Source organism: Sarcophilus harrisii, chromosome 2 (assembly GCF_902635505.1).
Source record: "Sarcophilus harrisii chromosome 2, mSarHar1.11, whole genome shotgun sequence".
In the NCBI taxonomy this organism is placed as follows: domain Eukaryota; kingdom Metazoa; phylum Chordata; class Mammalia; order Dasyuromorphia; family Dasyuridae; genus Sarcophilus; species Sarcophilus harrisii.
Window position 1 is genome coordinate 95,447,641 of NC_045427.1, and position 144,179 is coordinate 95,591,819.

The following is a 144,179-nucleotide window of genomic DNA, read 5'->3' on the forward strand; positions in this document are numbered from 1 at the left end:
AGATTGAGGGCACAGCACCTATTTAATGTTCTAATTCATGTCTCTGCCTATTCAGCTTTGAAATGTTTGCCAGACTAGACATGGAAAGGGAAAGTTCAGCAAAAGTCCTGAGGTTTTCTGGGGGGACAATATAACAAACAATGCCCAAGAAGGAAAGCAATGATAGGGCATCCAGCCATGTGCCAGTTATCTATGAATAACTTTTAAGATCTGAAGCATCTCTTCTCTCCCTGAAGGTGTTATAAAGCAATTTAGTTGCTGTAAACAAAGACATTAATAATCATTAATAAATATTTATGACAGCAATTCTGTGGAAAATGTCAAGTAGAATATTTGGTTTAAAATTATTCATCCTGCCCTCAAGTAACTCCTATCAAGTTGCAAACACTGGGATATTTGACCTTAGGAAAAAGGGATGTGTAGACATGAGGAAGAGACAAACTAGATTACTGCCACTGAGTCAATCTTTATGCAACATGAGTTAATCTGTTTCTGATATCACAAAGTCTGTACTATCAGTAGCTCCTGCTCCTTAAATCTATTTTTTATCTACAAGTCAGGAAGTTACAAAATGTTTTATTCTTTTTCCCTGATTAGAATCCAGCCAAGGACATAGAATCCAGTCAAAACCTAGATCAGAGGATCTCTGGTCAACATACTAAGTAACCAATATATATATTGACATTAGTAAATTATAAAAGTACTATCTAGATTCAGAAATTAAGGTCTGGATTGAAGTGTTAAGTATATTAAAATAACAGGGAAACAAAAATGAGCTTAATCCTGAGACATGATACATTTATCCTTGAAACTATTTTATCATTGTTGGGGGAAAAAACTGATGAATGGGGTAGAGACTTCACAATTTTGGGATAGAACTTTATTTGATATATAAATATAAGTGTATATATAACATAACATAACATATGTGGATAGTATGTTATGCACAGTATATGTAAATATCTAATATATAATGTGTATGTGTTGATAATATATAGTGTATATATATATATGTGTTTCTTTGTGTGTATATATTACATATACACAAATATGATGTTTTCTCTAGAGGAATAGTAGATAAAATATATAAGTAGAGTCTGCTCTCAAACTATAGAGCTGGCATACCAAAAAATGGTTCTGTGGATGGCTGCAAGGAGTAATCATTATAGTTCAATGTCAATTTCAAAATATTTCTTTAGTGGAATAATCCAAGGATACCTTGAATTTATTAATATTTTTCATCAGAGACTTGATAAAGACAAAGATGGTTTTCTTATTAAAATTGCATAAAGTAATAAAGGATAGCTAATATATTTAATAATCATCATCCAAGAAGATCTAAAAACCTCTTAATAGAATAGAATATTGAACTACAGCAAATAGGAATTCATTTAATGTTAACTAATGCATTTTTTTAAATTATCTTTGCAAGTTCAATTTGAGGACAGCCATTCATTTGATAAAGATCTAAGGTCTTAATAGACATCAAGTTTAATATAAAACAACTTTGTAATATGATATATATGAATATGTAAAATGTATGGTGATATTGTATATGTAAAAATTTGTGTAGATGCATATTTGGGTATATGCATGCATACCTGAATGTATTTTTGTGTTTCACACATTATTTGAGCTGCATTAAAAGAGCTAGATTCCAAGCTAATAAAGATTATAATCCTAAAGCATTCCATTCTAGTTAAATCACATATGAAGTAGTGTTTTCAGTTCTACTGTGTTTCAGGCAGGAGACTATTATATAAGAGCAACTAGATGGCATAGTGGATAAAATATCAGGCCTAAAGTAAAAAAAGATTCCTTTACTCGAGTTCAAATCTAGCCTCAAACACTTACTAGCTGTGTGGCCTTGGGCAAGTCAATTAACCCTGTTGGTCTCAGTTTCTTTATCTGTAAAATGAACTGGAGTAAGAAATGACAAACCATTCCAGTATTTTTGTCAAAAAATAAAAACCTGAATAGTATCATGAAGAATTAGACATGATTGAAATGATTGAATAATAACAATAGGAAAAACCTAGTAAACTGGAAAACAATCAAATGAAAGAGATAATGTTAGTGAAGGGCTTCTAGATTATGTCACAGGAGAATTTGTCAAAATATTTGGAGTAACTGAACCTAAAGAAGATTTGGGGAAATAATTGTTTCTAAGTATTTAAGGTGTACTTTGAGAATTCATTAAGACAAGCACTGCTTTATTCCATAAGGCAAAACTAGGTATCCTTAATAAAATTTAAAGAAATAAAATATATGTTTGATATAAAAGAGATTAAGGAGGAGGGAAATCCTAATAATAGAGGCTTAATTAAAAGTAGGCCTTTAGTTGTAAAATGTGTATGTACCAATACAGGGTCAATTTTTGTAAAAGTACCATAAACTACTGAGAAAAAAAGTATATTCCTTTTTTATTTCCATTCAATTCTCAAAAAGAAAGAAGAGAAATTTATATGATGATTTTTATATATTTAAATGCAATAGGAAGTTATGCATAATAGATTTGCAGTTACATGTGTAATCACTTTCTATTATAATATATAATGAAAATTTTGGGGTTTTTTAAATTATAGCCTGGCCTATCTCAGTGAATAGTAGATTATCCTCACTGGAAATCTTTCAGCAAAGTCTAGATAGTCACTTTTCAAATTTGTTTAAAATTGTTGTTATAAATTGAACTAAATGGCATTTATGGTTTCTTCTAGCTCTGGGGTGCTATAAGTCTGGAATATTTTATTTCAGCTCACTATTGTGGAGCTGGGTGATAGAAAGAACACAAATCCTTTAGAACTCTGGCAAGAGAAGGAGTAAGTCACCGTCTGGCAGGGAGCCAAACTATTGTGCCTTGTTTAACCTGAAAGGGCAAGTTCAGAACATACTCTATGTCAGGAAAGTACTTTGAAAAGTTTAAGGCATTGTATCAATGTTGCTATTTGTCCTTTATTTTCAAAGAGGACCAATGACATCACAAGTGATATTTTGACTGCTATATGAATTGGATTTAAATGAAGTAGATTTGTACAAAGTCTCCTCCAGAGTCATCAAGTGGTGAGACAAAAATCAAGATGATAAAGATGGTCTGGGATACAGTGAATGACACTGGTATCTTGGAGGCCTTGGATTCCTAACCAATCTCTAAACACTCACATCATCTGACTTCATGGCCATTAGAACAAATTGTTCTCATCTGCCCATTCCACGCGGATGTCTTCACATTCTTGGGGTAGACATTCCCTTGTGTGGAAAGGTGAAGAATTTACAGATTAAGCACATATTGATCAGAGACTGTTAACTAAAGCAGCTCAGGCCTATAGGCCCCAGTCACGTGATTTTAGATGAGACCTGGACTGCATTCCATTGTCCAAAGAAGGAATTAAGTGGCCGAAGCTGTATATCACCTTTTTCACTGCATTCCACTGACCAAATAGGGAGATAAGGGTTTATGTAACTAATCACAACCTATAGAGGGTGGGATTTGGGGGGTTCTTTGTCTGAAATGTATAAAAGTTGTAAGCATCTTCAAGTGAATGACTCTCCTCTTGTGGGTATCTTTGCTGTCCTTTCGGGCCCACAGGCCAGGATGGTCCGCTTCTTGAGATTCTAATAAATTCTTTCTGTACATCATTTGGAGTGACTCCTGAGTAGTCAGTTTGGGTAGGTGCAATTGCCCCAAACACCCTTAACTCACTAATGACTCTGCTTAAACAAACATTTCTTCTTACTTATCTTCAGAAAATTATCTGGTTATACTGTTTAATCTAGGTTATTACTTGCTTTAAACTGGTTTAAGCTGATAATGGTTCTGAAAATATCTGATTTTACCTAATAATAAAATAATGATTTTCACGCACTTGTCACATTTAGTTTGTTTTCACTTTATATCCTCTGAGATTTTCTTTGTCCAAATTAAATTACTAGAATTCACAAGTGTAGAGATATGTTTTTATCCCATTATTTGCATTTTGTATTCAGGTGTTCAGGAAAAACAGAAGCAGAGTTTACTTCTTATTGAATTGCTAGTAGTTTTTCTATACCATCTGAAGATTTGATGACTCAATACTCTTTATCAGAAACAGAGAGTCAGGCTTCTTTTTAATTATTGTCCTTTGAGGTCAAGAATTTCAAGGGAATTAATGAAAAAAAAATCAAATGATGGTGGCTTAGCTGTACCAGATCTAAAACTATACTATAGAGCAGCACTTACCAAAACTATTTGGTATTGGCTAAGGAATAGATTAGTTGATCAGTGGAATAGATTAGGTTCAAGGGATAAAAACAGTCAACAAATATAGCAACCTAGTCTTTGACAAACCCAAAGATCCCAGCTTTTGGGATAAGAACTTACTGTTTGATAAAAATTGCTGGGAAAATTGGAAACTAATATGGCAGAAACTAGGCATTGATCCATACTTAACGCCGTACACCAAGATAAGGTCAAAATGGGTTCATGACCTAGGCATAAAGAATGAAATTATTAATAAATTAGAGGAACATAGGATAGTTTACCTCTCAGACCTGTGGAAGGGGAAGGTCTTTATGACCAAAGCAGAACTAGAGATCATTACTGATCACAAAATAGAAAATTTCGATTATACCAAACTGAAAAGTTTTTGTACAAACAAAACTAATGCAGACAAGATTAGAAGGGAAGCAATAAACTGGGAAAATATTTTTACAGTCAAAGGTTCTGATAAAGGCCTCATTTCCAAAATATATAGAGAATTAACTCTAATTTATAAAAAATCAAGCCATTCTCCAATTGAAAAATGGTCAAAGGATATGAACAGACAATTCTCAGATGAAGAAATTGAAACTATTTCTAGTCATATGAAAAGATGCTCCAAGTCATTATTAATCAGAGAAATGCAAATTAAGACAACTCTAAGATACCACTACACACCTGTCAGATTGGCTAAGATGACAGGAAAAAATAATGATGATTGTTGGAGGGGATGTGGGAAAACTGGGACATTGATGCATTGTTGGTGGAGTTGTGAACGAATCCAACCATTTTGGAGAGTAGTTTGGAACTATGCTCAAAAAGTTATCAAACTGTGCATACCCTTTGATCCAGCAGTGTTACTACTGGGATTATATCCCAAAGAGATTATAAAGAAGGGAAAGGGACCTGTATGTGCACGAATGTTTGTGGCAGCCCTTTTTGTAGTGGCTAGAAACTGGAAACTGAATGGATGTCCATCAGTTGGAGAATGGCTGAATAAATTGTGGTATATGAAAATTATGGAATATTACTGTTCTGTAAGAAATGACCAACAGGATGATTTCAGAAAGGCCTGGAGAGACTTACACGAACTGATGCTAAGTGAAATGAGCAGGACCAGGAGATCATTATATACTTCAACAACAATACTAGATGATGACCAGTCCTGATGGATCAGGCCATCCTCAGCAACGAGATCAACCAAATCATTTCTAATGGAGCAGTAATGAACTGAACTAGCTATACCCAGAAAAAGAACTCTGGGAGATGACTAAAAACCACTACATTGAATTCCCAGTCCCTATATTTATGCACACCTGCATCTTTGATTTCCTTCACAAGCTAATTGTACAATAATTCAGAGTCTGATTCTTTTTGTACAGCAAAATAATGTTGTGGTCATGTATACTTATTGTGTATCTAAGTTATATTTTAATATATTTAACATCTACTGGTCATCCTGCCATTTAGGGGAGGGGGTGGGGGGGGTGGGGTAAGAGGTGAAAAATTGGAACAAGAGGTTTGGCAATTGTTAATGCTGTAAAGTTACCCATGTATATATATCCTGTAAATTAAAGGCTATTAAATAAAAAAAAAAAAAATGAAAAAAAAAAAAAAAAAAAAAAATTATTGTCCTTTGAGCTTATTTCCTCTCCTCCATTCCTTATGACTTTATGGCTCTTGGAAGGAATGTGTTAACATTACAAACAGAATTTATAGATCTCATTTGGAGAAAAGCCAGTTTTAGGCTGTGTAATGCATACATTTCAAACACAAGATATAATATGTATAGGTAAGAACATTGTTTAAATTACCTGAGTTTCCATTTAATCAAAGAAATCTAAATAAGAGTTCTCTTCACAGAAAGGGTATTGGTTCTGTGGGGCAAATGCTAATTCCTAATCTGAGTGAAGACAGATCAGCAAAACAATGAGTCTAAGAAGAGGAGATGATTATTTATCCAGAGTGAACTCAAGTGCATTAAGAAAACCCTATTTGCCCTCATTTTTCCTTACCTCCCCCTTTACTTCTCCTCCAAAATTTCTTGAAAGCAGAAATTCTCAGACTTTTTTTTTTGGCCATGAATCCCTTTGGCAGTCTGATTGACTTTTCAGAATAATATATTAAAATGCACAAAATAAAATATATAGGGATTCAAAGGAGACAAATTATATTGAAATGTAGTTAATAAAATATTGAAAATAAAGTTCACAGCCCCTAAGATAAAAATCCTGGTTTTAAAGATATCACTGCTAAGTGCAAGTACTCCTGAGAAAACAAACAAATTGACCTGAATGCACAAAATGTAAAGAATTAATATTAAATTCTTCCTCCAAAGCAGATTTTGGGTGGAGAGAGAGAGGGAAAACGAGAGTACAAAGGCCCTAACAATGACAATGACTCATAAAAGCAAGTTGGAGTAGAGAGCACAATGGATTTTTTTTAAGTAGAAAGGAAAGTGGGGCAAGAACAATTAAAAAAAAAAAAAAAAACCTTAGCAAATTTTACATTTTTTAATTGAAGACTAGACCTGAGTCAATTATATACCAACCTGCTTTCTGTTTGGGGAAACATAGGACAATGAAATAATAAATGTTAAAATCATAGAACTAGAGCTGGTAGAAACATCATAGGCCATCTAAGGCAATCTCTTTTTATGAGCAATGTTCTGGTTTCTTTTACTCTAGTGGACTTTTTTACTTTTTTACTTATACATCAAAATACAGCAAAACTATGGATTTCACTATCTAGTGATATTACATCACCTTCAAGATTAAGAATTTCAAAATTCCATTCTTTATATATAACTCCTAGCTTCTGTCTTTAGACCCTCATTTGTATTAAATATACTCTTCACTTTCTTCATGTCCCCCAGTATTTTATGCTCTCTTCATTCTCCTAGATTATACTCCTCTATTCTGAATTAACTTGACAAAGCACTGGATTTGGAGTCAGGAAGACCAGAAATTTATGATACATTAGCTACTTGGAACTTAACTTCTAAGTGCCTCAGTTTTTTCATACTTAAAATTGGGCTAATAATAGCATCTATTTCATGAGGATCAAATTAAATCAAATAATTAAATTAAATTAAATTAAATTAAATAATTAAATTAAATGTATGCAAAGAGCTTTAAAAATCTAAAGCACATATACATTAAATTTAGTATTCTTGATTTTATTTTTTATATCTAATCTTAATTTTAATGACTGAATAATCCTCTCTCATTCTCAACATGTTAATTTACAACCCCTGATAAAGAATACCAATTAGAGGGCAGAGTTTAGACAGTAAACTTGCTGGATCCTTCCAACATTCTCTTCTAAATAACACTTCAAATCAAATGTTAGAGCCAACAAAAGGTCATAGTGAGATATTTTTCCAATATTAGGTCAGAAGAGATCTGGAACAGTGAGGTGATAGATGGTCCAGAATACAGAAATATCATTAGCAGTGGGCCTTGGAGGGGAGAAATAAGAGGGTAAGAGAATAAAAAATATGGAGTTGAGAGAATAATAAAATAAAGAACATATTAATAAAAAACAATGGTCAGGAGCAAAACAGACTTTAGAAAAGGGACAGGATACAAAGAGAGAGAGAGAGAGATTAAAAAAGAATGAAATAAAATGGATAGAACCATAAAATGGATCTAAATGATGATTAATTCACCCATAAAATAAAAGTGGATAGCAAAATGGATTAGCAATCAGAATCTAGGTATATTTTGTTTACAAGAAACATACTTGAAACAGAAAGGCACAGTTAAAATAAAGGAACAGAGCAGAATCTATTGTGCTTCAGCTGGTTAAAAGAGACAAAAGTAGCAACCATTATCTCAGAAAAAGGAGTTATAGCAACTTAAAAAGATAATATAGAAAACTACATTTTACAAAAACATGTCATAAAAATAAAGGAATATCAAAAATACAGCAAGTTTCTCTGGTAAAGACCACATTTCTTAAGTATCTAAGGAACTGAGTCAAATTTATAAAAATGAATCATTCCTCCATTGACAAATGATAAAACGATATGATCAGGCAGTTTTCAAAAGAAAAAAACCAAAGTTATTTATAGTCATATAAAATTGCTCTAAATTATTATTGATTAGAGATATGTGAATTAAAACAGTTCTGAAGGGCCACCTTATAACTATCAGATATGACAAGACACTAAGACACTAAATGCACTTTTGATGGAGTTGTAAAATAGTCCAAACATTCTGGAGAGCAATTTGGAAATAGGTCCAAAGGGACATAAATGTACATTCCCTTTGACTCAGAAATACTACTATTAGGTCTATTTTCCCAAAATAATCAAAAATATCTCTCTCGGTCTCTCTCTCTCTCTCTCTCTCTCTCTCTCTCTCTCTCTGTCTCTCTCTCTGTCTCTCTCTCTCTTTTTCTCTTTCTCTCTTTCTCTCTCTCTCTCTCTTTATATAGATAGATAGAAAGATATAAATATACACACATACATAAACATATATGCATATATTTGTATATATATTATATATATGCACAAAATTATTTGTAGCAGCTCCTTTTATTATAGAAAAGAACTGGAAATTGAGGAATGGCCTCAACTGGGGGAATGACAACAACTTGTGACAAATGATCATATGGAGTACTGTTGTGCTTTAATAAAGGATGAGGGAGTGGTCTCATAAAAAAAAAATGGCACAACATATAAATAGATGCAAAGTGAAGAGAGAAGAACCTAGGATAGCACTGTACACAAAAGCACAATAATGCTGTAATAATAACTAATTGCAAATGACTTGTATATTCTGAATAATTCGGTGCCCTGAGATAAAAGACTCATTATTAAAAAAAAAAAAAAAATGCTATATACCTCCAAAGAGAGAACTGATAAACTCTCCATGCTCAATGGTGCTTAATTTTCTTGTGTTTTTTGTTTTGTGTTCTTTTATGTAATATGACTAACATAGAAATATGTTTAGCTTTTACATATATAATTAATTGACTTAATTCTGCTCTCCTCAGTGGATAAGGGAAGGTGGGAAGGGAGGGAAGGAACTTGAAATTCAATATTTTAAAGGAAAATAATGTTGAAAAGATAACGTCTACAGTTGTTTCCTCCAACTCTGCTAAAAGTCACTGGAACTAGGCCTTGTAATCAACATCTGCTACTATAAATATATGATTCATAATCTCACCTGAATTCTTCCCATTCATTTTTCAACAATATTTTTAAACTGGTCTTATTGACTTTTCTCATTACCGGCAGTGACTAACTCATTATTTTTCCAAAAGGCACTTAGGGATGCAAACTTGAATCTCAGTGGAAATACTAGGGCTGGATATATTGATCTCTGAATTAATGGTCTAGAGATGATCACTAAACCCTTGGGAGTAGTAAAGAATAAAATAGGAAATGATCTTTTTTCTTTTAATGAGTCATATCAAAATCATAAAGAATGGAATAGTAGTTCCTCTGAGCATTGAATGATCCAGAATTATGTTTCTTGAAGAGTTAAGATGTTACACATAATTTATCATAGGTTATTAATTAGGGGTTGCATAAAATGGATATATCCCCTCAGTTATTTTAAATCACAAGGTAGTTTCAATTGAACACCCAGCACATGGAAGGGCCATTTATCCTTGCTATAAATTCATGAGAACTTTTGATGATGGAAGTGAAAATAATTTTAGATATATCTATTATTCTTTTTGTAGATAAAAAAACTGAGGCCAAAAGAAAGTGATTTGTCCAAAATAATAAACTAGCAAATAGTATATAGGTAATAAGGGAGTAAGTTCTAAATAGGAAGTAAGTAGCTTAGCAGTGATTCAAACTCATGTCCCATAATTAAGTTGGATATGCCATTTTTTTTCATTTAATAGCCTTTTATTTACAGGTTATATGTATGGGTAACTTTACAGCATTAACAATTGCCAAACCTCTTGTTCCAATTTTTCACCTCTTACCCCCCACCCCCTCCCCCAGATGGCAGGATGACCAGTAGATGTTAAATATATTAAAATATAAATTAGATACACAATAAGTATACATGACCAAAATGTTATTTTGCTGTACAAAAAGAATCAGACTCTGAAATATTGTACAATTAGCTTGTGAAGGAAATCAAAAATGCAGATGGGCAAAAATATAGGGATTGGGAATTCAATGTAATGGTTTTTAGTCATCTCCCAGAGTTCTTTCGCTGGGTGTAGCTGGTTCAGTTCATTACTGCTCCATTGGAAATGATTTGGTTGATCTCATTGCTGAGGATGGCCAGGTCCATCAGAACTGGTCATCATATAATATTGTTGTTGAAGTATATAATGATCTCCTGACCCTGCTCATTTCACTCAGCATCAGTTCGCGTAAGTCTCTCCAGGCCTTTCTGAAATCATCCTATTGGTCATTTCTTACAGAACAATAATATTCCATAATACTCATATACCACAATTTATTCAGCCATTCTCCAACTGATGGGCATCCACTCGGTTTCCAGTTTCTAGCCACTACAAAAAGGGCTGCCACAAACATTCGTGAATATACAGGTCCCTTTCCCTTCTTTATAATCTCTTTGGGATATAAGCCAAGATATGCCAGTTTTTTTCTCTTTCCATAGCTTCATACTAATACAAATTTAATTTAATTGTATCCTAAGTAAACAATAATTAAATAAATAAATGTTTCCCAAAATAATAGATCTTATTTCAAATCTCAGTGGAAGGATTTTGAATTATCTATCACAAAGCATCTGGCCTCCATCACATGAAATGCACAACACTCTTCTGGACCCCTGAAACATATTAAAGTAAAATGGAGAACTACTTAATAAAATAAATAAAAAATATGAATAAATAAATAATAAATAATAAAATGAAAGATAATTTTACAATTAAATCTATATGTTGTTCTCAGGATCTGATTTCTATTTCAGTTAACACTATTGATTTATTTCATTGGGTTAGTGTATATGTCATTGTCACTTTCTATTGACATTCATTTACTTTATTTATAGATGTCTGAAATGCTTTTATAAATAATACTTAGTCATGGGAACTAGAATAAAGTGTGTTTTCATCTATTTCAACTGTATTGAAATCATATCATAGAGGTGGAGCTAAGATAGAGAAATAAAGGCATGGATTTGCCTGAGATCTCCTCCCAAATCCCCTCAAATACCTTTAAGTAATGACTCTAAACAAATTCTGGACTGGTATAACGCTTAAAACAATTTTTCATCCCAAGACAACTTAGAAGGTCAGCAGAAAAGGTTTGTTGCGTAGGGAGAGTGGAGCACAGTCCAACACAGTCTGCATCAGCATATTCCCTATTATCTTTGACCTCAATTACATGAAATATCATGTTCTATTTGGGTATAATCCACCAGTTACTTAACAGAAATTAAAAACTAAAGATATAATCATATTTATAAATAGTTTTAGAGGTACACAACACTACACTGACATAAACATTGATTCTTCACAATGATATGTAGTAGGAAATATAAGTCAAATTTGCTTTAGGATCCCCATCCTTCAAATAAGGGAATTAGCACCTAGAGATGAATGATTTTCCTAATTGCATATTCCTAGAAAATGCCTAGTTTAGGAAGAGAATCTTCATCTTCTAAGTTTTTCAGCAGCCATTTTCACCATGTCTATTCTTATTCAACCCTCATGGGAACCATCTTTATTAAAACTAGATCCCAATTTATTTGGGCAACTAATGAATTCCAGGAAGTAGTCACATAATTCATATGTACGATATATATGGATAAAACACATTATTTTATTTCATATAAGTATGGATAGTATAAATCTGGCTTTTATACCAACTGAGTCCTTGTTCTCCAACTTCTCTCCCCCTTGAAATCCTTTATAAAGCTTCTATCCACTTCAACACTTAATTCCTTTGACCATTCACTTATCCCTCTTAATGTTTCAGTATCAATTTGCCTAAAGCAACGTAACCGCTATAGAGAATAATATTTATAGTAAAAGTTCAAATTTAACCACTGCACTCCCATGCACACTTTGTTAGGACAGAGTTCTTTAATAAATACTTCAGTTGTAAATAAAGGAAGCTATTTAAATTATGACAAATGAAAAACTTCCTATCTCCTACATATGTCTTGCCAGGAAAAAAAAAAAATGAGTCATGAACATTATTCTACATTGTAAAAAGAAATTGAAGCCATACTTATAGCAAGATTAGTTAATGCTTAATAGAGACAGATAACCATAAACACAGTCATGGTGATCCTTTCATTTTCTGTCTATTTCTTTTCCTGTGAAACAGCCCTATTATACTTACACTTCAAGAAAATGAATTTGTTCCAACTCCCACTCTGAGCAAGGAATTGCAATAAAACATGAGTTTAAAAAAGGATGAAAGAATTTTACTGCAAAATAAGTATGAGAACCCATTGTGTTCTCTAACCAAAAAAGAGGTGGAAATTATTTGTTAGATCCCAGAAACATGGCACAATATGCTATGAATAATAATTTCTTTGATTCAACTTTTTTTTATTAAAAAAAAAAAGATTAACATTCTTAGGATTCTAACTTAGGACACAAAAATAGAAGATTCCGAAAAAAATAAGCAATTCTAAAAACAAATTTTAATTACATTTTATGTGGTACCTTACATAAAATGACAAGGAAGGAAGGAAGGAAGGAAGGCAGGCAAGAAGGCAGGCAGAAAGGAAGGAAGGAAGGAAAGAAAGAAGAAAGGAAGGAAGGAAGGAAGGAAGGAAGGAAGGAAGGAAGGAAGGAAGGAAGGAAGGCAGAAAGGAAGGAAGGAAGGAAAGAAAGAAGAAAGGAAGGAAGGAAGGAAGGCAGGCAGAAAGGAAGGAAGGAAGGAAAGAAAGAAGGAAGGAAGGAAGGGAGGCATAAAGGGAGCGAGGGAAAAAGAGAGGGAGAGATGGAAAAAGGAAGGAAGGGAGGAAGGGAGGGAGGGAGGAAAGAAGGAAGGGAGGAAGAAAAGAATTTAATCTTACACACATTTCTAAGATCTCTGAATATTAAGATATATTATTCTAAACACAATTTGTTCTATGATTATAAATCTAAAAGCCTAAATAGAAAAAAAAGTCTCTGAAAGACCTTTTTTGATTCCGTTCCAGATCTTGGTTCCAACTTCAAATATTTATTTACTATATACGAGAGACATTTTAAAGATTCATTTCTTCAAGTTAATCTTAGCTTACTGGCAATAAGTCTTGTCAGTGAACAGTTTTTATTCCACTATTTATTTGTTTTCTTAAGTGTGTTCAAATTATGTGAGGCAATGTCAGTTCAATCAAATAAGCACAATATCACACTATAGTTATTTACAACCACTTCTCTCCTTTAACCACAAAATCTCTGGTAGACAATAAAATAACGTTGTCTACAATTTTATCCCGTGAGGTCTTACCATTTGCTTTACTGCTACACACTAGATTTCTAGACATTACCTTGGCTATGCAACCTAAAAATAAGGAGACCTTGGCAGACATTCTTGGTTCTATAATCCAAGGAACAATAGGCCTTCCCAATTTCTTTACAGCTGAATCATCCATCTTTGTTTTATCTCATAAACACACACTTAGTGTGTGAGCTCCTCAGAGAAGGTAAATCTAGATTTTTTTATTGTTTTCCATATACTTAACACAGTACTCAGTGTATATTAAAGACAGAAATTTATAAAAATTCTGTCTTTCTGGATGGAGATGGCTCTATCACAAGTACATTGTAATTGGCCTGAATTATCTCATTGCTGAAAAGAGCTAAGTCCATCATAATTGATCGACACATAATCTTCTTGTTGCTGTGTACAATGTCCTTTTGATTCTACTCAATATATTTAACCCCAGTTCATGTAAGTCTCTTCAGGCCTCTCTGAAATCATCTTGCTGGTCGTTTCTTATAGAACAATAATATTCCATAACATTCATATACCATAACTTATTCAGCCATTCTCCAACTGAAGGGCATCCATTCAGTCTCCAGTTTCTTGCCACTACAAAAAAGGCTTCCACAAACATTTTTGCACATGTGTTTTCTTTGGGATAAAGACTCGGTAGAGATACTGCTGGATTAAAAGATATGCACAGTTTGATAGCCCTTTGGGCATAGTTACAAAACATTCTCCAGAATAGTTGGATCAGTTCACAACACAACCAACAATGTATAAGTGTCCCAATTTTCCTTTATCACATTCCAATATTTATCATTATCCTTTCCTGTCATCTTAGCTTATCTGAGAAATGTGTAGTGGTTCATATTTTCTTAATTTGCATTAACTATAGTGATTTAGAGCATTTTTATATGACTAGAAATAGTTTTACTGTCTTCATCTGAAAATTGTCTGTTCATATCAAAAATAACAATAACAATAATCTAGTAAAATCAGAAGTGAATCAGGTTTGTTCATAATGACCACTACTAGAAATCCTAACTATAGCAATAAGAAAAGAAAAAAGAAATGTAAGGATTACAATAGACATTGAGAAAACAAAACTATCATGCTTTAAAGATGGCATTAGAGAAGCCTAGAGAAGCAATTATAAAAAATTTTTGAAAAAATTAACTACAATTTTGTATAATATAAAATAAATGCACATAAATCATTAGGATTTCTATATTTTACCAACAAAATTCAGTAGCAAGAGATAGAAAAAGAAATTCCTATCAAGACAAACACAAGAATTATATAATTATAAAACACTTTTCACACAAATATGGAAAGATCTAAACAACTTGAAAAAATATTCTTTGATTCTAGGTAGGCTGAACCAATATAAAAAATGACAATTTTACCTAAGTTAATTCACTTATTCATCATCATACCAAGCAAAGTATCAATGCATTATTTTAAAGAACTAGAAAAAAACCATAAGAAACTAATCTAGAAGTACAAAAAGTCAAGAACATCAAAGGAAGTAATTGGGGAAAATGTGAAAGAACATGATGAAGTTGTTTCATGTTTCAAATTATATTAAAGGAATAATCCTCAAAACAATCTGGTACTGATTAAGAAATAGAGTAATAGACCATGGAAAAAATTCAGCACATAATACACAGTAGTAAATATTTACAATAATCTAGTGTTTCATAATGCCAAAGTTCCAAATAGTTAGGGAAAGAATATACCATTTGAAAAAATGTCCCAGGAAAGCTGGAAAACAGTCTGGCAGAAACTAGCTATAAACCAATACCTCACTATATACCAAGATAAGGTAAAACTTGATAAATAATTTAGACATAAATGGTGAAGCCACAAATAAGTTATAGAGCATGGAAAATTGTGACTATCAGACCAATGAATAAGAAAAATAATTATGATGAAATAAGAGATGGAGAGGGTCACAAGAAGTAAAATCAATGATATTTGTTACATAAAATTAAAAAGCTTTCACACAAATAAAACTATTATAGTCAAAATTAAAAGGAAAATAGAAAAACGGGAAAAACTTTTACAGGCCTCATTTCTCAAATAAATACACACACAACATACAGAGAGAGAGAGAAAGACCTAAGCCAAATTTACAAAAATAAGAGTCATTCCCCAGTTGATAAAAAATCAAAAGCTTATGGATAGGCAATTTTCAAAAGAAAAAAATAATAGTTATCAATCATCATTTTTTTAAAATGCTCTAAAACCCTACTGATGAGATAAATGCAAATTTTAACAACACTGAGGTACCACATCACACCAATCACATTGGCTAACATGAGAAAAAAAAGACAAAAACCAGAGGGGATGTGACAAAAATGGGACTCAAATATGTTTTTGGTGGAATTGTGAATTAGTCCAACCATTCTGACGAACAATTTGGAACTACAAAGAATTTTTATCGTTGAGTCATTTTTCAATCATGGCCTACTCTTCCATTACCCCCATTTGTGAGTTTCTTGACAAAAATCACTGGGTAGTTTATCATTTGCTTCTCCATGTGATAGGATTATTTAGTGAAGTAAGAAGTAATGAGCAAGATGTTTTCAAAAAAGTCTGGAAAGACATATTTGTACTCCTGCAAAGTGAACTAAACAAAACTATGTGGACAGTGAACATATTGATAGCATTACATTATGATAGAACATATTGATAACGTTTTGATAATCAACTGTGAAAAACTTAACAATTCTGATCAACACAATTCCAAAGGACCCATGGTGGTAAATGCTATTCACCTCCAGAAAAAGAGATGATGGATTTGAGTGCAAATTAAGCGTATATATTCTGTTTTTCTTGATTATTTTCACAACAAGGCCATTGTGGAAAGAAGTTTTATATGACTTTATATACATAATGGATATCTTATGTTTTGCTTTATCAAAGATGGGTAGAAAAGCAAAAGGGTAGTAAAGAATTTGGAACTGAAAATAAAAATTCCAAAGAAAAGTTTAAAACTTATGAGTTATTACCAAAGATAGGATAAATGGACTTTTCATCAAAAATAAACTTAATATTCAAAATAATAATAATTTAATAAAATAATGATAAACATAAATATTATCCTTCATAATGAAACATTTAAAATGAATAAAAAATGTCTGAATTCAATGAAAATTCCTTGAAAATAAGTTATCTGCTGCAAAAAAGAGGAAGAGAACATATTACATAGAGAGGTAAAATTTGTAAAAATGTATTGGCTTATGAAATTTACTTAATTTACATTGTTGCAGTTAATTATAGTGCCATTCTATTGTTATTCTATGGAATCTTATAGTGGTATCCTATATACTGGTATCCTCTTTTTAATTATAATGATAAGTATAATAGTGTCCTACCTCTATGGCTTATTTTCAAGCCCCCATTAATAATTTTTCTATTACTCAGTAGATAAAGAAAGCATTCTGGTAAAGCTTAAATAGAAACAGATAAGTATAAGAAATATCTTCATTTGAAAGTTTTCCTGTTCCTGTTTAAAGCTTTATTTTATCTCCCACATAATACCTTGTCTAGTAGATAATAACTATTATCTTGTCTACAAATTTGGTTTAACTTAATACAATGAAAGCTTACTAACTAGCAGACTGCCCTGAGCATAATAGGTATGCTTTTTTTTCTTTTAATTTTTATTTTAATCTGCCATCCATTCTCAAAACCTTAGATTTCAGTTACCTCTAAGACAAATTTATTGTTGTTTGAAAAGACTCATAAAACTAATAATATTTTTGTCTATTTTTGAATAAACATCCATACAAAAACGTACAATCAGGACAGGTGTTTCATCTCTTTTTCCTATTTCAAAAGCCACACATAGCAAAGAAGTGAAAATTCAGGGGCTGCCCATCACTTGTGGAACAACAGAACAATTTGTAGTATAAGTTTGTGATGTTAATACTATCATGCTATAAGAAATGACAAGATTTCTTAATCTTAAACCTTAAACTTTAAAAACCTTAAAAAACATATATTAACTGACACAAAGTGAAATGAGTATACACATGAAAACATTATATCCAGTAATAGCAATACTGTACAGTGATCAGCTGTGCATTACTTAGATATTCTCAGCAATACAATGATCCATAACAATTCCAAAGGACTTAAGATGAAAAATATTATCCCCATCTTAATAGAAAGAACTGATAAAATTTGACAGCAAATAAAGAATTTTTTTAAGTTTTCTTTTTCTTTTTTTTAATCTTTGTTTTCTTTCACAATATGATTAATGTGGAAATTTGTTTTTCCATGAATTCATATGTATAACCTATATCAAGTTGCTTGCCTTTTCAATGAAAACCAAAAAAAAAAAAAAAGGACAGAGAGAGAATTTGGAACTCAAAAAAAATTTTAATTAAGTTAATTTTGTTTTTACATGTATTTGGGTAAAATGAAATATTAAAAATATTTTTAAAAAAACACACATACTATAATAATGAATTATACTTCCATGATCAATAAGTAGAAAAATAGAGCCAACTTGGAGATTTCAAATCCATAAGATAGTCAATGGATCAATAGAAAGGAAATAGTCTTTTGCTGTAAGTTACTACAGTTTAATGAAAAAAAAAAGTATCCCTCTGTTTAAGAACCCAAGTTTTCCAGAACATATCATGCCCCTGCAATAGCAGTTGCTGAATTTGATATAATACATCATTGAGAACAAATAAGCAGAGGTAACTTAATAAGAAACTACACTTATATCAACTTAAAGAAAATAGCCTATTTAAGAAATGGATCTTGGTTTGAGCTTATACTTAGTGGAGATAGAAAGCAACAGGACACAGTATTGTGGTAAAAATGTTTGACTTTTAATCAAAAGGTCTGAGTTTAATCTTCACATCTTGGACTTCCTAGTTCTAAACCATTAAAATGTCACCTAGCCTCTCTGAATTTCAATTTTAACATATATAAAATTTGAGGTACATACTCTCCCTAACTCACAAGATAGTTGTAAAGATACAATGAGAGAGATTGTGAAAATATTTTGCTAACTTCTAAAACTCTATAAAGGTGAGATTTTTTTTATTATCTCATAAGTCAAAAGCAGACATGCAATATTATTTGAACATAATTGAAGTTAAGTAGTTGGGCCTTTGTTTCAGGAGTGAGCTTGAGTTCATTAAAAACACTAAAAATTTTCCAAAGATAATCCAGTTCTCTCTCCTCCTCCTACTCAATTCTGGACCTAATTCATTAATCATCTGCATTATCTGTCTATTACCACCTACATAATGATGGAGCAATTCTATGGGTCATCCATCCAACTGTCTGAACGACAAGGTTTATTCAAACACTTAATTTTTTTCTCTGTTGATTGTTAGCCTGAATTCTCTTGAGCAATGATAGGAGTCATTTTAAATATTCCACAGAGTTTGATGCAGTCATTTAAATGTTATCCCCAAAAGTAGAATTTATTTATAGAATCTTATCATCTAAAATGAAACCCCTCTTTATTTGAATTTGGTACTGAGCATCCTAAATGAAAGTGGCAAATACCTTAGGCAGACATAAGTCATCTTGTTTGACAACTCAATTCATATTAACAATCAGAGAGGTTCTTAAACAATAAAATTTCCATTATATTTTTCAAAGAATCTCATATGTTTTCTTTAAAGTTTTAAAGTTGTTTTTTTTTTAATTGTCTATGCTCAAGGTCATTTCCCAATATAACCACAATTACTATTAAACGTTGTCTTATAAAAGAAAAATAGCACAACCATCTAAATATTAGGATATATGTCATCCTATTCAATTTCCCCCCCTCCCATGGAATTTCTACTTAGAGTATAATCACTATTCTAGTCAAGAAAATTCATAACCTCATAGTCATTCCCTCTCAAATCTTTACTTTCCTTCATCTTCTATAATTTATTATCAGTAGCCAATTTACTGATTCTTCTATTATGACATTTCTCATGTTCATACTCTTCTTTTCACTTAGTCACTACTCTAGTGTATGCTATCAAAACATCTTACATGGGCTATTAAAATTTAAGTAGCTGATTGGAGCAGTAATAACAGTAATTACCCAAAACCAGGACAGCCTGAGTTTAAAGGCAACCTCAGACATGTATTAGCTATATAATGCTATACAAGTCACTTGGTCTCCAATTGCCTTAATTTTTCCATCTATAAAAAGTTTATTTATAACACAAACCTCCCCAGAGAGTTGCGAGAGGCAATTGAGATCATTTTTATACAATGCTTTGAAAATTTTAAATTGTTATATAATTTTAACTTATTATTAATTAATAAATAGTAGATTTGTAGAAAAAACAATGAATCCCTAAATGGTAGCCCACCCCAACATACCCTCCACACAAATGTCAAATGAAAAAAATTCCTAAAGTACTGATCTAATCATTTCTTCCCAAAAAACTGCAGTGGTTTCTTGCTTCTAGGATAAAATATGAATTCTGCAGTTTTGAATTCAATCTCTTCATAAAGTGATTACACCTTACTTTCCTAAGTTTATTACACTTCACCCTTCTTTTATTATAGGCAAAATAGCAGCATATTCCTATTTGCTGTCTCTTATTCATGATATGCTATCTTCTGTCTTTGTGACTTTGAATAGGTTATTTGTGCTTAGAATGCATTCCTTCCTAACTCGTTCTGACTTAGAAGCCTTACCTTCTTAAAGGCTCAGCAGAAATGCTGTGTATTAAATGAGATGCCCAACAATACTCCACCACATAACAGCACATGGAACTCTTCAAGATTAATATGTACTTTCTTTTCATATTTGTGTGTATATAAACACATACATACACATGCATATATATACATATATATTTAATGTAGAGTAGATGTGGACATGTGTGCATATATAAATATGAATATGAATACATGTATACATTCATATAGGCACATATCTGTCAATAAATATTAAGTTCCTACTATGTGCCAAGCACTAGGGATTCAAAAAAAGGCCAAAAACTATTCCTACCCTTAAAAATAAATAAATAGACACATAAATATAGAATAATTTAGTAATAATGGATAAATAAATGCAAAACAAGATATATATAGGATAAATAAGAAATAGTTAAAAGAGAGGAGATAGTGGAATTAAGAGTGGTTGGGGAAAGTTTTCCTGTACAAGATGGGATTGTATTTGGGACTTAAAGGAAGCCAGGGAGATCAATAGTTGGAACTGAGAGTGGAGAGTATTCAAACATGGGAAACAGATAGAGAAAATGCCCAGAGTCTAGAGATAAAGTGTTTTGTGCCAGAAAGGCAGGGGTTCCTGATTGGAAAAGTATATGTTAGAAGAAAAAGGTATAAGAAGCCTGAGAAGATAGGAGGGGACTAGGTTATAAAGAGCTTTGAAATCAAACAGAATATTCTGTACTTAACCCTAGAGGTAATAGGGAGCCACTAAAGATTTTTGAGTTGAGGGGGACATGATCAACCCTATGTTTTAGCTAATTTACTTTAATGACCAAATGATAAATAGATTGGAATTAGGACAGATATGAGGCAGACAGACACCAGGCTATTGCAATATTAAAATGTAGAGTGATGAAAACCTAAACTAGAGTCAGAGCAATGTCATAGGAGAGGAGGTGTATATTAGAAAAAAATTACAAAAATCATCAGACCTTGGGAATAGCTTATATGGGAGTTGGGGATAGGAAATGGTACAAAATCTAAGATCACTCCTATATTGTAAATCTGAGGGACTGGGAAGAAAGTATTGCATTCTAAAATAACAATATTTACTATCCTGTGTTGTAGTATAGAAGATAGGGAAGGTTAGGGAGAAAGTTAATGAGTTCTTTCCTGGACATAATATATGTGATATAAAATAGAATACATACTAAATAAAGATATATTTGATAATAATAGCATGGAGATGGTAATTAAGTCCACAGGAGCCAATGAGATCATCAAGTGAAGTAATATAGAAGAAGAAAAAAGAGTCAGCCCTGAGGAACACCTATGATTACAGTGCATGATCTAAGGGAAGATCTAGCAAAGGAGACAGAGAAGAATCAGTCAGATAAGAAGGAAAACCAGTGTTATCCTGAAAACATGTATGTGCATAACCTACATATGTGCCTATATATATATATATATATATATATTATATATAAAATTTATTTCTATACTTAGTTGTATTGTCTCCAATTATCCCTCCACTCCAGTAGAATGTAAGCTTCCATTGCAAGGCAGATATTTAATGAATACTTTTTGGTTGACTGAATGAATAATGTTCCTTCATCTGTACTCTATGGACAAAACTAATCATTGCAATTAATCAGACTCCTGCTGCATTTCAGGATTGCCTTTGTTTATATAATCCCTCCATCCCAAGATCCAGTGTTATAGGACACTCTCCTTATGAGTAGAGATGAATGCCTTTCCCCACTTTCCTTAAAGTCAGTCTTCTTACAGCATCAAGTTGTTTTAGGTGCTCCTGGCTTCTAGCTTTGAGAGAGAAGATAGAACAGGCCAATCTGGAAAAGACTATGGGAATACATGAGTAGAACTGTTGTCCTCCATTATGTTCCTATTCCCACCTTGATACTCTAAAGACTTCAGGGATTTTGACCTTGGGCTGTCTCTTTGTTGAGCTGAGTTACTTCACTCTCAGTTGGAGAGCTTTTTATCTCTATATTGTCTGGTATCTAGTCTTATATATAAAACTTTTATTTCTGGTTTCCTACAATTTAGCTATATGAACTTCTTTGATATTCTGTCTTTCCTTTTTAAATCATACCTTTTTATTAACTTATATTCAATGCAATAATGCTCATAAATTTTAACAATGACAGGAAGAGAGCAAAAGCCAAGCAAGAGCCAAAAGTTCATGAGTCAAATGTCCTCAATAGGAAAGGCACATGATTTATCTTTAATTCAACAGAACTAAAGAACTTAAAGAACAAAAATATCACAGTCAAAACCTAATAAAGAAAATTTCAAGTGAGTTTGACTTGGAAAAATAACTTTAGGAAGTAACCCTTATAGTTTTTTTCGCCTATAATTTCCTCTTTCATCTCATTCTGATTTCTCAACTTTGATCTTTGACAATCAAGACAGTCTGACTTTATCTAACCTTCTACATAGAGCAGATAAAAAATGTTTATGAGTATATTGAAAATTCAACCCCCGATCATCTCCTATCATCATAGACCTTCTTAAATCTGAAAGAAGACCCTATGCGGAAAGTACTTCTTAAAGAAAAGTCAAGAAGGATAAATGTTGGAACTAGAACTGGATTAGGTAGGACAAGGGTAAAGCCTTCAATATGGATCTTGGGGAACTTCCCTTCCTTATAAAATGACAATAGCTCAAATGCAATAAAATTCTTTAGATAAAAATAATATTTAAGGGAACAGAAAGAGAATTTTAATACAGTAAGCCTTCTCCCTCTGAGCAAATCAGAATAGTGGCCTGTAGTCCCAACCCTTGCTTCCTCTCCTGACAGGAATGAAAGTTTCCTTTGGAGAAGGGTAAGAAGGAGAAAAGACACTATTTATCCTGCATCCTTTCAAACCACACACAATGGCAGGTTCTGCCACATGTACAGTTTCAATACCTATGTGAGATCCTCCACTCTTTAAAATTATGTTTATATGGGAGGGGTGCAAGCCAAGAAGGCTGAGAGAACACAAGCTTTTTTCTGATTTCTCCTGTTACCCTCACACAAAATACAAAATTCAGCCTCTGAATTAGTGCTAGACTGACAGAATCCATGAATATTGGGAGTGCAGCAAATTACCAGCAGAATATAATTCTGAAGATCATCAGAAAAGGTCTGTTTTGATTGGGCACAAGCAAGGGAGGAGGCCAGGTGCAGACAGAGAGGCAGAACACTGAGCAGACCAGGTGGGGGGCAGTCTCCGTGAAGCAGAGAACTCATGGGGAGAACTCTACCACAGTGTTGACTACTCTACCCTGGTTGCAAGCCAGTAGATCAGCAGAGAAGTTATAAAACATCCAACACAAACACAAAAAGTAAAGAGTGAACCCCAAAGTGCCAGGGTGTCATGGGACCTGGCCATGCCCACCCAGCACCGGGAGTGACTCAGCTCAATCACAGCACAGCTGCTTCTGGGAATCTGTAGAGGGAAGCTTGGAACTTTCTTACTCTAAAAGCATATTCCAACATTAAAAATATATATATATAGTAAAACGGCAAAGTGGGCTCTAACCATAGACAGCTTCTATAGTGAAAGAGAACAGATTTCAAACCCTGAGGAGACTCCCCAAAGGGAGATATAACCTAGTTCCCGGACCACAAGCTCTTGTAGATGAAATTTTTAAAAATCTTAAAAGAGTTCTAGAAGAAGAATGGGGAAAGGAGAGGAAAACTCTGCAAAAGAGTTTGGAAAAGGCATATAACTCATCAAAAGAAAGATCTGATAAAGTGGAAAAAAAAACAACTCCCTGAAATATGAAATAGAAAAGGTAAAGAACTCCCAGGAAAACAGAATTTGTGAATTGGAAAAAGAAAATAACTCCATAAAAAAATTTGTGGAAGGAAAAAAATTCCATAGAACAAAACAAGTCATTTAAAAACTCAATTGGATAAATACAAAAAGAAATAAAAAAGTAAATAAAGAAAATAATTTATTAAAAATCAGAGCTGAACAAAGGGAAGTGAATGACTCAACGAGACATCAAGAATCAGTAAAGCAAAACCAAAAAAATGAAAAAATAGAAAACAATGTAAAATACTTATTTGAATATTTTACAGACCTGGAAAATAATCTAGAAGAGATAATCTGAGGATTATTGGACTTCCCGAAAATTATGATTAAAAAAAAGAGCCTAGATACTATTTTACAGGAAATCATCAAAGAGAATTGCCCAGATGTAATAGAATCAGAAGGTAAAACACACATTGAAAGAATTCATCGAACACTCCCTGAAAGAGACCCCAAAATTAAAACTCCAAAGAATACTGTGGCTAAATTTCAGAACTATTGGACCAAGGAAAAAATATTACAAGCAGCCAGGAAAAAAAAAAAAACAATTCAAATACAGAGGAGCTACAATAAGGATTACTCAGGATCAAGCAGCTTTCACATTAAAGGATTTAAGGTCCTGGAATCTGATATTCCAAAAGGCAAAGGAAGTTGGAATGCAGCCAAGAATAAACTATCCAGCTAATCTGAACATTTTCTTCAAGGGAAGAAGATGGGCTTTCAATGAAACTGCTGAATTCCATTTATTTCTAAAGAAAAATCCAGAGCTAAAAAATATTTGACCTCCAAATATAAGACTCAAGAAAAGCATAAAAAGGTAAAAAGAACTCTTGAGAACTATATTTCTGGTATGTGTATACATAGAGTGCATGTATAATTTGATTTTACTGTTATAATATAAAAAAGGAACTAGAGGTGCAAAGGGGATTATATCAGAAAAAAAGGGAAAAGTAGATAAAAAGAGGGAAATTACATTTCACAAAGAGACAAAGGAAACCTATTGAATCTGAGGTAAAGAAAGGAAGGGGATGAACATTGTGTGAATCTTACTCTCATCATATTTGACTCAAAGAGAAAATATTTAAACATATTTGGTTTACTTAGAAACTTGTCTCACCTCATTGAAAAGTGGGAGGGGAAAAGCAAAAAAGGGAAGGGGTAGGCTAAATAGAAGGGAAAAGAGAAATAGTAGGAGAAAGGAATAAGAAAATGGGAGGGACTCTAAGAGGGAGGAACTCCAAAAGGGGTGGGCTCGTTGAGGCAAAGGGTGCCCATAAATTAAATACTAGGGAGGAAGGTATGGGGGAAAGATAAAAGTATTATTTGGGGATAATAAGATGGCAGGAAATACAGAATTAGTAGTTTTAACCATATATATGAATGGGGAGAACTCTCCTATAAAGCAGAGGTGGATAGCAGACTGAATTAAAAGCCAGAATCCTGCAATATGTTGTTTACAGGAAACACATTTAAATCAGGGCGATACATATAGAGTAAAGGTAAAAGGCTGGAGCAGAATCTATTATGCTTCAGGTGAAGTAAAAAAGTAGGGGTAGCCATCCTGATCTCAGATCAAGCAAAGGCAAAATTGATCTAATTAAAAGAGATAAGAAAGGAAGGAAACTATATCTTGCTAAAGGGTACCATAGATAATGAAGTAATATCAATACTAAACACATATGCACCAGGTAGTATAGCATCTAAATTCCTAAAGATGACATTTATACTATGAGAGGTATTGTCTATTTTGTTTTTTTTCTTTATTTTAACATATTTTTTCAGATTACATATTAAAATAATTTTGTAATATTGGGGTTTTTTTGTTTGTTCTCTCAATGTCTTGAGTTCCAAACTCTATTCCTCTTTATCAACTCCCCTCCCTGAAATGGTAAGCAAATAATTATAGGTTATACATGTGCAACTATATTTGTCATTGTGTATAAGAAGACTTAAAGAAAAAGAATGAAAGTAAAATATATATATATATATATATATATATATATATATATATATATATATCATGCTTCAGTCTATATCAGACAAGATCATGATGTTCTTTCTTTGGAGGTAGATGATAGGCTTGATTATTATTATTTTGGGATTTTCTTAGATCATTATATTGCTGAGAATAGCTAAGTCATTCACAGTTCTTTATCAAACAATAATTTTAAGTAATAACTTTTTATTTTCAAAATATATGCAAAGATATGTCTCAACATTCATCTTTGCAAAACCTTGTGTTCCAATTATTTTGGGATATAGATCTAACAGTGACATTGCTAGATGAAATTCTACTTTATTCTGTGTCAGTTCACATAAACTTTCTGGTTTTCTGAATTTAATTTGTTTCTTCTTTTATATGGTCCAATACGAGAGAAAGAATGACATGGTACTTCATAGTCTTGTATGAAAACTAGGAAGACCTTAATCGAAGTCTCACTTCTGACATATAATAACAGTGCAACCCTGGGCAAATCACCTCTTTACATCCCAAGCAATTATTTAGGATAATAATTTGCAAAGAGGGTTCCAATAGCATTAATGAAAGAAATTTTTCTATCTTTGAGTTCCCTCTATCAATGAAACAATAGGTCTAGTCTCATGGAGGAGACTCTCCCCCATGAGACATCACTTTTACCTACCAGCTAGGAAATACAGTAGATTGAATGCCAGGCCTTCAGACAAAAGGCCTGAGCAGACATTATTAGCTGTGTGACCCTGGGCAAGTCATGTAAGCCTCTTTGCCTCATCTGTCTCATCTATAAAATGAGCTGGAATAGGAAAGAGCAAACCCCATCAATATTTTTGCTAAGAAAATTCCAAATGGGGTCCAGAAGAATCATACAGAATTGAACTGAACTAAACAGCAAAAAATATCTATTTATCCATACTTCACTTCCTGGATCTTTGCTCTAGTTTCATTCTGGACTACTACAAATATGTTTCTGTGAATATTTTGGTTTTAAACATCATATTTTTTCCCATCCTTGACCTCCTTGGTATAGGGGCATCTTGCATGATTTTAGCATATGGGTGGGTATAAATAACAATTGTTTTCATTTTGGTCAGAAATTCTAAGGGTCTCCCTCTCCCCAACTGAATTTTTTGTGAAGGCAAATTGGACCATCTTTTGCTTCAATTCTTATTCATCCTTTAATTATTTGAATAGGTGTTGCCTCAGACAAACTGGAGCAAAAATTTCCCACTGCATCAGAACCCTTAGCCAGTCGTTCTGAGCTATGTCTTCCCATTGTACTCCTGTAACTCTGGAGGAAAGAGAAAGGATGGTGACTTTGCACAAATCTGCTTCACTTAAATCTAATTCACTTGCAAATTAAGACATCACCCTGTTGATGTCATTGGTCCTCTTAGAAAACAAAGGACAAACAACAATAGCATATGCACAAGATTCCTTTGTAGAAGACAGCCCTTTGAAATATTAATGTCAAAAAGAGCTCATATTGGATCATAAATTTAATGGGATATGGAGATCAGAAAGAGTCTATGATATCATTCCCTCATTTTTTAAATGAGGAAAACCAAGAGGTTAATGGACTTGCCCAAGTTGTTATAGGTAGTAAATAGCAGCAACAAGATTTGGACAGAACCTTTGTCCCCAAATTTAGTGTTCTATCATATCATATTATCTTCTCTGAAAATTTCATTTTATCAGTTGAGTTTGTTATTTTTCTATTGATTCAAATGTGATTCCATGATATGTTTCATAGTTTGATCTGATTTGATTTTTATATATATACACTGTTCTCTAATGAATCAAAAGACTACTGAATTTTGTTGTTTAGTTTGGTGTGATTGACCTGAAATAAGAAAAAAAACATGAGTTTAAAAAGTAACTCCAACTTATTTCAGTCCAAAAAGCATTTATTTAAGCAACAGGATTAAGGTCTGAGATGTTACTAGCACTGTGATTTTGAGTAAGTCTTAGAAGCTCTACAAATCAGTTCCCTCATCTTTAAAATGGGCATCCCAACACCTCTCTATGCCTACTTCACAAGGAGATGATAAAGATCAAGAAAACAAAATGGATTCCATAAAGTAGATGTCAGATTTTATTATCATTACTTCATTAATGAAATATTACCAAAGCTCTTTGCTAGTCCACTTCTCATTCTTAGTATTCATTAAGGAATGATTTGACCAATTCAGGGACAGGTTTACCAATTCATATCATATTTTTTTCTTGTCCCTAAGACTAAGTTTACACCAAAATAAGTTTACTCAATGTTGTTTTTCTCTGAAAGCATGAGGCTTCTGAGATAATTTACCTGCTCTTTCTCTGTTCACTCATTTCTCTTTTCCTCCTCAAGCTAATTAGCACATCCCTTTACTGTTGGCATTCTGGGAGGAGAAGAATGAGACAATATGTTTTTTGTAAGGAATCCCATGGAGTTTGAGAGAGGTGTGAATCATTTTTTAGTTTTTATCTAAAGGAGACTTCTATTTTAGTACCAGTACATAAGAGCACATTCAATTTGCATCATATATTACTTCATACTTTCCAAAGTATTTTTCATGTTTCATCTCATTTGATCCTCACAAATCACCCTGTAAGGTAAGTAAGGTAGGATTTATTGAATTGATATTTCCATATGACATACAGGGAATTGAGACCAGACCTAGGATGTCATTAGTATAGGGAACTAGCTCTCCCAATGAAGATCAGCACCTTCTATTCAATTTATAATTCCACTGTAGACTATTCATAAATTTGATTCAACCCAGTAAGTTTAAATGATTTCCCCTTTCTATAACTGCAATAGACATGAATGCATCATACAATTTGATTTAAATTTCTATAATAATGGAAGACTGAAAACACCTAAAACAAATGTTATATATAAATATTTACTTATATGGGTGCACATGTTTGTATATATATATACATGTATATAATCTGCATGGGGTCAGACAGTGAGTAAAATTCTAAAGTGGGTTATACATCCAGCTTTTCTTTATTCCAAATCCAGTTTTCTATCCCTTTCTCCATGCTGCCTCCAAACTTGGCAGAATTGTCTGAGACACTAAGTTAAATAACCCGCCCAAGGACATATATACAATTTTTCAGAGGCATACTTTGAATTTAAGACTTCTTGATTCCTTGGTTATCTTAAACTATAAGTTGGAACAAAGATACTGATCTACAATGGAAAAGAAAATTTCCTCACCTATGGTTTCCCAGTACTAGTGAAATCACAAGTCCACTCCCAATATATAATCTCTGTTTATATAGTATGTTTGGACGTTGTTGTTGTTGAATCTTTATCAGTCATATTCAACTCTTCCCGACCCCAATTGGGTATTGGGGAAGGAGTTACAATAATAGTGGTACTGGTTTGTCATTTCCATTTCCAGTTCATTCTTATAGATAAGGACCTGAGGCAAAGAGGGATAACTGATTTGTTCAGAGTCATCCAGATAATAAGTACCTAAGTCTGGATTTAACTCATGAAAAGGCATTCTTCATGATTCCAGGTCTAGCATTCTATCCACTGGGCCACTTATCTGCCCCTCAAAATATTATATGTATTCCAAAGTTTATATATACATATATAAATATATATATATACACATACATATACATATTGTGCATGTAGATATATACACACATACATAGAGAGATGCTTGTGGATATTTGATTTCTTTCTAATTGACTATTTTTTATATAATGTATAAACTTAGACATTAAATGACATCTATATCCCAAAAGACATACTTCATCACCAAGAAAAAGAGGCAATACCTATGTATCAAGAAGTTAAGACCATCTAAGCATTATTTTTGCTGTGTTCTATTTAAAATATTACTGTTTGAAAGAAAAAAGTTTCTCCCAAAAATAATTTTTAAGAAACAGATACATAGATTTTCTTTTGCTTTGTTTTCCATCCTTTCCTACCCTCACAATTATAACACCTCCATTTTTTCCCTCCTCCCCACAAGGTAGATCACTGAAGTCCAATCAGTTTGATGAGATTAAAGGAATTGGGTATAGACTGAGCATTGTTACAACCCATCAGGAACCACCCACAAACCATCTGGCCCCTCACCCTGAAGGAGAGACAGCTTCAGAGTATCTTGGCCAAAAAGATGGCAGCAGTAGGAAGCATCAGGGGACTGGCAAAAATACCTGAACTTAAAATTCTTGGGCCAATCTATGGTGAAGTAGTGATGGAAATTTTTGTCCTCAGAGATGGCATCCATTGAAAAGTTAGCCATATGGCTTAGTAGTGGGAGTTGATGTGCTCACAGACTTTGGAACACATGCCAAGAATTCAGTTCAAGCATGTGGTGTGAGAACTGGATGAATTGCTGGATCTGAGATACAATGTGAAGAAGCAAAACCTAAACTCTGCCTTTTATTATTATATTAAATTATTCAGTCGCAATGGAAAGAGAGTGCCTTTCTCACAATCCCCAATTCATCCAACTTTAAAGGGAACCAGAAAAATTTGAATAGTCCCTACATAAGAATAGAAGATTGTATAAATCCCTGGCATTTTGCCTGTTCTCAAATCTCTTTGGATCTGCCCAAGGAACCAAAACTTTATTATATATTATTATAAAACTCCTTATATATTACTAAGTAATATATAGTACTAAGGTAAAGTCTTAGTAATGTGATATGGTCTGAATCAAAACAATTATGTATAATGATGAATATCATCATAAATATATGTTATATAACCTCAACAGAGCTCTCTCTGCCACGGGGCAATCTTCCTATATTTCTCTCTTATCAACTCATCCCACTCTCCCCAGTAGCTTTTCCAGTCCTGATATCCCTCTTTAAATTTTCTGTGTCTTATCTTTCCCTGACTTTCTCAACTAAGAACCATACCTCATATATTTATACATAAAATTGAGGCCATTTGTCATAAATTCCCTCTCCTCCCCTTTTCTTCAGCTCATATCATTCAGGTGCTTCTGTTACTTTCCCTTCTCCCCTGACTCACATGGCCTCGCTCCTCACTAAGGCTAACCTCTACTTGTTCAAGTGATTCTATTCCATCTCCTCTCCTCCAATAGAATGTCCCCTTTGTCATCCCCTTACAATGGAGCTTCCAACCTTATCATTTCACCAAAACTTCTGTCTCCAAAGTTACCAGTGTTATCTGGCTCCAAACCTAAAAGCTTTATCTTAAATCTACTTGCTCCTTGACCTCTACAGCCTTTGTAACTAGTGAGGAACCTGGAAAAAGACATGTCCCAAAAACCTAGAAAGAAGAGAATATCAAGAGGAGAGTGTGCTCACTAGTTACTATCATCTCTTTTGCCGGATCCTCCTATAATTCATTCCTTCTAGTTGAAGGTATCTCTCAGGGTTGTGTGCTAGACTCTCTTGTCTTATCGCTCTGTCCTACTTCACTTAATGATCTCATCAGCTCCCTTGCTTTTAATTAATATTTCTATGTTGATGATTCTCAAATCTACCTATATTGTTGTCCCTATGTCTCTGCTGACTTCCAGTCGCACATCTCTAAATATCTTACAGACATCTTGAACAGGATGTGCAGCAGATATCTTAAATTCAATATATCCAAAATATTTTTTCCCTTAAATCTTGCTCCCTTTCCTGGCAAGATAATCCTCCAGACCCTTTAGCTTCTGGGCTAAGAGTCATTCTGTGTATTTCACCATCTCTCACCCTCCAGATCCAATATGTTGCCATGGTCACATTTCACCTTTGTAATATCTCTTGAATATTGCCCTTCTCTTACTCTCTTCTTACTTTCTCTTCTTTCCTCTCTCTTTGTCCTCTTCCTATCCCTTTTATGATATGTAGGTATTTCTTTATATGTGAAAGCTCTAAAGGAATATAAATTTCTTTAAATATAAATACTTCACAAGGTACTTTGAAGTTTGGGGCTAGATTTTTTTTTCTTTTTACTTCCTACTTATTTATTTTATCTTTATTGGGTTGGGTTTTTTTTAATTATACAGTTAACTTCTTTTTATGATTTCTTGAAACATAGTTCTGAAAAATCAGGCTTTGTTGAAGCCCACTATGATTCAATTGGATCTACTTGACTTTGTTTTTAAATCCAAATCACTCTGGCTTTCACTGAAGGACAATAATAGGTCCCAAAGGCAAACCAGGCTATTTTTAGCTTCAATCTACCCTTTAATCACTGAATAGGTGTTGTCTCTGACAAAGTGAAATATGGGGAAGGATTTTAGTTTTAAAAAGCCCAGATCTTCCACCATATCCAGGCCATCATTCGCCATCTTGACTTAATGTCCTGTCACTGGATTTGCCATTGATTCTTGAAGAGAAAAAGGCTGATACCTTTGCACAACTCTGCTTCATTTAAATCCAATTAACTTGCAAGTCACCCTCATGATGTCATTGATCCTCTTAGAAAATGAAAGACCAACAACAGTCAATCAATCAACAAGGATATTAAAAAATCCTCTTTTTTTTTAGCACTTTTCTATTTCTGGGGACACATATAAAAGAATGAAATAATCTCTTCCCACAATTAGTTTACCTTCTACTGAAAGAGACAAGGACATGTATGTGGCACAGGCCCTGGAGTTAGAAATACCTAAGTTTGAATATTGTCTCATTATTAATTAAGATATTGAATCTTATTAGCTGACAAACTCTCTCAGCCTCAGTTTCTCCATCTTTAAAATGAAGATAAAATGAGCACCTTTCTCAGAGTGTTACTTGAGAATCAAATTATCAGGATCAGGAAATTCACATACTCTGGATTGATTTATCTTCTCTATGTTGATGATTCTCAAATCTACCTATCTGTCTCTAAACTATCTACTTGAATGCTGAAGTTGTCTCTTATAATCAATGCCTTTCAGACATCTCAACCTGAATGTCCAGTAGACATCTTAAACTTAATATGTCCAAAACCTAATTCATTCTTTTTCCCCTTAAACCCTCTCCCTTTCTAAATTTCCCTATTACTATCTGGGCCACCACCATTGTCCCAGTCTCATAAGATTTTTTAATGGGTTCCTATTCTTTTTTTTCCCTTTTTTTTAATTGAAGCTTTTAATTTTCAAAACATATGCAAGGATAATTTTTCAACACTGACCTTTGGAAAACCTTGTCTTCCAATTTTTCCCCTTTTCCCCCACCTTCTCTCCTAGAGGGCAAGTAATCCAATATATGTTAAACATGGTAAAACTATATGTAAATCCAATATAGGCATACATATTTATACAATTATCTTGCTTACAAGAAAAATCAGATCAAAAAGGAAAAAAATGAGAAAGAAAATAAAATTCAAGCAAACAACACCAAAAGAAGTGAAAATGTTATGTTATGATCTACACTCAGTTCCCACAATCCAACGTCTGGATGTAGATGCTCTCATCACCACAAGATCATTTGAACTGGCCCGAATCATCTCACTGTTGAGAAGAGGCACATCCATCAGAATTGATCATCATATAATCTTGCTGTTGCCATGTACAATGATCTCCTGGTTCTGCTCATTTCACTTAGCTTAGTTCTTCTAAGTCTCTCCAGGCCTCTTTGAAATTATCCTGCTGATTGTTTCTTATAGAACAACAATATTCCATAACATTCATATACCATAACTTATTCAGACATTCTCCAACTGATGTATATCTATCCGCTCAGTTTCCAGTTTCTTGACACTACAAAAAGGGCTGCCACAAACATTTTTGTACATGTGGGTCCTTACCATTCCTTTAAGATTTCTTTGGGATATAAGCCCAGTAGAAACACTGCTGGATTAAAAGGGATGCACATTGTGATAGCTCTTTGGGCATAGTTCCAAATTGCTCTCAGAAGTTTGGATCAGTTTGGATCAATTCATAACTCCACCAGCAATATATTAGTGTCCTAGTTTTCCCACATCCCCTTCAGCGTTCATCAATATCTTTTCCTGTCATCTTAGCCAATTTGAGAGGTGCGTAGTGTAGTCTTAATTTTCATATATTGATTATTGCAATATGCAATATTGATATTGCATACCAATAGAGATTTACAACACATTTTCACATGACTAGAAATAGTTTTAATTTCTTCATCTGAATTTTGTCTGTTCATATCCTTTGTTTATAAATTGGAGAATGGTTTGAATTCTTACAAATTTGAGTCAGTTCTCTATTTATTTTAGAAATGAAGTCTTTATCAGAACCCTTGAATATAAAAATGTCTTCCCAATTTATTGCTTCCCTTCCACTTTTCTATGCATTAGTTTTGTTTGTACAATAACTTTTTAACTTAATATAATCAAAATTATCTATTTGGTGTTCAATAATGAGTTCCACTTCTTCTTTGGTCACAAATTCCTTCCTTCTCCAACAGATCTGAGAAGTAAACTATCCTATGTTCTTCTAATTTGCTTATAATATCACTCTTTATGAGGTTTAGTATTCATGAACCCATTTCAACCTTATCTTAGTATATGGTGTTAGGCATGAGTCAATGACTAATTTCTACCATACTAGTTTCCAATTTTCTCAGAAATTTTTGTCAAATAGTGAATTATTCCAAAAGCTGGGATCTTTGGATTTATCAAACACTACATTACTATAGTTATTGACTATTTTGTCCTGTGAACCTAACCTATTCCACTGATTGACCACTCTATTTCTTATCCGATACCAAATGGTTTTGATGACAGCTGCTTTATAATATAGTTTTAGGTCTGGCACAGCTAGACAACCTTCAATGGCAATTTTTCGTTAATTCCCTTGAAATTCTTCACTCTTTTTTCTTCCAGATGAACTTTGTTATTATTTTTTTCTAAATCTGTAAAATAATTTCTTGGGAGCTTGATTGGTATGACACTACATAAGTAGATTAATTTAAGTAATATTGTCATTTTTACTATATTCACTCAGCTACCCATGCGCACTTGATATTTTTCCAGCTGATTAGATCCGACTTTATTTGTATGGAAAGTGTTTTGTAGTTGTGTTCATATAGTTCCTGACTTTCCCTTAGCAAACAGATTCCCAAATATTTTATACTATTGACAGTTATTTTAAATGGAATTTCTCTTTATATCTCTTGCTGCTGGATTTTGTTGGTACTATACAAAAGTTTTCAACCTTAATGATCTCTTAATTCCCATATTCAAGCTCTTGTCAAAGCCCATAAATTTCACCTTCTTTCCTCTGCCACTGCCACCACTTCAGTGCAGACAGACAGAACATAATCACCTCACATCTGCATTGTAGTAATAGTTTCATAGAGGACTGTTTGCCACAAATATCTCTTCACACTAGTCTAACCTCCATTTATCTGCTGAAAGCACAGGTCTAAGCATGTCTCATTCCTATTTCATAAAATCCAGCAGCTTCTGCTCACCTTCAAGATCAAATACAAATCCCTTAACCTGACAATCAAATACATAACTTAGCCATATAATTTTCAGTTCAGTAACACTGACCTCCTTGCAGTTCCATGAATAATAACAATAATAATAACTAGTCCTCATATAGTATATACTATGTTTTAGACACTATTCTTTGCATTTTGTGAATATCTCATTTGAAATTCAAAGCAACTCTGAGAGATAGAGTCTATGACTATCTCATTTTTCAGTAGATATGACTGACAAAAATCAAGTTTAAATTACTTGCCCAATGTCACACAGCTAGTAAGTGTCTGAACTACTAGACCTGATCTTACTGATTCCAAGCCCAAGAACAAGACACTCCATCTCTTGGCTCTGGTCATTTATTCTGACTGTCTACCATGCCTGAAATGCCCTCCCTCCTCATCTCCACATCTTTTCTTCCATATCTTCCTTCAAGTCATCAACTAAAATCTTACCTTCTACAAGAAGCATTTTGCTTTTCTATTACAAACATTTACAGATTAATCTCACTTTATGTGAAATCTCTTACAACACAGTAAGTCATTTAATTTAATGGCCTCATGTGAAAAATACATACAACACCTATAGCACCTCTCTACCCCTCACCACTTCAGTATTAATGGGAAAAAAAGATACAGGATAATAAGAAAATTCTCTGTGATGACACAGGTTGATATTTTCTCTGTAACTTTAGAGATTCTTATAGGGTTAGTAAAGCAATGAGAGTTTAAATGACTTTCCCAGAGTCACACAGAAATATATATATATATCAGAGACAGAACAGTCTTTTAACTGACTCTTATCTTAGGTGAAGTGGTTCATGAAGTAGAGACTGCTAATGGCAGTGGTACTACCAACTTGTAATCTATTTCCTGGGATCTGAGGCCTGGCAGGCTGAAGATTATAGCTGAAACTTTTTAGTATCTGACTCTTCACTGCTATTAGAAGTCCTAAAAATTACTTTAAAGAGGTAAAAGATACCTCCTTAGCCCATAAAATTGGATTAATGTCACCTAATTTTGATTAGTTGAGAGCATCTTTGCTTATGGTAGAATGTTCTTCATTTAGCTGCTTTACTGATATTCTCCAAAAGCCTCTTTCATTTCAAAAGAACAAAATAAACAAACAAAGCTATTGCTAAAGTTCTCTTTCCTTGAAACCATTTTTTGAAATTTGCTCATCCAGAAATCAGAGCTAAAATCAACCAATTAATTAACATTTATTAAGCACCTATTATATATCATGTACTATGTTAAGCACTGGGAATACAAAAAGAAGTAAAAGACGGTCCCTTCTTTTAAGAAGGGAGACCGTAAACAAATATGTATAAACAAACCATGTACTACATTCAGCATAAATTGGAAATGATTGACAAACGAAAGACTCTATAAGAGAAATTGTAAAAGACTTCTTGTGGAAAAATAGGATTTTAGCTGGGAATTACAGGAAGCTAAAAAAGCTGCACAGAATTGAGGATGAGGAATATTCCACCATGGGGGACAGCCAGAGAAAATGCCTGGAATGGAGAAATAGAGTGTTTTTATCATGAAACAACCAAACTGATTGAAGGATATGTGGTAGGGAGAAAGCAACAAGCTGGAGAGCTAGGAGGGAATTAAGTTATGAAAGGCTCTGAATAACAAGCACAGCATTCTGTAGTCAATCCTAGACACTACAGGGTGCCACTGAGTATGGAAGTGAAACCTTAGGAAAATCTCTTTAACAACCACATGAACAATGGGGTGAAGTGGGGAAAGATTGGGGGCATGTGCACCCACCAGCAAGTTACTGCAATCACCCAAGTTGAAGGACCTGAATTGATCTGAGTAGTGACAGAGTCAGAGAGAAAGGGATATGTTTGGAAATTATTGCAGAAATGAAATCAATAGGTCTTGGAAACAAGCTGCATATAGGAGTAAGAGATAATGAGTCAAAGATAACACCAAAGTTGGAAGCCAGAAGGACTAAGAAGATAGTTTTGCTCTCTACAATAAACAGGAATGTAGAATATCAGGAAGTTTTTAGGAAAAAAAATATTGAGTTCTTATTTGGACATATTATAATAGCTACTGGACATCCAGTTTGAGATATCTGAAAGATAGCAGAGGGTTTGGGGCAGGATAAATAGATTTTTTTCTACCTATGTTTAGCAGCGTGAGTATAGGAGTGAAGGAGGTAAATGATGGGAAATCCAAGACTGAGACTTAGCAGGGCATAATTGTTAATAGGATAAAAGAAGTAGAAATTCAAAGATGAAGAGACTATAGAGTTGAATTGGTTCACCATGTACTTGAGATGGGGAAAATATAATATTTAGCTCAGAGGATCATTGCAAGGAAAACACCAAGTAAACCTTAAGTTTTTTTATGAAAATGTAGATTAGCACAAATCATGAAAAGTGTTTTGAAGTAACATATTTCTTTCTGGTGACATAATATTCTGAATGTATATGTCCTGTATGAGTTGTGTCTTGATAATTTAAAGTTCATATTCCACCATTTTGGTACATGGTTTGCCCCTGTGTTTAAAAAAATGGGTGCAATATGGTTGTTCTTATACCTTCTCCATTATATAACAAAGAAATATCATGGATCTACATTCATAAAACTTTTTCTTTATTTTCTTTTTCAGGGTAGAAAAACCAATTTTCTCTACTTATGGGATGTTGGAAGAGTCTGTAAGTATTTCATTTCCAACTGCCTAATTGTATATCTTGAACTAAATATTTTCTATATATCTTAAATTTGACATATTCAAAATCTTTTTGCCCAAATATTTTCCCCAAAAATCATTCCCTCTTCCTAACTTCTATACTTTTGTCAAAAATGCCAACCACCTTCCCAGCCACCGAGGCTCACAACTTAACTGTCATATTTGACTCCTCATTCTCTCTTTCACTCTCCATATATAATCTGTTGCCAGGACCTTATGATTTTATTTCATAAAATTTTTTCAGATATGCCCCCATTCTTCCCTCTGACACCATCATACCTCAATACAGGCACTTATCACCTCGTATTTGCCCTATTGCAAGAAACTACATGTGGTTTGATCTCTAAGTCACATATTTCTCCTTATTTTAGTTCATCCTCCTCTCATTCATCAAAGTGATCTATCTAAAGCACATTTCTGATCATGTGACCTTGGTACTTTATAAGTTTCTGTGATTCTCCTTCAGAATCAAATATAAACTCCTCTAAGTGTATCCAAAACTTTCTGATCTTGTCTGACTCTTCCTGTCTTTTTATACCCCCTTCTCCACATACTCAGTGATGATGGTACTTACCTCATTGGTGTTCCTCAAACAAGATGCTTTATCTACCAACTCTGGGAATTTTTGCCAACTGTCTCCTATTTCTAGAATGCTCACTCTACTTATTCAAGTCCCAGATAAAATTCTTTCTATTACATGAAGTCTTTTGCTATTTCCCCTTATTTCTAGCACCATTCCTTTGTTTATTATTTCCAATTGATCCTCTATATATCCTGTTTGTATATAGTTGCTTGCTTGTTATCTCCCCCATTAAGTGGACTATGAATTATTGGAGAACAAAGACTATCTTTTGTATTCTCAAAATTTATTGTAGCACTTAACAAAGTAGATGATTAATAAAAATTTGCTGACTAACTTACTTTTTGCAAAATGAGTTATGAAACTGGACCCTAAATAAAATTAATGACTTATGGTATAAAAAATGTGTACATTTGGGGCAATATGTCATGAAATTTTGTATATTGTCCAATACCTATGCAAAATAATAGCTAAGTGAGGAATTGACGTATATACTTGCAATAAGCAGCATCAGGTTTTTCATTCATTCATAAAGAATTGAATATATCTTTTATACACATTATAAATAAAATCATCAGGAATATTTGGGTGAAAGGAGAAACATTACAATTTAATTTGAATATAGCCCTGGGTGTCTCAGAACTTCACCACATTCTTCCACAGTGGTTGTTCTAAATCTCGTTCCTATTTCTGCAAGCTCTTACAGAAAAACGTCCTTCCTATGTTCTCTTGGGAGGGGAACCTATTCTATTTATCTGAGAAAATACATATCACCCATTGGGACCTTTCTCTTTTACACTACCTTATAAAGCAAAGCATTTTTATATCATCAATCATTCTCTTTTTCTTTGCTCCAATCACTGATGAAGATGTGGTCCTTTTCTAACCTCCTTCAACCAGTTTACTTTCTTGACCCTGCCCTGACCTGTTACTAATGTTCTATTAACCTGCATGTATGTGTATGTGCATGTATATATGTATATATGTATATGTATATACATGAGGGTGTTCTCTTCATCTACATTTACATACATGTGTATTTTGTATGTCACATTTAAAAAGTTATATATTTGTGTTTAGTTGGATTTTATATATATATATATATATATATATATATATATATAATGTGTGTATATTTATAAATTATATATATATATATATGTAAAGACATAAATATATGTATTATGTATATGTATATGTTGTTGAATTATTTCAGCCTAGTCTGACTCTTCATGACCCCATTTAAGGTTTTCTTGGCAATGATACTGGAGACTGGACCCATTTCCTTCTCCAGCTCATTTTACAGATGAGGAAACTGAGGAGATAAGTGACTTGACCAGTCACACAGTCATATTTGAACTCAGGAAGATAAGTCATTCTGATTCCAAGCTCTGCACTCTATCTACTGTGCCACCTATAAAACCAAATCTCTCTTTAACTCTATGCAATTATTATCAAGTATTTGATAGACATATTCACCTGAAAATCTCTCATAGGCATCTCAAACTTCTTCTCAAAGAACTCTTTTCTTAACTTCCTCTACTCTATTGAAAATATCATTATTGTTCTAAAAACTTGTGTTTGACTATGAATTCAATTTTTTTGTATCTACAATGCCTTGCGCAAAGTCTTACATGTAATACTCAGTGAATAAATATTGATTGGACTGAATTAAAATCTTTTAGAAATAGATGCTTAGTATAGCATCTTATTCATAATAAGAAACAATAAATATAGGTAGAAGGCATTAATTATAGAGATCAAGACTTCTGAGACTGTATTTTGTATAGAGTAGTCATGTCTGGGGTTCTTTCTGACTTTACAATTATATGAATATGTAATTTAATTGTTTTGCTAGTAGTCAAACTGGAGAGGTTGGTATAGTGTTGGCTTCAGAGCTAGGAAAAGCTGGGTTCAAGTTGCACTTGTATGTAACATACACTGGCTATATTATCCTAGTCAAGTCATCTCATCTCTTATAATTCTTGCAATTTCCTCACTGAGAACACTCTTCAAAAAAATTTTAAATGTTTAATGAGCAAATTATATTTTGCAATACAACAGAGTGTCCTGTTTATCAAGGTTGGTCCCAGAAGCCAGCAAAGAAATACTAATAAGGCTCAGCAAGGGAATGATCTAGAAGGCTTTTGATATTAAAGAAACAAGAAAAAAAAAGCTAAAAAGCCCAGAAAATATCTTTGCCAGCAAATTCAAGCTGTTTTTTGCCAAGTAAAAGAGGGAGCCATTAAAGTCTTTTTGTAAAAAATGTTTGCAAAAACTTTAAAGGATTATAGTGAGAGATTATAAGTAACTCAGAAAAGCAGCAGAAATGAATTAAAGTTTGTGTGAGACCAAAATGAGTCACATGATCCCAAGAACTTTTTGAAGGACAAGAAATTGATGTAAAATGTACCAAATATGTCAACTATTTCATAGCAATCCTTTATTATTATTATTATTATTAATTAGTGCCAGAGACACTATATTTGCATGACATAAACCTCTGCAGTAATTTGGAAACAAATGAAAATGGCATTTAAAACATATGGAAACAGTGTCTTGATCAATTTTATACCAAGAAAATTTTGACTGAAAGTGGGAAAATCTTGAAAACAATGACTATTCACATAATTGCAATAGTCTCCTAATGTGTGTCTTTTTACCAGAAGTAGCTTACCACAGTGAATTATCCTACACATTGTCACCAAAGCACAAAGCTGACCAGGTGACACCAGTGGCTTGCTTCTGGCTCTAATCTGTTTAACTAATAATGTCCCTTACAAACTTATTCCATTTCTATTTTTTCAGCTTCATTGTATATTACTTCATCTCTGGAACTCTGCAATTTAACCAATCTAGAATTCTCTATCTTTCTCACACATGCCTCTCAATGTCCTATCTTCAGTCTTTGAACTGGCTGTTTCTTGCAGTTAGACTACAACCCTTCCTTACCTCTGTTTCATAGCTTTTAAAATTCAGCTAAACTACCAACTCTAACTGAAGTTTTTTTTTTCTGATCCCATTCACCAACCCCTCTCTCTCAAACTACCTTATATTTAACTGCTTCATGTATTTTTGTATTTATTCATTTTGTGCCAAATACAGATGTGGAGATATAGATATAGATGTAGCTATAGAGATGGAAATGCATCTGTCCAACACCTTCTAGATTCCCCTGGCTTTGATATTTTACCAATCACATCAAGCTCCAGGAATAAGGATCTCTTATTATGAGCTAAGATTATTCAAAACAATCCTAACAACAATACCTACAAGAAAAAAATAAACCCTTTTGTCCGAATTATAATCCTAAATTGTGTGACAGAGTCCTAATATGCTGAGCTTTTGTTTAAATCCTGCTTCCTATTCTTTGGATGAATGACAATGACCAAGTCATGTTAGTTTTCTCAGCATCAGTTATTCATTTATTAAATGGACATAATAAATCTCATTGGAGTAACCACACAGAATTTGAAGTTCAAATGAGAATGTATATAGAAACTGTTGCCAGTCATTAAAGTTTTCTATACATGATACATGTCCATTATTAATAGGGTAAATTAAATTTGGAACACTGTATAGTACTTTGAACAATATCAAACTTCACATTGGTAGAGAAAGCTTTCTTTTCAAGACACATATTCTACTGATAATACAATAGCTGCAAAACTTAAAATAACAGGATCTCTGGGGAATTATAACTTACTAGTGATCAAAAAGGAATGGAGATATGCATAGTTCACAAGTTTATTCTAAGTATTTTCAATAATAACTTACCTTCATTAAATCGCATCGAGACGTCACTGAGGGAATATCAGAAAATGAGCCTGATGTGCTTCAAAAATGGGGTACAACAAATAGACAACCTTAATGTTTTCTTGTTACTCTTGAAATAAAAAGATCTAAATGAAAACTTTCAGCAAATAATTTGAACCTCTATAAGAAGTATGGAATAAAAATGAACAAGACTAACATAGAATATGAAAGTTTAGAAGAATTTAAATTTATACTTAATTAGAGAAAGCTAGAAGGTGCTGTGGATAGAGTTCTGTATCTGAAGTCAAGAAGGTCTGAATTCAAAACTCAGCCCAGATATTCATTAACCAAATGATCCTGGGTAAGTCACAGGATTTCTGCTTTCTTTGATATTCTCATCTGTAAAACTGGGGATAAAAATAACACCTACTTACTGGAGTTGTTGAAAAGATAAAATAGATCAATATTTATAAAACACTTTGCATATCTCAAAGCATTATATAATGCTACATATTACTATTATTGAGGGAATCACAACATTTTTATAGATAAAGAACTATTTAATTACTAGTATAAACTGAAGATAACAGCCCTAGGTTAACATGAACAGTTAAATGAATAACAGGAAGAGGACCATCAAAACCAATTAAGATTTTGAAATGCCTAAGAATTTTTTAAAAATTTATATTGGCATATAATTTCCTGAAACTTTTTTAATAATAATAGTAATGATAGTAATAGCTAGCATTCAAATAGCACTTTAAGGTTTGTGAAGCTCTTTACAAATATCTCAAAATAATCCTGAGAGATAGGTACTATTAGTATCCCATTTTATTTATATTTTCATTTAATTAAACTCATTATTCTAGTATTTATTATATTGACTAGTACATAGGTGATTAATAAATGCTGATTTTACAGATAAGGAAATGGAAGCACAGGATAAAAGACTTTACCAGGGTAAAACAGCTATAAGTATCTTATCTGAGGCAGGATTCGATATATCTTCCTGACTCCTTATCTAACACACTCTATCCACTATTCCACCTAGATACCACTGAGAATTTTCTACAGAAAATATTATTATTATTCTGCTAGTATTTTAATAACAAGAAATTCTAGGGGTGGGGTATAGAACTACTACCTAGAAGTTTCTGTGATTCAGTCTTATGAAATGACAATTGCTATTATTTCATTTACTTCCTTTACAAGATCAAACTATAAGAGAGAAAAGAACAAGAAGAAAAAAACAAGAAGCACCTACTAGCTATCTGATGTGTTGATAATTGTTTTATAAAATACCCACCACTCAAGGGAATTCCTGTTGAATTTATGAATTGTGATCACCTCACCCCAATATCTGTCTGCTTGTTTTCTTGAAACTGTGTGTGCATGCGTGTGTTATGTGTGATCATGCCCATAACTACATAGCAGGAAGCACCAAAGAGATAAATAATTCTTTTTATTATTATTATGATTTTGGAAGCAAAGCCTATATGTTTATTCAAAGAGGGATGATAACACAAAAGAGAAAATATGAGTTTGGAAACCAATAGAGCAAATACTCAATTTTAGACAAGCCACTTGTATATGAAGTAAATGTTCTTTTAACACAGATCTTTTTAAAAACATTAAACAGAATCAATATAAAGACAGTACTCTATATGCAAAAGCATAAAGAATCAAAACTTGAAAATATTGATTTTATATATTTAAAGGCCAACACATAGTTAGATAATTTAAACATAGTCCCAACAAAAATACTCCTACAAAAGCATCTATGGTCTCATAATGTATTATCACATTCGGACACTGAAGATAAAGTATTCTAATGATTGATATCACTGCTATGTCTGAACAAGTTATTTCTGGTCAATTATCAAAAGTGGTGAAACACTGCAAATTTCAGTGCAATAAATCAAACCCATTTTCTGAATCTTTCATAGACAATGAAGAATAACGAGAACTAGAGCAAAATGTGGAAAGAAATTGTCAAAAGAATCTTGCCAGCTTTTTGCATTTCCACAATTTAGATATGAATGCACAGATGAAAGATGAAGGAAGTTAGTAGTAAAATGAACCCTTTTCAGATTTAATATCTGCTCAAAATGTACTTAAGTACCATACAGAACATTATAAAGATGTGGCCCTTGGTGTCCTTGGGGTTACCATGAAATAAACCCCATTAAAAAAGCAAGACAGGTAAAAAAAAAACCGTTTAAATAGGGAGGCTTCTTCAGAAAACTGAAATGTTATCTGAGAGACTGAAATTGAGCAAAAAGCATGAGGGCTTTGAGCAGTTCTCTTAGTTTAGCTGGGAGAGCTGCTCCATTAGCCCAGCTAATTGAACACTCTGTTATCTCACTTGGATTGTCACTGCACAGAAGAAAAAGGGGCTGTATTATTGCTCTCTGAAACAGAATCTGAAATTGGTGAGGAGAGTCAAGGGACAGGATACATGCTGATTATTTTATTTTGACACTAGATCTGTGCCTGGAATTAGCTGAGCCCAGATATAAATATCCTTTTCGACACATCCAGCCACTAGCAATCTATATTATAATTGGCAAAAGTGGCCAAGAAGAAAGAAGAGAGGAAAGGAGCCTTTACCAACCCCAGCATAAAAAAAAACAGAGGGAAGAGAGAAAATATCATGCTTTTACATTTACACAGGTAAATCAGACCAATACGGAGATTAAATTCAAGCATGAATGATGCAGATGGTACACTATGAGCATTCTATTTTCCTTTCTGAAGATTTGTGTGATTGAGTCCTAAGATTTAATTATCTGAAACAGTATGATAAAAAAGCAAAACTTTTTAATTTGGTAAATGGAAATTACCCCCATTTCTAATTGGATTTAAAGACTCAAACATTCTTTTGAATAAAAGGGTAACATAAAACAAGGTAATAATTTTATTTTCCCTGAGGATGAAAATAATTATTCATGACATGAAAAAGCCATTGGAATTTTTCCCATTTGCCCCATTTCCCTATGGGTTATATTTAAGTAGTTCAAGAGCCTTCAAATCATCAACAAAAAGGGGGGATTCTTGATAACATTTGAATTCTGAACTCTTTAAAAAGATTTGAATAGAGAGAATTATTTTAAAGATCCAAGTTCTCTTTCTTTAACCTATTCTTTATGCAAATCATCACGATTTTCCTCTCAAAAATATACTCCTATGTTATGTCCCTACATATTGGAAATCCAGTATGTCTAAAAGAAAATGACTCCAAACTTTAGTGCAGTAGAAAAGAATATCTAAGAATTTCTGTCTTGAGAGAAAATATAGCTTTGCCATTAAAAATGTTTAAGTTGCAACAATTATCTCTCTGCAAGCATTTGCTCTAGTCAGACTGCTACGCTAACTGTTGATTTTCAGTTTTAGTCTTTGATTTGAATTCTGGTTATTAAAAAAAAAAAAGATGATGAATTCTTGACCTTCAACTCATACCCTGCAAAGTCTGACATTTGATAATGTCCTGTAATATCATCCTTTTACCCTCAGGGTCTATAGTCTCTCTACTCTATATTAATTTTCTAAATAAAATCTAATGGAAAAGTGGAAAATTCACCTTTTTTTCTTTTTTTTAAACTTTACTACTAAGAATTCCAGGACAAAACAAAATTTAAAAACCAATTCCCATTTGAGAATGCCAAAGTCAATGAATAATCAACAGAAGAATGTCTTATATCTTTTAATGATTTTGGTGCTCTAAAATATACATCATTAGAAGATAGTTGTTATGTTCCTCAGATTGAACTGATCAACCTTCTTTTGTATTTTAATTTCTATCTCTAGCACTTAGCATAGTACCTGGCACATAAGAGAGGGTAAAAAAATGTTTACTGACATCCTGACTTTTGATTATAAACCATATTTATCTTCTACTTAATATTTTCATTAAAAAAAAGCTCTTGTATATTTTAACAAAGTTATTTCAGAAGGTAGAATTGACATAAGCTACAAAAAATGTCATCAGAGAAATGTTCAATTGAAAAAAAGATGTGGACCAATCATGTAACAATAACAATGAATAACCATTGCCACATTATATGTTCCAATAATATCATGTCATAACAAGAGATTTGGTAGGACCTGAATACCTTAGATGGACATGATTTATGGAAGGAAATGGACAAAAGTCACATAGGATAAAAAAGAGTAGAAGAGTTGCAATTAACACCATCAGGGGAAGTGCCAGCATCTTTAAGATTACAATTCAAGAAAATATCAGATAAATCTAGATCCTGAATTAAAGTGAGATGGAACATGCAAACCCCTTCACCAGGACTCCTTACATGCCTCAGCATAGCTAGGGGAATGGGCAGACTATAGCTCCAAGAATGGCCATAGGCTTCAGAATAGTCCAGAGCAAAAAATTAATGTAGGACAGGATACATGCATATTTGATCAATCAATGGGGAAAAATTAGATATAGGTTTCACTGTTGATGAACTATAAGCAAAATAATTATTAATTACAATTACAGTTAGGGAAAAGCCTATTGAAAACAATATACATACTATCAGAAAAGTTCACAGCACCATCACAATTAGAGTACTGGTTCATATATTCATTGTACATGTGGCCCAAATTGAACAAATAATATGTAAACTGCATAACTAATGTATGTTTTTTAACAATTTAAGTCTGTTTTTTGCCATTCCTACTTTCACAGAGTATATAATAATGGAGAGATAGATAGCTAGAAAGATATATACACATATGTGGGGAGGGAGGGACAGAGAGAAAGAGAGAGAGAGAGAGAGAGAGAGAGAGAGAGAGAGAGAGAGAGAAAGAGAGAGAGAGAGAGAGAGAGAATGAATGATTCAAATTATTCTGCCTCAGCAAAATCCCAGAAAGCTAATGATTCCATGACCTCAAATCCATAGGTTAGAGATCTAGGCTGATTAAAAACAATTTCCATTTTAATTCTTTTTCAAAATGTGCACAAATCATAGTTTTGATGTTGAATGAATAATAAAACGAACTATCAAGACCAAAAGGCATTATTTAAATATTATAATTAGATTCCTTCAAGCTTCTGAGTAATTATATAGACTACATGGTATTTCTTAAGTTCAAGATCCTGAGGTTAGATCTCTATGATAAATGGTGATAACTGCATTAAAGTGTGACCCTGTCAAATGTCAGACCAGCACCTTTACTTACAATTGATGAGTAGAAGTTTGTGGGCCATGTGGAGATAATTAGTATGATCTCTTTTTAGATATTATTCTTTATTTTTTTTTAATTTAAATTCTTTAAGCTGCAATGGCTTAAAGCTGTCTTATGTTCAAGAGGAGTCCTATGTTCAAGACCAAATAACTCCTCAAAGTCATTACAGTTTTATATAAACCTTATTTACCTTATTTAGTAATTGTTTACTATTAATATACTGTATTAAGGGCAGCTTCATTAAGGAGTCTTACATTATATGTCAAGATAATGTTTTACTACTCTACAGAGAAGTGTTATAAGAAACTAACATGGCAGGTTGTCTCTGCTCTAATCTATTTGGCCATAGTCAGTCACAAATTACGGGGTATCATGAAGAGGGAAGGCTTTTGATGAGGAAGACCTGACTTTGAATTCAGTCAAAAACATTTTCTTAATGGATAACATTGGGCAAGTCATTTAGCTTCGTGTTAATCTCAATTTTCTTATGTGTAAAATGGGTATAGTAACATATGAAAAGCTTTCTAGAATAGACAGTAAATGAATTAATATTTATTAAAAGCTTACTACATGTGTCAAGCACTGTGTTACGATCTGGGGACAGAGAGGCAAAAGACTGTGCCCTAGGTCTCACAGAGCGCAGAGTCTCATAGAGGAGACAACATGCAAACAAGTATGTAGAAACAAAACATATATAAGATCAACAGTGGATAATTTCAGAGGGAAGGCCCTAAAATTAAGGACTGGATAAGGCTTTTTGTAGAAGGTAAAACTGCAAATGAGACTTGAAGGAAGCCATGGAAGCCAGGAAATGGAGATAAGGAAAGAGATTTCCAGGGAGTGTCACAGGTTGTAAGGGATAGGGGAAGTTAGAAAAACAGAATAAATGATGTCAAAAAGCTTTTTTTTTTTTCTGACACAATTGGGGTTAAGTGACTTGCCCTGGGTCACACAATTAGGAAATGTTAAGTGTATTAAGACTAGATTTGAACTCAGGTCCTCCTGACTTCAGGGTTACTCTATCCACTACACCACCTAGCTGCCCTGAAAATGTCAGTTATTAAAAATAAACTACAGGGACAGGTGATGTACCATCCTTACTATAAAATGACCACAGGGTTTCATTAGGGGAGTCCTTAGCCCACCCAATACACTGATCTCTATGCACATTTTGCTTTTCCTGTTTTCTTATCATGGGAGCTTTAGTACTATTTCTGTGTCCTCTATTAACATATCCAAGCTGCAATTCTAGAGTCAAAAATTTCATTGTGAAAAATAGTTTTTTATTTTAAAAAAGTTTTATCCAAGAGCCAAGATGGTGGAATTATCATTAAATCAGTATAACTGCTATATTCACTCCAAACAACAATAAAAATAGCACACTGAAACAAATCCTGGAACAGAATAATAAAAAAATATGGAATAAAACAATCTTTTAGCCAAAGAAACTTTGAAGATTGCCAAGAAAAAATCAGTCTCACTTGGGCAAAATGGGAATGTAGGACAAGAAATATCTCAGTAAGCCAGCAGCAAGCCTTACCTCAGCCAATCACTAGAAGATCCTGAACTCAAGGCAAATCCCTTCACCAGGATCCTTTACATGCCTCAGCATAGTCAGAGGCAGACTACAACTCCAAGAATGGCCATAGGCTTCTGCATAGTTCAGAACAAAAAGGCAACTTTCAGAGGTCAGACACCCACATGCATCAACATAGTCTTGGGCAAATGAGCAACCTCCAGCTGCCAAACGGCCAAATGTTTTATTTTAACCCCTAGAAACCACAGAAATATCCCCAGGTGCCTCAGCACAAACCAGAAATTAACACAAGAATCCTAGTTCAGGACCAGATAAACTGCCAGATCCCTAAGGCCTCCAGCAGCATCAGCCACTCCATCATCATCACCCCGCCTCAGCACAGCACCAGACATGAGGATCTCTTATGGGCACCAGTCAGCGCAGCACCAATTAAACAGACAGGGCTTGTAGCCCCTGGCATAAGAAGCCTGAGATAGTTCTCCTTCCATCCCATTTGAGCAGAATTCAAATTTAAAAGAAAAAGAGACTGAAAAATATGATCAAAAAGCAACACATAGTCAGGGAACATCAGGTCATAAACTCAGAAGAGGACAAAAGCTATTGAAAAAACTCCAAAGAAAAAATAGGAAGTGATTTCAAGCCTAGAAAGAACTAATGCAGGAGCCAAAAAGGAGCTCAAAATCATATAAGAGAAATAGAAGGATAGAGGAAGAAGGGGAGGAAAGAAATGAGAGTGATACAAGAAAATTATTTTTTTAAAAGACAATCAAAAGTTTGGAAAACTGATTAAAAAGTAGAATTGGACAAATGGAAAAAAAGATACAAAGTGCAAAGAAAACAAATTGTTTAAAATTATAGTGGGCCAAATGGAAAAGGAAATCCAAAAGATGAGGAAAACAACTCCTTAAAAGTTAGAATTGCATAAATGATACCTAATGACTCTATGAGATATCGAAAAATTAATCAAACAAATTCAAAAGAATGAAAAGATAGAAGAAAATGTAAAATACCTTATTGGAAAAAGAATTGACCTGGAAAATAGATTTAGGAAAGACAATGTCAGAATCATTGGACTACAAAAAAGCCATAATCAAAAGGAGAACCTGCAAAGCATCCTTCAAGAAAATACCAAGGAAAACTGTCCCAATATCTGAGAACCAAAATCCTGAATGCTTTCAATGCCTATTTTGTGATATGACCCAAAAAAGGAGGAAATGATAAATATTGGAGAGGATATGGGATAATTGTGATATTAAAGTACCATTGGGGGAATTATTAACTGATTTAATCATTCTACAGAGCAATTTGGAACTATACCCAAAGGATAACCAAACTATGTAAGCCTTTTGATGCTTACATTGGTCTATGTTCCAAAGAGATCATAAAAAAGGGAAAAGGACCTACATGAGCAAAATATTTATAATATTTTGAGGTAGCAAAATACTGGAAATAGAGGGGATGTCCATCAATTGATAAATGGGGCTGAACAAGTTGTGTTTATAAGTGTAATTCCAGGAAAACCTGAAAAAACTTGTACAAAGTAAAGCAAAGTGAAATCAGCAAAACTAGGAAAAAAATTTGTATACTATCTGAGATGAACAATGAATGACTCAACTCTTCTCAGCAGCACAATGGTCCAAGACAAGTATCAAAGACTCGCAGAGGAAAATTCTATTTACATCCAGATAAAGAACTAATGGACTCTGAATTAAGATTGAAGCATAGATTTTTTCACTAGCTTTACCCTTCTAATTGTGCTTTTTCTTTTGATATCTTTCTTCTGGCACAACAGTGACTAATACAGAAATATGTTCTATATGTTATCACATGTATAATTTATATCAAATTGCCTATTGTTTTAGGAAGAAAAGAGGCAAGGAAGGGAGAAAAATTTGGAACTTAAAATCTTGTAAAAATGAATGCTAAAAATTGTCTTGACATGTAATAAAGGGGGAAATTAATATTATTTTTAAAAAGAAAAGTTTTAAAATGTTGGCTGTTGATTTTGGCCAATTCTTTTACTCTGAAGTCAACATTTATTAAGAATCCACTATATAGTAGCAGCTGGATAGTACAATGGATAAAATACCAATTCTGGAATCAGGAGGGCCTGAGTTCAAATTTGACCTCAGACCTTAATACTAGCTATGTGACCTTGGGCAAGTCACTTAATGCCAATTGCCTCATCAAAACAGAAAAGAAAGAAAGAATGTAATATACAATGGAACTGTGTACTGATAATGTGAAGCAAGGAAAAAATAGTCTTTGTTTTCAAAAATATGAGGGACTAACATAAAAAATGGAGGAAGTGTAAAGCCAACAAGCAAACAAATGATGTATCTTCTGTTCTATTTTTATCATTCTTTATATAATGTTTTGTTATTTCTTTGTCTCCTCTATCTTAACGGGCTTCCTCTTACCTAATTAAATTTCCAAAGAATTAGTTTCTTCTTTAAGACCCTGAATCCCCTTTTCTTTTTTAAAAAAATAAGTTTTTATTTTCAAAATATATGCAAAAATTGTTTTCAACATTCAACCATGCAAAACTTTGTTCCAATTTTTTTCTTCCTTCCTTTCCCCACACCATCCCCTAGACATCAAGTAATCCAATATATGTCAAACATGCAATTCTTCTATACATATTTCCTCAATTATCATGCTGCACAAAAAAAAAGAAAAAAAATAAGAAAGAAAACAAAAAACAAACAAACAGCAACAAAAAGGCAAAAATATTATATTGTGATACACATTCAAATACCACAGTCCTCTTTTGGGATACAGATTGGCTCTCATTATCACAAGTTTATTGGAATTGACCTGAATCATCTCATTGTTGGAAAGAGTCATGTCCATCAGAATTGATGGACACATAATTATGTTGCTGTTGTGTATAATGTTCTCTTGATTCTACTCACGTCACTTAGCATTAGTTCATGTAAGTCTCTGCAGGCCTCTCAAATCATTCTGCTGATCATTTCTTATAAAATAATAATATTCGATAACATTCATATACCATAACTTATTCATTCATTCCCCAACTTAGGGACATCCACTCAGTTTCCAGTTCTTTGTCACCACAAAAAGATCTGCTGCAAACATTTTTGCACATGTGTGTCTTTTCCTATTTTTGCTCTCTTGGGAGACAGGCCCAGAAGATACATTGTTGGATCAAAGGGTATGCACAGTTTGATAGCCCTTTCAGTATAGTTTCAAATTGCTCTCCAGAATGAATGGATCAGTTCACAAACTCCACCAACCATATATTAGTGTGCCAATTTTCCCATATCCCCTCCAACATTTATTTTTATCTTTTCTTGTCATCTTAGCCAATCTGAGAGGTGTGTGGTGATATCTGAGTTGTCTTGATTTGCATTTCTCTATGGATCACCTTTTTCTAATTAACTTTTTTTATAATCTTGTTTTCTTCCTTTTTTGGAATTCTTTTTTGAGTTCTTCTATAAATTCTTTCTGTGCATGTAGCCATTTAACATTACTCTTTGGGATAGAAGAAACTTTTCTTTTCTTCACTGCCCTCTTTTGAATATGAACCATGGTCTTCACTGTTCTCATAATAAGTTCCTATGGTTGCATTCTTTCTTCTTTGTCTATTCATTTGTTTTAATGAGAACTATTAATGTAAGCACTTCTAATCCTAGAGGAAATGCTTAAGGGATGGTGTCTCTCATTTCACTTCAGCTCTTCCCTTTGACCTGGAATCCCAAACCAAAATTTCCACCCTTCTGTAAGAGCCCACAGCCAGAGTCCCTGTCCCAGCTGGCATTCCTAATCAATAGCAGAGGTTCCCTTAATCTTCTTAGACTCAGACTTCCTACTCCCTCACTGCATGGGAGGTAAATTTTGCTGTGGTTCAAGCTAATACTACCTTTGAATCCAGCGAGTTCCTGCCTGCTGTTTTTTTTGAAGCTAACATAGAGATGTTTGTACTTCACACTAGTTAAACTCCATCTTGGTGTCTTTTTTTAAAGTATTTTTAATTTATTTATTATAATAACTTTTTATTGACAGAACCCATGCTAGGGTAATTTTTTACAACATTATCCCTTTCACTCACTTCTGTTCTGATTTTCCCCCTCTCTCCCTCCACCCCCTCCCCTAGATGGCAAGCAGTCCTATATATGTTGAATATGTCGCAGTATATCCTAGATACAATATATGTGTGCAGAACTGAACAGTTGTCATGTTGCACAGGGAGAATTGGATTCAGAAGGTAAAAATAACCTGGAAAGAAAAACAAAAATGCAAATAGTTTACATTCATTTCCCAGTGTTCTTTCTTTGGGTGTAGCTGCTTCTGTCCATCATTGATCAATTGAAACTGAGTTAGGTCTCTTTGTCAAAGAAATCCACTTCCATCAGAATACATCTTCATACAGTGTTGTTGTTGAAGTATATAATGATCTCCTGGTTCGTCTCATTTCACTTAGCATCAGTTCATGTAAGTCTCTCCAAGCCTCTCTGTATTCATCCTTCTGGTCATTTCTTACAGAACAATAATATTCCATAACATTCATATACCACAATTACATATACCACAATTCTCCAATTGATGGGCATCCATTCATTTTCTAGTTTCTAGCCACTACAAACAGGGCTGCCACAAACGTTTTGGCACATACAGGTCCCTTTCCCTTCTTTAGTATCTCTTTGGGGTATAAGCTCAATAGTAGCACTGCTGAGTCAAAGGGTACGCACAGTTTGATAACTTTTGGGGCATAATTCCAGATTGCTCTCCAGAATGGTTGGATTCATTCACAACTCCACCAACAATGCATCAGTGTCCCAGTTTTCCCGCATCCCCTCCAACATTAATCATTATTTTGTCCTGTTATCTTAGCCAATCTGACAGGTGTGTAGTGGTATCTCAGAATTGTCTTAATTTCATTTCTCTGATTAATAGTGACTTGGAACACTCTTTCATGAGTGGTAATGATTTCAATTTCATCATCTGAAAATTGTCTGTTCATATCCTTTGTTGGGGTCTTTTTTTGAGTCTTTCTGGATTGTCTTAGAAGAACCCCTGTTCTGCCCTCAAGTCTTATTTGTTTTTCAATAGTCTGTGTTCATCCTGAGACACATTTTTTTGTTTTTTTTTGGGGGGGAAATCAAGAGAGCTTGAAATTGACCTACTCCACCATCTTCTCAGAATCTTCCCCAAGAAAATTATATACAAATGAGATATGTGAAAAATACATTGGAAATAACCAATAGAGAAAAGCTACTACCATTAAATAGGATTGGGAAAAATGAGTAGAAGATGAGATTTTAATAAGAAATTAAAGGAAGCCAAGATGTAGAGCTGATACAGAAGAATAGTCTTGCCATATAGTATAGCCTATGAAAATGCCTAAATCAAAATATGGAATGCCCCATGCAAGAAATTGCTACTGTCATCAAATCTTATAGTAAGTGAAAAAATTTGAAGTCTAAGAAGCCTAGAAAGGTAAGCTTGGGCCATGGCTTTAAAATCCAAAGAGAGGATTTAATTTTTGATAATGGAGATAATAGGGATTTATTACATAAGGAAATGACCTGAACAGACCTGTGCTTTAGGAATATCAATGTAACTGCTATGTAGAGTATTGGATTATTATGAGGAGACAGAGGCAGGGAGACCAACCAGCAACCTATTATAATAGTCTAGGTATAAAGGGATAAAAGTCTGCACCAGGATATAGCAGTGACAGAGGAAAGAAGAGGGCATATATGAGAGATGTAACAAAAGTAGAATCAGTAGGACTTGACAATTGATTGGATATGGAAAGTAAGAGACAAAGTGAAAAATTGAAAATGATACCTAAGTTGCAAGTTTGAGTGATGGGGAGGATGAAGTTTATCCTTGTCAGTAACAGATAAATTAGGAAGTGAGATTTGGGGGAAAGATAATAGTTTAGTTTTAGACATGTTGAGATTAAGACTAGTTTGAAATATCCAATAGACAATTGGAAATGCAAGACAATAAGTCAGAAGAAAGATTTGGACTGGAAAAGTTGATATGAGAATTATCAGTATAGCAATTTTTCCTTATATGTTCCTATGACTAGATTGGAAGGGACTCAAAGATCAAGTGTTCCTAATGGTAGCTAGGTAGTACAGTGGATAAAGCATTATAAGTAAGGAAGACATGAATTCAAATTTGGACATCGACACTATATTTGGGTCACGGAACAAGTCACTTAACCCCTATCTGTCTCAATTTCCTCAACTATAAAATGGTAATAACAATAGCATATACATTATAGGGTTAGTGTAAGGATCAAATGAGATAATATCTATAAAAGTGCTTTGCATTATTATGTGGTACATAGTAGTTGCTTAATCAGTGAGTGTTTTCTTCCTTCATCATTATAGCAATGAATATGCATGGATTGACTTCAAGAAATATACTTATGTGTATATATATATATATATATATATATATGTATGTATGTATACACACAGGTTTACAGATACATATGTGCATATATGCATGCATATGTATGTGTGTGTATAAATTACATTGTTCCCTCCATATACTACATTAACTTATTACAAACTTCTAAATCAGTCAATTAGAGTAACTATATGTAATTTTATCATTTTTATTCTTTCTCTGACTTTATGATGGTGACTAATATTTATATGGTGTTCTGTTTCCCAAAGCACTTTATACATGTACATTAACTCTACTGACCCTCAAATAATTCTGTGAGACAAATTGTACTATCATCCCCACTTTATATATGAGCAAACTAAGTGTGGCAAATCTAGAAAACAAGGGGAACACTCTCAGTTGGGGAATTACTAAACAACTTATAACAAATAAATGTAATCAAATACTATTTTGCTTTAAGGAATTATGAAAATTATGGTTTCAAAGAAACCTGCAAAGACATGCATGAACTGATGCAGAATGAAGTGAGTAGAAAGAGGAAAACAAACTATAAAATAATAACATCTTTGAGTGATTTAAGAATTTTGATAAACAATAATTATCTCACATTGTTAATAACAAAATTGCTACCAATCTTCTGAAAGAGAGATTATGTAGTCACTGTTCAAAATAATATAAATATTTTTAGATGTGGCTGAGATAGAAATTTTGTTTCATTTAACTAAACATGAATTTTGTTTTTCTTTTCTTTTTTCCACTAGTGGCAGATGGGAGATGAAAGGGAAAGTGAATTAACATTTGTTTATTGGAAAAAAATAAAAAGAAAGTTTATTTTCTTTAAATTGAGCCTGAGACAGGTTGGATGATTTTCCTGCACTATACAGCCAGTATAAGATATAGGAGTCAACCACTAAATTTGCCTTCTCTGTAAGGGCCTGTTCAATCAATTATTTCTTGTTGGCTTCTTTTTGCCTCCATAGAAACACAATGGACAGTTGTTCTACTTATCAGGAAAGGAGTCAAGAATGTACAGAAAAGAGAAACAAAAAAGAGACAGAGAGAGATAGACACAGAGACACAGGGAGAGAACATTCAGAAAACGTATGTCTTCTTTTTCTCACTTGTGATATCCAATTAGTTCTGTTGTTTGTCAGGTCTCTCAAATTTCTCCTTGATACAATCAAAGTTTTCTCTCAGCTTGGTGATAGTGGTGATGGTTTTTTTTTCTGCAATCCAAACTCTATAGTAGTAGATTTTAGGGCTTATGGAGATATCAAATTCCTTTATAAGGTACAAGTCACTTTCGAATAAAGAGACCTTGCCATGGCAACATGCAAAAGCTGCCTCTCTCAAATTGGGAACACAGTAGATCTATTATTCTGGTAATTTCAGAGTCTATTGATGGAACATGGGCTCAAAGACTTATACACTATTTACATATGACTTATTCAGAACAAAGAACAAACAATAACAGTATACTTATACACAGAGCAACTGTCTCAGTTGACATAGGTAACAATCTCATTTAATACAAGTACTTTATTTGAAAAGCTATAGTCCCATTTAAAAGGATTTTTGTTACAAAGCTTGCGTTTCATTTACATCACAGGTTTTCCTGTCATATTACCTCTGCTTCACATTTATTTAGATGCTATATTTTGAAAAAGGCTTTCAAAAACATCATTTCATTTGATCTTCTTAGGCTTCTAAAAGCTATTTAAATATGATTTATTTTATGTATAATTCTGTTCCTACCACCAAACAAGTCAACAAAATTTTTAGAAATGTCACCTAAAATTTTTATCATAAATTTAACATATACTTTTACTATTCCTTCTCTCTCTTTACACTACCTTCTCCTATTTCCTGTAACATTATATCCTCTTATCACATTCTTTTTAAACATTAGCACATTATAATTGGCTTCAAAACTACCCCAGACAGTCTTTGTTTTCTTCTTTTCCCTTTAATTGGAAAAATCTCATGAAAGTCAAGTTTTGGAAATCATAATTATAAATAAAACTAATCTCTGTTTAGCATAATCAAACCCCAATCCTATTTTACCAGTTTTGTTATACTTTACTCATTTTACTCTCTGGGTTTTTTACAACTTAATCAATTTCATTCACTCTCAAGTGCCAGCCAAACTAACCTACTTGCCCTTATACATTGATAGACTGTCTCATATTTCTGTGCCCTTGAATAGACTGTATCCCCTTCTTGAAAACAATTTGGAATTAGATGCAAAAAAAGGTTTCTAAATAATACCCTTCAATCAAGAAATTTGATTTAGAGATTAACAATTTCAAGAAAGAAAATGGTAGGGGGGAAATCTTTCATGCATACTGAATTATTTGCAGCTAAATTATCCTTAATAATTAAGAGCTGGAAAAATGATGGTCCCAATGATTGACAAATTCTGGTAAATGAATGTTTTGGAAACTAATTGTGTTTCAAAGAACCAGGACTGTGAAGACTGAAATCAAAGTTCTTTCAAAGTATTCAAGGATGAAAAGATAAGTACTTAAAGAGTTTAATAGACAACACAAAGATATCATAACCAATGTAATGATGTCAAAAAATTTCTAGGATTTGACTCCTATTATGATTCTCTTTCTACTCTGCTGTCATTGAATAATTGCTAATAATTTGGGACATCTTAATCATTAAAAATATGGGCACTACTGGTGTTGCATCTTCAAATTATATCAACTTCCGCAACATTCAGAATTAATAAATACTTACTTTTTTGGACACATATTATTTGATACATAGTAATTTTGGAATTTTAAGTCTCCTGTGGTCAGAAACTATGCCTAAATTACTTAGTACAAAATCTAGCACTGTGCCAGATGTGTCAATTTAATATATATTTTCAGGGATAACTCATACAGAAAGAAAAAGGTACTAAACATAGATGTAGGTGAATTACTGAAATGGCATTTCTCTTTTCAGGTTTTCCCACCTTTGCTCTAACTGATATCTATCCCTTTAGTCCCCTCTCTCACACAATGAAAAAGTGAGTAATAGAAAACTGTAATATATAGCTGTAGCATTTCACCCCTCACATTTCTACTCAACTTAAAGGAAGTACAGTGTCTTTATAGATGTATCATATGGACACAGACTACAATCAAAGAATTGACATGCTTCTAGGGATGATAGGTTCACCCTCCCTGGAATCTGCAGGCAGAGATTGAATAATTGATGAGGGATGTTGTGGTGGGAATTGTTCTTCAGGGATGGGATGGCCTGGATATTCTCTGATTTCCCCTCTCCAATAAAACAACAACAAAATCTCTGGACTTCTGTAAAATTTTTAAGGAATAAATTGGAAATTATTTATTTTAAATTATTAAAAGAAAGAAGAGGAAAAACCATCCTGGTATTCTAGACCAGAAGATAAAATAGAAATTGAAAGAATCCACTGATCACTTCCTGAAGGAGACCCAAAAATGAAAACTCCCAGGAATATTATAGCCAAATTTCAGAGCTCCCAAATCATGGAGTATAATGGGCCAGAAGTCTGTACTTGAAATGAGGATTCTTACAAGGTGTTAACTCAGTGGAAATGATAAGACAATGTTATCTAGTTTAGTGTGGTGATTAATAGTTCTCTAGTTCAGTATGACTGAATTAATCTTACAACAAATAATCGTTCCCTAGTGATATAATGATTGCCTATACTCAGTATGATGAATGGATTTAATTGTAATAGAGTATTTAAGAGGTAAGAGTCAGGCCCAGAGAGGAACTGAATAGAGTCGAAGTCAGACTCAGAAAAAACAGGGGACTAGAGGCTGGAGCTCAAGGTCTCAGAGCCAAGAAAAGACATTGCATCTTCATTAGCCTCATGATGAAGGTGAAAGCCTGTCCTCCTGCTTCCCCCACTGAGAACAAGGCCCATCTGAAGGGCCTCCAGAAAGCTAGCCCAGGCCCCAGGCAAGGAGACAGACTGTGAAGAAGAGAATAAAGGCTTTTGGACTTTACCTCTGGCTATTCTTGTGATGATTACTCTGCTGAAACAAAGGTTGATCCAAAGACCTCTAGAAAGCTAACCAGAACACTACAATGGAGAATATATTTCAAGCAGACAAAAAGAAGCAATTCAAGTATCATGACCACAGGCAGGATAATAGAAGATTTAGCAAATTTTACATTAAGGATCAAAGGGGTTGGAATATGATATTCTGGAGAGTAAAGGAACTAGAATTACAACCAAGAACCACTTACCCAGTAAAACTGAGTATAATTCTTCAGGGAGGAAATGGATATTTACTGAAAGAGATGACTTTCAAGCATTCTTAATGAAAAGATCAGAGCTGAATAAAAAATTTGACTCTCAATGACAAGACTTAAGAGAAGCATAAAAAATAAATGGGCAAGGGAAATCATAAAGGACTCAGAAGATTTAAGTGTTTACATTCTTATATTAAAAGGTAAGGCTTGTAACTCTTAAGAATTGTCTCATTATTGGAGTAGTTAAAAGCAGTCATAGGTGTGAATTGAATATGAAGGATTGATATATAAATGATATATAATAAAGTAATGATATATAAAAAGTAAAAAAAAAAATAAAACTGAGGGTGAGAAAGGAATATATCGGGACAAAGGGAAGGAAGAAACAGTAAATTAACTCACATAAAAGAGACAAGAAAAAAAAGCTTTTACATTGGAGAAGAAGGGGAGGGAGGTGAAAGGAAAGTGAATGAGCCTTCCTTTATTCAGAATTGGCTCAAAAAAGGAATATAGAAATCTATATTACCCCCATAAGGAAATAGGAGGAAATAAGGAATAGGAGGGAATAAGAGAAGGGTGATAGAAAGAAGGGCAAATTTCGGTGGAGATGCGAGAAGCAAAATACTTTTCGAGGAGGCATAGGATAAAAGGAGATAAGGAGAGGGAGAGAGAGAGAGAGAGAGAGAGAGAGAGAGAGAGAGAGAGAGAGAATTGAATAAATTGAGGGGAAGGGAAAATAGGATGGAGGGAAATGGAGATATTAACTAAGAAAAATTTTGAAGTTTCTCTGATAAAGGCCTCATTTATCAAACATATAGTCAATTTTGTGAAATTTATGTCAAATATATAAAAACAAATATCATTCCTCAACTGATAAATGATCAAAATATATGAACAGTTTTTAGATAATCAAAACTATCTATAGCCATATGAAAAAATGCTGTAATTCACTATTGATTGGAGGTCTATTTCAAACCTATTAGATTGGCTAGTAGGACAGAAAAGGAAAATGACAAATAGTGGAGGGAATGTGGGGAAAATGCTATTGGTGGAGTTATGAAGTGATTCCATCATTCTGTAGAGCAATTTGGAACCATGTACAAAGGACTATAAAACAAAGCATACTCTATGACCTAGCAATACCACCACTAAGTCTATATCCCAAAAGAAGATTTTTTTAAAGGACATATATGTACATAAACATTTATAGCAGATCTTTTCTAGTGACAAAAAAATGGAAGTTGAGGGAATGCCCATCATTGGGGAATTGTTGTACAAACTATGGTATGTGATTATGATGAAATATTATTGTGCTATTGAGAATGATGAGCAGGAGGTTTTCAGTAAACCTGTAAAGATTTACATGAGCTGATGCAAAGTGGAAAGTCACAGCAATATTGAAAGATAATCAGCTGTGAATGACTTAGCTATTATCAGCAATATAATGATCCAAGACAACACTGAAGGACTTAGGATAAAAAAATGCTATACATCCTCTAAGAAAGAACTGAGTGTCAGAATCAGAATGAAACATATCTTTTTTATTTTTCTTGAGGGTTTTTTTTTGATCTATGTTTTTTTTTACAATATGAGTAATATGAAAATGTTTTGCATGACTATGTATATTGAATCTATATCAAATTGTTTACCCTGTCATTAGGGAGTAGGCAAGGGAGGAAAGAAGGAATTTAGAACTCGAAGTTTTAGAAACAGATGTTTGAAAGTGTTTTATATGTAACTAAGGAAAAATAAAATACTAAATTTTTTTTTAAAGAAATGAGGCAAGTTCCCAACTTCAAAATTATCTCTCATACCCCAGAATACTGAAGGAGCCATAATTTCAAAAGCAGATAAAATTTACATTCTGATAGAATTAAGAAATAAGAGATGAATTAATATAATTTATATGAAAAGTAGAACTTCTCTCCAACTATAGTAGTTTCTTCAGATGATTTTAAAATGTGAAAGTACAAAAGGTCAGACTTTGAAGTTAAATTAGAAGAGAAGTTAGGTTTCACTTAAATTATCATAAGTTTTATTTACTGTTGTGTGTGGTCTTTGGCTACATTATTATATTTTTCATGTTAAAGGGGAGAACTGGTTCTGTTGGGCTAAAAAGAAGAAACAAATATCAACCCTGGATGATTAAGTCTATAGCCCTTGCTAAGGACTAAAAGAGGTATGGAGGCTTGGTCAGCAAAGCTATAAGGAGTCCTCAAGAAACTAATTTACACTATAGCCAACTAAGAAAAGCCTAGCTTTACCTTGGAGCCAAGGAGAGGTAAAAATAGAGATAAAGTAAAGGTAGAGGTAGAGGTGGTAAACGTAAAGGTAGAGGTAAGGTAAAGGAAGAGATGTATCTTCAGTATTCTGCTCTGGTCAGAACAAAGTTGGAATATTGAATTCATTTTGGGGCAACATATTTTAGGAAGGACATTCATAAACTGAGGATTATCCAAAGAAAAAAATGATGAAGGATCTTGAGCTTATGCTCCATATATATTAGTTACAGGAGCTAAGGAAATTTCATTTCATTTCATTACTTAATTGGGAAACTCCTTCTAATACTGCAGATCAACACCTTCTCACTGAGAAGATAAATAATTTGCCCAGTGTCAGACAAATAGTGTACAACAAAGATAGTACTCAAACCCAAGTCTTCTGGAACTCCAGGACTAGCTGTCCATCTACCACACATGTCTTAAACATAATGCATGTGGCTTAGTGCAGGAATAAAATCAACACATGATTGGAAAATATCTATCAAAATATATAAAAACATAATAAAACAATGCTAATGTATGGTTTTCTAAACAATATGTGGCCCATGGGGATCTTTATTTTGGTTTAGTAGTCCATGTTTTAATTTTAATTTGATACCATTGTACTACATATAATCTGTGTTCTCTAAAAACAAATATAAACCATTCTTTTTATGTCCTATTGTTGGTATTTTAATAATAGTATTATTATAATTACAAATCTATACAAGCAGCATTCAATCAAAATCCTCAATGATATATTTCCCTTTATGTCTATTTCCTTCTTCTAAATTTCCATTTTCAGAGATTGGTCCCCTGATTCTAAAGACCTAAAGATATCCTTTGGTTTCCAAGGTTTGGGAAAATAGCCAAGGGAGAAGAGAAGTCTGTCAACATTTTAATTTTCTGAGAAATTTTAATAATCAGAGCTTTCCACCAGCAATTTCTTAGATTAAAAAAAAATCAGCTTTATACTCTATCCTCTTGCTAATCACTTCCATTTCCCATGTTTCTTACATATTGTATCATGGTCACTTAAAGACATTTATTTCATTAAACCTTCAACAATGCTGAAGAAACTAAAAAAAAAAACTCCTTTAACAATGCATTGTAAAAATAAACAGGCATTTTATTACAATAAAAAAATCAATAGACTAGCTTTAAACACAGGTTTACTGAAGGGGAGGTCAAAGAACAGAGACATCACCATTGTGGTTTTGTTACTTTGAAGTTCAAGCTATCAAGTCAATGATCAAACTTAGCCAAAAAATAAAAATACAAAAATAAAACAAAATCATCAAAATAAACAGTACATATCATAGATAGAGAGAATCTTTAAGGTCTTCCTTTTTGCAGCAGTAAATAATCCCAAAAGACAGAGGGAAAGAGTTAACTCTATAGATATAAATGATATAGACATAGCTATAGAGATAGAAATTAAGATAGGTAGATTAAATATATGGCTATAAATATAGATTAGTTATAAGTAAGGAGAAAAACCAATGCCAAAATTTGACTAAAGCCATAAAATAAAAAGAATAAAAATTCTGCCCAAAAGTCCATAATCTTGAAAAATAAAACTTTTACTTGGTCTTTGACAAATACATGCAATTTATCTATAGTTTACTTATATATAGTGACTTGATTTTTAAAAATAATAGAAATACTGCAGAAAATAAAGGATTTCTTCCAAAAGGGCTTTCCACTGGTCTATAGATCAGTGGCATGTCAAATTTTTATTTAACTTTATTCAGGAAATAAACACAAAAGAAGAATATACAGCTTGAAAAGTGTGAGTATTACTATATTCAAAATGAGGTCAGAACTTGATTTGTACTTCCCCAGATCATGCAGAAGGAGTTTACCTTTCCCCTAGCTTTACTTTCCAAGTGTAGATCTTTTGATCTTGTTCTTTTCTCTTATATAGATTCTTTCTCTCATTATTACCATTCTATTCCCAAGCCACTTAGTCAGCCCAACTCTTCTGTACTTCTGACTTGAAATTCTTCTGAGATATAAGTTTGAAGGCAATAGATGGTAAGGCGGATAGAGCCCTGGTCCTGAAGTCAGGAGGAAATGAGTTCAACTCCAACCTCAGATACAACACATTAATTGTGTGACCCTGAGCAAGTCACTTAACCCTAAGTACCTGGCAAAACAACAAGAGACATGAGTTTGGAGGCTGAGAGAAAGCAGTATAAAATAGCAAGTTCAGGGCTATTTATTGTCTTCCACTTGCTCAATCCTTCAGAGCAAATCAAAACAGCCTTTACTAAAAAAACAAAAATCAATAAATGTTTATTTTGATCCCAACTTTATATCCAATACCCAGAAGAAAAAATGAAATGATTCCTACTTGTAAAAAGGGACTAATGTTCCAATGGGGTAGAGAAGTACAGAAATTACATATCGATATCATGTATGTATATATATATATATATATATTAGATATTAGCTACACACAAATACATATAAATGCATGCATAATACACATGTATTATGTGTATTGTATGTAGATATATAGATATGATACAGAGAGATATGAAGTGATGCATATAAATATGTACAAAATAGGAATCAAATAATTTGGAAGGAAGGACATGAATATTAGGGAGGTACAAGGAAAGATTTCATGTAGAAGATATTATTTGAGGTAGGTTCTTCGGGATTATTTTGAGTCACTGTATTTATGAGAACAGCTAAATCAGATTTAATTATCATACAATATTATTCCTATTACAATGTTCTCCTGGATATGATGACTTCGCTTTGTATTAGTTCATGTAAGTTTTCCAAGTTTTTCTGAAATCAGCCTGCTTGTTATTTGTTAAATAGTATTCCCTTACTATTACATGCCACAATTTAGTTACATTCCCCATTAATGGGCATTTTCAATTTCTAGTTATTTGTCACCTCAAAACGTTTTGTACAAATCGGTCCTTTTCTCTTTTAAAAAAAATTCTCTTTAGATACAAAACTACTATTGCTAAGTCAAAGGGTATGCACAAGTATATAACTCTTTGGACATACTCAAATTATTCTCCAGAATGGTTGGATAATTCATAACTTTAACAGTATATTAGTGTAACAATCTCTTCACATCTTCTCCAACATCTATCATTTTCTTTTGTCTGACAAATTAGTGAATCTGATAGATATGATGGGTATTTTGAAAGGTTGTTTTAATTTTTATTTTTATAATCAATAGTGATTTAAAGCATTTTCATATTACTATAAATAGCTTTGATTTCTTCATCTGAAAATTATTCATGTTCTTTCACTATTAGGAAATGACATACTCACAAATTTGTTTAAGTTCCCTATATATTTAAGAAATAAAGCATTTATCAGGAACACTGACTATAAAACTTGCTACTCAGCTTTCTACATTCCATGAAATTTTAATTGCATTGATTTTGTTTGCACAAAATATTTTAAATTTAATATAATCAAAATTGTTCATTTTATATCTTGTAATGCTATTTCTTTTTTGGTCATAAATTCTTCCCTTCTCCATAGATCTTACAGATGAAACTATTCCATGCCCTTCTAGTTGGCTTGTGGTATCCCCATTTATTTCTAAATTATGTACCCATTTTGACTATATCTTGATATATAGTGTAAGATGTAGCTCTATACTAATTTTCTGCCATAATATTTTCCATTTTCCAGCAGTTTTTCTCTAATAGTGCATTCTTATCCCAGAAACTGGGATCTTTGAGTTTATCACACATTATTTACTAGTCCTATGGCAATTTTCTACTATAACTTGTATACTTAATATAGTCCACTGATCCACCACATTATTTCTTCACCAATAACAAATAGTTTGAATTATCACTACTTTTAATAGTAGCTTGATATCTGATACATGAGGCTAGATTTGAATTCAAATCTTCCCGACTACATGTCCAGCACTCTCTCTGTCCAGTGTACCACCTCAAATTCTCAAATGTATTTGCAATTTCATCAATTAGGAAGTTCTCTTCAATGATTCATCCATGTCTACATTTCCTGTGCAAATATTTTCTGTGATTCCTCAAGATTGCCACAATTTATTGAAGGCTTTCCTCACTTTCTTCTGGATATTACAAGGAAGCCAATGATGCATTCAATCTGAATAACTGTTATCTCACCCTAGCCAGATCACTAGTCTATCTTCTTTTCAATCACATATTTCTCTGATGACATCCTTTCTTCCTTGTCTTCAATTTTCCTTATTTCTTAGATATTATAGCCTGCTTGAACCCACCTTGTGCCTCTTCATTACCCTCTGGGTAATTCAGATGTTTAATTTTTAAATTTGTTGCATTCCATCCTTGAATGCATATAGAAACTTGGTAGAATATTGGTAGTAAAGATATATTTTTCTAGAAGAAGTTTGGTGTTGCTAAAGGAATTTTGCAATTTTCTGAAGGTAATCCATGACTCTCTTATCTTCCTGCTTAAATCTGAACTCACTTTATGATCTTTTGTATTCTGCAACAGATATATATGCTGATGGATAAGCTCTATATGTTGACCATCTGATTATGTCATAATGTGGGCAGTAGACATTCTTCATATATTCTTTCTTTCCTCCTATATAGATGATTAGAGCCAATCCTTTGTTATGGTTATAGATATATTTCAGGACTCTGAAATGTTATGAGTCTTGATGCACCCAAACAAATGACATTCATAAATCAGTATATCTATAAAATTTCTCTTAATTGTAAATGGAGTAAAAAATACTTCAAGAAAAGAATTAATTCAGTTAATAAACATTTATGAAATAACTACTACATACAACTTGTAGCCAGACTTTTGAGGGAAATCAATGAAGAAAACAAAAGCTTGGTTGGACAGTGCTTCATACTTTGGTTACAAATAAAAAAAAATTACATAGTTCTTTTCCTTATGCATTCCACTTACATTATAATTTATACACATTAAAAGCAGAAAAAATAAATGCAAGATAAATATTAAAGTTGAAGGGGTCACCAAACTAATTTTTAAAGCTAATCAGAGAATCTAAGAGGTGAAGGTGAGGAATTAATGTTTTCCACAAATGTTTGATTATCTGTGCAAAGGCAAGAATATAAAGAACAGATAATAGGATAGCTTGGCTGGATCAAGTATGTGATCAGGAAAGAATATGTGAAATTATATAGAAAATAAAAATATGGGTGGAAGCAAAACTATAAAGGGCCTTAAATACCAGGATGAAGAATTGCTATTTTATTTTAAATATAGTAAAAAAAATTTTAAAGATTTCTAAACTAAGAATAGCACAGACATGTGTGTATTTATCAAAGGGAGCATAGAAAGTGATTTACAAATATAAGATATCATCATTATTTTAATCATTCACTTATTTCATTTATCCTGGTTATTTGCTTCTATATATACTAGTGCGGTCTACATTTATTCCCCAAATGCATATTTTAGGTTCATTCTTAAACAGCATATACATCCTAGTGTTAAATGCAGATTCTGTACTCTGAGGAGGAGTTTGAGAGAAAAAGAGATAGAATAGTATTCCTCAGAAATTTAAGATGTTATTTGAGGAAAGACTATAAATAAGAAATTTCTTTAACATATTTTAAGCTATGAAATGAAGCAGAGAGAGCTTGTTTTCTTATTAAATCAAAAAGAAATTACTCATCCTTGTGAATGCAAATACATGCTTTCCAAATGGTGTGGTCATAACATGGTAATTAGATGACAAACTGTCAGCCAGATACTTCCATTTTTATAAATAATCAAAACTGATCATTATTTTATGAGGAAAAAAACATTTTCATTATTTTTGTATGAATGCACACACTCTCTTCTTTCTAGTCTATTCTGTTCCATTCCTTCTTTTTGCTTTATATCCAAATCTTCTCAACACTATTTTTGATGAAGTCTTCATGTTGTGGCATTTTTTCATATGTTATTTGTTTTTAAGATTTATATATCAATAGGAATATGTCTTATTATTTTGATTATTATATCACCTAAACTCTGCACCTGGAATAAATATACTCTGTCAGCTCAGAAGACCATACCAACATATCTACTTTTTATTTTGTCTGTCATAGGACATAATTAGTTCAAAACAATGACATCTTATGAAAGGGCAGTTTCAGAAAATTTTCACCATATTATCTCCCCAAAAATACACATAAAACCTTCCAAGGGATAAATACACCCTCAAGTGGAATAGTGAACATGCACAGGAATCACAAATGAGAGCATCCATGTGGGGATATATAGGGAAGGGCAACACAATACTCCAATGCTACAGTACCCCTTAAGTTTCTGGTGAAGTCATCAATGATATTCCCTACTGGAAATACTTTTATGTTGGAACCAGATGATAAAATAGTGAATGCTTGGAATTACTCTCTGATAAATGTTTTTTCTCTTCATTTACCCTAATTTATGAGTTCACCTCCTCAGGAATACTTAGCTATTTTAGTTTCACTCCATTGAAGGTGGATAGCATTTTTTCATTACAATGTCTTCTGGATTGTCATTGTATTGTTACAAATAACTAAATTATTCACAATTGATTATCATTTAATTTTAATATTACTGTGTACAATTTTATTCTAGTTCTGCTTGCTTCATTTTATATTGGGTCATATAGATATTCTCATGTAGAGAGCTGAAACTCTGAAAAGGTGCACTTGAATCAGACAGCAGAGCACTTAAAGCTAATTACCTATTCGATGTGAGATAATGATTCTATATACATATATTTAGATGAGATGGTGATGTGATGGCTCTCCTCACCATTGGTGCTTGCTGAATATGTGATGATGAGATAATCATAAGCAAGGATTGGAGGGCTGAGGGAGAGGGTCAGAGTCACTCTGCCAAAGGACAAAGAAGAGAGAGACTTCAGGATCCCTACTCCAGAGTCCAGCATTCATCTTTGGCAAGCTAGATGACAGCTTGCCTGTTTCCTTCACTTCTCCCCCCTAAAGACCAAGAACTTTGACTGATCCTGACTCTGACTGATCCTGAGGCCCTCCGGAGAGCTAGCCTGAACATTATCTTCTCAGCTTTTTGGCTTTTTTTTAAGCATCTTGCTAATAATTTCTTAAAGCACAGTATTCCATTACAACCATATCCCATAGCTTATTTAGCCATTCTCCAATTAATGGGTATCAATTTTCCAGTTTTTTGCCAAAATGAAAAGCTGTTATAGTTTTGTACAAATAGATTCTTTTCTTTTTTCTCTACTTTTTGGAATATAGCCATAGTAGTAGTATAATTAAATTAAAGGGAATGCACATTTTTGCAGCTCTTTGGAAATAGTTGTTTGTTCTACAGAACGTATGCATCAATTCATGATTCCACCAATACTGCATTAGTGTCTCAATTTTCCCACATTCCTTTCAACATATGTCATTTTTCTTTTCTGCCATATTAATTCATTGGATAGGTATGAGTGGTACCACAGGATTGTTTTAATTTGCATTTCTATAATCAGCAGTGATTTAGAACATTTCTTCCTATGACTATGTATAGTTGGATTTCTTTTTCTGAAAATAACTGTTCATATCCTTTGATCATTTATCAACTAAGAAATGACATGTATTCTTAAAAATTTGAGTCAATTCATTATACATTTGAGATTCGAGGCCTTTATCTGAGAAACTTTCTATAAGAAATGTTTACCAGCTCTCTGTTCTTCTATTGTTGGTTGCATTGGTTTTGTTTGTATAAAATCCTTTCACTTTAATGTAATCAAAAATATTCATTTTACATACTGTAATGCACCCTATCCCTTATTTGGTTAAAAATTCTTCCCTTCTTAATGGGAAGACATAATCTGACAGATAAACTTTTCCTTGCTCCTCGAATTTACCTATGATGTTACCCTTTTTTATTTCTTTTTTTTAATAGCTTTTTATTCACAAGTTATATGCATGGGTAATTTTACAGCATTGGCAATTGTCAAACCTTTTGTTCAAATTTTTCCCCTCCTCCCCCCGAGTTATCAATTGTTTCAATTAGTATTGTATTTAATTCTCTAATATTCATTAAGGACACCATCATATAATTTCCAGAATATGATTGTTGCTCTTCATTACCTTTTTATTTTCCTTCAATTACTTTTTCTTATCTTATTGCTATAACCCTCATTTCTTGTACAATGATGGATAATAATAATGTTAATTGGAATCTCTGTTTCACCCTTAATCTAATTGGGAAGGTTTCTGGCTTATCTCCATTAAGGTGATGCTAGCTAATGGTTTTAGATAGATACTACTGTTGAGTCACTTCAGTTGTATCCAATTTTATGACCTCATTTGGAATTTTCTTTTAAAGGTATTGGAGATTTGTCATTTCCTTCTCCAGCTCATTTTGCAGATGAGTAAACTGAGGCATACAAGGTTGAATGAATCACCCAAGGTCATACAAATAGCAAATGTCTGAGGCTGAATTTGAACTAAGGAAAAGATTCTTCCCAAAGCCAAGTCTGATGTTCTCTCTGTTGTGTCACGTACCTGCACCAGATAGATAGAATTTATCATTTTGTGCCTGAATATAGGGTCAGTTTTCATGTCATATGCAGCTGAGGAAAAAGTGTGACACATTTATATATAATTTAAAGTAGCTATCTAATGCCAAAAACAAATATTAGGCATACATCTGACATTTGAATAGCACAGCAAGCCCTTTAAAGTTGTACTCTCTGCAGTAGAGTTTGAATGGTTGCAAGTGTACTTCAAGAAAGGATCTCAATCTCACTACCTCATATTGCCAGATAATCTTCAGAATCTTCCTGAGACAGTTCAAATAGAAGCAATTCACTTTTCTGGCACAGCACTGGTATACTGTCCAGATTTGATAAGCATACAACATGACGTAAGCATAAGGACTTTATAGGCCTCCATTATGGCCAACAGCTTAATATCTCTTCTTTCCTTTATATTCTTTTGAAGATCCCAGTGCTGAGGTAACTCTGACAATGTAAGTATTAACCTCATCATCTGTGTATACATTTCTGGAACAACCAATTAAAACAAAATTGAAAAAGAAATAACTCTACCAGAATCCTTTTTGTGAAAAAAATATAACCCCAATACCAACCAGGGAAAGATTTTTCAAAAGGGCATCTCCTTTGTTTTCAATTCTTTGCTACCTACCACAAAAAAGTAATGCTGGAAATATTTTGAAATATAGGGAGCCTTTCTTTTTGCCAATGAATTCTTTTGCATATGCACAGCAATAGAATCTCTGGATAAAAAGTTTTATATATTAATATAATTCAAAATTGCTTTCCAGAATGATTCTTAACAAATCACAATGACAAAAATAATATATCTTTCTTGCCATGTTCCTCCTCCATTATAATCTTTAACAATTTGCCATATGTGAAATAAAATCCTTAAAAGAGAAATTTGATGTTTTCCCATTTGATCATTCCCCTACTCATCCTAGATGCATTATTTTGTCTGTGCCAAAGCTTCTTAGTTTCAAGTAAAAAAAAGTTATCTATTTTATTTTTGTAATTGTCCTTGGTTTCATGTTTTGTTAAAAAATATATCTCTTACCTATAATCGTGAGAAGTATATGTACTGTCTCTCTTCCATTATTTTTATAGTACAATCTTCATTATTAAGGTCATGTATTCATTTGAAATGTATTATAGAGAGTGATGCAAGTTGTTGATTTAAGCCTATTTTCTGCTAGACTTTTCCAGTTTTTTCAGCAATTTTTACTAGAAATTGTTTGAATAGGTTTAAAATTCATTGAAACTCAGCATTTAGAAGGCTTCTGAATAGTTTAGAATATTGCTCCCAGCTTTTTTTTTTGAGTGCCTACATGAGAATTTTCCTAGGTGACATATCATTTTTAGTAATAAAAGTTTAGTTTTTAAATGTCTTACTAATCTAATTTGATATGATTAAATTGTCATTTTTACCTTGTGATGCAACTGACAAAGAATTTAATCTAAAACAAAAATTAAGAAAAATCTGAGTCCTAATTTCCTCATGTTCACTTCTTTGCAAGAATCCTTTTAAAACATTTGTCCATTTTGTAAGGGTTAGTTTATCTAAAATTAGATAGTGTGACTCAAATATGAACCTAACTGATTATGCCCTCTGTGATTTATAAATCTAACTCTTTCATCTGGGTATTTTTTTACCATATATAACCCATGACCATCCTGAAATACAAACCCCCCCAAAAAAATACCAGAACTAATTTCCATGTTAAATATGGGTGAAACTTAATTTTTCTTATTTTAAAATTTTAAAATAAGTAGATGTTCTTATATTGTCTTCACACACCTTAATGGATTATCTTGTGTCTTCTCAGGCATATGTGTCCCACATTTTCAAGACCATTGGATGGATAAACTACAGGTCTTGTAGTATAATAAAGGGTAATTTTTTTTTACATTATTGTCATATAATATGCAGATGTCACTGTGGAAAGCAAAGTTGGTTGGCTAGTAAGTCATTCTTCCAATTAGGGAAAAGGATCACATATATTTCATTCCATTTGATTGACTAGTAATGAGGTATTCATTTCTTATATATCCCTCTGTTTCCTTCTATTCTCTTAAGTTACAGAGATGTTTTGTCTAAGGGCCCAAAGCCATCCTCTCCTCCCCTCCTTCTGAAAACTTAGTAATCAACAATAATATTTAGCAAAGGCTCTATAATCAATAGGTTAAAATGAACCACAAATTCAGTTTAAAGTATAATTTGGATAAATTTCTAGAAATAGTAATAAAATCACATAATAGATTATTGTAGACATAAATTCAAATGGAGCTTACCTGCCAAACCCATTGAATTCTATGAATACAAATAGCTAGAAAATTCTCTGATTATCTTATCTGGACACAAAAAGATTTACCAAAAGTGTTTTAAGTGAAGAGAAACAGAATTTTTAAAAGAGCAATTTTAAATAATAAGGAAACCAAGTACTATTGAAGAGGAAGAGGAAGAGGAGTTGGAGTTAGAAATCTTTACAAAGCTTCCATGCAGTTCTCCCAGAAAAATGGGCACTTCCTTACAAATAAAGCCAAAGCTGAGATAAACCATCAATAGTTCCACCTTTAATCTACAGTCCCAATTGCCTTAACAGTGTTTTGGCTCCCCTACAACTAATCCAAGCACACCACCTTTGTCTTCCTCTCCTGCTGCACTCTCTCCATCATCTTTCAACATTTCCAGCAGATCTTATAATCCTTTCCTGCTGTCCTAGTCTTACTATAGCTCTTTCTCTCTTAGGACTGAATAGAAGAGCAAAAATATCAAGAATCGGAATTCTCAGGGAAGATTTAAACTACTTCCGTCAACCTCAGGGAATTTCATTTCAACCTGTCCAAGCATCTGTTAATTTGAAAAATGATTCTGAAAAATATCTCAGGCAGTTTTGGAAACAGACTGTAATATGGGTATCAAAGTAAATTTCAATTTGAAGCATGAGAAAAATATTTGAAAACATTCTCAATTGTTGATGATGGCAGTACCCACAAGGTAGAAATGAGATAACATATGTAAAGTGCTTTGCAAACCTTAAAATACTATACACATTTTAGCTATTATTATTACCTACAAGTTCCTTGGTGATATTATAAGGGGATAGATTATTTCAATATATTCAACTTTCTATCATTTTTTGAAAGATTGATTGATGATCTCTTCATGTCAGTTGCAAACTAAGAGTAGCTATGACAAGTAAAACACTTCTCAAAGTAAAATACATAAGGCTTCTATCTGTGGGCCACAGATGAGTCTCCTCAAACCTAGTGATGTATTTGTTCATTAAGTATTCAATCATGAGCTACACATTATGGTAGATACAAAAGCAAGGTTATACATAATGACTGCCAAAAGTAGGCTCAAAATCTAGTGGGAGAGATGTTAATATAGACAAAATGCTTATTAAATAAGTTCCAAGGTATGTGGAAATGAATACATAACAAGATTATATGTCTAGAACCAGAACTGACTTATACAAATTCCTAAGACTCAATTGTTAAACTTTCAATTTAGATTGAAATTTGAATTTCAATTTCAATTAATATTCAATTACATTTCAACTAAAAATTTATTCAATTAATAAATTAAATTTCAATTGAAATTGAAATTTAGATTTCAGAAATCAGCAAAGCTCCAAATCAAAGATTATTTTGTTGTATTGTTTATTTGTAGACTCAAGAAAGTTAAAGAGAAGATATTTATAATACAGATTAATATAGATGTTAATAATAATGCAAGTTGCATGTACCTTTATCTTTTGGAGAATTAATTTGCACACCTCTACCTTTAAGGAATCTTACAGCCCAAGCATTTTACAGGTGTGAAATTAAATTTCATTAAGTTAAATGACACACACAAAGTCACACAGAAAGTAGTCCAGCCAGAATCTCAAACTAGGTCATTTGACTCCAATTCTGGTTCTCTTTCCAATATTCTAAGTTATGCCATCTAAAAATGTCTACTTTTTTAGAGCATTGATACTAGACTGGCTACAATATAAATGTAATGAGACACATTGGAACATGTGCATACTCCTTGAGATTGCTCAGATGATCTCTATGTGAAAGACAGCATTCCTCTCAGCTCAATCCTAAATTCTTGATGGCCATTCTTCTAACAGAATTGAAAAATCCACTCCCTGTGCCCCAAAATAGACAAGGATAAACAAAAAGGCCAAGAAGTCCTGGGTTCTCAGAGGTCATATGACATCCTGGACAGAAGCCCCAGAGATTTTTTTTCCTTTACAAATTAGTCTCTAAGGAGGCATAATAAATTAAAGATATCACATTCTTCCATAAGTGAATGCAGCAACAGAGAAATAAAGAAGTTGCTAAAGATTTCAAAAGGCCTTTCTGAATCACTACAAAGCCAAAGAGCCTCTTCATCCCAAAAGATGGATGACCAAAATGAAGTACCAAATGTCACTTATGCTCTGGCCTCCAAGGCATTTGCCTTTCATGACATCCCCATTCTCCCAGAAGCATTTCCCTGCTATCCTCCATAGAAATGCGTCTTGAGCAAGCTTACTTGATTTACAGCTGTGTTAATAAACTTCATTATATCCAGAAAAAAACATTTCATCCCTTGTCTCTGTTATTGCATAAATGTACCTATATTTAGAATGTACTCCCAAATCATCTCTCCTCACAGAATTCCATTAATCCATTCGCAGTACTATTAGGACCCCATCTCCCCCAAAGGTCTTTTCTGTTATTAGCTCTCCTTGTTGAAATAATTGTATTATTCTGATTATATGTTGCATTTTACATGTATACTTCTTGGATATTGTCCAACCTCTATGAGGACTTTTTCATTTTTTTTAATGTAGTGCCTACCACAGACTTTGTGTATTATAGGTGATTAATCAGTATTGACATGAAATTTGTTGGCTCTTCTGTCATACCAAAGCAGTCTGCCTTTGAAAAAAAAAATTAATTGTTTTTATTTTGTTTGTCTTTTGTTTTTGTTAAAAGATGCAATGTGATAGTGAGAGCACAGATTGGGAATTGCTTTTTCTAAGATGCATTTTCAAAACCCCCTATGACTTCTAAGCACTTAACATGCTGCAACATACTTTCCAAGAAGCTCTTCCTTCCTATAGTGATTTGGGATCAGCTGTTCTTCATTCAATGTTGCTCTGGGCTCACTGAAATTCATACACATTAAGGGTCTAGAGATTGTGGAAACTTTAGTACTGCCAACTATTTTTTTGGCTATGTAAGGAATATTATAAGGATACCCTTGTGTATTGAGAGCTACAAGAGAGGAGAAAAGTCTGAGAATACGAAATGTCTTAACAGAAAACAAAACACCAAAATAGTTGCATTTTAAAAATATATGAGGAGACTGGCAAACAACATAAGCCCAGCTGAGTAGCTCATTACATTTTATGGATACTCCATCTAAAGCCTTTAAATTTAACACTTAAAAAGACACTGGGGAAGAAGATAATGTTCAATTTTGGTACATTAAACCTGTTGTTTATGTTTCACTGAGTGACTCCTCCAAATTTTCAGCTGTAGCTGCTTAAAAGTAGAGGTGCTAATGTTGAGCTGTGAGGAAATAGCACTTCAATTCACTTCTGTCTCTGAATAAAACAACCATTCAAAATATTTTAAAGGAAGTGTACTGGGGTTAAAAATACATATTTTAAGAAGTTGACCCCCATACAACAACATGCAAGAACACATCTGGATACAAATAGTGTAAAAATACAAGTTATATGGATAAAGCATGATTAGAATGCACATCTACTTCTAAAAATTAGAATGACAAAATTTGATTCTTAAAGCACTGTATGTTCTAAATTACTAGAATACTTTAAACCTCATAATGCTCTTTCATTACAACCCTCCTAGGAAGTTGGTGATGTAGACATGATTACATCCATTTTACACATAAGGAAATTGAGGTTCTGAGAATTTAAATGATTTGCCTATGCATATACTGAAAGTATATGAGATAGGACTTGAACTCTTTGTTTCCTAACACTAAACCCAATACTTTATCTACTATGCTATGGTGCCTTTCTCTCTTACTTCTATGACCCATTTCCTCTGAATATACCAAAGCTTTTAATGTGAATGCCTTCATTTATCCTTTATATTTTTTGGGGGGAAAGGTCTATTGCGATATTCATTCATGCATTGAGGACTTATTAGTGCCCTTTTTCTCCTTATGCTGAGAGCTGGGGAAGATACAAGATTTATACAACTCATAGTTCTTTCCCTTGGGAAGTTTAAAATCAAGAAGGAGCACAAAATACAAAAAGACAACTACAAATGCACATTATAATGTAACTGAACGAAAGCGCCAACAAAAATTCAAAAAAAATTCTATGTAAGCTACAAAGCAGAAGGTTATTAAGTGAGAGGACGAAGAAACAATTTAGACAGTCTTTTAGATTTTCTTTAGACAATCTTTAGACAATCTATGAAGAAGAATATGAAGCATTTAGGAACAAAGGATGAAAAGGTTTATATGTCAGGCAAAAGAGCTGTCAATTAGCAGGCAATCAGGTGAAGTGTCTACTATGTGTTACATATTGTGTTAAGTATATCTTATAAATAATATCTAATTTCACTTTCATAACTACCCTGTAAAATAGGTACAATTATGATTTTCACTTTATAGTTGGGGAAATTGAAGCAGACAGAGGTAAGAGACTTGCCCAGGATCACACAGCCAGTAAGTATCTGTGGCTGTTTTTTTTTATTTTTAAGTCTTAATGATTCCTTTTACTTTAAAAGTAAATGATACTTTTAAGTCTTAATGATTCTTCTCTATTCACTGAGTCATCCTACAGCCAATAGGCAGCCACTGAAAAGTCTTTGAAAAGGAATGATATAACACTTAGATTATGGAAGTCAGAGAATGGATTCTCTTGCTTTAGTCAGTTTGGATATCAAGCAATAAATAAATATTTATCAGACATCTACTATGTCCCAGGCACTGTACTAAGCAATCAATAAAGGTTTGTGCTCAATCGGTGAGGGTGAAAGTGGAGATAAATGCACAAATAGTAGATGTTGCAGAGATGAAATTAATGGGCCTTAGTAAATGATTGAAAATGGGAAGTGAAAGAAGTAGAATTAAAAACAAAAGCAGCAACAAGATGAAGAATGATGCAGAAAGTCCATTGCCTCTAAGATAGTTTGGCAATTAAAGTCCCTCACAATCTACGTCTATTTTATATTATTGTACACACTCAATGTTTTATGTCTTTGTAGTCCAAGTGACCTTAATATATCTAGTAATTAATAAATGCTTATTGGATAGAATTGGATTTGGATTGAATTGGAAGAAAAAGAAACCCAGAATTTCAGAAAAGATTATTGAGTTATATAATAAATTTAGGAACTAGGACCAAGAAGACTCTTGATTCTATTATGAGGGCTTTTCCCCATATTAGAATCACTAATATCTACAAGGAATGGCAACTCATTGTTCTGCGTCTTCCATCTATACACATGGAAAAAACTACTTGATGGAGTATTTAAAACAGAATTACTTGGCACTGGGCTACAGCACTATGCCAATAAGTTAAACACAATTCTCCATTCTGGAAGCTCATTGTTTAAAAAAGAATTACTTTCTCACTAACAACTTTTTAGAATCATTTGGACTAATTTTCTTTTTTGAGGCAATCTTGGGTATGTGTATTTGCCTAGGGTCACACAACTAGTAAATATCTGAGGCTGATTTTGAATTAAGATCCCATTGACTCCAGGGCCTCCAGGATTCCCACTTTACCATCTAGTTCCCCCCAAACTATTTAATTTAAACATATTTTCTGCCCATCACTCATGATCATTGTATCATATAAAAAATAAATTTTGTTGACAATAGTAAAATAGTTATTATTTATAAATGTTGGTAGATATAATATTATACAGATACTGTAGTATTATACAGTATCTAGAGAACTGATCTCTAAGCCAGAAAGCCCTGGGTTCAAGTTCTATCATTAACATATAATTACCTTATCCTGGGCAAGTCACTTCAGCCTTCTATTAACCAGACTTTCTATTAGCCAGAAGCTTAAGATTCTAAGCTTCAGAGAAAGTACTGAACTAAACTGATACATAAATTATCTACCTTATCCTCAAATATTATAACAACTTTTAGTCACTCCTTCTAAGTTTTCATTAGAATGCTGATTTTCTTTTCCTCTTTTGTATAAGTAGCATGAATTTTATTCCTCTGTTTCTTGTTTTAACTTTGTACAATTTCATTAAATTCTTTCATTTTATATTTAAATTCATTTTCATTTAAATTCATAGTCAACTTGTATTGAAAAACTTAGAAAATCATATATTTATAATTAAAAGGAACCTTGCAGACCATCCTCCTGATTTTATAAATGACAACTAAATTTATTTACAAATGAAAGTGAGGTACCAAGAGCTTGGAACTTAACTCGGTTTCATTAAGCTATAGGGACAGAAGACAAATTGGAATCCAGGTCCACTAATGCCAAAACCAATGTTGTTTCCGTGGTGATATGCTACCTCCTAATAGTTTCCCTCTTGAGTACATTATTATTACATTAATATAATCATAATTTAATTAGCCCCCTTTTATTATTGACCCTTTAGATATACTTTCGTGTAATTTAGCATTTTTTGAATTTTGGGGGGAAGAAATTAGCTCCAATACTCAAATGAATGTTTTAATTGATTCACAGTTTCCCTTTAAAGATGACAATCACATCTCATTCATACCTGTCTAAACTGCGTGACTCTCATTTGTGTTTCCATAAAAAGATTTCCACCAAAGTTTTATCTAGCATATTGGAGGCCTTCCTTGTTTTCTTCTGACATTCTAGCTTTGCATCGGCTCTTTAATGTTACCAGAGGAGCACCCCATCTTTTTTCCATATAATGTTATGGAAATTTATTTTCAATATTATTTTCAGAGTATATTCCCAATAATTTAATTATTGAGTAAAAGAATATGACACAGAACCCTTTTTTTATGGATCTTAAGAAATCATCATCCAAAGAGATTCTACAACTTTGCAAGTATACTAGCAGTACATTAGAATATCTGCTTCTCCACAATCCAGTCTTCACTGACTTCTATAAATCATATCATACCCCCTAAATATTATTATAATAATTTTATTAGATGTCCTGATTTTTCAAGTTGTTATAAAAATTAATTCTTAATATCTATGTTAATACAGGTTTAAAACTCTTATTAAGTCATTAAGCAATGATTTAACTAGTTAATTGTCAGCTTAGCTAACTGGGTAGTGATGAAATGGAAATCAATCAGTTCCAAAAAATCTCATCAAACTAGATCCAATCTCATTCAAGATTTTATTCCTCCCATCACCAAACATTGTTTTTACTTTAATGATGAGTGATTTGTTGGTCAGGCCTCCCATTTGAACAAAAATCTGTTTAATTCATCTTTAGATGATTTGTGAGCTGTCTTTGAATCTTGCCTCTTAAAATAGTCTTTGTGAAGAATCAGTTGAGATGAATATCAACACTTCTCCTGCCATCTGCATAAGGCTAATTATATACACTTTGTTATTTGTCACTATAAGATATTTCAGAATGAAATGTGTGAACCATCTGCCAACAACTTTATTCACATTCCTCAGAAAGATGACAAGGAAAGAGCCTTATCCTTTCCTCTCTTGCCCTCCCCCACAACCAAGTACCAGAAAACACAAAAATATAATGTGTGTATGCATTTGAATAATAACCTGTTTGGATGCATATAGTTTTATGGTGTTAGCATGGATTAAGTATAGGATATTTTCAGAAGGATGTTCCTGAACATATTTGAGTTGGTAACTCAGCATTGCTTTCCAGCTCTTGGTAGTACTGACCTAAAACTCAGCCTAATTCTCCAAGGGTCAGACTCAAGAGCTTTGGACATCATTTACATGATTGGTGGGTCAAAAAGAACAAAGAATCCACATGCTTAGATAAGTTCCAATTGTCTATTTGATTATGCAAATGCATGGTTGCATGATCCACAAATTTCTCATCTTACAATTTATGCACAAAGGCAAAAGCAGCTTTTGTGTCTTTAAATGCAGGTGCACAATTATTCCCGCTGGGGACAGAGAGTCATTTTGCAGTGATTTGGGGGTGATGATTGAGCAATTACAAATATGTATTCTAATTTTACTTCACCCAAGGCCCATCCTCTGTTAGCAAATAGATAGGCATCTTTTTGACAAGAATAAAAAGCTGCAGAAGAAAAGAGAAAGAGAGCTAAGTAATTTAGGTTGCCAGAAGCAGAGACTGACCAGTGATTACTTGTTTAAACATTTTTTCCTTAAGTGTAACAATGGCTAGCCATTTAATATAATAGTTAGATAAAGTCGAAAATTAAGCACATCTTCACTGTTGCGTGCTTTGCTTTCTACTAGTAGTAATTGTATAGATTGCCTATAAATTTCAAAGAAAATCTGAATTTAACTTCATTTGTGAAGCATACAATTTTCATCCCTACTTGCCAGAATCCTACTTTGGATGTGTAGGAACAGGAAGCAAAGAGAGGAAGAACAATTTTTGAAACCTAAAATGCTTTACTTTTTGCTTTATAAATTGATGTTTTTTATCTTCCACCACCACTCCCAACACCCTACTGAAGATTAGAACTCATTTTAGGGAAGGTACTGTGACTTGATTCATCTTTTTCATTTCCACTGCCTTGCCCACAATAAGCACAAAATAATTTCTTTTTGAAATTGAATCTGTTGAATTTCCAAGCATCTAAATTTCTCTCAAGGAAGAAAAGGCTGAACTTGAATCCTTTTCATCTTTATATGATTTCTCCACGTAGGATTAGAAGTCAGATGACTTTAGCCAAGAAACAGGACTGTGCTTTCTTCTCATGACCTACTATGATTGCATGGATCCTAAGCTTACATTTTAAATATAACTTATGGTGAAATTTGATTTTAATTAGAATTGGCCTTCAAAATAAAATAAAAATTTTCAAAATTGAAACAACTTAATAATTGAATAACTTTAAGCCTTTGAAAATAGATACTTTTACAAATTGAAAAATAGTAAATAAATAGGCACATATTCTCATTCACAGCATATTTAGATTTATAAAATTGTTTTATGCATTATTTTTTATAAATTATTTCATTTGATTTTCCAAATAATCCTGTGAGGTCATAAATGACCTGAAATGATAAAACTGTGCCTTCCTATCTAAGAGTTACTAGGATAGAACTCAGTCTTCTTAATATTGTTCTAATTCTTCCTAATATTCTATAGGCATTCTCTTCCTTGCACTATAACAGCCCAGGATTTTACTGGAAAATCTTTGCTTCCACTGAAATAGCATCTCTTTGTTATGTGAGGCAGTGTTATCCTAGGAAATAGTAATGACTCTTAAGTAAGAAACCCTGGGTCCAAATCTTTCTTCTACTGTTCAATTTTAATGTGATATTGACAGGTCACTTACTCTATTCAGTTTCTTTAAGTTACATTGGGGAAGAGATTATTGTGCAAGAAACTTTAAAAGGCTCTTCCAGCTGTATATCTGTAATTATGTGATTTTCATGAATTGTAAAAACAATAGTTTATAGATAGATAAACATTCACAAGGGTATCCCACAGGTCTTAACATACTTCTTATAGACATCCTATCTATATTTCCATATATTTAATATTATATTTTTATGTACATATACATATTTGGATATATATGTGTCTGCGTATGTGTCCACATTTCCCATGGGCAACATTCTACTGATGGACCTTTCTCCAAACTTAGCTAGACTGATACTCAGTTAATATCCTACAATGTGGATTTACACCCAAAGCCTTTCCAGTCTGGTAAAACTTGCCAAAACTTATATGTAATAATGCAACTTTCAAAAAAACAGGATCACCTTTGTAACACAAAAAAGCTTCAGAAGAGGTACTCCAGGGAAGAGATACATTCATATTCACATGCATGCATACATACATTATATATACACATGTGCATAGTAAGATATAAATATGTGAATGACAAGTAAGACCCTGTCCAATTATACATAACCATTTGTCACTACAAATCAACTCAAGTGTCAACATTCTTTCACTCTCAGAATTTAACTTGAATGGATATGAAAGGTATATAAAAGACACAATGGAAATTTGTTTTGCTTGACTGTGCATATTTCTTACCATTCTTTGTCTTTTTTTCTCTCTTCTAGAGGAAGTTTGGATAAGGGAAAAAAATAAAAGCTTGTCCATTAAAAAGGAAAAATATAGAAATCGGAACAGAAGAATCAGTTTTTATAAAAGAAACTGAATGCTCTAAAATTACATTGATCAAGCTTGGACACATAGAAGATAAAATGAAAAAGCTCCTCCCCTCCTTAATTGAAAATATGAGGGACCATATCTGTGGGAAAATGCTTTATCATCAGAAATCATAACATGTTGATTAGTTTTGCTGAACTGCTTTCCTCTCCTGTTTTGTTTTTTGTTATGACAGCTGTCTCTTTGGAAGAGAAAGGGAGGAGAGTTAATATAAGCAAAGGCAGGTTGTATAAAACAAAAGACAGCAAAAGGAATTTATTATAATAGAAAAATCATATAAAGGCATATGAATTTATTTCACCTTGGACAGAGCTTCAGGGATGCACCACATGCAAAGCAAATATACTTTTGATGTATATGGTATGACTGGAAGGGGTCCCAAAGCCTTCTTAATCCCAAACATTCCCCACATATAGTGTTCCAAAAAGAAAACTTTCCTATCAGATAGTCTTTTGGGTGAAGGAGCTAATAAGCTCAATTAAAATGAAAATCTCTTAGCCAGATATGAATGAAGCTGTTAGTCCAAAAACCATTAGACCCTCTTTACAAAATGGAGGGTACTCAGATCAGTTTAGTTTTTCTATAACAATAATACTGCCTGGTTGAAAAAAATTCAAAGCTCTCAATTTTTTTTCTTTTTATTGCATGCAATTAAAGAAGGCTTAAGTTATTTATGTTCTAATTTTCTTGCATCTCTCTCTACAAACCTTAGGGAATAAGGGAGGCACGAATGATAGCATCTATGGTTATGAGAAACCATGATGTAATAGTATCGCCTTCATTTTTCCTGTGTTCATTGTCATTTCAGTACTTAGCATGATTGGGGAACACAGGAAAAACACAGACCCTTTATAATCCAAGACTAAGTGTAAAGGTCCCACAGTTATAAAATATAATGAGATATGGTTATATATTTCAGATTGAGCAGAAGAATGAGAAGAAGGGCTGCTGGGATGAGAAAGAAGACAACATATACTTTTCCTAGGTGGCACACACTTCAAATGAAATTTACTTTTCTAAGTACAATTACTTTTGAAGCACATTTCTAAATTAGTTTCAACAGCACATTTGCACTCAGAGACAGCAGGTTCTGAAATGAGGATATAAAGAGTAAGCATTTTCTATTATACACTAGGGATTTAAGGAAGTATTTTTTTTCAATAGCAAATTTATCATGGAAGCTATGTTCCCAAATGCACAATTCTTACATGTGCAATTTAGAAAATTACCAGGATAAACATTGTAAGGGAGAAAGATGTTAAAAAGCAATGACATGGCGTTCACCAACCACTATATCATCTTTCTTTCTCTGACAGGCCCCTGGTCTCCCCAGTTTCCTTTCAGAGATGACTAGACTGCATTGTTTTAAAATGCAAAAAGGTACAAAAGGATCCAGAAAACAATACTGAAGGCTTATCACAATAAAAATGAGAGCAAACTAGGGAACAAAGTTCTTCAGTAAAAGGGCTGGAAAAAAAGACATGGATTTTGAAAATGAAAATGTTCTGAATGGAAAAGGAAACCTGCAAATGGATGTGTGTACAAATACATGTATGTGCACATATACATATTATCTATTAATTGATATATGTATGTATGTAAAATTTTGAGGATGATTTAAATGCAAAAGAAAAAAAATATGGGATGGGGGTAATAATCACCCAGGTAATAACATTGCAAGTTGTTGTGTCCCATATTAAAGTCAAGAAACATTTCTTGAATAGTTCACTGGAGTTAGATATTTTTACTCTGTTCCTTCAGCCCACTCTTCCATGTTGTTCAGAACAAATAACTGAACTTTTCAGAGATAATTAATGAGGAAACCTTTAAGGCATCCAAACAGCATAATATTGCCACAGGTCTGATATTACCTCCTCCACAAACAGTGGTATGAGGTATAAATGCTTTATTTCTTAATCACAAAGACTATTTTTCCAAAAAGTTTGAGGTCAGAAGGAAAAAAAAAAGTAGGAGTAAACATCCCTTAACAATTTTTGCACAAATCAATTCCTAACTTTTTTTTTTAACAGTAAATTCTAAATTGTCTGCCCCAAGGCAGAATATACAAGCTATAATTCAATTTAATAAGCATTTTATAAATAGTGGCTATGCCAGGATATGGAAATATAAAAACAAAATGCCAAACCATCCCTATCCTTATGGTTAGATGACTTTATCCAGCAAAGGTTAGCAGTATCCTTATGGAATCAGAAAATCCCAATTATGGAAGAACTCAAGGTATGAGCAGCAATTGGTCAGGATTCATGGTTTACATAGGAGATCTAAGGTAATCCCAATAAACTCTGGATAGAAAATGTCATCTGCATCCAGAAAAAGAACTATGGAAATTGAATGTAAATCAAAATATGCTATGTTCACTTCATTTTTCTGGGTTTTTTTTTTCTCTCCCATGTTTTTTCTCTTTTGTTCTGATTTTTGTCTCCCAACATAATTCATAAAGAAATGTATACTAAAATTAATTAATTGATTGATTGATTAGAAAACAGCAATAAACTTTACATAGGAGGGAAATGAAGCTAGAATAGGAATAATAGACTGAAAGAAGAGGAAGGGATAGAGTGACTGAAAGATGGTAGTGATAATAAGGCATAGATTTAGGAGACAGGAAGCACCTGGATACATGAAATGATAGGAGTATATGGGAAAATAGTGGAAATTCAAAGTTGTGAATCATAGAGATAGAGCACTTATGTGTAGTGCTAAAATAAAGAGTCTTGATTTTTCTAGTGTGTGACTTTGGTGACCAAACTGCTCTCAGCAACCATCTACTGGGCTTGAATCTTCAGTGTTTAACTAACAAAATTCAGCATTCCTGCAGGCTAAAATTGCAGTAATTAACATTCTTTTGACTATCTTTCTAGAAAAGTAGCAAATTCTTTGAAGGTATCTAAGGATGCTAAGAGATTAAGGTAAAGGAGTGCATTCCAGGTATCAGAAACCACTTGTGTAAGGCATGGAAAAAGGAAACGCAATGCTTTCTACAGGTGTTTTCTATGGAACTAGTTTGATTAGAATTGAGAGCATGTAAATGAGAATGTTATGAAATAATGCTGGAAAGGTAGCAGCATCTTTTAGGTTATAAAAACTCAAAGTAATTGCCCATAACTTGGTGAAGCACTAAACAAATTATGGTAGAGAAATGTAATAGCATATTATAGAGTTGTGAGAAATGACTATTAGGAAGAATGTAAAGGAACATGAGAACACTTAAATAAACTGATGTAAAGTTGGCATACATAGAAAAATATATACAAAATGAATATAAATATATACATATAAAAATTGAAACTGAATTCTAATTCATTAAAACTGAATTATAATGATCAAACAGCTCTGGAGAAGATTTAAGAAAATGCAGCTCTCCTTCCTCTTGCACAAAGGTGTAAGTTTTATGATGCCTTTTTTTACCTCTTTATTTTAAAATCTTTGTTACAAGAAATGATGTCTTTAATAGAGAAGGGAAGACATTAAAGCAATATAACAGCAAAACAAATTAATTTCAAAAGAAGATTGAACCAGTTAAGTCCAAATCATGGTGTGATGGAGTCTAAGTACTAGGTTGAAGAGTTTATGCTTATTTTATCCTGGCGGCATCAGGATATTGAAGACTTTGATGGGGATAGTGTGTGACCTGTGATGTGGTCAGATCCATGTTTTAGAAAATACATTTAGAAGGTGTTTGAAGGATAAAACTGAGAGATGAAAGAATGAAGACTAGCCAAGAAGTAGTGCAAAGATAAATTTCTGCTTTTTAGAGTCTCAGTAAAGAGAACTGAAACTGATAGGGAAGTAAATAAGAAAAATAAATAAATGAAAGAATGACATAAAGAAATGAATGATAAGGTAACTAGTTGACTTGTGAATTAGTTGACTTGATTGTTACACATATATTCTTATATGTACATAATGTATTATAAAATTATATATACACATTGTATATACATAGATTTAGAATATAAACACATATCTATATAACTATCACATATATAAAAACATTCATATATGGGGGCAGCTAGGTGGCTCAGTGGATAGAGCACCAGTCCTGCAGTCAGGAGGACCTGAGTTCAAATATGACCTCAGACACTTAACACTTCCTAGCTGTGTGATCTTGTGATAGAAAGAGAGAAATAAAAAAAGAGAGAAGAAAGAGAAAGAAAGAAAGACATGCATATATGTTTGTTTGTATGCATGCAATTTGTGGCCCAAGCTCCTAATATTACACACTGCCTCTGCCTAGAACTGAAAAGGACAAAGGAAAGAAAACCAAATTCCAAGCCCATTTCTCAGAGCCATGGAACTTAATGGGGAAAGAGGAACATGATCCTTCTATTTACACCCAGCTTAGGGCATGAGTCTCATGATTCCAATGAACAAAACATCAAACCCTGGGTTCATCAGAAAAGGAGAAAATGAAATTGTTAACGGTTTGATAATTTCAAAAATTCAGTCAGGTCTATTTATGAAGCTAATGGAAAGAAATTGTTTCCACCCCCATGGTAGAAGATAAAGAATATCTCCCACATAGGTACATTTATCTTAGGTAACACGGTCATGTTTAAAGCCCTTTTTTATATATGCATATTTGAATATATATGCAGGTTTATATAAAATTTATATTATACACACACACACACACACACACACATATATATATAAACCTAAAACATATAACTTATCTATTCTCAGTTCAGTATGATTTAATCTTTTTATCAATGATTTGGCACAATCACTTAACCAGATATTTACTTACTATGTGCTAAGTATGTAATGGAAAAATAAAACATTTCTACTCCTCAAAATTTCAAACGTTATTGGAGGAGAGAAGAAATGAATCATCAAATATATTTGTGGCACAAAGCTAGAAAGCATAATTAATACACTCAAAAACTGGAAATGAAACTCAGAATCATCTTAATAGATAAAAATCTGAGTGAAAATAAAAACCAATGTAATATAAATAAATTCAAAGATTTATATTCATATACAAAAATATTAAGAGTATAAATAAAGAATTGTGAAATTTGAATCCATAATAGTAAAACTGTTCTGAAATAGCTGACCATAATTCTAATAAAAACCAAAAGCTAGTAGAAAAAAGATAATTAATAGTTTCATTTTTTTTTTACTATGTGAAACCACATATAATGTATTGTGAATGAATTTTGGAAATATCATTTTTGTAGAAACATCAAAAAATTAAAGGATGTACAGAAAAAGAGAACCAGTATGGCAAGGTGTCATGAAACAATGGACTAGTTAAGACTAGAGAAGGGAACAGTTGGGGTGTGGAGAAGAAAGATAGACTCATTAAAAATATGGACCTTTCTTGTAATTTTTCCACCATAAAACATTATACTTGCTCTGTCACATAATCAAATGACTTTTTTTTAATGGTTTTTATACCAGGAGCCTTCTTTGTGCTTTCTGCCAGGCTGCAGAGCTATTTCACATTTCTCATGACTCACAATATTCAATATCTACTCCTCTCTTATTTTCTCAATCTGAACTGAAAAAAAGAATTGCCAACCTATATTCAATATGTTTCAATGAAATGATTTGTTACTAAGAGTTCACTGTAATTTAGGTTAGTGACATTGGCTCCTCTAGAAATAGCAATTCAACATTTTTTACTTATGTGCTCAAAAATATGTTTTTTCCCATCCTATCCCTGTGAAAAAGGGCTACAACAGTAAAGGTAAATAGTGTTTAGCAATTTCAGTTCACTGACTTAATTACTTCTATTCCAACTACCTTTGATATTTTTGACTAAAACTATTTACAACATATAGTTTGTGGGTGGTTTCTCAGTGCTTTATCCATCTTCTTCCAGATAATGGCTCTTCAGATACTTGAATAATGTCATCATTTTTGCTTCCTTTATTACTCACTAATTAATTACATATGGCTAAACACATGAATGACATTTAGAAACACGCAAAATTAGCCTCCCTTATTCTCAATGGAAGCAGAATATTGTTATTAATGTAAGTCCAAGTAACGATAATGTATATATACATATATTCTTATGCTTTTATACATATATTGCTGCTAGTTGGTGTAATGAATAGAGTGCTCTGCCTGGAGTAAGGAAGATCTGATTTCAAATCCAACCTCATATGCTTACTAGATGTGATACCCTGGGCAAGTCAATGATACTGTTTACCTTAGTTTCCTTAAGGATTATGGTGGTACTGATAACACCTACTTCCTAGGATTGTTGTAAAAATCAACTAAGATATTTATAAAGCTCTTGACACATCATACCTATTATTATTATTAACAATTCCTTTGTTTTTTGACTTTATGACTTACGAAAATAAAGTCCCTTCTGAGTAGTTATGGGATCTCTTGGAGAATGTTATGTGTCATTCCAAGGCTTAATGAAACTGCAAAAAGGATATTTGTATATAGGAACTTTCAGAATACAACAACATTTAGGCATCCTTCTTTTCTTTGAACTCTGCAAAACATCCTTCATGAGAGTTGCAAATATTTGTAGTCTCTACATATGGTTTATGCAAAATTTAATACTAACCACAAAAATATTCTTGAAGCAATTTATGGACAATTGTCCAATTTATGGGATATACAATTAATGAGGAGCTTATGGAGTTAGCCCATAAAATGTATATCTAGTGTAGTCATGTTAGATATACAATAAACTGGGTCCAGAATTGAATAGGAAGAAGAGAAGAAACTAGATTAGGCTTGAGGAATCAGCAGGATTTCAGTGAATATATATTTCTCAATTTAAAAAAACTCAAAAAATAATAAATTTTTTGAAAAATTAAAATTACAAGGGACATAAAGAATAATGGCAGATATAGAGTGCATGTGAATATAAATGAAAAAATATTTATTAACCTCTTACTATGTTCAAGGCAATAAATAAAAACTATGGTTACAAATAAAAAAAAATGAGGTCATTGATAATCTATGGGACTTTATAGTATGAATAGTATATATATATATATATATATATATATATATATATATATACTATAGAATAATATATATTCTATAATATAAAAGAATATATATATTCTATAATATAAAAGAATATATATATTCTATAATATAAAAGAATATATATGTATATATATTCTTTTATGAATAGATCAGTGGCAACATTTACAACTAAAGTCACAAAAACTGGAAAGTTGGGGCGGGGGGGGGGGGGGGGGGGGGAGGTCCAGGCATTCAATAGCTTAGACTGATGGCAAAAAGGCAATAATGTATAGCAGGATGTGCTGTGAAACAAGGCATGAATTTCCATCTTTCATCTTCTAGCTCAAGGATCCTGATTTATTGCTTTAGGTAATTTCTCAATTAATTCCTCAAGGTAATTTTTTAATGATATCAAAGTGAGTGCTCTTAACATACCATGCTTGGGGGGGAAGGGGGGAAGGTAAGAGTTAAAAAGAGGAAATAATGTAAATATAAATGTATATGTTTATGTGTATATTAGATATATATGCATTTATACAACATAGATATGTGTCTATGTATATATACATATATATAAAACAACATGTATGCAGCCATGTATCCACATATGTGAAACTTACTGAAGTATATAGAAAACTGGTCTTATGATCAGGATTCACGTCTGATAACAAAAAAAAAGGCTCTAAGAAAGTCACTTAATTTCTTTATGTATGAGGCAATAATTTAAAGCTCTATACTTCAAATCATGTGTAAAATCTGCATTGAGAAAGTTCATCACCAGAATTATAAACATACTTTACATAGTACATACAGAAATATAAACATACATATATACATACACACACACATACTTTATTTTTCTCTTTATTTAAGTCCTTAGTGTTTAACACAGTGTCTGGGCCATAATAAGTGCTTAAGGAATGACAGTTGACTGACCACAAGAATATTATCTAGAGTATCCCTACATAAATGTAATATATGCAAATAAACTATGTTACATACACATATATTATATGTCAATCATATTATATATAGATAAAAGTATGTATAATATTTATATATTGCATAGCACATATGTAAACTACATTATATATTTATATATATATATATATATATATATATATAGTTGTCTTTAATTCTTGAAGATCAAAATGATATACCTATGTTTGAAACAAGGAACAATGTGCCTGAATGTGGCTGATCAGACAAGAATGAATTCAGAATGCTCTACCACAAATCACGTACAAATAGTCCATATGAACATTTGGGTTGTATACTCCAAATTTGTACATCTCCCATTTCTTTTCTTTTGAGCTACTTCCATTCTACTTTGCTAATAGAGTACAATGCCTTCTCTGATGAGGGCATGCTCTGCTTGGAGAGCCTTTGCCAGTGTCTCCCATGACATGCAATCAATTCCAAAATTCTTAAGAAGACAGCTTGAGAGTTCTTATATTGTTTTTCTGGCCCCCATGGGAGTGCTTGTCCTATGTGAAGTTTCCATAAAATAGTCTTTTAGGCAAGCATATGTTCGGCATTAGAACAACATGGCCAGCCTATCAAAGGTATATTCTCTGTAGAAGAGTTTGAATTTAGTTTGAGAAAGGACCTCAGTGTCTGATATCTTGCCCTGCCAAGTGATCTTTAGAATCTTCCTTAGATAATTCAAATGGTAGCAGTTCCATATCCTGGCATGGGATGAAGCACACAGCCTTGTTTCACTCCATTGGAGACTGAAAAAACTCGACCATAGCCCATGATCCAGACCCCAGGAAAGCATGCCATTATGAAATAGATATACCATTCTGGTGAACTTCTCTGGGTACCATATTTTAATATAATTTTTCATAAATCCTCATGATTAAGGCCTTGATCAGATTAAGAAATGTTGTGTACAGACCTCTGTTCTCTTCCTGACAGTTTTCCTGGAGTTGTCAGTCAGCAAAGACCATATTAACTGTTTCTCAGTACCTTTGAAAGCCACCCTGGCTCTCAGGTAGATGGCCATCTTCCAGGTGAGGATCAGCCTATTAAGGAGGACTCTTGCAAGAATTTTGCCTGCAGCAACTAAGAAAAAGACCCCATTTCTGTGATTTTTATAGGACAATCTATTTTCTTTACCATAATAGAGAGAGACAGGATGCAGATACACTCAAATTCCTGGCGGATAACCTTGTTCTGTTATGTAACCAAAAAATTTCAGTCCCCTTTTGAATGAGCAATGCACCTCTTCTAAATCTTAGATGGAATAGAATAGAATAGGATTTCCCACAGGAGAGGAGCCTAATGGCATTCAAAACCTCTTCTTCAATTGACAATTTGTCAAGAAAGGAATTGACTTCAACATGAGGTAAATGATCAATGCCTTCAGCATTAACTGATGATGGTTTATTGAGAGCTATATGGAAGTGTACAACCCACTTTTCTAGGATCACGTACTTATCACTAATTAATGTGATTATCAGCGCTGAGTAGCTAAGATGAACCATAGGTCTTTTCCTTGTAAATAGCCTTAAGAGCATCATCCAAATGTTTTGGGATATTACTATTAGTATGAACTGAATTTCTTCTTCGTTCTCATGGAGTCAAGAATTCTGCACCTCTCTAAGCTTCACTTTACTTTTGTTGGAGATAAATGCTGCTTTTTTAAAGATGGATGAATTATCCTGGGGCAAACCCTGTAGAATTGCTTTTTTTCCTTTAGAAGCTTTTGAATTTCCCTATCATTTTCATCAAACCAGTCTTGATATTTGCAAGTGTTTTGACCCAGATGAATAAATGCAGTATTATAGACCAAATCTTTGAAAGCTGCCCACTCCTTTTCTGCTCCACTGTTGCCAACTGTGTTTTGGCTCAACTTGCCCTTCTAGTTAGCAACAAACTGTTCCCACTCAGAGAAATACTTTAATCTGTTAACATTAAGTCTTCTGGTATTCATTTTGCCTTGGAGCCACCACTTTTTTGAACATGAATATTAGCTTGAAAAAGATAAGTCCATGCTCACTCTAGCACTCTGTTCCAGACACTGTCTTCATCACTCTTACATCCCGTCTCTTTTCTTTATAATGATGTAGTCTATTAAATGCCAATGTTTGCTGCAAGGATGCATCCACAAAATTTTATTTCATTTAGGCAAATGGAAAACAGTATTGGTGATGAGGTCGTGAAATACCCATGTCCAGTAGAACTCCATTCCTTCCAAAGACCTCTTGCCATTAGCAATTAAAGTCACTCAGAATTATAAGCTTGTCCCCTTTTGGCACATTGATAAATGTTTCCAGGTCTTCATAAATTTTTTTCTTTGATCTCATGACTTTGTCATGAGAAGATTTGGAATCTCCACCTGTCATGGTAATTAGCCCAGAATTGCATAAGCAGACAATTTTAGGGCACTTTTCTAGCCCCTTCATCACACCAGGAGATGAACAGTGTGATCCACAGAAGGCTGCTCAGATACCATGGGGACTAACAAATCCCACACTGCTGCTTCCATACATGTCAAGGAATTTTTGGGAGGAATGGAGTTGGAAAGAGCAACAGCAATGATCATTTACTACTTGTGCATTTCATTACCTTATCGCCAATGTTGTTTTCCATTTACTTAAATGAAATAAAACTTTGTGGATGCATAACAAACGATAGACTACATCATTGTAAGTGAAGAGACAGAATGTAAAAAGACACCCTTATGCATGGGCCATCTGTGAGCAGGATTGTGACTATAGCTCCCAATGTATCCACACCTGTTGCTTCATCACTTGTCTGTTTCCATGGGACTTTGAGATAGGTAAAAATGGTAAAATTATATATAGAGATATATAATCTTTTGATTCATGAATAAATTGGACTTAAGTGAGGCACAAAGTCATTTGCCTTACCCTCTTTTCCAGAGTTATCACAGTCCAATGACAGGATAGATTCAAGGGAACTAGTGATGGCTCAAGATGCATTGATGACTTTGATGTCTTCAGTGTCTCTTAAGCATTCTCCAGAACCTAATTTAGCTGCCTTCATGGCCACTGGAACAAATTGTCCTCATCCTCTTATTCCACCAGGGGAAGTCTTCCTCCTGGTTAGTTACCCTCAACCTGGTTTATATCATCTATTAAAACAGTTTACTGGAGTATGGCCATTTACATGCTGTAGCTTCTTGGAGTTGTTAGGTGGAAGGCAGGCCTCATACCACAGGTAGCAGTCCTCCATGATATATCCTATACTCCGTATATTATTTATGGTATACATATGAACATCATGCATATATTCAAATGTATATAAATATATAGTATATATGTGTGTATCGTATACTTGATAAATATTTCTGGATGAATGACAAATCAAAAACTGAATTAATTAATTAAATATCTTTATTAAGCCTGGAGGCTTTATCTAACGTCTGTTATATTATCCATTGTATCACTTAATGCTGAAAACCCTTGGACAACAACAATTAGGGGTCAGACCAAATCCCTAAGATAAATAAATCCAGCATATTAAATTCTATACATCATGATTAAACATTACACTTCAATTCAAGGTCTTGATTCATATGCTCTTTAACAATGAGATTTGAATCCTAAATGCTTTTGGGAATTCTCTTATTACAATTTAGCTACTTATGTCTAAATTATCCAAAAACTGTTTTCAGTTTCCATCTCAATTTGCATGTATAGAGACAATCTCAGTGTCGACTTAGATTGACTAATAGCATATTCTCATGCTTGAATTTAGACAAACTCTAATAAAAACAGGTCACCCTGATACATGACAATCTTACAAAAGAATGAGAACTTTTCCCAAGTGATTTTTATGTAGTAAATTATATACTGAAATAATGTACTGTCAGGAACAATCCTTGTTTCACAATGTGATGGAATCAATGACATAGTAGGTCCTTTCCACCTCTAATTGTGCTGACAGCATAAGATTTGATATGCTAGCTGGCTGAAATTATTCCATGGAGGAAACACTATAAAGTCAAATTATAATAGTAGATATTTTTACTTTTAAGCTCTCTGGCAAATTTTTGGGATATATAATCTGCCAATTTCTGGACATAATCCCAATTTTTCCCCTTGTCCCTAATTCCATAACTTTATGACTCTTCCTTACTTTATTATGCAATACAAAAAAAAAAAATATCTTAGCCCTCGTGGTTATTACTAGCCCTACTTCTAATAAGAATCTGAAGACCAAGATAGAATTTGAGCATTGATGTGGGAGAAAACAAATCATGAGAATAGATTTTTTTATTCTCTAATTACTGAAACTGATAAAGATCCTTTCCAACTAGTATTCTGAAGAAGAGAGCAAACAATTATGTACAAACAAGACATGGAGAAGATAAACTGGAGATAATTAATAGAGGGGAAGCACTAGCATCAAAAAAGATTGGGAAAACTTTGCTATAGATGAAACTTTAACTCAAATTTCAAGGGAGGCAGGAAATCCAGGATGCAAGAGGAAGAACACTCCAGATATGGGGCATAGTTAGAAAAATATCTGAAGACAAAAGATTAAGTATTTTATTTGTGGAACTACAAAGAGGCCAGTTTTACTGGATCAAAGAGTACACTGTAAGATAAAGGAAAACTGGAAAGGAAGAAGGATACTAGATCAAATAGAGGATTTTTTTATTTGATCCTGAAGGCCATAAGAAATCAACTGACTTTAATTTATAGGAAAGGATCACATGGTAGATCTGAACTTTAGGAAAATTGATGAATGGAGAGTAGAATGGAGTGAGGAAATGTTTAAGTCAGGAGACCTATCAGTAGATTATTGCAATAGTCTAGATCTAAGGTGTTAAGGATCTGCATCTGAAGGGAAAAGGGGACATATTTGAGAGGTACTGCAAAGCCAAAAATCAATAAAACCTGGCAACAAGTCAAATATGGGGGAGTGAGAAGGAATGTGAAAGATAATGAGTAGTTGAGGTTGCAAACCTAGGAGACTGGGAAGATAGTGTTGCACTCTATGGTGATAGAGAAGTTGGAAATGGGGGAGGAGAGTACTAGAGAGAAAGAAAACATGTTCAATTTTGGACATGATGAGTTTAATATATATTACATATATATATATCCAGTTTGAGATGTCTAAAAGGCAATTAGAAATCTGAGCTGGGAGGTCAGCAGAGAGATTAGCAAAGAATAGGTTGCTTTGAGAATTATCATTGTCAACTTAGAAATGATAATTAAATCTATGGAAGCTGATGAAATCATCAGTAGTGGAAGGGAAGAAAAGAAAAGGGCTCAACACAGAACCCAGTGGGACCCCTACAGTCAAAGGGCATAATCTAGAAGAGGACACAACCACAGCAAAAGAGGCTGAAAAGAAGTGGGAAGATAAGTAGGAGGAAAACTAGGAAAGAGTGGTATCCCAAAAACCTGGTGAGAAGGAAGTAAAAAGGAGGAGAGTGATCAATAGTGTCAAAAATTGCAGAGAGATTGAGGAGAATGTTTGAAAAAAAAAAAGACTATTGGATTTAACAAATAAGAGATCATTAGTAATCTTGGAGAGAGTGGTTTCAGTAGAACAATAAAGTAGGAAGCCCAAATGTAAGGGGTGATGAAGAGAGCGCTAGGAAAAAAAATGGAGGCACCTATTATAGATGGTCTTTTCAAGTAGTTTAGTCAAATAGGGTAGAAGAGATATAGGATAATAATTAGCAGACATACTAACAAGAATCAAGTGAAAGGGTATTGACTGGAAGGAAAGAAAGTGTGGACATCCATAATGGTCTTTTCAATATATTTAGACACAAAGAGAGGCAAAATATAGAATGATAGCTAACAGAAATGGATAGATCAAATGGTAGGGATTTTTTGGGAAGATGGGAGATAAATAAGCACTTTTGTAGGAAATAAAGAAACAGAAAGTAGACAGGAAGAGACTGAAAATGTAAGAAAATAATAATGATAAAAGGACCAATCTGCTGGTAAAGATGGAATGGAATGGGAGCTTTCCTGGCTCCCTTGAAATTTGAGTTTCACCTATAACAATGTTTTACTAATTCTTTTTGATGCTAGTGCTCCCCCTCTATTAATTATCTCCAGTTTAATTTCTCCATGTCTTGCTCGTACATAATTGTTTGCCTTCTCCTTCAGAATACTAGTTGGAAAGGATTTTTATCAGTTTCAGTAATTAGAGAATAAAAAATAATCTATTCTCATGATTTGTTTCCTCCTATATCAATGTTCAAATTCTGTCTTGATACATGGCCTTGACAAGAAAAATCAGCACTTCATGTGACATAAGGTGAAATCAGATAATGGTAAAAGACATCTAGGTGATGGGAGATAAGGAAGAGGGAGAAAAAGGAACTCTTTGTGAATTCTTTAAATATTTTCAGTCAATTATGAAGCAGATTTTTAGCCAAAATGGTCGGGAAAAGAGATGCTCCGAAATGTCAGAATAAGCATGAAAACCTTTGGGAAAGCCACTTTAAGGAATTACTAGTGGAGATATAAAAGGATTATTTTGGAAATCCCAGGTAATTAGGTAACAATGAATAAACCATTGTATCTAGAGTCAGGAAAAATTAAGTTCAAATTCAACCTCAGATTCTTATTAGCTATGTGGCCCTAGGCAAGTTCCTTAGCCACTGTCTGCTTCAGTTCCCTCAATTGTAAAACAGGGATCATAAAAGAAGCCACTTCCTTTGGTTGTTGTAAAAATAAAATGAAATATTTATAGCTTTTACCATATTGCCGAACACATAGTAGGCACTGAATAAATGTTTGCTTTTTTCCCACTCTAGCAACTGGCCAATTGAGATTACATAACATAAATATGTAGTAGATATAGTCAGTATGTCTTCATGATTTTATCAAGTGTGTGATACATACACACAATAAATGATTAGAAGCAAATGCAGTAGCTGATGGGACAAATTCAGGACTGAGGCTTGGTAGGACAAAATCATTGATAATATAAGGGCACAATGAACTCAAGAGCAAACAATAGTTTAAGGTTGAACCTTGTGTGAAACCATTGGGGAACAATGAAAGTTTTGCCACTGTATGGGATATGAAAATTCTTGGGAAAGAATTGAGAAGTAGAGGCCACAGTGAAGTCAAAGAATGGGGTTCTAGGCAAAGGAAGAGGTGGAATGATTACAGATCATGATGGGATAGGGGAATTGTAGAGTTCAACCATCAACAAATTAATTAAGCAACTACCACATGCTAGATGCTATGTTAACTACTGGAATTCATAAGCATGGAAGCAGTACATTTATGAGTTATGGCAAAATCAAAAGTATAAACATCTCTGTGGTACTCTTAGTGGTACAGGTCATGTGAAATGAATATGTTTAAAAACTAGGAGTTTAGGGTTTTTACAGGAGGATCATTGTTGAAGTCCCCTAATATGAGAGCAGGAATTGAAAAGGAAAGAAAGAAAGCCAGGCACTGAATTTATTGAGAAAAGAAAGTGAATGTCTGGAGTTTGGTAGACAAGAATTACCAAAATTTTGATTTCTGGCACAAATGAATTGAATGGAGCTTAAAGGAAAAAAAAAAAAAAAAAGGTACTGAGTGGCCGGAGGAGAGGGTAAGTTTGAAAGTGACAATGGGAAATAAGGAATATTACAACATTCCAAACTTGATCAATGAATTAGGAAAAGTGCAACCCATGATTGAAAGGGTAGCCAGTGAGGTTCTTTCAGAGGGATCCAGATGATGTTGGTGAATCAGAAGATAAAAGGAACAGAATAGGAAAAAGCTTACGAAGAAAATAAGTTTGTTATGTCTGGAACAAGCATTCCAGAGAGTACAGTGAAAAGGCAGAATGTCAATAAACAACACAGTGTATCTTAACTGTGGGTCCATGTACTTATTTTTAAATGTATTTTATTAGCTTTGTTACAGTAGAATTGGTTTCCTTTGTAACATATTTTTTCTTTATTTTTTATGTTTTTTTAAACATTATTCTGAGAAGAGGTCCATAGGATTCACAACTCTGCCTAAAAACACATAAGAGCTTAAGGAAGAGAAAGATCTCCAACATAGTAGATAGATTCCTGCCTTCTAAGGAAGCAGCATACTCCCCAGAAATCAAGATCTGAAAAGGAAGTATACTCAATATACATGTAGTCATGTTTTGTATCTGCTCCAATAAGATTCTATTCATCCTGCCCAATAGTTTTCTTATTTTTCTTACTTTGCACGTTTTTGGAAAACCCCCACTTTAATTGTGCTTAGACAGTGACTTTCCAGTTTTGAATGCATGCCAACTGGGGAAAAAACTGCGGAATTGGAATGTTAACTGTCAAAAAAAATTTTTTACCCACACATATAGGTTCTATTTTCTATTAATGCTCAATTTCTAATTAATATAAATCCTATAAAATGTCAATGAACTTCATTAGATTGGTGGAGAGATCACTTTTAGGTCAGTAAACACATGATCATATTGATTTCCCTGCATATAGCACAAAATGATCTGAAGGCCTACAGATCTAAGCAAAAACTGGTTTCATCATAATCAGACATTAAGAGCTGCTTTCTCAAGCAAGTTGCTATTCTTCATTAAGAGCATTTACTTCCTATGCAGGCCTTGACGCATTTTCCTTGTTAACTCTTACTTAATGTAGGATTTTATTTTCTTTTTTTTAACTTTCCTTCTGGGGTTCTGAAATTAGCACCAGTCTGTTCAATGTCACTAATTAGAATACAATTATGATCAGTAGAAGAAAAAAATGGAAGGGGGGAGCACCTCCATAGCTAAATTCCTAAACTCTAGTATTGTTTCCATGCCAACAAATAGTAAGTGAAAGGTATTAGGATCAGCAGTAGTTTTCATGGAAAAGTACTGTTAATTTTACTTGAACTCTCCTCTGAGGGTAAGAAAGTTTGAGGATAGAGGAGGAGAGGAACAAATGAGATTTCATACACAAAAAAAAGAAAGAAATACAACAACAAAAACTCATTTTCTCATGTACCTGTCAAACAGCCTCATGAGGCTAAGTTGGCAACATAACAGACATTACAATACTTTTCTACTGTCCAACTCATAGGATATCTGAACATATATAAAAGATGCATTTACCATATAATCCAAATCACTCCAAGCCAGCAAATATTGTCTATTTTGTTTGAGACACTAGTGATACAAAAAAATTTTTAAATTAAAAATAAATAAGAATGTTCCTGCCTTCAAGGAACTTGTATTCTACTAGATGGTGTAATGAAGAAAGATGGCTATTGAATATTAGTCCCCATATGGACAACTGGAGGTGGGGAAGATTTTTCTATGGTGACAATTTTAAAATATGGAAACATGAATATCTTTTTAATTGAAGCACTTATAATTCCAGAAGAACCCATTAACAAAAAATGGAGAAGTAGAAGAATATTTTCTATAAATAAATGAAAATATTTGCAAATAAAAAATAAAGACAATAAAATTACTTGGGGCTTGACTATCAGCACCATGAAAAATGAGCTGAGGAACATTCCAGGCAGGAGTAAAAATACGAACAAATACAAAAAAAAAAAAAGAAAAAGAAAAGAAAAGAAAAGGAGCATAGAACCTTAGAGGGCCCTGAGAGCAGGAATGGTTTATATTGATTCCAGGATCAAAAACTTAGAGCTAGAAGGGACTGAGAATACCATCTAGTCCAAACCCTTCCCTATATTGGAGGCCAGGGAAACTGAGAAATTTGCCCAAGATCACAAAGATGGCAAGTATCAGAAAAAGGATTATCATTTTGATACTTCTCAAAACATTACCTATTTGTCTCAATATCAAGACTAAGAAAAAAACACACCTTTGGCTTCCTGTATGTTCATTTGGGAAAAGGAACTTTTCCTGAAGTCTGCTTTATTTTTCAGGTACACCCTTATCCATCGGAAAAGGGGGACACAGAAGCAGTTATTGAAAGGTCATGACTATTCCACATTTTATCATTTCTGAACAACTATAAAATGAAGGATGAGCAGCTTGCTATGGAATGGTCATATAATAGTATCATGGAAAGTTAATTTCCAATTTAATTAAAGATATAATGTCAATTTAAGCCAGCATGGAGACCAAGCAAAATGGCAGATAATTTAATTCCATCAAACTTCCCAGAGCCTCCCAAGTAACAGAATGATTTATATAAACAAAGTCCTTTTTTTAAAAGGGAAGAAAAATGAGAGGATGCGTAGAGAACATTGAAACACAATCAGAATCACAACTGACATTTTTAATGCCCCATAGATCACCAGATGATCTTTATAATAATTGATTTCAAGAGTATTTTTCCTGCATTTTAATGCAAAAAAAATCCAATGAAAACACTGACCTAATTAGAAGACTAGTCCTAGTTCCTCCATTGTTTATATTATAAAAATAAGCATTTGTTGAATTGAACCTAATAACAGACAGTTTCATCTTTCTGAAATTCAGTTTCCTTTCCTATAATACTATCAAGATGAAATATAATTGTATTAACATTTTTAATCATGATCATCATTATTCCAAAGTCCAACATATTTTTCATATTATAAAGGGGGAACAAAAAAAAGTATCTTTCTCAAGGACATATACATTGAAGTCTTTGAGCTGCTCTGAGACTGATATAGTAGATGTGGAGGGTACACAAAAACCATAAAACACAGGCCAAAGAGAACATCTGAACTCTGATCATAACACTGACTGAGTTAGCATCCCAAGAAAGGTATTGAAATGCTTACAAATCTCTAAAATAACCAAGATTGTTTAAGCTTGCAGAGAAGCCCCTTAGAAAACCACTGTGATGATCAGATTAACAGCAGTACAGCATAGCAAGAGGGATTTCTTCATTAGGTGGCATTAAAACATTATTTTGGTGAAGCCTTTCCTGTTCCAAACATTTACTAATGCACATAAGGAATAATTAGGGTTGGTATTAGAAGCCATCTTAGGGTTAACCTAGGATCAGAGGCTGGATATCTCAAAGTGGGATGGGGTTAAAAGTTAGTGGCAAATCATTGTGACACCTTATGGTATTTATAAACCTATTAAATTTCAGCTTGTGTGGATCTAGTCAATGCAATCTGTTTTTGAACATCACTAGATTTTATATAAAGAGAATAAGAGGGTGTTCAAACTTTTACTTTTCTCTTTCAACACTAGTCATATATCAAGCCACCTAATGTATACCTTTCATGCTTCAAAGAAGATTGCACTGAGCCATGTTTTACTCTAGATTAAAAAAGGACTGATGTGCAAAGGCAGCAAATCAAATATCTAGCTACCATTAGAAAGAAAAAGCAAATTTTAAAATGACTTTCTATAGTGTACTTTCAAAATAAAAAAAAAAAATTTATAGTTCCCTTAATTCCCAAAGATGGGATTTGCCTATTCTAGAACCTAAATTTCTCTCTATTCAGACAGAGTTTAATTTGGAGAACTTTGCTCATAACCACTGGGGCGGGGGGAGGGAAGATATATATACAAAATGAAGCATTTTTTTCTTTTAAATATGTAGTGAAGGCAAGATTGACATTTTTGCTCTCTAAGAAACCATTTCTGAAAGATGTCTTTTATCATAAAGAACCAGATGGAAGGTCGGCTTCACACATAAACAAATTAAGAGTCCTTGCTTAGAAGGTTACAGGACAATTGTGTACAGCAGCATAACATCATATGACAAAGCACCAATACATTCCCTGCCATGAGTTGATAGATGAAAAATTAGCCTTTTGTGTAATGTTTTCCTTCTCAAGAAAGACTATTGACTAAAAAAATTATATTTCAAAGTCAAAAGCTCGCTCAAGCATCATAACAGAATTCTCTAAAACAATACATGTCCCAAAAAAGGCCAATCTATCTTCCATTCACAAGCAAGTGAACTGCAATATGATGGAATAAAATTCTGTAGATTATTTGGGGGTAGGTAAAGGAGGAAAAGTAGTGAGGACATAATGACTACATACCTGATTTAGAATTTCCAATCCAATAGTTTCTAGCAAGAAGAGATCCATCCCATTGATGGGATTAAACCTTTAAGTGAGAAAAAACAGATATGTGTCATCCTGTCATAATCTGTTATATTACAACTATGTAAGACGTTCATTTTCTTTTTTATTTATTTTTCAGTCTGAACTTAACAAGAAATAAAATAAATATTTCTATGTTACTTTAGAACAGAGGATTGCACATAAAAAGTACTAATATCTAACATGTACTACTTGCTTTTTAAAAAAATACAGGGTGATTCAAAAGTCTTACTGCAGTTTTAAGCAATTAAAATTTAAAGTAAAACTAAAATAAATTCAACATGTTATTTTCAAAGGTGCTATGCATGTCTATGAGTCATTGTAGTTCACTTCTAATTCTCTTCTATGCACTTTAAAAAAATACTTCCAAAACTCTCTTTTCTTTTTCTTTCTTGCTTCTTCTTTCCTTCTTTCTCTTTCCTTTCTTCTTTCCTTCCTTTTTTCCTTCCTACATTTTTTCTTTCTCTTTTTTTCTATTATATTCCTCCTCTTTCTTCTGAAAACTGAAAACGTAGGAAAAAATCCCTGTATAGCTTGTACATTTTCAACATAGACATTTCCATGGTTCTTTCTTCAGATTTAATAGTGTTTGTCTATTGGCATGGTTTCACTCCTTTACTTTCAAAGTTGCAGAGACTATGCAGACAAAACTTGGGAAATGTAGACTGAAAATTATTCCCTATGAGAAGAGTTCTCTAAAGGTACTGTAACTTATAAAATAAAAAGGTGGTTATAATAAAGACACAATCAGAGTTTTAGATTTGAAATTAGAAAGACCTGGGTTAGAATCTATCCTCAACACTTAGTAAGTGTTTGATTCTGGGCAAGTCGTTGAATCTTTCTCAGTTTCAGTTTCCTTATCTATAGGAATAATAATAAGAATACATACCTCAGTGTTCAAATGAAATAATATCAGTAATTTGACTTGCAAACCTTTAAATATTACCTAAATATTAGCTATTAATAATTACAATAAGCATAATCATGAAAAAATAAGATAAGCATTGCAAACCAATTTCATTAGAGTTTTTAACCTGTTAGTGTCATGGGGGCAATTGGGCAGACTGGTGGAAATCCAAGTGCATGAAAACTTAGGGCATTCTTCTGGTTAAAGGAATGAACCAATATTTAGACAGGTTAAATAGTATACGAATATAGTCAAGCATAGTACAGGAGAGTAGAGTCATTAGTGAGTTACAGATTCATATGTTTTCTTCTTTGTCCTCACCATCCCATACACAAGATGCTCAGTGGTAGCTTTGGTGATGACATGAAGGGAAGTACAGTTGAAGGCCCAGAGTCCCTAGAGTTCTTAGGTTTACCTAACATTTTCAGACAACAGATTTGCTGTGGTTACCGAGGTTTTAAGGGTCAGGTGACATAGACCAACAGTAAAAGTTTTAAAAATTAAGTGGGAAAGAGTTGGCTGAAGAATTTCAGCAGACAATTTTAGCTAAAACTTGGTATCGTTTAAACCTTCACTATAACAGAGATGTATAATAAGATGTAATCCAGGAGACTGGGATCATAAACTCTTCTGGTTGTGCAATATGGATCTTTTCTAAGAATGCTTTTAAATGCACAATATAAAATACGGATATTAAAAGAAAAACTAATACTAAAGCATAGTCATCAAAATATTTTTAAAGGATGCAACCCAGGTTAAGAAACCCATTACAAAAGGACAAATCTCATTTTAAGTTTACAATGACACTATTGAGGCAAAAGTCCTAAATAACTTGTCCAGAAAAAAATGAAGCTATTTTGTATGATTATATAAAGAAAGGGATTTTCAGGCTTTAGGTTTTATCAAAAATATACAAAATTTCCATCAAACAAGATAAGCAGTTCTTTATTCAGGTCTTGTGAAAATTAGAAATAACATTTCAATATTCTATCCTAAATTTCAATTCAGCTGTGCTATAAATTGTACACATATTCTCTCTCTTCTATCATCCCTACCATCAGGTTTTGGAATGGGATTTTCCTAGATTCAAAAAATAAAAACAACCTTTATGACTAATTGTACTCTGTTGCCCCAAGGCATTTCATTCCCAATAGAATGATCTGGAAATTTTCACTGGCTGTGAAAATTGTTGGCAACCTTCACCACAGACCTTGATAGAAAGGACCTTCTGGGTCACAAAGTCTATTCTGCTGCTAATGGAGGCTAGAAAGCAACCATCTATTTTCAAGATCTTTTGACTGCTGAATAAACTATTGCACAAAATTTTTTTTAAAATGTCTTCATGGATGATTTTGTGAAGAAGCTGTCTATCTTCTAGCTCTTCCTTTGAATCACAAATTCATTTAAATAGTGTACTGGATATAAAGTTGAAGAACTCTGGGCTCATCAAAATAGCAAGTTTAATATAGGTCATAGTTGCACACTCAGAAAACATGACAATTTTCCTTAAGCAAGATTTATTGCCTTTTTTAGTTACTTCCATTGATTTTCCTTATTTCTATCTATGTTTACTTTTACGCTGCAATATTCCATTTTCAACTTGTTTACTTATATTTTTCATCTGCCTACTACTAGCCTAACATTTGATGTCTTTTAATGTTTAAATGAATTGTTATTTTTTTGGAGTGACCTTAGTATTTTGTGCCTTTGTTTCCTAATTTTAGGGTGAATTCTTTCAACTAGCATCTGGAAAGAGGAGCCAAGGTCAGGTTTCTAACAGAAATAAGAAAATAAATTTCAATTTAAACTCTCAGACAGGTATGATTTTTCCATCCCCTGAATGATACTATATATTGATAGTATAGATTAATGAAAATGTATGATTAAATTCTGACTACATTTATGCTACAAGATAAAGAAAAATTGCATAGTATATAGATTTTCCCCGTCCCTCCAAAAAAAATTATACTGAGATTTAAACTAGATTTTCTCAAATAATCAAATATGTCCCTAAAGTAAATGCATTCTTTTGCTGTTGGTCTTTGTATCACCAGAGTGTACCAAAGATCTTGCAAATTCCTTCAGAGGAGAGGTAGTTATTGGTTTGTTGTTGTTTTGCCTTGTTTACCACATTGCCTACAGATAGTAAGTGTTTATTAATAATTACTGAACTGACATAATAAATATCAATGTAGCAAGAATATTCTTGCTCAATCTTCCAGTGTCAAGAGTCCACATCTTCCCCTCAAAATATCAAGTATCAAGGGTATTTTGATGTTTTAGAGTATTTCTTTCCTATAAAGCTACCCTGAGTGCATATTGGTTGTGATCCTCACATTGTTAGTGGCTAGTGGGCTAGCATCCTGATTCCATTTAATTATTTAACATAAATTTATTTCAAAGGTATTTCAAAACCAAAAGTTCAGATATTTATTTCCAGTACCTCAGATATATACTCTCTCCTATTCCATCCTCATTTCTGTCACAGTGAGTTCAGATGCAGTTTTCCTGTATAAAATAATTATTAAGTAATTCATATCTAGAGATGACATGAAGATCAATTCTCATTTCAACTATATTCTAAATGAATCCTAAAGGTCACTTATAAAGTTCATTCATTCCTCCCTGACCTTTCAAAAATCACTAGTTTGAAGCCACCAGATTAACAGCATTTACTTAAAACAGAAGTGGAACACAGAAGTAAAACATGGAAGCCAATTTACAAGGCTACATGTCAGACTTAGTGGAGAGAACCAAAGATTTCTTTAATTAAAATCATCGTCTTTCATCAGATGAGAACAATCTGTAGCTGACAGAAAAGTGATCAAAACAAGAATGAGCCACAGAAAATAAAAATTGTCAAAGTTCTGATTACTAATTCTTTTTTTAGGCTTTCTCGACCAAAAAGATACCATGTGATTTGCCAATAGAATATCTACACATGCATCAATATTTCCATGAGGCCCTTTTATTACAAGTTAACACAACTTTTCTGGAATCAGGCTCCTACCCAGCCTCTTTCAGATGAATAGATATGCATGAGCAAAATTTGTAATAAATATTTGTTTAATTGAACTGAATCTCAATGGATGCCTTGGCCAAAGATACAAATAAAGAGATTTGCAACAAATACTAGAACAACATGGAAAGAACAGAAATGAGCTCAACTCCACCTATGAGGTAGTAATGTTTTTGACATTTTTTCTAATATAAAACTAATATGTTTTTGTTTAAGTAGTTTTCTGATGTGTTACTCATTTTGGACATATAAAATATCATTTTAAACTATATTGCATTCTTTCAACCAAATATTTCTATTAACAGATGCTTCAAGTCACCAATAGCAGAACTTCTTAAATTTTTTCCACTCATGACCCCTTTTTGCCTGAGAAATTTTTATGTCACCCTGAGTATATTGGCATATATAGCTGGTTTACAAATCAAACATTTGCTGTAAATAAATCATAATTTTACAATGCCTACATTCAGTTATGTGACCCCACATAAAGTTGCAAACCACAGTTTAAGAAGCTTTGGTCTAGAATAGAACAAAAATCTCTGCCCATAATGATAGCCTGACCACAATATCTTTAATTATATTCTTAGTTTTGTAGCATATTTTTTTTATTTAACAGGGAAAAAAGCATTACTCTAGTGTGCCAAATAAGCAAGAAAAAAGCCAAATGAAACAAAGTAAATTTATCACTTTTGCTTCTGAAATTATCAAATCTGTTGAATTGTCTTTTGATTTTATTTTACTATTTATTTTGCCTCTTATGTATTCTTCTAGAAGGACAATTTTACCAGTGACTACATCTTTAAATTTTTCTTCTATAAGATTGTACATGTAGTTTAGTTTCATTATTTTTTCTTTAATAACTTATTTATTGATGATATATCTATATATTGATATAATATCCTTCTTCACTAATACTAGTTTTATTTTTTCTTCACTGAAACATAATTTTAAATTCTAAAGCTACAAAGTCAAATATATGATCTTGAAGAGGGAAAGCCAAAACTCTGAAAATCCTTACAGGACAAAATCTCCTTCAACTCTGCCTCAATGAGGGGACTCCACCCCAAAGCACAAACAGTTTCATCTGTGTTATCTGGGTGGGGTTGGCTCGCTCCTGAAACTCATTGAATTCAATTCAAATTCTAGCCCTAGCTGACACCCATTGAGGAGCCAACCTGGGATTCCACCCGTGAGCCCCCTTCAGCTTCTAACCAAAGCCCCCTATTATAAAAGAGTCTAACTAAAACCCTTTCTTTGCAGAGGTTCCAAACATGCCAGCCCCATGCTTGGCACCCCAAGGAGCTTCTGCCCAGTGGAATATTCTTTTCCAATGCCCTCTTCTCTTTATCCTCACCTATTTTCTTAACCAGACTTTAACCTTACTTCCAATCCCCATAATAAACCTCTTTTATCAGTCTAGGTTTTCAGGTCTGTAAATTCCTTTACAGAGAACCTATGCTTGTGCCGAATCCTAAGGGATTGCAGGGGAGACAAACCCCTCCATTTGATTCCCTGAACCCCAAACCTGTCACTAGTCTTTATTTAACTCCCTGACTACCAGTAATCCTAAATTCATTTGGGTACCCCAAATCTAAACCTCATCAATCTCATGAATAGTCAAGAAGATGGTATTTTAAGAAACACAAATAGGAACTGCATAGAATTATTCAATCAAAGATGAGAAGACTGCAGAAAAAACACACATAAAACAAAAATTTAAGGAAATATTGAATATATATATATGCATATAGTTTCAAGGGGCTTTCTTGAAAGAGAAGACACACAGCTAATGTGAAATATTTTCTAGAACATAGAAATTTCCATGAATGTTTGGCATATCATAGCTACATATATATGTATATATACACATATGTGTATATTTTATCTATTTATACACACGTAAGTATATATGTGTTGTTTGTCTATGCATATTTGTGTGTGTGTGTGTGTGTGTGTAGGAAAAGGTCTTGTTGACACCTTTGATATGCATTACTATTTAGAAGAAAAACAGTCAATCTTAAAAATTACAATTAGTGGAGGTGGAGCCAAAATAATGGAGAAAGGGCAGAAAGTTACCTGAACCCTCTCATTTTCCTCAAAACAACATTAAATCAAGCCTTGTAATGAAGTCTGGAGCAACAGAACTTAGAAAAGGCAAGATGAGATAAATTTGTAGCCCCAAATAACTTAGAGAGAATTCAGGACAGCAAAGACAGCTCTGTTTCCTTTGGATAAATTGAAATCACAGCCCAGCACAAGGGCTAGCCAGTAGGAAGTTTACAACTCCAATGGAGATTAGCATTTCAGCTCAGCAGACTAGCAACACAGCGGATCACTGTTAGGCCTTGAGCCTCAATACAACAAGAAACCTCCATCTCTGGAAGCTGGTGCCATAGGTGTGGCCAGAGCAAGTGACTCCATCATAGTAGGCAAATTCAGTCCCAGACCCTAGACCAAAAGGTGAGACCACATAACAAATCAGTGAACAGACTCCTACCTCCTGATGCAGGAACCTTGGGACAGGGCCCACTCTACCCCAAGACGAGAGCTGAACTTTAAAAATCATGAAATAGACTGGGAAATGAGCAAAAAAAAAAAAAAGAAAGAAAGAAAGAGAGAGAAAAGTTATTACAATAGTGTGGCAAAAGGGAAAATCAAACCAGAAACTCAGAAGAGAATAACAATGTAAAAATGTGCACATGAGAAGTCTAAAAGAGAAATGTAAATTGGTCTCAATCTCCTGGAAGAGCCCAAGATGAATTTTAAAAATCAAATAAGAAAAGTAGAAGAAAAATTGGGAAAAGAACCAAGAATTATGCAAGAAAATTATGAGGTAAAATAAGAGTCAACCACTTGATAAAGAAAGTACAAAAATTGGCTAAAGAAGACAACTCTGTAAAAAATAAAGTGGCCAAATAGAAAAGAAAGTACAAATCTCATTGAAGAAAATTATTTCTTAAAAATTAGAAGTGGGCAAGTGGACAAGTGGAAGCTGATGACTTCATAAGACATCAAAACACAGTCAAACAAAAACAAAAACAAATGAAAGAATGGAAGAAAATATAAAATACCTCATTAGAAAAATATCTGACCTGGAAAATAGATCTAGAAGAGATAGCTTAAGAATCATGCAACTATCTGTAAAGAGCCTAGACGGCATCTTTCAAGCAACTATTAAGGAAAGCTTCCCTGATATTCTAGAATAATTGAAAGAATACATCAATTATTCCCAAAATGGAAACTCTCATAAGTTATAACCAAATTCTAGAACTCTCAGGTTAAGGAGAAAATACTTCAAGCAGCCAGAAAGAAACAATTCAAATAGCATAGAGCCCACAGTCAGTATTACACAGAATTTAGAAGATTCTACAAAAAAAGATTGGAGAAGTTGGAATATGATATTCCAGGAGGCAAAGGAGTTTGGATTACAAGCAAGAATCAAATACAGAGCAATTTCAGAGGGAAATTGTACATTGAAAGAAATAGGAAACTTTTAAATATTCTTGATGAAAAGACCAGAGTTGAACAGACATTTCCATTTTCAAATATAATAAAATAGAGAAAGTTGCATGGATTGGGCATGAAACTAGAAAAGAAAAATAATAAATTATTAAAACTCTCCAATTGGATACCAAATTGAAAATTCTAAAAATTAAAGGAGGGATTAATAAAATTTAAAGAAAGAAATCCATTGAACCAATGAATATTTATCACCAGGACCATACATTAGAACCAGGTGGGAATGTGGGACTAGTTAAATATTAGGAAAACTATCACATAATTGACCATATCAATAACAAAACAGAAATAATAAATTCAGAAAAAGCTTTTGACAAAAATACAGCATCCATTCTTATTAAAAACTCTAGAGAGCATAGGAATAAATGAAGCTTTCCTTCAATGATGTCATCACTACTTAAAACCATTAGCAAGCATAATATGCAATAGTGATAAACTAGAAGTCATACCAATAAGATCAGGGGATGCTATCACCATAATCTTCAATGTTTTGCTACAAATTCTAAATAAAATAATAAGAGAAGAAAAAGAATTTGAAGGAATTATAATGGGCAATGAGGAAACGAAACTATTACTTTTTGCAGATGATATGACGGTATACTTTAAAAATTCTGGAGAATCACCAACAACCAGAAATAATTAACGACCTTGGCAAAGTTGCAGAATATAAAATAAACCTATATAAATCAATAGCATATATATATATATATATATATATATATATATATAAATGCCTTTAAGATTATGGATAACTAAATTTTTACTCTATAAAGATTCTTTATAGCAATAGCAAAACATAGGTTTGTTTTACTCTATTACTATATCAGTTGAGTCACCTTGGGATGGATTTAGGAAGGACAAAATAAAAAAACAAAGTAACAAAAACATTTTTTGATTAATTACTTCAATAGCAAAGCAAAAAATAGGCTTAATTTAATCAATAAGATAAAAAAATAGCAGCAAATTGTTTGAATTGATATAACTAAAGAGCATAGTCTTAACATGAAAGGGACAAATATGCTTCTGTGTGTACACATACATGATATATTACATGAGTTTATTTATATGTGTTTATATGAATATAAAACTTCCTAACAGTAGAGGGGGCATATCAAATTTCCCACTTAGGAGAGACTGAAACATTATAAAAGGTGAGTGCAGCATAAGATGGAAATCATGGGAAACTTGGAGATACTTAAAGAAGATGGTACATTGAGCAATTCACTTATGCATAGTGAAAGCTATTCTCAAGTAAAGGGGATTGCCATCATCGGTGGACCATAGAATCTAATATAATTGAGAGCCAAGGAATTCTGCCTGGCTTGTTGATCTGTTTAAGAATAAAATGCTTGGATAGAATTAGTTATTTGGCAGAGTATGACTGTGTCAGCAGGGTACTAGGTTCTAGTGATTTTTTTCTTTATTCTGAATTTACAATATGCATACAACGATATACATGAATATTTAAAATGCACAAAGTAGAACTGAAAAGAGAATTATATATAAATATGCATATCTTTATTACATAATAGTTTTTAATGTGTATATGTATATATGTGTCAATTTCAATATTTTATTTTCAAAGATACCCTGCTTATCTGTTTCCTTTTCACTTTACAAATATTATAATGTTTTATCTTCACATCAACCGTAGTAGGTTCTATTATTTATGTACATTTTGTCATAAGGAAATTACAGGAAGTAGAGATTAATGTTCCCAGGGTTACATAGCTAGTAAGTGTTTGAAGATAAGAATTGAATTTGAGTTTTCCTCATTCCAAATCCAGTACTCCTGCCTCAGTTAGCTAAACTTTTTCTAACCTCTTCTGTAAATCTTTAAAATTATATCAAAACTAAGCATTTGGTAAAAATGATACAACTGAAAAGAGAAGTACACTTGAATTTGTAAAAATAAAACTTTTTTAAAATCAATACAATTTTTAAATAGTAATCTATTTTTTCAACGAAAGAGGTTAATCAAATTGCCTAAATAAAAAATAAGAAAAGAGAGATAGGAACATATAAAGATAATATTGTGTGTGTGTGTGTGTGTGTGTGTGTGTGTGTGTGTGTGTGAATTTAAGATTTCTACTCAATATCCAACTGATTCAAGGGAAGTTTCATGGGAAGTTCATGGGAAGTTCCCATTCATGGGAAACTTTCATGATTTTCCCACTAAACTGAGAATGTTTTAATCATTCCTTATATTTATTTATAAATGTTTACACATTTATAAAATAAAAAGTTAAATTGGCAAAATAGGAAAAGGGAAACCAACATAACCCATTATCAGAAAAACAAACATGTTAAATTAATTAGAAGGTAAAAATAGACATATAGAAAATATTAATTATGATTACACTTCTTTATATGTCTTTCCCTCTGCTCATGTGGTTAACATCCTAGTTAAATCCTTCAATATATATAACCTCAGTTATTCCAGTTATTGTCTACACTGTTCCCAAAGTGATTTTCCTAGTGTAAAGCTCCCATAATTAAGTGGTTTACCATTATCTAGTTGCCAAATTCATATTTATTTGACATATAAAGATCTTCCCAGCCTAGGTATGACTTCTCTTTTTAGGTTTATGCATTCCTCCTCTTCTATTGTCCAGTCAAATTGGCTTTCTTGCTATTTCTCACAAAGACACTCCACACTCTATCTTTGTGTTAGCTGTATCCCATGCCTAGAATGTACACTCTATACATCTTTGCCTCTTCCAAGCTCTAGATATCTTTAAAACTAAGTTTAAGTGATAGAACAGTTTCCTTGAGAAGTTAATGTCTTACCTTTCTCAAAATTATGATCAAACAATAAATATTTATTAAGCTGCTATTATGAGACAGGCTCTTTCCAAAATGTTCCAAACCCTTTCCCTCAAGAAAAAGTCCCTTCCCTCAAGGAATTTACATCTAAGGGACTGTTTTCTCTCCCATTTTATTTCTTTGTATATCTGTCATATACATGCATATATTATATTTCTTCACAGAGAATGAGTTATTTTAGGGCAAAAACATTTTTTAATCTCCTCTCCCTCCACCTATCATCTTACAGGTTCTATTAGCTCCCATGGGTTTAATTACCGGCTTTATGCTGATGATTCTCAAATCTATGCTCCCAATCTTTTCCTTGATCTTAAATCTCACATCTCCAACTGCCTTTCAGCTGTTGGATTTTAGATGTTGGATGTTCAGTTCAGTTGGATATTGAGTAGAAATCTTAAATTCAGTATATTCAAAACAAAACTTATCCTCTTTTCTCCTAGACCTTCACTGCCTCCTACCTTCTCTACTACTGTAAGAGAAGCACCATCCTCTCAGTTCCTCAGGGACATAACCACTATTTCTCATTCTCTCCCTAGCCAAGCTGTTGCCAAGACCTGCCAATTTCTCTTTTATAACATCTCTCCAGTACACTCCATTCTCTCCTGTGATACTACTAACACTAGTGTAGGCACTATTATGTATATAATAATAAATATGTATTATTATAAAAGCTTCCTGATAGGTCTGTCTGCCTCAAGTCTCCCTCTTCTCCCATCCATTCTCCATTCTCCACTTAGCCACTAAAGTAATTTCCCTAAAATGCAGGTCTGGTATACACACACACACACACACACACACACACACACACACACACACACACACAAAATACATTGGCTTCCTATTACCTCTAGGAACAAATACAAAATGCTCTATTTGGCTTCCAAAGACCTTTATAACCTAGCCTCCTCCTTTTGCCATTACACTGTTTTTTATACCTTAGTTGTCAACATATACCAGAAAATCCAATAACTGGTCACATTACTGTTGTCAAGTTAATAAGACATTCCATCTCTCAGTCCCAGCATTTTCTCTAACTATCTCCTTTGTTTGAAATGCTCTCCCTCTTCTGCTCCAACTATTGACATCTCTGGCTTGTTTTAAGTGCCAACTATAGCATCATCTTCTACTGAAGTCTTTCCTGATTGCTTTTAATTCCATTGTTTTTACTCTTTTAATTATTCCCCATTTATCCAATATGTACCTTTTTGTATACCATTTTTTGATGCTGCACATAGTAGGTGTTTCATAAATGTTTACTGAATTGAATTATTGAATTGAATTGTCTTTTTATCCTTAGCATCTAGGAGAGTGCTCAGCACAAGGATTAGGCATTGAATAAAAATTTGTTGATCTATTGAGGAATTAATTGAGGAATCCAACAATTCTTTAAAATTAGGAAAACAATTGTCATAGACATACTCATTAATGAATTTTTAAAATCAATTTATATAATTGCTTTATCTGTGAATATGTTACTATGAATATACCCATCACCATGATTAGTACCCTCTAAATTTTAACAAATAACTTTTAAGAGCTATCATACTCAGAGAATTCTGGGAAGATGGCAGAGTAGGTCAGTAAATTTCAGACCCCAGATTTCTGCCACAAACAGAACAAATCTGAGCCTCAGGGCAAATATAGTGAGATGAAATGACAAAGATTTGGGACAGAAAAGGTTGCTCCTGGTTGTAGGGAATTCTAGTGAGGAATCCCAGTGAATCTTGGGCATGTCTTTTTGTAAATTTGTTTGCTGAGAACTTTGAAATGCACTACTAACTCGTTGATAAATCTCAGTAAGCCTTAAGAGGATTGGCCATCATCCTGGCACCTTTATTAATGAATATTCTTTATGGAAGATCTATATTAACTCCAGAAACCTGGCCAATTCCTGGAGTAAACATAATCCTCCTAAAAGAATAAAAAAATATTCTCTTTGATGGAGCGCTTGCAATAGAACATCCCCTATACCTGAAGGGGGCTATTCTGTCTCAGGGGTTATATAGCAAATGAGAATATTTAGCAAAGTGCCTTCTTTGTTCTCAGACTATATAAACTCCTTACTATAAAGGAACTTTGAGAAATCAGAAAGTTTGTTTCCATTTGCCCAACAAAACCTCCCATTCCAGAAGCTGGAGAGGTATAACCCGGTTTCTCCCAAATGATGATGTATATTGTATGTTGTGTTTCTTGTATTGTCTTAGTGATCACTGTGTTTGTTAGTTGCACATTACTTTTATACTATGTTTCCTTTTTTCTTGTATCTTGTTTAAGTCAACATTCTCAACTGTAATAAACTTGTATCCACTCTACGATGCTTGTTGAATGTGAATTCTGAATTTAGATTAGTCCTACCCTGGTATAAACCCAGAAGAGACAAAGAAAGATACCAGGCTGGGAATTAATCAGTGTGAAGTGCAAACACCTCCAGGTTGCCTCTTCAGAAACATCTGGCAGGGACCCTGGAGGTTAGCTGGGTTTGGCTGGAGCCTCAGCAGGAACCACCGAAACTTTCAGCTCCTGGACAGCATGTGGAGTCTGGGGTCTAAGTCCAGGAAGACTGAGGGAATTTCTGTTGGAAATTAGGAAAGCCCAGCCCAGCTGTGCTGCAGAGAAGCAGTCCTGGATAAGAAGAAACCATAACTCATTCCCACCCCATGACTGCAGAAGCAGTGAGACAAGGGTGCTGCTAGCTCTGGGCATTTGCAGGTGGATGGAGCTTTTGGTTTGGGATTCCAGATAAGTAGAGAGAACTGAATTTAGAGGCAGCATCCTCCCCCACACCATGATTAGAGGTACTTACACTAATACTCTTTTTTTCCCTAAGGCAATTGGGGTTAAGTGCCTTGCCCAAGATCACACAGCTAGGAAGTAACTCATTTGGAAAAAAAAAAAGTGAATTGCAAAGGAGAAAGAAAACCATAGAAATCTACCCAGGAATAGGGAAGACCAGGGTTCATCTTCAGAGGAGGACACTGAAAGAAAACTAAGTTTCTTCTTCCCCAAAGAGTAACATTAAGTGACTCTCTACTCAGAATTTATAAAAGAATTTAAAACTCAAATGAGAGACATCAAGGAAAAACAAACTAAACTAAACTAAAATAAAATAAAAGCCATGCAAGAAAAACAAGATTATTTTTGTTTCAACCAACAAAAATGAAGGTACAGTCTTAAAGATAAAAATAACTCCTTGTAAATTAGAATTGGGCAAGGGGAAGTCAATGAAGTTAAAAAAAGATTAAGAAATAACAAAACAGAATATAAAGAATAAAAAAATAGAATAGAATGTGAAACATAAGAAAAAAACATATCTAGAGAATAGATGAAAAAGAGAAAACATAAGAATAATTGGACTACCTGAAAGATGTGGCCAAAAAAAGAATCTTGACACAATAATGCAAGAAATAATCCAAGAAAATTGTATTGGACTATAGAACATAAGGGGAAAGTAGAAATGGAAAAAAAAAAAAAAAACCATCAATCACCACCTCAGAGATCCTTTGTGGAAAACACATAGGAATATTATTGCCAAATTTTGAAAACCCCAGGTCAAACAAAAAGTTCTGAAAGAAACAAGAAAAATAAAATTCAAATATGCTGTAACTACAAATAGATGCAGCCACAATAAAAGACTGTAGATCCTGGAATCATATCTACTAGCTATCAAAAGAATGAGGCCTGAGGCCAAAACTCATGTATCCAGCAAAATTATCCATAATACTGAATGAAAAAAATCAACAAACTTGTAGATTTTCAACCAAACTGGAACTCAATGGAAAATTTAACATATAAGAAGCCATATCCAAGATAAATTTCAAAACATATTGTGGACAAATGTTTATGTTTTTTACATGGAAAGGTATATCATATGTTTAAGATTCACATCAGTAATTGGGTAACTCAAAAGAAATATTGGTGCAGAGTTAAGTAAACTAAGAAAAAAAATGTAGAAAAAAGGTAAAAATAGTAATTATGTTACATAATATATTAGAGGAGGGAAAGGGCTCATAGTTCTGAAACCCTACTCATATTAGGAGTGGGTTAAATAAACAAAACTACACATTTATCAAGGGTATAGCACTCCCGAAATCTATAAAGAAATAAGGGGGTAGATATAGGCAAGGGAGAAGCAAAGGATAAAGGAAGAAGATAAGGGAGGGATCCATAAGTAGGGAATGGGGAGAGGTTAGTAATAGCAAAGCAAGTTAAGGAGCAAATTCATAGCACAACAGTTAGCAGGGATAGGAAAGAAGAGAAAAATCAAAGTTAAAGATTCAATTAAGAGAGAAATCTACATTATATGTCACCCACGTGGATGTTGTTTTGGATGCATATTTGCATGTGGGTGGATGTGTGTGTGTGTCTGAGTAGATGTAGATGTGCATGCATATTGCTCTGTACATATGTGTATGTTGAGTGAGTCTGTAAGTGTGAATGTATATGCATATATGTGTGTGCATATGTGTATGTGAGAATATATGGCTGTGTGTATGTATATATATTTATGTATACATATATATATAAACATATATGTGTTTATAACCTGCTTGGAGGAGGGGAAGGGATAAAAGGGCAAAGAAATAAAGTAAAAAAAGTCCCCAGCAAAGAAAAAAATAACCTACAAAGAAGCAAAGAAAAAATGGATACTCATGAATATATTTTTTCCTATGATTATATATTCTTTCTTAGATTGGTAATTTATTATTATATATTTTGAATCTTCCCTGATGTTCTTTTGGGCAACTGACAATATTTTGTTTTGTTTTCCTTTTCTCTTTTTCTTTTTTATCTATTCTGTTTTTTGACAAAAATAAATTAAAACAAAATAAATAAATAAAATTAGCCGTCATACTCCCCAGTTTTATTATCAGGTGGGTCCCACTTAGGAAACATTTTTTAACTTAGAATGACTTTCCTGAGCTTGCACTCCAGTCATAGCCTGTGAGAATCCAGGATAATTTTCATACTCTAATGAAAAATCAGAATTGGTTTTAGTACACTTGTGAAATTTAGGGAAAAAAAAAAAAAAAACACTGACAAAATACAGCACCCATTTGTTAAGAAAAAACTAAAAATTATAAATGGGTAAAGATTTAAATTTAACCTTAAAAAACCTGTTATCACTATTAAAGAGATGGTATTGTTTGTGATGGAGAAATATTAGAGGGTTTGTCAATTGTCCACTAATCATTTCTACTTAGCAAAGTTCTAGAAATACTAACTATAACAATATAAGAATAAAGAGAATCAAAGACAAAAATATGGCAAAGAGGAGGTAAAATATCCATATGTAGGTAATAAATAGCTCAAATTTTAAGGGCTGTGTAGATTTACAACAGTCAATCCTATTTAAATAATTCAAATTTTACTATCCTAATCCACAGAAAAAAGAAATCCAATTCAGATGAGAAGCCAGATGACATGTCTATGATCACACAGTTAACTAATCAGTTAATGAAGCAGTCAGTAAAAATGCCATAAGTATCTACTATGTGCCCGGCCTTTTTTTTTTTTTTTTTTTTTTTTTTTGGTGGGGATATAAATAGAGACAAGAGAGAATCTCTGCCCTCAAGGAACTATAATGGAGGAGCCAACAAACAAACAAAATGTAAATACAAGCTATAATTAAAAGAGAGCTTGAGAAACTATTTCTAAAGAAGATATAATTGTATTTGAGACTTGAAAGAAGCCAAAGAAGTCAAAAGGTAGAGATGAGGAGGGAAGAAAGTATTGAAGATGTATTTCTAATTCAGATTTTCTGACTTCAAGTCTAGTATCCTTAATCACTATAATAGTTCTTATTAGTATGTGAATATAATAATTTTCTTCAAAAATTCAGAAAATTAGACAATAAAATCAAATTAATGGGCTATCAATCAAGTAAGCACTACAGAATTGCTGATTTAAAAAAAAAAAAAGAAAACAATACTGATAGAAAGAAAGGATGATGTGAAAGAATGAATATTTACCTGTATTTCCCCACAGCATGGGTTAAGCCCAGACCTCCTTTTATTCCTTTTTACCACAGGTTATTTTTCTCTAAAAGAAGATAAAATGGTCTCAAGACTTAAAATAACCACTGCTTCTTTGATGTAGCTTCCAGGTCACTAGAAGCATAAAATACCTCACTGACATGCAGTTAGGGCCACTCCAACCTGGAAGATCACTGAAGACCATAAAAGTCCACATGTTCTTTATCACTTCCCACTCTGGTGATCAGACATGTTTGCATGTGGAGACAGGGCTGAGGAGAGATGATACATACAGAAAAGCAAAGAGCAATTACCAGGAATATCTATGCTGCATATTCTTTCTTTGTTAGCAGAAGTAACCCTCCTTTTGTTAACTGTTCAATGATTTGTAAGTACCTCATTATATCTCAATCCTGAAATTGAACTGAGGGAGTGTTGGCATTATAGCCATCTCCAACAGAAAATATTGGGGGGAAAAAACAATGATTTTTTTTAAAAGCACCAATTACCCTTTTTATTAAAAGAATTAGGTAGAGCAGAATAGATTATGTAAAATATTTTTCCATAGCAGAAAAAATACGAAGAAAAGAATAAAACTAAAAAAATTTGAAAAATTATCTCAAAATTCTTACATTAAAAATCTATATACACATAATTAAGTCAAATTTATGAGTAAGGACCCTTTCCCATCTGATAATTAGTATAAATATATGAATATGAATTTCTTTAAAGAAGAAAAAATATAAAGATCAACAAAGAAAGGTGTCCATGCTTTTTAATGATAAAATAAACACACATTTAAATAGCTCATATACCTGACTTCCAGCAATTTGGCAAAGATAATACAAGACTATAAAATAATAATCATAATATCTAGCATTTGCATAATGCTTCAAGGTCTGGAAAGCACTTTACATATATTAATTCTTTTGATCTTTACTATGCCCCAGAAAGGTAAGTTCTTTGAATACCACCATTTTACAAATTATGAAAATGAAAGAAATTTAAGGAGGTTGAGTGGCTTGCCCAGAATCCCACAGCTAGTAAGTTGTGGTTGTAGGATTTAAATTCTTCCTGACTCAAAATTTAGTACTCCATACACTTTGCAACCTAGCTGCTTTGCTACAGCTATTCAAAAATAGCCATAATTTTCAACTGCTAGTAGAGCTGAGAATGTATTTAATGCTTCTGAACAGCAGCAAGGAGAAAATAAAAGGTGAAAAATAACCATGCCATTTCATCTAGTTATCCCACTATGAATATCATTGTCTAAAAAGGTTAGTGACAATTTTAAAAATCAGATTTTTTTAAATTATAACATATTTTGTAATAGTAAAACCTCAGAAACAAAAGGTCTGACTGCCACGGAACAGCATACAAATTAGTTGTCCATATGAAACTATAATTATGAAAGCTACAAATGAACATTGAAAGAGTAAAAACAAGACAGAACTAAAAGAGTCATATATACACATTGACTAAAACTAAGGAAGTAAAAATTAAAACAATAACTAGATAATAAGTATAAAATAAATGTTGGATAGTTCAGGAATTTAATATATATTTTACTAATATCTTATTAAAAATTATTCTATTCTTATTTCAATCAATATTTATATTTACATGTAGTTATTAATAATTTTTGTATGGTTTTGAATTGATTTTTTAAATTTTTATTCTTAGGTTTTTGAATGGAATAAAAAAATGAAATATTCTAAATAAGAAGGTCCCACAAGATTATAGCAGAATGCATCAAGCATCACCAAGGGAGGCATCTGGGTATTTAAAAAAAAACAACTAGAATTTAAATCCTAACCTGAAAATTCACTACCCGTATGGCCCTAGGCAAGTCCCTTACCCTTTCTCAAACTCATTTTCTTTATCTGTAAAATGAGAGATCATAAGAGAACCAACCTTATGAGATTTGGTGATCAAATTAGATAACATATAAATAAAGTGCTTGACAAACATTAAAGCACCTTTTACATTTATTATTATTTGCTCCTAAGAAAACCAAAATGCCCCAATGATTAATTTTCAATCAGTGAAGAAGACTATTTCAATAATAAGAATATTGGAATTTTCTCTCCACATTGGGTATACTCTGCTATATTTAATTAAATTAAATAAATTCCTTGCAAGCAGGAAGTGTATATTATTATACTCTTATCTTCTGCAAAGTACCAATAAAGTTACTATACAGACCTTAAGTTTTGAGTAAGTTATTAGCTTGATTAAAAAAGGAAAATTTTGTTTCATTTATAACTATCAAAAAGTGATAGGGAGGATCTCAAAAGAGATACAGCATAGTATCTAAACCAGGATACTGTAGAAAATTGTTAGGACAATTTTTATGTCTTCTTGGGGGAGGGGGAGACTCCTATCTGCACTCTAAGATCCAGAAATTCATAATAGTTTGATTTCAAATACCAATCTAAATGACAGGCTCATCCCTCAAACTGTGGGTGCAGATGGCTGACATTCTAGCTAGGAGAAGAGTGAGGTCTGCGTTTGCTCAATTTATAAAGGTCTTTTAGTTAATATGAAAAGATCCATTGCTATGGGAAAACTGCAGTGTGCAGTCAAAATATTTTATATTCCAATTATTGCTTTAATTATGAAAGAATCACTCATTTGAAGCCTGAAAATATCCTCTCTCTTTCTCATTTTCAACCTTCTGTCTCTCTCACAAATACTTAGTGAAATGCAATCTCACTGGACAATAAACTGATATGAAATGTGGTATGTCCATAAACAATGCATATAACTAGTTTTATATCATTACTTCCTGTGCCTTTAAGCTCTTATAAATTAATTTAAAAGCCAATGAGCAAGTGCTCAAAGATAAAACCATTCACAAGAAGGGATTACTAGAGCATAACTCTCTAAATTAGATAACAAATATGTATGTGTGTGTATAAGTAAGATGTTGTATGTGTGGGTATGTAATCCTTTTAATCAAGTAATATTTAAATCATGGAAGAAGTCTGAATGAGTTAAAACAACTAGGAGATGACTGATTAGCACATACCAACTCAATGTCCATTGTAGATGTCAAAATAAAATTGGTGGGAATTTAAATATTTTCTGAAAATTATTTATGTCCATAATAAGATATACAACACTAATTTGTAGAGTTATAAAAAAAGCAATGTATCTAGACCTCTAGCAATAATGATTCATTTTAATGTTCAATATAAAGAAGTAGCATGGTAGTGACATATTTGAGAAAGCGTTGGATTGGAAGCCAGGAAGACCTAAATTTGAAAGTTACTTCAAATATTTATTAAATATATACATGTTCTATAATTTTTCTAACCCTCATTTTCCTTATTTGTTAAGTGGGCAATAATGTGTGGAATCCTTACCTCCATAAATATTAACATTTGAATTCTACTTTGAGACATGATAGTGATCCTGGTTTTCAAAAGCTACATCAGTCAAGTTCAAACTCTGGCCATTTCTACCATACTGGAAAAACTTAGAGTATGTCCCTTACAACACTGAAATTCTATTTTCTAAAAACTAGCCTAGTTTTTTTTTTTTCATTTTCCAATTTTTATTTTCTAATATAAGAGAACTTTAGGAGAAATTACCTAGTTATATTTCAGGTGTATATCACATAAATATAGTGTAATATTGAATTAAATAGGAAATTCATCAACAATTGCAGCCAGTGTACTTTGTTTTTTATATCACAAATATAATCAATCATGAAATATAAATATGATGATTAAAAAGTATATTATAAGTGGTAATTTATAGTTCCTATGAGAAAATAATATATTTAACTGCATTTAGTGAAAAATCTTATTTTATCCTACATCATATAACATGATTTGAAAATTTGTTGTGCCAATGAATATGTGGAATAAAGCAATATTTTAAATGTAGGATAAAAGAGGAAAACTGAGACAAAAAGAAATCTAAAACATATCTTAATCTAACAAGAATTTTTGGGTTTTTTGTTTGGTTTTTTGTCCATTTAAACCATGTAAATAAAGATATAAAATAACCTTCAGGTCTATATGGTCTCTTCTACTTTTGTAGGTTTGATAGCAGAGTAGCAGTAAAGAGGCAGATGATTACTACAAATCAATAATTTTTAGTTCATCAACTAACTTTAATTTGCTCTTGGTCCTCCATATATGAGAACCTTCTCCAATGATTAACAAGTGGACTTGTTACTGCATTGTCATTCTTATTATAAATGAAACCAGAAGAAAGAAGAAAGCTGTAACTAAAAGAAAAGCTAGTTTCACAGATTTTCCTGACTAGGCAAAGAAAGTAGTTGTCATAATAGGTTTTATTGTAAGAACAAAAGTACATTATAAATTATTGCTTCATATGACATATAGTCATAAACATTTGCAAGAAGACCATAACATAAGTTATTGAAGCTTATACAGAAAATTTTACATTAGGAACATGATAAAATCCTCTAAATTGAATCAACATATATTGTAACAAATGATGATTTTAGGAAAAGGTAGAAAAAGTTGAGGGGCAAAAAGAAATGTGAGAAATATTTGGGAGAGTATAGTTTAGAGAAAGAAGTTAAAGACATTCTCTGGAAACATTGAGTCTATTTCATGAATACTTTCTTTTAAAAAAATGAATTGGTCTGCTCTGAATGTAATAAGGACAAAATAATATTAAAAAAATTAAATTGACTACCATTTAACTGACAAGAAAAGAATTATTATGGGCATGAGAATTGTCCCTGAATCAGCTATAAATGCACAGCTAGACCACTGACCCATCAGAGATGAGATAAGAATTCATAATAGCTGAGAATAAAGAATAATAATGAGAAAAAAAGATACAGTGTATAAATGAGAAGTTTTAACCCTGAATTACTTACACAAATCAGGAAAAATCAAAATTGTGAACGGAATATATAAATTTCATCAAAAAAGATAATAATAATGTCACCTAGAAGCTAAATTAATGTAAAGTAATTGCTACATCAAGGAGACCTGAAGAACCCAGAAAAGATCTTAGATAACAAATATTTCATTGAATACTGACATACTAGATAGAATGAGATAACTATCAAATACAAAACTCGATTGGAATTTAAACTCATTTGTAAATGTTTAGAAAAAAGGATGATTAATATGTCAGTAGTAGTGTCTCACGTAAGAAATGTAAGATCTATTAGAAGAAAGTTTAATGAGATATCCAAATGAATACATTTTCCCTGGGCAATAAAGGATATACTACAGGAGAAAATTAGAGAAGATTTGCAAAAATTATTACAGTAATGTTTTTTCATTAAGAATAGAAGAGCCAACCAATTTGAGCCCTGACATCATAATTTCCAAGATGTATCATACAGAGGAAGTAGAAATGATAACAAAAAGAGCATGAGAAGAAAGATAAGAAAAGCAGGAACTTTGAGTTTTGCACATACACATACACACACACACACACACACACACAATCTCTGAGGCTAATCTCTATATGTATTGAATTTATCCTCAGCAAAGTTTTTAGTGTGAAAAAATGGGCTTTTACAAACAATTTTCATCAATAGACAACATCTTTACTATAATAGACTGAATGACAGAGAAACCATCTTACTGTTTCTTTATGAAAAATGTTTCAACTAAGTGGAACAAAGCATTATTTTCTGGACTCTATTCTATAAGAAGTCTCTATTATTTCTATATCAAAAATCATTGAAGATTCCTTGGAAAATGTAATAATAAAAGTAAACCTGTTCAAAAGTTCTTTGGTTTAAAAAGCCTCCAAAAGAAGCATGAAAAGAGCATCTGGAGATGCTCACCAAAATATTTTGCCATTCTTACGGAGAAGATGCAGTACAAAATCCATGTCAAAGAGGGATTCTCATAGCTATCATATCCTTGGAAATGTTTTCATTTTCAAATGACATTGTTCCTATTGCTTCTTGCCCCATGACATTGCATGGCTCCTCAAAAAAATCTATAATCTCTCAAAATTGTTTGGCAGTTTTGACATAGGGAATTGACACATTGACACAGGGAATATCAAACAGATTATACATGTTCACTGCCCAAATTTCAACATGCATTTGAACAGACAAATTATAGGCTTGCCCAATAGTAAATACTTCTAGGATAGAAAATACAGGTAGCAGTGAACTAAGCCCAAAGTCAAGAAAGAGAAATGTGGAGCTGACTGCTTTCGAGAAATTCAGGCCACATTTACTAACCCAAAGCTTCCAATGAAAGCAAAAACCCATCTTGTCAATAGAACTATTTTGCTAGGGGTGCTATACAGAAGAGACATCTGAATAGGTATTAGTAATATACAGCATATAATCCCTGAAGAGTTGAAAGAAGAATAGGAGTAATAATATCAACAGACAATTATAGGAAAGAAAAAGATGGTTTGCTCATGAGGCAAGAGTAAAAGATGATAGTGGGTGATAGATGGTCAGCTAGAATATTCAACAGAGATTCTTGTGACCTAGAAAGAAAAAGAAACCATTGAGAATTTGGCCCTTCTTGCCTGAGGTAAAATTTTGGGAAGACAAGAGTAAGAGTTGCTAGAGTAAGCAGGTTTGAATAACTTTCAAATCATATAGATTATATATTCATTTGACTATGTGACTACTTAACTAAAAAGATTGTTGTTTAGATCATATAAGATAATGTATAAAAATATACAAAGGAATAGATCTAAAATCTCATTAATTCTGCTTCCTTTACATTCACTTTAGGTACTGGTGATGCTAAGGTTCAAGTATGATGGTTCTATTATCCTTAATAGAAAAAGTAGTTTGCTGAAATGTCTTTTGAAAATCCTTTTTTCCATTTTTCTTCTGCCTGTTGTCTTCTTTATATTTTCATCACTGAATTTCCTTCAGTGATTTTGCTTAATTATCTTGCTTGCTTAGTTTTCTTTAAAATGTCTTTAACTTCCACTAATTCTCTGTGCTCTTCATTACCATCCATCCTAAGACTTTACAGACAAATTTATATTCTAACTCAGTAATTTCTTGAGCAATCATTCTCTTCATTTGGCAAGTGAATTGATGTTTCTTGACTAGAGTACTTTGAACTCTTTTGATCTCCTTGGCACAATTAATTGACATTGGTTTCATTTCTAAGTGCAATTGTATTGGCAATGGCAATGCCTTTCATGTTGCACATTTCCTACATTTAAATTTTTCAATAACTTATTTAAATGGTTCATAGTTAATTCTTTTTAATTGTATGCCACATCTTTTCTCACTATTATTGTTTTGTTCTTGTTTATTAGAAATTCCATTCTTTGATTTGACTATGAAAAACTATTGATTCAAGGATAACAAATTTCAATAAGTCTTTTACTGACAAAATATGGTCATTTTCATTCTTTGTCATATTATTCAATGAATCTGAGAATATTATTTTCTCAACTTGTAGTTTTCTCTTTCTACAGGTCTCTCCTGACCCATAAGGAAATTTTTTTCTACCCATACAAAAGGACAGGCATTTTGCATCTTACTCTGTCATGGAGGCCTGAGGCCCCAGAAAGGTTTTGATTTGCCCAGGGTCACACAGTCATCAATTGGTAGAGGTTAAAAATCATGGGTCATTCTGACTCTAAGGGATGCTTTCTATTGATTCCAACATAAAGCTCTCCATCAGTCATCAAACAACATACTTTTATATTTCTATTATCACCATCATCATGAAAACTGCAAATGATTCTTTAATTGGGATTTTACAGTAAATAATTAAAATCAAGAAGCATTTAGTAAGCCCCTACTAATTTCCAGTTATCAAGGAACAAAACTAAAAATAAAACAGGCTCTGTCTTCCAGGAATTTAAGTCTTAATGAGTAGAAATAAGATGTAACCAGATAATTTAAAATAATGTTTTAAGAATAACTTTGACCTACTAAATCATTTTTACTATTACAAAAACCCAAATTAACTATAAAGGACCTATGAATGAAGATGCTATCTACATCCAGAGAAAGAATTGATAAATAGAATCACACAGAAAATTATTTTACACACACATATACATGTTGTATATCACACACACACACACACACACACACACACACACACACATATTTGTCTCCAATGATAGCAATCTGGGGGGAGGTGGGAGAGAAAAAATTTTTTAAAGAAATTCATATAACTTTTAGGCACAACTAGCCAAAAAGCTCTACAAGGTTCAGAGAGACAAAACCTCTCCTTAGGTCTGAGATTCCTACCCTGGTTGACTAACTGCCAGCTTCATAGAGGGCCAGTTGCTAAATCTGAGACTCTGTTCTTCTCCTCTCCCAAGATTATGACCACAAAGACCTATTCATTGACCTGCAATGCCACCTCTTACTCACAGGTCTACTTTGGATCTATGACACAGAGAGTGACTGAGCTACCAGTTGACACTTATTCCCATTTCCTAAATAAAATCAATTCTATCTGGATTTTTGCACTTCTTGCCCTGATGCAAAACCCATAGCAAGTCCCAGTTCATGCTCCATATTAGGAGATTCCACATAGTCACTCTTGCCAATATCTATTCCTATTGTCGACAAACTCTGTCTCCCTATGCTAGAGCTAGAACTAGGGCTTCCCTGGACTATGTTAGGATAGGTTAGGAAGGGGGAAAAAATGAATCACTGAATTTTTCTTGAATTTCCCAGTCAGGGCTTTATGTGGTAACATACCATATAAAAATATTCTATGTAAGTGGAATAACTGAATGCAAGAGCTCAATTATACTATCTACTCCAAAGAATGACGAGAGACACCAAGAGCCCATCTCCCTGAGAAGTGCAAGAAAACATAAGCCTTTATCATTTGACCTAGAAAAAATATTCATACTGAGTCATTTAACATCAAAGCCTTTGGGGAGACAGAAGATTTAGAGTCAAAAGATTGAGATTTATGTTTTACCTTTATTATTTATTATGTAGAGCAAGGAATTTAAACTTTCTGGATTTCAATTCTCTTATCTTTGAAATCTAGAATTCTATAATCCTTTGAATCTTTAAATGTGCATTTTGACATGGACAAATTAAAACTGAAGATATTACAACAAAATGGGCCACGTAAGACCAATCTCTGATTTCCTATTGCATACCTTTCTAATTCAAATGATAAGCCAGCAAAATCTTCTTTGATTCAGTTTGGTAAGGGTTTGCAGTCCCAATTCTATTAGTATTCATATTTACTAAAGTTCTAAGCAGGCTGCTTTTTACTGTTGTCCATTTCTGCTTGTTATGCAAAATCCCTGAATTTCTCCTATAAATACTTCTAAAAGTTAGGGGTCCTTTTTGAATGGTTATTTTTGGCTGTTTGCTGTAACAAACATCAGTTCAGAAGGCGTCAAAAGAGGTTCCAAGGAAAGCATATGGACATCAGGAAATTATGTTGCCTTTTGATCATGAACAAGTCATCTGCAAGTACCCCTTGAGAGATGAGATTGGCCCTAGACTTCATTTTCAAAGAGAATTAATGGAGCATTAAAGCCAAAAGCATCCGGGACAACTAAATAACCCAATCAGCTCCTCATCACATGAACTATGACAAATTCCAAATGCAACTCCAAAATCCATCAAAGCAATTGCCTGTAGATTCTGCCAGGAGAGGAAAATGCTGCCAGTCTGTGAGATCTTCTCTTACTTAGCAGCTGGGGCCACTAACTGCTATTTAAATATGGTCGAAATATAGAGGTACAAGGAAGTGACAGGCATAACGGATTACCAGACAAGAAATTAGATTTATCAACAAAAATGACCTGTTTGTTGCTATTTTCAAATCTGTTGCCCAGTTCCCATTGAGGAATATTTCAACTTATCCAAAATTTCTCCAATATAATTGTTTTCTGATCATCAAGAAAGGTTGGTGATTTAGGAGACAATCTAATCTTCTTCTAAGTTAAGGGCACGTTCAACTAGAAGAGTGAAATGAACAATGCAGAGGCAAGCTCATAGATATTTAACAACTGGCTCGCTGGAGGAGAAAGCCTTTATGCACAACATATTTTAAGGTTAATCTTCGTTGCTAATATTTTTATCCATCACTTTCTTAAGCCTTCAATTCAATAAAGCAACAAATTAAGCCCTGACTTGTAGCATTTGTCAGTTTCGGAATTGGAATTGCTCACATTGAAAATTTAACATTTAATTCTTACAAGCCAGTTCAGGTTAGTACCAGTTTTCCCATGGAGAAGCATCACTTAGAATGATAGAATCTTAATCAGAAAAGAAATCTTATAGATCATCTAGTCCTACTTCCTACCTGATTCATGAAATACTTCTATATATACATGCATATATATGTGTGTATAATATATGTATATATATGTGTGTGTGTGTATGTATATATATATATGTGTATATATATATATATATACATATATATATATATATATATGTGGCAGATTATCATCCAGCTTCTCCATAATCATGTCCAGTGGTAAGGGTCCCACTACCTTGTAAAACAACCCAATGAATTTAGGAATAAATTTAAGTGGCAACAAGTTCTTCCTTATAGTCAGGAAAGAAAACTATGCCCTCTGGGATATTTATTATACAAATAAAGCCATCTTCCACCTATAGGTACCCTATTATATACCTTTCTATGTCCCACTCTAAACATCCCCAGGTCTTACCAAGTGTTTCTCATGAACCTTTCATCATGTAGTTTGCCCTTTTCCATAGAAATTGTAATTTATCAATGATTCTCAGACTATGTCATAGATAGAAATGAACTGAATTCTTCAGTTCTTTCTTATTCACAAATAAATGGCACTACTCTTTTCTATGATCTGAAAATTATATTTCTTAAAAAAAAACTCAATTTATGGTGGTGACAATATCTAGGATTAAAATTCCTAATCAGGCCTACCCTTGAACAAATGCAAAGTGGACTACTGTCTACATGGTAGATTTAAAGGGAGGTTTTTTAAAAAGCTGCTCTTATACTCACCTATCCCAAAACCCTCTTTTCCATCTATGATACATAGCATCACAGGTTTAAAGGGAAAGTTCAATCATTTTATAGATGAGGAAACTGAAGCACAGAAAAATTAAGTGATTTGCCTGAGGTCACACAGCTAATAAGCATCTGTGCTAAGATTTGAACCCAAGTCTAAGATTTGAACCCCAGGTCTTCCTGACTCTGAGTCTATTTCTATTTAATTCTATCATGTCATGCTTCCACATTGTCATTCTTTTAGCAACCACTCAGATTCATTTCTTTAGCTTAAAGCTTTAATCCTTCTTAAAAATCAAATACTCCTGGTTGAGATGACATTTTAACTGTAATTTGTCATATCTACTTCAGTATAAATGAAAGATTTCAGTTAGTAAAGAAAATAACTAGAGTAGAAGACAATACATATGATAGAGGGTTGTTAGAAACACCACCATTGTTTTCATAATCCATATTTATAGTATTTATCTGATTGCTCATTTCCCCTCCTTACATACTCTGTGCTGAAGCCAGTATCCTATATTCCCTCACAGTATCTTCCATATCCTAATTCCAAGCCTTAGTATAGGGTATCCCTCATGACTAAAATGTTCTGCTTTTCCTCAGTTCTTGGGAACTTTTATGTCCTTTCTATGCTAATTGCTTCAGTTAGTACCAACCAATCATTATAGCTACTTATCAGTTGTTAGTACCTCCCTGATAAACTATCGTACATTCATTTTACGTGTCCAATATTTATCTATGAAAATATTGTATCCTCACGTTGAAAGGACATAAACTCATTGAAAACTCCAACTACCCACATTTGTATTTGTACCTTCAAATTCTAGAATATAGTAGGTACTTATTAAATATTTGATTTATTGAAAAAAGAAATAACAGGGAATTTGTGGTTAAAGACACTTCAATAACCTCTCAGTTTTACTTTGTCATTCAAACTGGAGATCACAAGAGAAAATTGCTTTTCATCCTTTGTTTTCAAAGAGGAACAATAACATCACAGGATAATGTCTTGACTTGTAATGTAAACTGGATTTAAATGGGATAGTACACAAAGTCCTCAGCCTCACTCTCTCTTCCAGAGCCCTCAAAGTCCAAGGGCAAGACAAAAGTCAAGAAGATTGAGGACAATGTCTGAGGATACAGTGGATGACCCTAATGTCTTCAATGTGTGACCAAGCTCTAAGCACTCACCAATGCCTGCTTCAGCCACCTTCATGGCACATAGGAAATATTTATATGTTTGGGATAGACAGCTCCTTAACTCCTTGATGGGGTCCATGTCTCTTGGTTACCTTCAACCTAGTTTAACCCATCTTCAGAGAATTTTTCACCAGGGTATGGCCACTGTACAATCTATAACTTCTTGGAGTCACACAAAAGAGTTCGATAACAAGTGAATGTGAAAAGTGGATGAACAGCCTTAAAAAGAGTCAGTAGGATCTTATAGAAGATGTGGTAGTCTTCATTCAACATCCCTATACACTCCATATAAGAGTTAACAATGTCTAAAGATTCCCTGAGTTGTACTAATCATGACCCAAAAGCACAAAGTAGAATATAAAAGACAATTCATTTCATGGTGATAAGACTTTCCAAAAACCAGTCTCTGCTCTCAGTGGTTTATCTAATTTAAATTTCCAGATTGTGAGATCTGTAGTAATTGTCACATAACAATAGGAATCATGACATAAATATATAGTAGTGGGAATTAGACTTTATAAGCCCTATCACTAAGCACAGGAGGAAAGCTGGCTTGCCATCGTGAGAACAAATATAGCAGGAAGAAACCCACTTTGCTCAGATACTTTTTCTTCTTCTATGAACACAGTCACATGCTCAGTATACCTAAAACAATTAGGTATTCCCTGAAAATAATAAAGAAAAAGGCAAAATTCCCTTATTTCCTCATCCCCTAAGTATATCTCATCATGCTGTTATGGTTTATTTTCATGTAATTCTATATTAAATATGATGTGATATAACATGGTGAGCATGAATGATTCCCGAAGAGATACAATATACTCATCTCATGTTCCATGCCACGGTTTCTTAATCTGGGACCAATGCTATTCCAAAGGATTGTGGACACATTTCAGTGGGTTGGTGAACTTGAATGAAAAAGAAATTACATTTTTATTTTCATTGGCCTCTAATTCAAATGTAGCATTTCCTAAAATTATGAATTTAAAAATATATGCTCAGAAGGGGTTCATAGATTTTGCTATTCTTCTTTTCTGCCCTGGAGCTATTAGGAGTGTCCCTGCCCCACTATAGCTGTAAAATCTAGTGGGATAAATCTACAAAGTTCTGCATTCCTGAGGCTCAAACCCTGGCGTTGGGGCTGTGCTGGCGCAGTCTGCACGGAAACTGCACTGGCGCTGCACACCGGACCCCCACCCTGTCACCGCAGACCCTCTCCACTGACCGTCTGGGTCCTCTCTGGTATTCCCGGTTGGAAAGTCCAGAAGCCTCTAGCACTACTGCTGATTCAGAAGTCTCGCCTCGCCAACACTGGGGTCCAGCCAAAGCTGGGGCTAGGCCCGGGCAGGTCGGGACCTGGGCTGGGGCTCCACTAGTGCAGCCTGTGCTGGGATTACACGGTAGGCTCCCACCCTGATTCCACAGACCTATTCTGCTGACCTTCTAAATTCTCTTTGGTGTCTCTGAGCTGAGAGGTCTGGAAGCCATGATTCAGAGGTCAGGCTGGGGCCCAGGGCTGCAGCTAGGGCCGGGGCAGAGCCGGGGCTAGGGTTCCCACAGTGATGTCACAGACCCTTACTGCTGACCTTCTACATTCTTTTTGACTGGAAACTGTTCTAGTCTACCTTTGAGTGTTCTGATGGTCTATAATTTGTTTAGAGTCATTATTTAAAGGAATTTAGAGCAGTTTGGGAGAGAGGTTGGGCAAATTCCTGCCTTTACTCCACCAGCTGGGTTCCCCTCTCAATTTTACTATTCTTATAAAAAAAAGTTTAAGAACCCCTGTTTTATGACTTTAGCTTACAAAATAGCCAATTCAAATGGATTAATAAAACCTTCAAGTGCAGTCAATGAACCTTCAAGTGAAGGGGAGAGAAAAATAACTGGAAAGATTTAATCCCAGTAATTCATCACCTTCAGCAAATAATGTAGCCATGTAAATTAGCATAAACAAATAAAAATTTCAATAACAATCATAATAAATAATAATACATATACATATATATCCATAAGTATCTATGTATGTATATATGTATGTACTGTTATTGTAGAAAAATTGTTGTTAGAGAGCTGTTTTGGGCCAGAGGATAGAGTATTGGGTCTGAAATCAGAACTGAATTCAAATCCTGCCTCAGACACTTACTAGCTCAGTGAATCAGGACAAATCATTTAACCTCTATTTGCCTCAGTTTCCTCATCTACAAAATTAAAATAATAACTGCACCTATCTCCCAAGATTGTTTTAAAGAACATAACAAAAATAATATGATAATAAATGTAAAGCAGTAAAACATTTAGCACAGATATTGCTATAAAAAATGTTAACTATTAGCTATTAAAAAACCTGGAAACAATCGAATATATCTATCAACTGAAGAATAGCTAAACAAACTGTGATCCATAAATGTAATAGAATACTTCTGAGTAATAGCAAATAAATATGACAAACACAGAGAACCATGGGAAGACTCGCATGAAATAATGAAAAGTGAAAGAAGCAGAACTATGAAAACCAAATCATCATGATCACAACATTAAAATTGAACTGTTTCATTTTTATGGTAGTTGGAGTATGTATAGACAGAGGGCACATGTGTGAGCTGATATGTATCTAAAAAATAAATTAAGGGGTGAGAGAGGAATGTATTGGGAGAAAGGTAGAGATTGAATGGTGTAAATTACCTGCCATAAGAAGTGGAGAAAAAAAGGGGGAGAGAGAGTATGGGAAGGGAAATAAGTGAATGTAACTTTCACCAGAATTGTCTCTCTGCGGAAATAACGTACATAATCCATATGGATATGGAAATCTATCTTACCTTGCAGGAAAGTAAGAGAAGATATTAGGAAAGGGGAGGGTGGGTGCTAGAAGAGAGTACATATTGGGGAAAGGATGTTTAGAAGCAAAACAATTTTGAGGAGGGACAGGGTAAAAGAAGAGAGGAAATGGAATAAATAGGGGGAAATAAATAGAGGGAAACAGGAGAAATTTAGCAATAGTATGGAAATATTATAGCTAAATTATAGAAAGATTTTTGAAGCAAGTTTCTCTGATGAAGGCTTCATTTCCCTAATATATATGGAACTGAATCAAATTTATTAAAATAAGAGTCATTCTTCAATTGATAAATGATGAAAAGAGATGAACTATATCCAAAGGGCTAAAATTATCTATATCCTTTTACCTACCTATACCACTATTAGGCATGAATACCAAAGGAAATGTAAAAGAAAGGGAAAGGACATATATGTACAAAAAATGTTTATAGCAATTCTTTTCTCAGGGCAAAGAACTGGAAATTGAGGGGATACCCATCAATTGGGAAATGGTTAGATAAATTGTGGTATGTGATTATGATGTAATATTTTTGATCTATAAGAAATAGTGAACAGGATACTCTCAGAAAAACCTGGAAATATGCAGTGAGATTGTTAACTGTGAATAACTTAGCTATTCTCAGCAATACAATGATCCAAGACTACTCCAAAGTACATATGAAGAAAAATACTATACATATTCAGACAAAGAACTGTTTGTATCTGAATGCAAACTGAGACTTTTTTTTAAAGCGTTTTTCTTGAGTTTTTTTTTTTTATTAGGAATGGGAGAGTCTATGTTTTCTTTAGTAACTTGACTTATTTTTTCTTGTTTTATTTTAATCTTATTAAAATAGAAGTTTTTTAAAAAAAGGAAAATAAAACAAAAAAAGAATGAATAAACATTGTCATGTGCCTAGCAGAACATCAGCTAATATGCAAAATATATAACAATAAATTGAATGGTTTTAATTCTCTTGAACTTGGTGGTAAGGCATGTAGGATCACTAAATTTTAGAGTTTGACTTAAGGACTTGTAAAATTGGCAAAGGACTTTTGAGATAAATATCACTCCTGAACCTTACCTTTTGTCATATTCACAATAGTGTCATAATAATAAGGAAGAAATGTGGGCTTATCTCTAAGGATTTTTATCAAATATATACAGCTCAAGCTAAAAGCCATTTTTTAAAAATGCCAATTCCAGCTTCTCCTTTATGTGCCAATAAATCACATTTATATAGTGCTTTATATTTGCAAAATACTTTCCTCACAACCACCCAGTGAATTTGATAATAAAATGTTTACAAAATCTTAGAATCATATTGTAATACATTTAAATTAGCAGGGAATTCAAAGGCCATGTTCATTAAATCATAACCACAAAAGGATACCTTCTACAACACACCATTAGGCCTCTAGTCTTTGCTTGAAGGTCTCCAATGAGAACAGATAGGGGGTATAGTGGATAGAAAGCTGGGCCAGGAGGCAGGAAGATTCATCTTCCTGAGTTCAGATCTAGCCTCAGGTACTTAAAGCTGTGTGACCCTGGGTAAGTCACTTACCCCAGTTTACCTCAGTTTCCTCATCTCTAAAATGAGCAGGAGAAAAAAATAGCAAACCACTTCAGTATCTTTGACAAGAAAATCCTTAAGAAGATCACAAAAAGCCAAATATGACTAAAACAACTGAACGACTCTGAGAGAGAATTTATCTCCTGTTAGTACATTTGACTTTTGAATAGATTAAATTGTTAAGAAGTTTTGTTATTTCTTCACAGATATTATGTAGCCCATGACTACCCAATTAGTGAATTTTTAAGAAGCATTTATATCAGGGTCTCCTGACTCCATTAGAATAGGAAGTTACTCGCATTGCTTCTGTCTGGCAGTCTGATATGAGGGAAAGCAAAAGTTTTCCCTTCTTCCCCCAGCATCCATTCCTCAGTAGTGATGGCTAGGGGAAATGTCCAATTCCTTCCTAGTTCCTGACTTTAGAAAGCCCCAAAGTTTCTCCTTCCATCCTTACCCTGCAGGCCAGAAACTTCATTGACTTGCTTGCCATTATTCTCTACTCCCCTGAATCTTGCTTACTCATAACTCAACAATACAGAATAAACATCCTGAATCACATAGTTCATCTCCTCTACTATTTCAGATTTTATAAGAGTTATTCATAAAAAGACTCAAAACATAAGTTTATTTTCAGATTACAGCTTAGACTAATGTGGAAATATGTTTAATATGATTATATATATATATATATATATATATATAATCATATTGCTTGCCATCTTGGGAAGGGGAGGAGGAAAAGGAAGGAGAGAAAAAAATTAGAAATCAAAATCTTATAAAAGTAAATTTGAAAACTATCTTTACATGTAATTGAAAAAAAAATACTACTAGATGAAGAAAAAAAAAGATTACAGCTCAGAGCCTCCAAAGTCAAGATATAGCTAATAGACTTTTTATTGAGGATCAAACCTGTCCCAATTTCAGTTCACTCAGTACAGATTAATATATAAATATAAATCAGCAATTATGTTTAGTAATAATTGTATATAAAATAAAATCAGAAATTTTAAATGGCATAAAGAAATAAAGATACGAAAGATTATACAGAAGAGAGAAAGGACTTCAATGTTCACTGACCTTTTACTGAGCTCAAGGAGCAACAATAGTCAGAAGCTTCAAATGTCAGTCAGATCAAATCAACAAATATGAGGAGCAGGGGAAGAAGAGAGGCAAGATGGTCGATTAATGGCAGCAACCCAGAAGAACTCCCTCAACATTCTCCTTCAAAAAAGTTTTTAAATAATGCCTTAAACCAAATTTAGAAGGTGCAAAGCCAACAACAGGTCAGGCTAAAACATTTTTTGGCCTGAAAAAACTGAGAAGGTCCTCCGGTCTGTGATATTTATGGTTCATCACAAAGGAAGAAAGAACTTGAGCACAGTTCCAGGGGCGAGAGGATTGCTAGTGTTTATGCCTACAAAGAAGCAGTGACCTTTCCTGGGTAAAGACTAGAGCACAAACCCAGGAGAACAGAGACCACGTACCTCTCCATGGATCACACCACCTTTGAAGCAACAAAAACTTGCAGAACTAGTAGAAATCCCAGAAGTGGCTCTGAAAATAGCTGCATCAAAAAGCCAGAACCTTGGTACAATCCCTCCCTACCCTTTGGCAAGCATGATCCTCCTGCTCCCTTGCTCAAGCCTTCAGTGAATAAATATACTATTCTATTTCTGTATGAGTCTATCATAATACAATATAGCAGAATCCTATGGACATTCTAGCTTCTAAAGTAAAAATTAAATAATTTCCTTTCTGGATTTGCATCACTGTCTCAAAGTTTTACTACTCTGCAATGATAAAACAAATACATCCAGGCCTGAGAAGTCAATAAATTATCCCAGCTTTTTAAAGTATATGAAAAATAATAACAAATACAAAATCAGGGCTACCTAATGGGATCAAAAAATTCTATTAATAACTCAAGAATTTTTCATATCCCAAGCTATTATAATATTCAAATCAATTCAACTCCTCTTGGTCAACAAGTTTTCACAAATACATACACATACACACATATGCACACACAAGCAAGGATTTTCCAAAATCTATCAAGTAGGATTTTCAAAATATCTATCCAGTTCCAGCCTTTTCAAAAACAATGATTGTATTTCCTTAAAGATCAGTTTTATTTTCACAGATGATTATGTTTTTTACCAGATAGATCAATATTGGTTATGATTGAATCTTTAGCTTATTAGAATATTGCATTTGAATTTTGAAATTGAAATGAAGATCTCATGAGAGATATAGAAAGATACAAACATTGACAAATGGCTTATTTGAGTATGGATCGTTAAAGTAGAGCAAAAAGAAAAAAATTTCTTCTCAGAAGTCTAATACTTTTAGGGTTCATAATGAAAGTTAAATAGGATAGACTGAGGGCCTAGGAACAGGTTTGTTTGATTTTGATAATTTTTAGAAGAAAAAGAAATGAGAGGCATAGTAGACTATACAGGAGAAGTACATGTATAATAGTGGTGCATAAAATGAAGAGTACTCAAAAATAGAGAAGGAAATGGGGAAAAGGATATCTCATGAATCTAGCTTTCATTTAAACTTAACTAAGGAAGTTTGAATACCTAGATGCACACACACGTATGGCTATGCACATAGGCACAAAGAGATAGTATAAACATATATTAAATAAAGAAAAAGTGCAGGATAATAGAGAGGTATTAAGTAAAACTTATTCTGATACTGCAAAGTAAATAATGGTGGAGGAATTAAAAGTAAAGAAAAAAAAGTAGAAACCTGTGACTTAGGGTAAGGTAAGGAGAGGAGAGTAATGACAACAGTGTGAAAATAGGTTAGTTCTTTTATAGTTCACAAGAAGTAGACAAATTCTTGATGTCTTGCTACCTTCTGCTTGTTTATAAATAGAAAGTTAGAGACAATTAGAGGGAAAAGGAGAAGAGAATAAAATTGAGGGAAATATATAATTAATAATACTTTGGGGAAGAAATGTGATGTTACATTTTAGAATGGACTATATTGGATCTACTGGGTTCCCAATTGTTGAACGTTTTCAAGCAAAACCTAGATACTAAAGCTAGGTAGTATGAATTTATATTATAACGGGGATTCTTTTTCAGGAACAATTTGTATAAGATAGTCATGGAGATCCCTTTTAATTGCAATTATGTGATTTTTGGGGGGAGATTGAATTGAGTTCTATTTTTTTCCATTCCTCATTTCAAGGTTTTGACCCCTTTTTTGTATTTTTCCTTCTTTTGTTTTTAGCTTTCTCTACTCCTTTAAAGTCTCTCCTTGAAAAGTCACAACATAGGTAAATTTGTCCAAAAAGAAACAAGGTTTGTTTTTGTTTTTGTTTTTCTGTTCTTGGTGAACTTACACAAGCTTCTTTTTATTCCCTGTTTTTGTGTGTGTATTCACTAATCATGTCTTTAATATGTTTTAAATATTTTTCCCTAGAATTGAACATATGCTTATGGACCTGTATTTACCTTTATCTGTTCTTTTCCTTTCTGAAAATTCCTACATTTCTTCTTTCCCCAATACAGAATTTCAGAGCTGAAAAGAACTTCACTGCCATCTAGTCTAACCTGTAATTGAAAAAGAACTCCCTCTACATTATAGTGGACAAGTAGAGATCCAGCCTCTCCCTGAAGATTTCTAATGAGGAGTAATTCATTACCTTCTAAAGCAACCTATTTCACTTTTAGATAGCTCTAATTATTAGAACATTTTTCCTGACATTAAACTAAATCAGACTCTTGAAATTTCCAACCAATCTTCCTACTTCCACCCTCTGAGTCTAAACAGAATGCAACTAATTTGTCATCCACATGACTTTACTTTAAATACTTGAAGACAACTATCATGAGTTCTCCATTCTCCAAGTTAGTTTCTTTGACTGATTCTACTTTCTTATGAACAATCCAAGTGTCTTAGATGTTATCAAGTTTATTACTGTGCTTCCTAAAATTTGGTACCTACACGTGAACACAATATGTCAGATGTAATCTGACAAATTTAAGGACAATATAAATGTCACATTTTTATTCCAGTAAACTCTGCCTCTCTTAATACAGCCTAAGATGACATTAGCTTCTTTGGTTTATAGAATTACTTTTGCTAGTTCATGTTATTATCAGAACTTCAAATGTTCTTTTCTTCATCTCTCCATTAAATTTGTCTGAATTATAAAATAACATTTTGGCATGCTTTCTATTTATCTCGTTATAGTTTTATTGGGACTTTAAGATTATTCTTCTATATTATTTATGTATCTACAGGAGGTAAAGACAATGAATAAGGTAGAATTTGACTTGGGAACTAATTAAAAGAAAGAATTCAGTGTATATGCTTTTATGTAAAATAAAAATCCATTTTTCTATTATTATATAATTAGGTCTATTAGAACCTCATCTTGATAATTGAAGCAAATTTATAATAGTCATCTTTCTCCCTTCAATCCAAGCTTGTTTCCTTACTGCCAAGTCCCACTTTATTCTTCATCAACTCCTCAGCTTCCACTTTCTCTCTCTCATTTGGGTTCCCTAAATTTAGCCATCATTATATATTTTTCGTGAGCAAATATAAAGCTCATCCTAAGGATGTGCTTAACGGCAATTATTGTTAAATTTTTAGAATGATCATTTATACCTTCGAATTTAGCAATTAGTACAAATTACAACCTGATTTTTTGTCAACTGTCTATACTTTAGAAGGATTTAATAATATATTAAGCATAAAAGTATGTGAACACACATTTTTGTTTTTGCTTTTGAGGAGATCTTGGTTTTTAAAGATTTACCAGCTCACCTCTATATTGACATATAAACATTACTTGGGCTCAGCAGGAGACTCAGGGAAAGCTATAATCATCAGACTAGAGACCTGGTAATAGGAGGCTAAAAACAAAAATAATAATGATCATAACAATAATAACTGATATTTATATAGCACTTTAAGGTTTGCAAAATGCTTTACATCTATTATCTCTTTTTGAGCGTTTCAACAGTACTGACTCATATAGAATATTTTCAAGCTGACAGTGACTAGTTTGCAGACTCTCTGCCTACACATTTCAGTTCATTGCCACCAAGTCTTGAACATACATATATATTATTCTTGAAAGACATCAACAAGGAGCAAGTATATGGAAAAACATGAAAATGTCTGAGTTTAATCAAATAACTCTACAAATTTTAGGACAATGTGTTCAGGTTTCCAGTACTTTAGTTCCAAGAAGAACTTCAGAAATTTCTTGCTTGGGTAGCTATCATTCATTGCCTTTTGTATTTGGCAAGTGATTCAATGGATAGAATAGCTGACCTGGAGTCAGGAAGATTCATCTCCCTGAGTTCAGATCTGGCCTCAGACACTTACTGCTGTGTGACCCTAAGCAAGTCACTTAACCAGATTGGTCCAGTTTTATCATCTATAAAATGAGTTGGAAAAGGAAACAACAAACCATTCCAGTATTTTTGCCAAGAGAACCACAAATAGAATCACAAAGAATCAGACATGACTGAAAAATAACTGAAAAAGAACAAAACTATTTCCAGTGCCAATAGGGGAAAAAAATAAATATATTGGTCAATATGTCAAAATTCTCTCTATATTTCATTCCTAAGCACTCATCTCTAAATCAGATAAGGGAAGGAAGTGCAGTGGGCTTGATAACATTTATAAAGTTTTCAGCTTTGGAAGAAAGCTCCCTTTCATCATTCCTTACATGAAAATCACACATACAATACACACACATATACACACATAAACTACATGTATATGTATATATGGAGAGAGATGGATATATGAGAAAGACAGAACAGATCTATCATTTTTAAACAAATAGAAATCCTCTTCTATAACAACCTCCATTGTCAGATCAGCTATTGGGATTCCAAGCTTCTTTTTCTTTTACACATACTGAATGAAAAATGAAATTAATATAAAAAAGTAGAGATACTATCATCCCTCAGTCTTAGTATGTTTAAATGGAAAACGTATCTGAGACTTTTTCGTGTGTGAGGAGAGGCATTGTTATACAACTTTCCATGCCAAACTTGATGCTGTTAAACCAGAATGGCTTCATATTTCATATACAGCATAACAGGTTAGCCAGGTAAAAGCCAGCAGCTTACCAGAGAAAAAATAAAAAGCTAAAGAAATAAAAGAAAACAACTTTCACACATCAGATGGTAATTTTGCTTTCTTTGACCTACATCAGCAGTCAACTGATTTTCCAGATGGACAAACAAGATGCACCCCCTCCATTTTCTTTAATCACCAGAACAGACTGCCTAAGTCAGTCTCATCTCTTCTCATCAAGTTAATTTGATTCTCACAAAGAAGCTTCATGATCAGCAAACAAACAATATATTCTGTGAACACTTCCCACAGACCTAGACAACCTCCAAAAGTGCATTGTAATTTACTTCTCATACTAGTCCCTAGCAAGGAACCCTTAAATATTTCTTGTAGCAGATATCAAAAAAAAATTTTATCTTCAAATAACAAAGTCCTTTTCAGGCTGCAGAATCAATTCTTCAGTCTGAGTTTTAGGAAGACATCAAAATTTTCTACATTGGACTAAGTTTAAAATCAAAGCAAGTAGAATTTTGCTACCTGATGAATATACATATTAAAGGCAACAGGTGTAGAGACCATGGTTTTATTCTGGCTCATATTTATTTGCATGAAAAATCAGAGAAGATTTAAAGAATATCCAAGCCTACATTTTGATAGTTATCAATAACTGAGATCTTTGTCTTTCTCTAATCAGAGTAAAATGAAATATTTAATCTTACATAAATAAAATACTTAAGTGCCTAGTAATACTTGCTAACTTTTGTTAATTGGTTGTGGTGGATATTACTAATGAGCTGTCAGTTCAAGAGAGAGGTTGTAGACATCGTAGACTGGAGGTGAGGCAAAAATTGCTCATTTACATACTCTTTGGCTTCTTTTTCATCCTTCTCATGCTCCCAACTGTGAATACCCCTCAAAACAAGTTCTCTTCTCTTTTCTGTCTTTTCTCTCTTTGTGATCTTATCAACATCTATTATTTTATATAAATGATTTTTATATCTAAATATACAGATATAGTTTCTCTTTTGATATGCAAGCCTGAATCTTAAACTGCCTGTTGGACATATTTACACTGGATTTCCTAGAGATATCTCAAATTCAGCATATCCGAAGTAGAAACTTTTCTTCTCCTCAAAAACTTCTCCCTTCCAAATAACCCTCTTAGTTTTGAGGGAATCAGTACTTTTAATCACTCAGTTTCTCTCCCTTGATATCATGAACATATCCAATTTGCCAAATGATGTCATTTCTACCATTACAATTTATCTCAAATAGGCCTCCTTCTCTCCACTTACAATAAACTCGAGTGTCTTTCTATTACATCCAGGATCAAATATAAAGTCCTTTCTTTGGCATTTAAGGATCCTTATAACCTTTAAAAAACTTTTTTCATCTTTCCATTCTTTTCACATTTTACCCTGTTCTAGGAAATGTATGATCAAGTAGCAAGAATCTATTTGCTGTTGCTGGCAAAAAAAATGTTCAATCTTCCAAACCTTAAGTCAGTCAACAAGCATTTATCAAGTGCTTGTCATGTGCCAGGAATTGTAGTAAATACTGGGAATATAAAAAAAGATAGTCAGATGTCCATAGAAGATATAAACAGTGTAATATTCATGACTCTGCACTGACTATTCCCATTCCTGGAAGTTTCTTCCTCCTTACCTTCACCTCTTGAGAATCCTTCTCTCAAAGACTCAGCTCAAATGCTATCCCATGTAGGAGATCTTTCCTACTCCCTTCATCCCTAGATGCTTGAGCTTTCTCCTCTAAGATTACCTTTCTTTATGTGTCTTATATATGCCTCTTCACTTATACATTGTCTCCCTCCATTCAAATGTAAGTTCCTCTAAAACAAGGGTTGTTTTACCTAGCTCTTCTCATTGTAACCTGTAGATAGTAAGCACTTGATTGGTTAATGGAGAAAATCATTCAGTGTCTCAAGAGATTATCCCAAAGTGTAGTAATTTGGAAACTAACAACAAGTAATGCCCTCCTTAGAGCCCCACAAACAGTCATTATGAAAACTATGGGAATCAATGAAGAAAAAAAAAAAATCAAGGGAAAATGCCACATCTAGAAATGAACAGATTTTATGAAATAAGAGCAATACTATTATCCCTGTTAGTGGCATTGATTGTTCCTTCACAGGTATGCCTTTGTCACATTTGTTCCCCACATAAGAACTGATACATATTTCTTTGGCTCTTGTCTCTAACATTCAACTGAGCTCTTTAAAGGCAGGTATTATTTTTTTTTACCTTTTATTGTATTCTCAGGGCTTATTACAGTGATTGACAAATATCAGGTACTTATTGATATTTATTTGTTTGTTTATTTGATGTGACTGAATCCACATGTGATTTCTCTTTGCCTACTCTCCCTACTGAGGCAAAGTATATTTCTGGCTGACAAATTCCTATGTACATTCCATTTTGATGTTTTTACTATATTACTTACTACAAGACTTCATTCGGAACTAATTTTTCCATCTAGCAATCTAGAGAAAAAAAAATACTCATTTTGGGGGAGCTCCTACTATTAGGTTGAGTGGATGT

At 33.1% G+C, this 144,179-nt stretch overlaps 1 long non-coding RNA gene across 1 annotated transcript; it reads right to left on the reverse strand.

Moving 5' to 3' along the window:
* Positions 1–21,840: 21,840 nt before the first annotated feature.
* On the reverse strand, positions 21,841–119,374 carry LOC116421365. Its single transcript, XR_004231701.1, has 5 exons — positions 119,192–119,374; positions 119,037–119,106; positions 106,147–106,211; positions 102,734–102,800; positions 21,841–22,124 (listed from the first exon to the last, which is right to left on the reverse strand). It is a non-coding gene; the product is annotated as an uncharacterized LOC116421365 (long non-coding RNA).
* Positions 119,375–144,179: the final 24,805 nt, after the last annotated feature.